Source organism: Salvia miltiorrhiza, chromosome 4, assembly GCF_028751815.1.
Source record: "Salvia miltiorrhiza cultivar Shanhuang (shh) chromosome 4, IMPLAD_Smil_shh, whole genome shotgun sequence".
NCBI lineage: Eukaryota > Viridiplantae > Streptophyta > Magnoliopsida > Lamiales > Lamiaceae > Salvia > Salvia miltiorrhiza.
The window spans coordinates 12,913-144,831 of record NC_080390.1 but is presented as its reverse complement, the minus strand read 5'-3'; the positions used below and the strand labels follow the sequence as shown (position 1 = coordinate 144,831).

The 131,919-nt window shown below is 37.2% G+C and overlaps 8 protein-coding genes and 1 pseudogene across 16 annotated transcripts; 6 read left to right on the top strand and 3 right to left on the bottom strand.

The window, feature by feature from the left end:
* Window positions 1-17,206: 17,206 nt before the first annotated feature.
* LOC131022817 (phospholipase A(1) DAD1, chloroplastic-like) lies at window positions 17,207-18,752 on the bottom strand. Its single transcript, XM_057952344.1, has one exon. The coding sequence runs from the start codon at window positions 18,728-18,730 to the stop codon at window positions 17,528-17,530; it is 1,203 nt and encodes a 400-aa protein (XP_057808327.1). The 5' UTR covers window positions 18,731-18,752; the 3' UTR covers window positions 17,207-17,527.
* A 10,070-nt stretch (window positions 18,753-28,822) lies between these two features.
* Window positions 28,823-32,834, bottom strand: LOC131022816 (uncharacterized). Of its 2 annotated transcripts, XM_057952342.1 has the most exons (7): window positions 32,463-32,834; window positions 31,742-31,780; window positions 31,316-31,453; window positions 30,904-31,043; window positions 30,695-30,795; window positions 29,849-29,961; window positions 28,823-29,322 (listed from the first exon to the last, which is right to left on the bottom strand). In XM_057952342.1, exons 1-7 carry the CDS (start codon window positions 32,598-32,600, stop codon window positions 28,951-28,953), a joined length of 1,041 nt encoding a protein of 346 aa, XP_057808325.1. In that variant the 5' UTR covers window positions 32,601-32,834; the 3' UTR covers window positions 28,823-28,950. The 2 variants fall into 2 exon arrangements, with proteins under 2 accessions (XP_057808325.1, XP_057808326.1); XM_057952343.1 differs by lacking the exons at window positions 31,742-31,780; window positions 32,463-32,834 and adding an exon at window positions 31,624-31,692.
* A 1,805-nt stretch (window positions 32,835-34,639) lies between these two features.
* Window positions 34,640-53,013, bottom strand: LOC131022815 (glycine--tRNA ligase, chloroplastic/mitochondrial 2). 4 transcript variants are annotated; one of them, XM_057952340.1, is made up of 36 exons: window positions 52,616-53,012; window positions 52,074-52,124; window positions 51,424-51,491; window positions 50,772-50,853; window positions 50,566-50,629; window positions 50,360-50,415; window positions 50,039-50,116; window positions 49,811-49,885; window positions 49,658-49,728; window positions 48,791-48,907; window positions 48,578-48,679; window positions 48,278-48,404; window positions 46,726-46,809; window positions 46,377-46,463; window positions 45,665-45,766; window positions 44,609-44,672; window positions 44,006-44,061; window positions 43,556-43,627; window positions 43,085-43,167; window positions 42,685-42,733; window positions 41,711-41,773; window positions 41,535-41,624; window positions 41,372-41,458; window positions 41,112-41,183; window positions 40,955-41,013; window positions 40,706-40,799; window positions 40,211-40,429; window positions 39,760-39,854; window positions 38,904-38,994; window positions 38,717-38,821; window positions 38,210-38,248; window positions 37,378-37,467; window positions 36,545-36,646; window positions 35,422-35,503; window positions 35,199-35,284; window positions 34,640-34,937 (listed from the first exon to the last, which is right to left on the bottom strand). In XM_057952340.1, the coding sequence occupies exons 1-36, from the start codon at window positions 52,880-52,882 to the stop codon at window positions 34,839-34,841; spliced, it is 3,228 nt and encodes a 1,075-aa protein (XP_057808323.1). In that variant the 5' UTR covers window positions 52,883-53,012; the 3' UTR covers window positions 34,640-34,838. The 4 variants fall into 4 exon arrangements, 2 of the variants coding, with proteins under 2 accessions (XP_057808323.1, XP_057808324.1); XM_057952341.1 differs by lacking the exons at window positions 52,074-52,124; window positions 52,616-53,012 and having other exon boundaries at window positions 34,717-34,937; window positions 50,566-50,652; window positions 51,424-51,481; XR_009101434.1 differs by lacking the exons at window positions 34,640-34,937; window positions 35,199-35,284; window positions 35,422-35,503; window positions 36,545-36,646 and having other exon boundaries at window positions 38,909-38,994; window positions 52,616-53,013.
* Window positions 53,014-57,534: 4,521 nt separating this feature from the next.
* LOC131022814 (RGG repeats nuclear RNA binding protein A-like) lies at window positions 57,535-60,228 on the top strand (annotated as a pseudogene).
* A 1,458-nt stretch (window positions 60,229-61,686) lies between these two features.
* On the top strand, window positions 61,687-64,488 carry LOC131022813 (RGG repeats nuclear RNA binding protein A-like). The gene is made up of 7 exons (XM_057952338.1): window positions 61,687-62,124; window positions 62,542-62,857; window positions 62,925-62,990; window positions 63,102-63,234; window positions 63,475-63,630; window positions 63,771-63,827; window positions 64,116-64,488. Exons 1-7 carry the CDS (start codon window positions 61,959-61,961, stop codon window positions 64,296-64,298), a joined length of 1,077 nt encoding a protein of 358 aa, XP_057808321.1. The 5' UTR covers window positions 61,687-61,958; the 3' UTR covers window positions 64,299-64,488.
* An 8,628-nt stretch (window positions 64,489-73,116) lies between these two features.
* LOC131022812 (uncharacterized) lies at window positions 73,117-77,948 on the top strand. Of its 2 annotated transcripts, none has more exons than XM_057952337.1 (10): window positions 73,117-73,424; window positions 73,544-73,804; window positions 74,853-74,947; window positions 75,408-75,476; window positions 75,596-75,711; window positions 75,805-75,859; window positions 76,436-76,556; window positions 76,983-77,030; window positions 77,187-77,281; window positions 77,464-77,948. In XM_057952337.1, exons 2-10 carry the CDS (start codon window positions 73,714-73,716, stop codon window positions 77,563-77,565), a joined length of 792 nt encoding a protein of 263 aa, XP_057808320.1. In that variant the 5' UTR covers window positions 73,117-73,424; window positions 73,544-73,713; the 3' UTR covers window positions 77,566-77,948. The 2 variants fall into 2 exon arrangements, with proteins under 2 accessions (XP_057808320.1, XP_057808319.1); XM_057952336.1 differs by having other exon boundaries at window positions 73,119-73,461.
* Window positions 77,949-78,254: 306 nt separating this feature from the next.
* Window positions 78,255-81,222, top strand: LOC131022811 (pentatricopeptide repeat-containing protein At1g11290, chloroplastic). The gene has a single exon (XM_057952335.1). The coding sequence runs from the start codon at window positions 78,688-78,690 to the stop codon at window positions 81,088-81,090; it is 2,403 nt and encodes an 800-aa protein (XP_057808318.1). The 5' UTR covers window positions 78,255-78,687; the 3' UTR covers window positions 81,091-81,222.
* A 589-nt stretch (window positions 81,223-81,811) lies between these two features.
* Window positions 81,812-83,188, top strand: LOC131022810 (nucleoside diphosphate kinase 1). Its single transcript, XM_057952334.1, has 3 exons — window positions 81,812-82,193; window positions 82,333-82,381; window positions 82,748-83,188. Exons 1-3 carry the CDS (start codon window positions 81,996-81,998, stop codon window positions 83,092-83,094), a joined length of 594 nt encoding a protein of 197 aa, XP_057808317.1. The 5' UTR covers window positions 81,812-81,995; the 3' UTR covers window positions 83,095-83,188.
* An 11,930-nt stretch (window positions 83,189-95,118) lies between these two features.
* On the top strand, window positions 95,119-98,989 carry LOC131023722 (probable WRKY transcription factor 12). Of its 4 annotated transcripts, none has more exons than XM_057953283.1 (4): window positions 95,119-95,676; window positions 95,789-95,856; window positions 96,213-96,374; window positions 98,654-98,989. In XM_057953283.1, exons 1-4 carry the CDS (start codon window positions 95,422-95,424, stop codon window positions 98,805-98,807), a joined length of 639 nt encoding a protein of 212 aa, XP_057809266.1. In that variant the 5' UTR covers window positions 95,119-95,421; the 3' UTR covers window positions 98,808-98,989. The 4 variants fall into 4 exon arrangements, with proteins under 4 accessions (XP_057809266.1, XP_057809264.1, XP_057809265.1 ...); XM_057953281.1 differs by having other exon boundaries at window positions 95,119-95,682; XM_057953282.1 differs by having other exon boundaries at window positions 95,131-95,676; window positions 98,651-98,989.
* The last annotated feature ends 32,930 nt before the right edge of the window (window positions 98,990-131,919 follow it).

Sequence of the window (131,919 nt, the reverse complement as noted above, 5' to 3'; positions counted from 1 at the left end):
ATTTATCTTGTGAAACTTGTGTTTTAGCTAAAAGCCACCGAAAATCTTTTAAGCCTAATGACACACAAGTAAACTCCATATTTTCTCTTGTTCATTCTGATGTTTGGGGTCCTTCACCCGTGGTAGGGGGACAAGGTTTTAAATATTTTCTGTTATTTATTGATGATTGCACTAGGATGACATGGGTATATTTTTTAAAACACAAATCTGAAGTTTTTGAAAAATTTACTCATTTCCATACTATGGTTCAAACTCAGTTTCAGAAAAACATCCAAACCCTTAGAACTGATAATGGGGGGGGGGGGAATTTGTTAATAATTCCATGAAAATATTTTGTCAAACAAAAGGGATTATTCATCAAACTACTTGCCCCCACACTCCTGAACAAAACGGAGTTGCCGAAAGAAAAAACCGAATTTTACTTGAAATGACTCGTTCTATGATGATTGAGTCTCATGTTCCCTCCTCGTTTTGGCCCGAGGCCGTGAAAACCTCGGCTTACCTTATTAACCGTCTCCCTACTAGGACTCTTAAACTTCAAACACCATTACAGAAATTGTCTACTCTGGCCTCCATACCTCTTGCCCTTACACTTCAACCACGGGTCTTTGGGTGCTCTGTTTTCGTTCACATTCCTAAACATGAACGCACCAAACTCTCTCCTTGTGCAGTCAAGTGTGTGTTTGTAGGTTATGGAGTTAATCAAAAAGGATATAGGTGTTACAATTCCAAAATCCCGTCAAATCATCACCACCATGAACTGTGATTTCCTTGAAACTGAGTATTTCTACGATAACCACCTTACCAGTCAGGGGGAGAGTGAGAGTGAGATCGACTTGTTAAGTTGGTTACCAATGCCAGTCTCGGAAGCAGATCCAACAGAAAAAGTTAGCCTTGCCACCGAGCATGTTTCATCCACTCCAGAACAATCTAGTCCGCTGCATGAGCCTATATCTTCTCCGCCACTGATATCTGAGGTAAGATCTTCTGAACCTACTATTGTGGCTTCTGATTCTGCTGATAATATTTCTCAAGTCATTGAAGAAGAACAGGAGGATAATACAGTAGATGGAGATACTGGGAGATATGTGCTACCACCCAGGAGTAATCGGGGTGTACCTCCTAAACGGTATACCCCAGAGAAAATTGTGAGGAATTCGCGATACTCAATTGGGAATATCGCCAAGGGAAACTTGTCCAAAAATGCCACAGCCTATGAAGCGGCCTTATATGATGAGGAGATTCCACAAACAGCAGAGCAAGCCCTGAAGATCGAGCATTGGAGAAATGCTATGAAGAAAGAGATAGGAGCCCTAAACCGGAATCACACATGGGAGAAGTGTCGGTTGCCAAAAGGGAAGAAAACTGTGGGATGCAGATGGGTTTTCACAATCAAAAGAAGACCAGATGGATCTATTGAGCGTTACAAAGCTCGATTGGTCGCAAAAGGATACACACAGATGTATGGAATCGACTATGAGGAGACCTTCTCACCTGTGGCAAAGATGAACACTGTCAGGGTGCTCCTCTCAATTGCTGCTAATAAGGACTGGGATCTTCATCAGTTCGATGTTACAAATGCTTTCCTACATGGAGAGCTTGAAGAAGAGAGGGAAGTCTACATGGAGGTGCCTCAAGGTTTTTCAGGAGATTTTGGAGAGGGTGAAGTTTGCAAGTTGAAGAAAACCTTATATGGGCTCAAACAGTCTCCCAGAGCTTGGTTTGGAAGATTCACCGCAGCCATGAAGAAGTTTGGGTACCAGCAAAGCAACTCAGATCACACCTTATTCTTAAAGAAACGAGGTGATATGATCTCTTGTTTAGTCATCTATGTTGATGACATGATCATAACAGGGGATGACACAGAGGAGATTCAGAAGTTGAAAGAAAGCTTGTTCAAAGAGTTCGAAATGAAGGACTTAGGGAAACTAAAATACTTCCTCGGAATTGAAGTTCTCAGATCAAAGAAGGGGATCTTCATCAACCAGAAGAAGTATACTCTAGATCTCCTAGCTGAAACTGGGATGCTAGATTGCAAGCCAGCAGAAACTCCTATTATCGTAAATCATGGGCTACAAATTGTGGAAGGAGCTCAGTTAGCCGATCGAGGAAAATATCAACGTTTGATAGGGAAACTTATATATCTTTCCCATACTCGACCTGACATTGCTTATGCTGTTGGTGTTGTTAGTCAATTCATGCACCAACCACATGATGATCACATGGAAGCTGCGCTCAGAATTGTGAGATATTTGAAGAAGACCTTTGACTATGGAGTGCTGTTCAAAAAGACTGGACACCTTGAGATACAAGCTTACACCGATGCTGACTGGGCAGGAAACCCGAATGACAGAAAATCAACAGCTGGATACTTTGCATCTGTGGGAGGAAATCTTGTCTCATGGAGAAGCAAGAAACAAAAGGTGGTTGCTCTCTCAAGTGCAGAATCAGAATTCAGAGGGATCAAAAGTGGGTTAACTGAAGTCCTTTGGCTAAGAAGATTGTTGATGGAATTAGGCCTTCACCCAACAAAGACATGCCAAATGTACTGCGACAACAAGGCTGCCATCAGCATATCTGAGAACCCAGTTCAACATGATAGAACTAAACATGTCGAAGTGGATAGGCACTTTATCAAGGAGAAGATTGAGGAAAAGATTGTGGAGCTCCCGTTTGTGAGGTCCGAAGATCAGCTCGCTGATATCCTAACCAAGGCTGTGGACTTCAAAAGTTTTTCAGAAGTTCTCTCCAAGTTGAGTATCGGAAATCCCGTCACTCAACTTGAGGGGGAGTGTTGAAAATACAAAGTCAGAGAAGGCAGCATACAAAGTCAGAGAAAGCAGTAGCCAACTTCAGTCAAAAATGAACAAAAATCCCTTAATCGTAGGGATCCTTGTATGACTATCATCTCATCTTTTGTAGTATAAAAATGGATGATTGTAATCAGAGCAATATAACATCAAGCAATATAATAACAATCATTTGCTTCTCTTTATCTTTCTCTATGCATTATGATAATACCATATTTTAACACACCCGGGAGCGAAGGGAGGTGGGCGATGGGTCGCACTCGGGGCATGGCTGGAGCGAAGGAAATGGGTGAAAAACACGCGCCCATTTCCGGAATTAAAAAAAAAATCGAATTAAAAAATAAAAATTTAAACGGTCATTTGACCGTTGAAGCCAACGGTCTTCTCGGCCAATTTTTTTTGGCACGGAATGCCAATTTTTTAAACACAATTCAATTCCGGAGCACCACCGGAGTTCGCCGCCTATTTGGCACAGAATGCAAGCTTGAAGGATGCACGGTTGCATGCTCGCCTCCGCGATGATTTGGTTGAGCATATATGGGCACGCTTTGGTCCGGTTGACCCGTAGTTCGACGGCTTTAAATTTTTCGAAAATTGAATGTTTTAAATATTTGTTGTTTTTTTTTTTATTTGTAATGTTTGGATTTTTAGTTGAATGAATTTTATGTTGTTAAAATAGAAGTTGTTTAATTTAAATTGAAAAAAGAATAAAAGTAAAGAGAAAATAAAATTAAAATCTATTGAACCCGGGCGGGTGCAATACCATTGTTGGAGTGGGTGCAATAGAAGTGGGGTGCAAGCATTGTGGATGCTCTTTTACAAGTAATGACTATCATTATGCCTAATAAAGGGAGATTTCAAAACTAATGAATATCATTTGAGGGATTTGAGAATCCAATGACGTTTAGCAACTTTCTCCAAATTAGGTGCCGCCACAAAGCTTGTTCAACTAGCACTTTCTTTTTTATTATTTCTGGGTTTTTTTTATGATAGATTAACAGTAATTTAAAGACCGAATTACAGTGAACTTGAACCCAAGATATCTAAATTTAGGCATTAATCATCTTACTGCTTAATCAACACACATTAACACTGCCAACTTCATCATGGCTGCCGGAATTCCCCATTCAATCTCAAAAAGGTTCAAAGTATTTGAATTATTAAAAAAAAATCAATTTTACCTTTTCCCTGCAATTAATTTTCAACCTTTTCGGTATCATTTTAATTTTATTTTAAAATTTTCTTTCTCAGTTTTGGAGTGGTGGAATTTCTTTGTAGACTGGCCAACTAATTCTCTTTTGAATCCACCGTCCAATTCTGTTCAGATTTGTTACAATCTTCTTTTGTAATAACAATTTGACGATTATTAAAATGAAACTATTCTTGCAAGAAAAAGGATTAGAAAAGTTGCAAGGGCAGAGAGCAGCGAAGTTTCTGCTATCATGGTAATGAAATCATGAAGATATTTATCTTACATTAATTAATTATCTTATACTGATTTACAGAATATGTTCTCCATAACGTACTTACTCTTTATATTTCCATCTCCCTTATAATTATTTTATTTACGAATACACTCAGTAACCTTTTCACTTTATACCCCAATTGTTGTGTTTAGTTTTAAGACTTTTTACCTCCCATAATTCATATAATATTAAATTCAACAGGAGTTTAATTTAATAAAATATAATTAATAAATATGTGTTCAATAAATAAAGAGGCTCACCATATAAAAATAAATAGTTGTAGGCCATGGATGATTTTTTGATAAACAAAATAATTATTGTATACTCTTTGTGAATGGATGGCGTATAAGATACATAGTAATTAACTTGTTAATATCAATTTCTATCACAAAATTTTGTACTTATCTCAAAACTATCTTGATCTTCAAAAGGTATAAAATGTACCCTTTAATTTTGTTACCAGTTTAGAAACGTTAATTTAACCTGAAATTCGGAGTGAGCATTTGGATTATGAATTGGATTTTTGTCTAATTCGATCTATTTGATCCGAAAATCTGAATCCAAAAAATAAGAGTTTCAAGAAGATGAGATGATCATCAACTAATCAAGTGTTTCAGATAGAGACAAGTTCTTATTTAATACTATGATATCATCAATTAGTGAAGTATTTTAGGTGGAAGTTACGTACGTTTCTTGTTTTTTTATGTCGAATAATGATAGATGCACCTTAATCCTAATACTAAAAGATGCACGATTGTCCTCGTATATATTCCGGTGGCTATAGCACAAAAATCACCTTTTTGAATGATAGAGCCTTAAACCTTTGTTTATTTGGCTCCTTAATTAAAATCAACTAAGTAAATTAAATTCACTTCAAAGTTTGTCGATTAATGTAATTGTCCAAATCTCGATCAAATATGTGCCTTGCTTATTTATTATATTAACAATTACGATGGATGATTATTACTATGACTCATACTTTTTTACTTGTTGAGCTAATAATAGTATTATACTTATTAATAGAATCGAGAATCGTAGCCTTTTCTTATTCAGGGTTTGGGAATTACTACAGGAAGCAAATAACATGAGTCTTCATTTTCAACTCAACTTTTAAGCAATCCTTAATTATATGAAATTATAAGATATAAGGTTCATGAATTAATCCCCAATGATATATCTCTTGTGCCGAAAGAATGCGATCGAGAAGGAAATTTCAATTGTTAATTCCCTAGAATAAATTCTTGTTTGGAATACAAAGATTGACTTGATTACCTCAAAATCTTGGGAATAATATTCCAAAGTTGACCCAAGAAATTTACTTGACCATCTAGTCTAGTTGGGTTCGTGAGTATTCTAGCTAGTCTTTAACATTCAATACGACTTCTTTCATTGTTTCATCAATTTATCAAGTTTTTATTATTGAGGATTAATACATATAGGGTGTGGTTCCATTGAAAATACTGCATATTGAAATAATGGAGAATAACGAATAAATTAATATAAAATTCATGACAGACATATTTATTTAATATATTAAAAAACTTGCATCCTCCAAGATTTGAACTGAAACGGAAACATGTCTCTTCATACGGAACGTTAATTTATTAAGAAAAATTATTGACTTTGCTCGCATGCATTTTCATTATTTAAATATATAGCATTATCCATGGAATCTCCCTCTCTCTCTCTCTCTGCCCATTACATGTCAGTGCAATGCTTTTAATTCTCACGATAAAATATGAATTCGTACCACACTTCAATATAGTTCGTAAGCTGTTGCAAAAAATAAACAATGCGCTAAAATAATATATATAAAAAAAATGGCAAGGTTAGGGTTTCCTATGTGCATAACTCGTGTAGATTACATGTAATATATATAAACTCATGTGCATATACATAATTTATGACAAAAATAATTTAATAAATTTATTAATCAGAAACTATATATATAGATTAAATGAGTCGGTAAATTGGGTGCGGTGATTGGGTGCGGCATGGGCCATGTGGACCTTCAATTTTAGTGGCGGCTAGTGGAACTATTCCTGCCAACCAATAGGAATTTTGGTGGAGAATCATTACTGCATCATTTTTTTGGAGAATTACACTACACAAGCTAGGGTCATATCAAATACAGTTGATAAAGTCACATAACAGAAATTAAATTTAAAAAAAAAAAAAAAGGAAATGCAGAAGAGAGAGTAGTTGATTTTGATTGGAATCTTAGTTTTGACATTGTCACAATTTTACTCTTCAAACTAATATGGACTTTGTTAATCGTAGATACGAGTATGAGTTTTCTTTTACAGTTGATCATTTTCTAATACTCGATAAATAAAAGTTTGACTTGTAAAATAAACAACGTTATAGTGTTAATGTTTGCACTTAATTTCTAAATAGGAATCATTTGATGCGATTGATCGATAACATGGTTTGAAGTTTCAATGGGGAAATTAAAGTGAAACTTTTCAAATTTTGGAAATGATTGTTTCATTGTAGGTTTTGAGAGACAGTGGAAAGGTTATTTAATTTAAATGGAGAAAAGAGATTTATTCAAAAGTGGAAAAAAGAGGAAAGTTTGGCCAAAATTTTGTGCCCAAGAACAACGAATTTTGACAAAGTTTTGAAATCAAATAGATACACTTGATATTTGAGTTTTAAAATTTGCTTTTGAGAGAAGTGTAAAACGGAAAAATAGCACTTTAGGGAAAAATAAAAGTTGCTTTGAAAATGGGAGAAACATTTTGACAATGGAACATTGAATTTTACTTTGATAGTCATAGCATATTTAGATTTCGGACTTTAGCGAGTTCATTAAATTTTTTATAAATTAATATTTGATAAATTAGTACTGAACAATAATTATTTACTTATATAAACATGTTTATTGTTATATTTTCATTTCTGTATTATTCGTATTTTTCTTAGATTTTTAATTAATTTTGATCTATTTATATACATGAACTTTTAATAATAATAAAGTTTAGATTTTTAAGAGCCCAAAATTATTTTATTAAATGACGACTATTAATTTTGTTTGGTTTAGTGTTATTTGCTCAAAATGAGATTGACTTAAATTATTTGCTTTACAATTTATAATTTAATTATTATTATTGTACAATACTCATTAAATTCAATACTAGTCATTAATTTTTTTTTTCTTTTTTTAATACTAGTCATTAGGTTGATAATATTGTTATTATACACTATTTTAAATCAAATACTAATATTTAAATTAACATATTTTTTTTGCTATCCATTAATCTAATTCATAAATAATGACATTTTGATATTTTTACATATATAATTTAAATTTTAAAATAAATATATTTATTGTGGCTCGTGCATCGCACGAGAGGGCGTACTAGTTGAGCTTTATATTATAGTTTCATTATTTCATACATGAATATTTATAATTAAATGTACTATAAGATACATGGATATATTTAAGTAGTTACAACTAATCGGTAGATACATCACATATACATGCATTCAATCAGAGATACAAAAATCTATTTAATTATGATATATTCGATTATTAATTTATAGGTCTAAGGTTATTAATTTATAGAAAATTTACTATATTTCCAAAATATTCCATAGTGGACCTGTCCGTCCACACATCGCATGGTTTGGCATATCAAATATTTTTTGGGCCCAAGGTTTCTAAGCCCAGCTTTTGTTTGTATGGGATGCTAAAGCTTACTCGGCCCAAAGGTGAAATAAAGGCAATTTTAGTTTGGATTTATATTATAAAAAAAATAAAAAAAATACTAGTATAAGGTAGCTGGCTGTCACATATTACAAATTAATTATTTCCGTAGTAAAATATTGTTATGTTAATAACTTCATATTCACAGAAATATTTTTTTTTATAGAAATGCTGACAAAAAAAAACATTGTTAAAAGGTTCATTAGTGTTATTAAAAGAAAATTAAGGATGATTCCAACCAGAATCCATATGTATAGTTATAACATTAAAATATGGCAATTCATATAAATAGAACCATATTTTAAATGGAGTGCATGATTAAATTGTTGACGTAGTTGTTGCGTTACCTATTATCCAAAGTGTTAATAGGGGAATCCACCCACATTGATAAAATGTCTTGCAAAACTACCCACTTTCAAAGTCAAAGACCGAAAAGCAAGTTTGATGGTGATGGGTTGCTTGGTTTTTTGTGTAAAAGTTGATGATGATAGAAATTGTGTAAGAGTTGTGTAAGAAAACAGTTAAAATTGGTACAAAATGTGAGAAAATGTGAACTCACGTCACTTTCATGCATTATAAGATTAAATAGATTTGCAAATTTTGAATAAATTAGGGGACGTTTGTGTGTTACAAACATTAATACGAAGGACAAAAAAATCACGAATATGTCAATTCTTAAGAAAATTGTTTTTTTGAAACCAGTGAACCATGTATCCGCCAGTAATTCGTAGCCGGCCGCAGTAGCCGCTGAATTTTGTGACCGGCGGCTACTATTCAGCGGCTACTAATTACTGGCGGATACTTGTGTTATTCGCTTCAAAAAAAAATTTGTTCATAATTAACATGATTGTGAATTTTTATCCTTCGTGATTTTTTTATTGTTACATATGCACCGATATTTTTAGATTTTTATTTAATTTTACAAGGGGAAATATGAGAGATAGTGAAATATTTACAGTACAAGAAGTACACATGGATGGGAAATATGAGAGATAGTGAATCTGCCAAAATTTGGATTATAGTGGGGGTAATAACACTCACTTTATGCATGATTTGACTACACATAAAATAATAGACTTGCACATAAAATAATAAGAAATTATATACCAATTATTTGGAAATTCATATATTCGGAAATGAAATAATATTCTATAGCAAAAAACTACAGTATCCGCCATAAAATTATTTTCTTTATCAGTAGCCGCTAACAAAAAAGTAGGGCGGCTACTGGGTCCTTTGTACGATTTTCTGGCGAATACTGGGTCTTTGAGGCAGAAAATATTATTTTGTCTCAAAATATGTATAATTTTTAATTTTTCAGCTTGTTATGAATGTTTAAATATAACATACGCATTCCTCTTTTGTATTTGTTGTTTTTTTAATTTCTTTTAATTTCTTTTTATATAAAATTTCGATGGATATTGATGTTTTTTCATTCCAGTAATTGATGTTCTGAAGTTGGGAGTATTGGATACTGATTGAATAAATTTCGAAGCAATGTCACTTGTATAATATCGATGAACTATCAAACACCATGTATTTCTCATTATCCGCCAGTAATTAAGTGTCTAGCACTAGTAGCCGCCCAACAAAAACATCCGCGGCTACTGGGCGCGGATATTTATTTTCTGGCGGATATTTAAAATTCTGAACCTAATGTATACATTATCCGCCAGTAAAAAATAGCCGCTCGCAAAAGCCGCCGGGATAAAAATCCGGCGGCTATTGCGAGCGGCTATTTTTTACTGGCGGATAATGTATACATTAGGTTCAGAATTTTTTTTTGTTTCCAAATATACTTAAAGTACAATTTTTTACATCCTCGTATTACTGTTTTATTATACACAAACTTACCTTCATTATTTTCAAACTTAGGGCATTATACGTCAATCATCTTACAATAATTGCACATTTATCTGGTTTTGTGCATTTTTAACTACCTATCTTACACATTTTCTTACACAATTGTACTTGTGTAAGAAAAGTGTAAGAACTTTTACAAAAAACCAAGCAAGCCATCACCATCAAGTGTACTTTTCGGTTTTAACTTTCAAAGTGGGTAGTTTTGTAAGATGTTTTATTGATGTGGGTAGATTTAATTCCAACCCTTATTCAAATATCAATTTAATGGTCATATCATATATAAGTATTTAATTTATTAGTATGATGCAGTATTCATCATTGGTTTTTTCCATCCAAATGTATATATTTATAGGTCTATGATATATACTTACAATCTATGAAATGTAATACAATTGAGAGCTATGTAAATAGACGTAACATCACGCTCCTTTCTTGTAGTTCTTGACCTTCAAATGATTATTGCGTAAGAAAGTCTTGATTAAGATAAGATACTAATTTCATTTCAAAAAAAAAGATAAGATACTAATTGATGGCTCAGGATACACTAAATATTTGAAATGCGTATATATAAATTAATTACGGTTATTCCGACAACAAGATATACTCCCTCCGTCCCAACTTTTTGTATCCACTTTTAGTTGTAAATACAACTAAAAGTGGATACAAAAAGCTGGGACGGAGGGAGTATATTTTTTTTTAGTGAAGGTTAGGAAGCCTTCATTCAAATGTTAAAACATAGAATCCAATTCCAACAAATCACAACGAATTACCATATAGAGTGTCAACTTTCGTCGTTCAGTCAATTTGAATAAACTGATACTTCCATCAGTTCGTGTTATATATATAGTGAAATCTTTATTACTACTTCTTTGGATTGATTATTGTTCCGCTGAACTTTTAGTCTCGGTCTTCAGGTTGCAATCTGTAAACAAAATATTCACACCTCCTAACACGTGAGCTGCATTATGCAAGATACAATCTTGATATAGATCATCACTACAAGGGTTTTGGGACCAAATATATTTTACTCGTTCAGCTGAAATTCGAACAGTACTTGCACACGGTCTTCAACGTTCGATCTCGGATCACTGTCCAATTGTTCTCACTACTAGAACGGAGGATTGGGGACCAAGACCTTTTAGGTTCCTAAATGCTTGGACGAATCACCCGGAGTTTGAAGATGTTGTAAAGAAAGTGTGGACGGGGACTGACTGTCAGGGATGGAGCTTTTTCGTGGTTAAGGAGAAATTGAAAAAACTTCGCGAGGCTTTAAAAGTTTGGAATCGCACATCCTTTGGTGAGATTGATTCTAAAATTCACGAATTAAAGAAGGAGTTACAACAGAAAGATGAGCTTGACGAGCAGAGTTGTTTAGGCGAAGTGGATGTTATCAGGAGAAATGAGCTCCAAGCTCTCCTTTCCCTTCAGCTGAAGCATAAGCAGATGACTTTACAACAGAAGGCTAAACTGAAATGGCTTAAGGAGGGAGATGTGAATTCTGGCTTCTTCCATAAGGCGATTAAAGGGAGGCGGTTGAAGAATGACATAGGCGGACTAACCTTTGATAACTCATGGATCTCCAAACCGGAAGAGGTAAAAGCTAGGGTGAGAAATCATTTTGAAACCTTTTTCAAGCGGAAAGATAGACAGATGCCTGTTATTCCCATTGACTTTGTGAGAAGGAAAATCTCTGATGAGGAGAGAAATTGGCTGATTAGAGGTTTCGAACCTGAAGAAGTTAAAGAAGCGGTCTGGAGCTGCTCTGGCGATAAGAGTCCAGGACCTGATGGCTTTAACTTTTCATTCTGGAGATCGGCTTGGCATGTGGTTAAGGAGGATATCCTCCAGGTCTTGAAGGACTTCCACACGAACGGTAAAATTCCTAAAGGAGGTAATGCTTCTTTCATCGTTTTAATACCGAAGAAAGAAGGGGCTGATTCGTTGAACGAATTTCGCCCAATCTCGCTCATTACCAGCTTGTATAAAATCATTGCCAAGATCTTGGCGGGGAGACTGACGAAGGTGATGGGGTCGATCATCTCTGATAATCAAAGCGCTTTCGTTAAAGGACGGTTTATTCTCGATGGTGCGGTAATTTTGAATGAAGCTGTTGTTGAGTCAAAAAAGAAGCGACGAAGCCGGATCTTCTTTAAGATTGACTTTGCCAAAGCTTTCGATTCAGTTCAATGGGACTTTTTGGATACTTTGCTGGACAGAATGAACTTCGATGGGATTTGGAGGAAATGGATTCAAGGGTGTCTACAGTCAGCCACGGCAAGTGTCCTTGTTAACGGGTCATCAACGGGAGATTTCAAAATGGAGAGAGGCTTGAGACAGGGAGACCCGATGTCTCCCTTCTTGTTCCTCATTGTTGCAGAAGGGTTGAATGCGCTCGTTGAGAGAGCAGTGGAACGACAGTTATTGTTTCCTGTTAAGATTGGTAAGGATGAAGTGCCGATTACACACCTCCAGTACGCGGATGACACCATCTTTATTTTAGAGGCTGATGAGCGTAATGTGGAATCACTGAAAAGTCTGTTGCTTCTCTTTCATTTTGTCTCGGGTCTTGCTGTCAACTTCGCGAAGAGCAGCCTGATGACGGTGGGAGTGAATGTGTCAGTCGAGAGGACATGGGCTTCGTTTCTCCATTGCAAGATTGGTTCATTTCCGTGTCTTTACTTGGGAACCAAAATTGGAGGTCGAAGCAATGGTGTTAGCGAGTGGAATTTCTTGGTGGATAAAGTCTCAAACAAAATTGCAAGCTGGAGAAAAAGACCTCTCTCGTTGGCAGGGAGGATCACTCTTGTCAAAGCGGTGCTTCAATCTATTCCGGTATATCAACTGGCATACGCTTTTATTCCCAAGACAGTGCTCAAGAATCTCAATTCCTTGTTCTCCAGATTTCTGTGGGGTGGAGGCTCTCAGTCGGGAAGAATCACCTGGTTTAAATGGAGCTCCTTGTGTTCCAATAAGAAAACAGGAGGTCTTGGGTTTCGGGATGTGGAATTGTTTAATCATGTTCTGTTAATTAAATGGCTTTGGAGATTTTTGGTGGATGGGGGAGCTTTGTGGGCGAGAGTGATCAAATCGCTTTATGGGGAACTTGTCTGGGGCGAAGAGGGGGATTGCTCGGTGATGGGAAGAAGTGGGCAGTTGGGGTGGTGGGCGAAAATTGTGGAGAAAGGGGGAGGAAGAGACGATAGATGGTTCATTGATCACCTTCAACACCGTCTCGGGGATGGGATGAATACAATGTTCTGGGAGGACGTGTGGGCTGTTAACAAACCTCTCAAGTTCTCTTTCCCGAGATTGTATAACTTGTGTTCGAATAAGAAAAGCCTAGTCGGAGAGAGTGGGTTTTGGGAAGGAGAAGAGTGGGTGTGGTCGGTGAATTGGAGGAGGGATTTGAGGGAAAGAGAGACTGGACAGGTAGAGGAACTTTTGAGACTTGTTGCTGCTTTTGTCCCTTCTACAGGTTTAACTGATGGATGGAGTTGGAAGGCAACTACGGACGGTAAATTCTCAACAAAGTCGGCTTATGATTTGGTGGCGGCTTCCAGAGAGGCACAACAAACTCAACCGGCTGAGATGGCAATGGTTTGGGAGGCTCCAACATCGCACAAAGCCAAGGTGACAGCGTGGAGATGTCTTAGAAATCGTTTGGCTACCTGTGACAACTTAAGAAGACGACAAATTCAAATTAGCTGGGAAGAGAAAGGATGCAACTCTTGCTTTGCTGGAGAGGAGACGACGGAACATCTTTTTCTTCATTGCCCGAAAGCTGCAGCGGTGTGGGACCAAATCTTCCAATGGTTACACATCAAAACGGCAAATCCTAGAGGTACTCTTCATTACTACACTTCCTTCATCTCTGCTGCCAAAAATAAGAAAGGAAGAAGATTGCTAAATGCGTTATGGGTGGGAACGGTTTGGACGCTATGGGAAAAAAGAAACGAGAGTCGTTTTCAAGGAAAGATTTGGGATATTGAGAGACTTGTTTTACAGATCAAGGGTAGACTTTGGAGTTGGAATGAGGTATATAAAGTTTTGGAGTTGAGAATCCCTTTCACCATGTGGTGCTCAAAGGGTTTCAATCTTTCCTTCTTGTTTTGATTGGCATCCCTGGTGCCTTGCTTTTTATCTAAATAAAATATTAATTTTACCGATAAAAAAAAAAACTGATGGACAATTATAGAGAAAAATTTTGAAAAAGTTAAATGAATTACATTAATTTTGACTAGAAATTAATCAATCATTTGAGTGCTTATAAAGTCCACTTTAACGGACACCTTAAATGAAACCTGCCTACAACTCTCGGACACCTTAAAGTTTGAACTTTGTTAATCAGTGGAGACTAAAATCCTCAATCACTGAAGAATTCCAAATTCCATAACACTATAACTCGGGTATAATACCAACATTATATTATTATGCTCATGTAATAATAGTCTTACAAATACATGCTACATATATATAATTAACAAACTTGATTCCCCGCTTCTCTCTTATATGTAATTAAAGTGTTGGAAAAATGAGATTAAAATTAATTATATAACCCTTGATACATTTAATTCGGAGATTACAATTAATAATTGTATTATGATTTTTGACAAATTTCAAATTATTAATGCGAGATCTCATATAACTAGCTATAGCACGTACTGATCTATATATATTCATATATTAAAAAAATCATATATATATATATATGTATGCATATATTTTTTGTGCAAATAAACGATAAATTCTGGCCCAAAAGAATCCATAGAAATACAGGTCGAAATCATACGATTCACGATGTTTAGGTTTTACATTGGTACCAATATATAAATGATTTGTTTTATGAGTATAGTATAAGAGCATAAATTAAAATTATATCCTTATCAAAAGTCCAACTTTTCGTCACGATTGGGACTGATCTCTAATTATTTCCCTTTGTGGTGCTGCTTTACTTTAATTAAAGCCGCAATTTGGAGGCTGCATCTTTGCCAGGAACCATTTCCAAAGTGACAAAGTCTACTCTATATAATACCCTTTTATTTTCAATCATGCATATTTTTCATTACAAAAGGATCGAGTTAGGAGTTGGATTTAGTGAGTATTTTCAAGACGAATGAGATTTCAACTAGGTAACAGTGCCACGTGTTAAATGCTGATATCATATAAAAAATCTTGACTGTGATAAGCTGATTTGAATGAATTCATGAGGTTGACATCTGATTCTTTGATAGCTACTACTTGTGGATCATCGATATGCATATCTTCGAGTCTTGACCGCCGACCAACCCCACTTATTTCTTAATTTGAGTCTAATTTATAACCAAAACTTTGTTTATGCTTAACTAATACTCTTTGCCTTCCTGAAATAACTTCACAGAGAGTGACATAAATTTTAAGAAAAATAATTGTTGAATGTATTGAGAATGGAGAAAATATTATTGAGTGTATTTAAAGTGATGAAAATGTATTTTAATTAATATTGAGAGTGTGAATAAAAAATGAAAAGTAAGGATAAATAAAATTTTGTGTGTGATCGTTTTCATGATTATATTTACTCCCTTCGTCCACAATAAAATTTCTTAGATTTTTTTTGGGATGTTCACAATTTTCTTTTTTATTTTTGGATTATACCCCACCACTAAAAATACCTCATTAGCCTTATTTTTTTTTGTATTTTTTTCACATTTTCACTGCTGTCAATACAAATTAAAACAACACAACAATAAGGAAAAATTGCACCTAAATACACAAACTTTGTCGAAAATCCATATTTGACGCGAAGTTAGGAATTTACATTTTAATACACCAATTTAAGAAGTTGTTCAATTTTGACACATTTTTCAATTCCGGCGACCGACATTCTGACGTGGACGCCGGAATGCCAATGTCGCAGCCACGTCACACACCCACTCTCTCTCACTCTCTACACGTCACCTCCCCCCCTCCCCCCCGTCGGACCCTCCCCCTCCCCAGAACCGCAACCGCGTCGCACCACCGCCGCCGAGCCCAGCCTCCCGCCGTCAGCCACTTCCCCCTCCCCAGAACCGCGTCGCACCACCGCCGTCGAGCCCCACAGCCACAAACCCTCCCTCCCGCCGTCAGCCACTTCCCCCTCCCCAGAACGGCGGCGCACCCGCCACCTCCACCAACCAAACCAACCGGATTTTCCACCACCATCGTTTTCCCTCACCTCCACCATAACCACCAAAAACGCCATATCCACCGTCACCAAATCTCCACCACCATCGTTTTTTTTTGTTTGCACAGATTTGCAGATCTAGGGTCTGTGCTTGGCCGTGAGCGGCGGCGGCGGCGGCGTGACTCAGGATCGAGGGAGTACAGGCACGGAGGCAGCGAGGATCTGCTGTTGATGTCGGAGGTCAGAGAGAGCGGAGTCGATTTTGGGCTGCGGGTGGTGGGGGAAGTGGCGGCGGGTGCGACGCGGTTCTGGGGAGGGGGAGGGTCCGACGGGGGGAGGGAGGGTTTGCGGCTGAGGCCCTGTGGGGCTCGACGGCGGCAGTGCGACGCGGTTCTGGGGAGGGGGAAGTGGCTGACGGCGGGAGGCTGGGCTCGGCGGCGGCAGCGGTGCGATGCGGTTCTGGGGAGGGGGAGGGTCCGACGGGGGGACGGGGGGGGGGGGGAAGGTGACGTGTATAGAAAGAGAGAGAGAGTGGGGTGTGAGAGAGAGAATATTATTTTAAAATATTATAATTTATTGTGGACAGAGAGAATATTATTTTAAAATATTTTTATAAAAATAAAATTAATTATAATATTATTAATTATACTTAATTTTATTTCAAAAATTATATACCCTAACTTTGAATTTATCAGCATATTATTGACTAATAAAAGTAAAACTAAATAATAGTACAAAATAATTTTATATCCTAATTGAATTAAATAAGCCCTTGTTAATAAATACAAAATTAAAATTGAAAAAACATTATGCAAGAAAATTTTAAAAATTAAAAATGAAACATAAAATTGAACACCAAATATAGTAGACTAAATCAGGGGTAGAAATATACGGTTATTATTTACTTTCCATAATATGTAGTTTCCAATTAAAAATAAATTGTCTAAATGTGGGACGGTGGCGTTTGAGTTGATTATGTGTCAAAACCGTCAGAAAATTTGGACGGCGGCCCGGTTCGATGGCAGCTGTCCCGAACCGGGTCGGTGAGGGTTGGTACGCCGTATTTCTTTCAATTCACCTTTTTCTAGTAATCATTGTTTCCATTTTTTCTCACTCTTTTCCCCAAATAAAACAAAACAAAACTTTTTCAAGTACCGTCCAAAACCATGTCAAAGTCTCACACTGCAATATCTCCACTTTGAATTTCTCCCTCTCTTTTTGGAATTTTTATTTAATTGCACACTTTTACCAACCCTAGAAAAATAACATCCCATCTTCTTCCATGCCACACGTAGCCATTCAAATTTAGGAATTATTTGATGGAATTTTTCCTATTCTTTTGTACAATGCTCACTCCACGTTAACCAGTGGCGAATGAGTCACACCTTTACAAATTCTGTTATTTTCTAGCCACTATCTATCTATCTAGGTAATTAACGGTAAAAATAAAATAAATCAGTATTTATTTACGGACCTAATTAATTAAATTCTAATTATAATTGAATTTAGTTAAGTGTTTGAATTAATTTGTGAAATGGAATTATTGAGCGAGGGCTTTGCTCATCATCTTTCTGGCGGTGGCGCGGAAGGGGCAGTTGGAGACGAGGTGGAGGTAGGTCTTGAGCTCGTGGCAGGCGGCGATGTTGATGCCGTTGAGGCCGGGCGCGTCGCGGCTGCTGAGGCGCAGCTCGCAGCCGACGTCGGCGTACACCCACTGCATGTCCTCCACCAGCTTCCTCACCCAGCCGGCCTCATTGTTGTCGATGACAAAGCCGGGCACCTTGGTGATGACGTCGTCGGAGTTGACGATCCGGAGCACCTTCGTCCCCTGCTCCTCCAGGCGGCACCGGAAGCTCCAGTTCCCCACGCGCGGCCCGGCGAAGGAGATCACCGTCACCAGCGGCGCCTGCTTGAACGTCTTCTTTATGTCGTAGGCGGCCAGCGTGGCCAGCGCCGCGCCGAGGGAGTGCCCCGTGATGGTCAGGCTGAGCGGCTCGTCGCCGTATTTGTGCATGATCTTGGATATCTCGTCCCTCACCAGGCTCTGCAGGCTCGGCTTGTCGCCGGAGGCCGACGTGTACAAGCTGAGGAAACCGCTCTCCACCATGGGCTCGTCGCCGTCGTCATCCTCGTGGTTGTTCAAGGGAGTTAACGTGGCGCGCATGTTCTCGAGCCACTCGAGGCCCGTGGCGGTGCCCCGCAGGGCGATGACGACGTCGCGGCGGCCGAGGCGGGCGATCTCCCTGCGGTCGTGGGAGACGGCGACGTAGCCGATCCAGCTGGACTGCACGACCATCCAAGAGGGGCCCCAGGCGGGCAGTTGGATGCCGGAGGTGGCGGTGAGGTTGCGGGTGACGCGGTATCCGGTGTCGGGGAAGCCGGAGCTGGAGAGGAGATTGGATTTGGGGAAGCGGCAGGAGGCGTAGGAGGAGGAGGAGGGGTCGAAGTTGCAGGAGCAGTAGGCGGCCTCGACGAAGTTGCCGTAGCGGATGATCTCGCGGCGGAGGGTGTCGTCGAGGGGGTCTAGAAGGCCATTCCAGTTGTCCTGCCCTTGGTAGTCCTGCCACCTCTGGCTCAGCGGCCGCGGCGCCGGAGAATGGTCGTGATGGGGGAAACACCACTTCTTCTTCAGCTTCAACTTGCTGGGTTTCATGGTGATGTTGGAGGGCTTAGTGATGGTGCCTACATTTTCCACTGTTGCTCGGCTGCATGGCCGTACACATTTTGTCATTCGGAAACTCATCTTCAATTCAATGATTAATTAATCCAACTTTTGAAACGAAATAATAATAATAATAATAATAATAAAAATCTCTGTGTGTGTATATATATATATATATGGAGATGATGATGATGAGTTTTTGCGGTAGCTAGCTAATTTGTGAATATTTAGTTGGGGTATTTATAAGGGCGATGGAGAGGCTGCAGTAAAGTGTGCATGTGGACTAATTTTGGTCAATATGAGATTGGTAGAGAGAGTACCTAAAAGTTAATTAAGGACTAGTGTGTAATTGAATATTTAACCTCTATTTTCAACTGGTACGATATCTCACATTGCAATGGTCAAATGAAGGACATGTGATTATTTTAGGAAGGTCGATCATTAGGATTTTCTTTTTCTTATATAAATTTTAAATCATAAGTTTGAAATATTATCACATTTACGAATGTAATAAGAGATGTCAAACAAATTGACATGAGATCGGAATTGGTAATTAATACTCTCTCTGTACTACGAAAATAGGTCCTAAGGGAGGGCTACACGAGTTTAAAGAAAAGTTAGTTGTTTATTTAGTGATTGGAGAAATGGTCCCACAAATTATAAAAAGTTGAGAGTTGGTGAGGAATAGTGAATGTCAACTTCAATTGTAGATTTTATAGCCTCTATAGCCCCCACAAATTAAAAAACAGTGAATGGGAAAGGTTAGGAGGTGTTTCGTGGACGGACAAAAATAACAAATTATGAACTATTTTCATGGACGGAGGGAGTATCATGCATGCATCCATATATAAACCCATCTTAAAATATAAAATACGAACTACTGAATTTTTTGTAAAATATGTCTGAATTTGTTGTGTAAATATCTGGATTTTGAAAATTAAATTTTATACTCCATATGAGATTTGAATTCACACCTATGAATTTATCCAATAAAGTCGTGAATCCACCGTAGATCTTCATGATCTAAGGCTGAAAATTATGCATAATAAAATAGAATAAGAAATTTTATGTGAATGTCACAAAAAGAAAAAGTATGAAGTTTTATTATTGACAGGGGTAGTATATATGTATATAGGGAGGGTTAGGCTATAAATCTATCCTAAAATATAAATTATGAACCACCGAATTCTATATAGAATACTTCTAATTCGCAGTGTAATATCAGAATTTTGAAAATTATTTTTTTGCTCCTTATGAAATTTGAACTCATCAGGACTATAAATTTATCTAATAAAAATACATCGTAAATTATCATGATCGAATGATTGAAAATAATTTTTATTAAAATAAATTTTAATTTTACTTCATCCCTATATATATTTGTTTTGAAAACGAGGTTTTTTTTACTTACAAAAGAATAGTCTCATAAAACTGTAAATATCATACGAGTTATTGAAAAAAATATTACTATATTATTTGTCATATTAACAATGTGATACATCATGTATACGTAAAATAGCATAGCAGTGGGCCATTGGTAACAAAACTTGACTTGTATAGTAGTGAGGAGAAAATACACATATATTGTGTGTGTGTGTGTGTGAATATATGTGATGTGTGTACACGTTTATAGAGAGAGAAAAAGAGAGTAATAATGGTAGGGTTGGTAGGGACATTAGATGGGTATAACCGGAAAAACAGAAACTGCTTCTGCTGATCGATCACAAGGCAAAAAACAGATCAACGGCCCAAATTCATTCTGTTGGACGGAGAAACGTTGACCCTAAGTCAATTTCATTCTCCTTTTTATACTTATTCACGCCACCCAAACGTGGGCCGTCTATTTACCGCCACCTCACCCTTTACCTCGCCCGCCCAATATTCTTACACAAACTAAAAGTAATTATTAAATAGCTTAAGAAAATAGATCAAAATATAAAGAAAATATGATGTTTGAGGGGTGGAAGGAGTATTAATTCTAGAGTAAATATCATCAATCAAAGATCTAAACTATAAATTGAGTTATAGAAATAATCTAAATTATTGATAATATCAATTGAAAGTCTAAATTATAGGATGAGTTATAAATATATATGTTGTATACTATCGGTAATATCAATTAAAGATGTGAACTATCAAGTTTATATCTAATATGACTCGAGTTACATTTTCCATAACAGGAAAATGATATGTATTTTTTATTTTCTTAATATTGATTGGACAAAATGTCACAATTTTGCCCCCCTTTTTTTATAGTTCGGATTACTCAAATTTTTGCTCATGCTTAGATTTTCGCTCACAAAGTTAAAAGATAGACCCAGGCACGTTAGATGCTCAAATCTTAGAAAATCTGAGCAATTTGAGCGAAAAAAAATTAGGCAAAATGTTATTTCTCCCAGTTAGCATTAAGAAAATAAAAAAAATACACATAATCTTTATGTGATGGAAAACATAACTCGAGTCATATTTGATAGTTCAGGTCTTTGATTGATATTATCAATAGTTTAGAATATATTTGTGACTCAACTCATAATTTAGGCCTTTGATTTTTTATGATTTGTCGTTTACGAGACGTCTCCCAAAAACATTCACTTTATATTTTTGGACACAACTGCACTCATAACAAATGAGATCCCTTTTTCGCTCACACACATTCTTAAAATCCATGCCACCAGAAGTTTTGCATATTTTTTTAAGACGGAAGGGATATAATATTGCTTTCTTTTATAGATTAGAGTAAGATTAAATGTAATTGATATACTATACTTGGAGTATAAATTTAAATTGGACTTTGTTTAGCTTCTAAATCTTAATTAGATTTGTTTGAGTAATTTACAGAAATAGTATTAGAACAATGAGTTAGAAGTCCCTGATTTTGGCAAAGTTAAAAATGAAATTGTTTCGTCTCTCAACAATTATAGTATAAGGTTAAATTACGTCCATCTATACTGCAGGCATTCTGCAGACATGCAGCAGATCAAATATATATAGGTCAGAATTTCGAAAATAAAGATGTGTTCGTGATGTCAAGAATCTACCTATTTCTATTTAAAAGTCAAATAGTATACGTTTCTAATTGCTATTTTACGATAAAACAAACGTGTAGTTTTTTTTTGTTTTTATTTATTATTATTTTTTATTTTACGATAAATTAAACAAACGTGTAGTTGTTATTCGATGGTGTGCATGCATTTTGGGTAATTCAGTTCTTGTTAATTTAAAACTTTACTTTGTGATAATGGACAATATTTTAGTGCATAGACTTTTGTCTATAAGTTTTCCATTTTATTCTAATAATCATGGAATTTTAAGCTTTATAGTTTTTCTCTTTTAATTTCCTTTCTTTTAGCATCCCATTTATTTTTCACTATATTAAAATATATTAATATTATGAAAAATGACTAAAGCTATTGAACAAATTTATATATTAATATTATGAAGAATTGACTAAATTAGCTATTGAACAAATTTTGTATCGATCTGGCTATATTTAATAGATATTATAAATGTCAAATAAATACAAATATTCAATTAATTAAAACACGCACGAGTGTACGTAGCTAGGTTCAAATATCATAGCGCATAATACATGCCAGCTATATATACTACTGTAAATAAAATCGACAAAGAATTATTTGATTAGCTGTAAAAAACTAGATATTATCAAGAGCCATCTTGAGCGATTCAAGCAAAAAAGGCCGGTATCAATTTTGTCATTTAAATTAGGCATCAATCTTATCATTTTTGATTCGGCGTGAAAGTGAATCTCAAGCATTATCCTGACTGATAAATTCTTAGTAAATTATTTTATTAATTTATTATTATCATAACTCAGACTTGGACTATGAAGATTAATTTAACAATATCGAAGATTAAATGGGAAATATAGAAATGCTGAATTGTTCATAAGGGCACGAGGGTGGTTGGCTCTAACATGGTAAAACATGCCCTTTTGGAGCACTCCAAATTTACTTTACAAAAAGAGAGCAAAAAATAAATCAATAAAACGATTCATGCAAAATACACGCCACCAATATTGCATGTGACCATTGGCAAATTTTGTTCAATTGTCTAGCTAGGTCCCATTATCTTTTTTTCACAAAATATTATGTTCAACGTTACTTATATTAATCTTTTGTTCATGCAAAACATTCAAAGAAATCCAATAATCTGATGCACCATATTGAAAATGGTATACGAGATTTACAATTATTGAGAAGGTGGCCTAGCTAGTTGCACATTGCACAACTTGTCTCGTTGCTATATATAGTGATTGTCTTAGTTTTGTATTTTTTTTAATTATGTAATTTGACGATAATAAACTATACTTTATTAAAATATAATTAATTCATAATTTTTAACTTCTAATAAAGGGTCAAAAAATTTGAACTTGAATAGACAATCCTTGCGTATATATATGATTTTTTTTTTCACAACACACACACACAATACTTGATACACCGACTAAAGTTGGACAGGAAGCATTTTACCAATTGAACTACGTTTTATTATCATATAATAAACATTTTTTTTAATGAGACCCGACTTAAAAGTTAGCAATCTATGCTTTCTAGGATTTAGGCTATTTATTTATTCTTTTAGTTACCTCTACCTTAGCTTAATTTTTCTCTTAAACTCGATCCTTCTCATTTAGTACAATCAATTAAATCCCTCGTGCACAGATACAGTTTAAACCATTTTATTTGTGTGTGATAATTCTTAGCCACAAATTATGTGTTTTCGACAAAAATGGAAACAAACCTTTTACGTATATACTGAATCATAATTAAAATAAAATGGCAATGAAAAGATGAAGGTTTATTGTTGCACATGAATGTTGTGGCTCAAGTTTTGTCACGTGAAATATTTCCGCATGTTTGCTGCTTACATTTTTCATAAGCAATTTTACACTATTCACCATTTGCGCAAGCGTGATTATTACCCAATCAAATTATTTTTTTTGTGGATTTGAAATTTTCCACGTTTTATTAATCTGCTTTTCAAATGCCACGTTACAATATTTGGTTATGATAAGAGCTGTTTTTTTTTGGGGTTGCATGCATGTAACTAAAGGTGGAATATTTTCGTTAAAATCCTAATACAATAATACCCTAGGACAAAATCGAATATTTACACTTTTATTTTACGCAAAAAGCTTCTTAATTAATAATTAATCACTGGTAAGGTAAAAACAATAAGAACACATTTTATGAAGAATGAAGAAAATGGTGAAATTAATTCACAACGCATTGCGCTGTTTAAGTTTGATGCATCCGTATATATTTGCATAGCACTATTTTAATAAAAGAAAAAAAAGGTAACAATTCGTGAATTATTTTTTATAAAAATGGAAATACATAGATATCTTCACGGCGTAATAGGGCCAACCCTGTGGGCTTTAAATTAAATATAAAAAGACAAATAAAATTTATTGATAGGCAACCAAAACCATTTACTGAAAACAAATAAATTCCCCATCTTTATGCAATAATTGCACAGAACCATACCCGTATTCAATTAATATTTTCTAGGGAAATTAAATAAATTCACATTTTAATTTCAAATAGGTAATATATACGCGGGCTACGTGTGATTATCTAATTGACAAAATTAACCTTTATGTCATATTCCTAGTCAAAATAAAAGGGCTGGTTAAAGAATCCATGCAATATTGTTTGGATTTATTATTATGTTGAAATTAATCGATTTGTAAAGTAGACTTATTAAATATTGATAATAGTGGTGATTTATTAACAATCCTCCATTTTTCTCCTCAGGAGAAAAATCCCCCATTTTTTCCTTTTAAGAAGTTGAAAATATTATATGAGGACGACAACACATCAATACTGAACAACCAATTTCACTTGTGGTTTACATTTTACGTAAACAAATTTATTAGTTTGTTGACTTCAGTGTGTGTAACATTAATAGCTCTCTCATAAGGAACCGATTATGTCAATAAAAAATGATTAAGAAAGAAAGAAAATACACGAAATAGTTAACCTTTTTTGTGGCGTGGTTTTAGTGAGAATTACATTTTTTTCTCCTTTCAAGATTCGAACTCATATACTATATTCATCTATCAAGATAATGCATCTAACGTAAATTTTAGTGATTGATGGATTAAAATTATTTTCCATTCTTATCTTATTTATTAATTCTTACTTGATCAATCTATATGTGGGTATGTGTAGCAGTAGCACAATCTCGTAACGTATACATTAAGCAGAGCAATAAAAACAACCCACATGATCTTACAATTCAAAAGAGTAAATTTGAATTGCATCATTGAACACATTTAAAGCTTTTATAATATCGTAATTCGCCGACTCCATAAATGTAAAAAGTAGACATTCAATAATTCGGGAGCTATTATGAAAAATGTATCGCAAAATATAAAATGTCTGACAGCGTCAGTTGCAGACTTCATAAATTAATCGAAGAAAATATATTTTATTATAGTACTCCATTACTTAAATTTCCAAAATGAAGAGATGAAACTTGTCCTATCAAACAGGTCAGCTGAAATATAGATAAACTGCGAGAGTTAATTTGGCTGGATATGCATGAAATAGGAAACAAAAAAAAAAAGAGTTCAGTGCGGGTATTATAAGTGTATTATACGTTGAAATTTGACGGAAAAATATTTTACGTTATAATTTATAGTTATTTATATTATTTTATGGTAATAGCACATTAAAGTATCTTATATATAAATTATTTTTATATTTAATTTAATTTGATTAATTTTAAATTATATTGATCTCAATCAAATATCTAATGCGCCTATCTTTTGGTTAGCTGTTTTATATCAAATCAACTGACTCATAATCAGTTGAATATGTTAAGAACACTCACTCTGTAAATCAATGAATAGTTTGCAATTGGTGTATTTCCCCCCTAGCTCCTATACACCAGTACGCGCTCGCTTGAAACCAACAATATATTAATGCTTTGTACAATTTAGTTACAAAGAACAAATTTCACTAGTATGTCCATAAAAATATATATATCATCAGTGTACTATATGTATACATCGCATATTATAGCATTACTAAAATTGACGTGCCTTTTTAAAAATTATTAACACATAGTAATAAAAAAGAAGGGTTCAAGGTGTACCTGAAAAGTACTTCTCTTCTTTTTCTTTTCTTTTAAGAAAGGAGAACCTTGAGTTTTTCCATGAACATATATAATCAATTTTTAAGGATAAAAATTATTTTGGATAACATAAGGGGACACAAAGTTATTTTCCAGCAAAGCTTTTTCCAGTGTAGGGCATGCCAGTGAAATAATGAAAAGAGATTCTCTATTGTGCACTGCACCCCATCAAAATACAAAGAAAAATAATGAATTTTTTGAAAAAATAAATATAAAATTTGTCAAATTCCCTTTGTTTTTGTGCACAACACCGCATCGTAGAGGATTCTAACCCGTGAAATAATACTGCAATTTTATTGGCCCATGCTGTAAATGGCAGTGACACGAGCATTTTATTATTATTATTATAAAATTAAATAAAAAAAATTAATGACCGCGCCACGGTGAACTCTAATTCAAGACCTTTGAACTTAAACATTAACCATTATACTACTATTATTAATTCTTTTTTAAGATGCTTGCCGTCACTACTTTGTGTTCTCAATCTAAAAGGCCTTGGTGAATTTGAATATATGGTATTTCAGCTAGGAGATCATAACCCCACTAAATAGGATTAAAGCTAGACATAATAGTATAAGTATTTAATTGTAATTATTCATACAAATTTTGTTTGTTTTAGTATTAAAGAAAAACTTGAGAATACAAGCAACTAAGTGGATTTTTCCATTACATGAACGTTTATAGATTTACAAGTACACCATCCGTAACTCTAACTAGTTTGATATAAAGTTGTATTAATGTGGATCTTATCTATTCCTTAGATACGTAAAATTCCGTTTCAAAATAGTTAAAAACTTATTACTAGTTTCTTATAGTTGAGAATTCATTCATTGACCGAACTGCGTTCAAGCGTAGAAATTAGTTAGGTACCTGAGCAATATATAGTTTCTTTGACAATATCAAATATAGCATATGTTATATTATATCAACGTTTAGATTGAAAATACTTTTGGTGAATTTTTGACTTTACTGAATAAATTTGTAATTCATTCGGAAATTGTAGATGAGAAGCCAATTATTGAGATCTGGATATAGAGATTGATTGCAAGAAAAAGTATAAAGGGGTGGGTTGTGACAAATTAGCCATAACTAGATAGACTTACCATTCCTTTTCGCAAGAGTGCCTTTTGTTACTGCAAATGTTTTCACCTTGATGAAAAGAGGTTACATGAGGAATGGTCGAAGGGAACACTTATTTAATACTATGATTATCTTATATATGTTAATATTTTCTATAGACTACAATAGTATTTTTCTTTCATGATAATCATAGATTATACAAATATCAATAGTCCAAATTAATTTTTCAGTAACAAAATGAATAAAAAGTTAAATTTATGATAATAATGACTCTTTGTTGACAGCAATATATCATATTGGGAAGGTAAAATTTCTATTAATGGAAACAGTGACTGATAAAATTAGGAGTCAATTTTTTTGCAGAAGGATATCGTTGTGGTTTCCGAATTCAGTTGGATTGTGATCGTGTAGTTTTCGTGATTTTCTATTCTCAGTTCCTTATTTGACAAAAAAACATAAATATTTTTCTTTGTAGTCCCACTATTTCAAATTCTAACTAAAAGAATAGAACCAATATATCACTCTTTCTTGTTCATATTAAAAGGGGAAAAAGCTTAAAACATCGACTGTTAATTCAACTAGCTGTTTTCCTGAGAAAAAAAGGTATTACCTTTTCTTGAAGAACATAGTCCCAAAGGTTTCAAAGTTTGGTTTGTTCGGTTTCTATTTAGATGCATCATAAACATGAATTTTCTTGCTTTTTGTTTTATAAAACGAGACTAATGAAATTATTGGAGAAGTCGATTTGGAAATACTAAGTAATTATTCACAAAATAGAATATTCAGATAGATAGATTCAAATTGAACCAGGGGGCTTAGCCCACTGGGAGCGAATTGGAGATTTGAGATATAAGGTGGATTTTGGTGAATGGAGAGATAAAGTGGTTCTTGGAGTGGGATGAGAAACTAATTACTAACATCTAACATGCCTTTGTCCGATCAAAAAAAAAAGATTCAAATTGGAGAAGAAATTTCAACCTATTCTATTGTTCTTTAATCCTTATTCTTTTATATTATGAAGCGGAGCGGAGAGGATTATGTGCCAAATACAATATATTCTAACTATAACATATTCACACTTTAAAGGGTAAATATCATATTAAACCTCAAACTATTTTTTTTAAATCCTAAACTATTAAATTAAATTTGTATAGAAAATATCCCACAAATATTTTTCAGCCCTAGAAATTATGGCATGGCTCACCCGATATTAATTTTTATTTTATTTTTTTCAAATGACATGGCACAAAACAATATATACTCGCTCATTCAAAAAATGTTTCAAACCATAATAAATGATTTTTTAAAACTCCAAACTATTAGCTTTATATCAAAAATATTCCACGATTATTTTTCGGCCCTCAAAATTATGATGTGGCTCACTGAATACCACTTTGTAATTTGTGTTTTATTCTTTTAAATGACATGGCACAAAACAACGTGAAATTAACCCTACCAGAAAGTAGTTGCTTCAAATCATTGACCTAGGATTCCTATGTTAATCATGCTCCAAGGCAACCAGTAAAACAAGACTTCAGTGGTAATCGGCTGAGCTTAATTTAAGCAACTTATAATTTATAAAATATTTTTACCACTTAAGAATCAGTATTTAAGAGTACACTTGTTAAAAACTTATAAGCTGATATGGAGTAATTGTGATGTGGCTAATGAAGAACAACTAGAGATGGGTCGACAATTAGTCAATTATAGCCGTGCAAGAAACAAGTTGGCAGCACAAACCTTAGCAAATCCAAGAGCTCCAAAATCTCTATGAAGATCTACATCAAACAACTATATCTGTCAGTAAAGCACAATGCACAAAGCTGCTGTCAACTCGTAGAAGCAAAAGCATTTACTCTTTTAGAGCCAATGCATTCACTTCCAACCAGAAAGCACCCTGCTGAAACGTAGACAGGAATGATGAGATGTATATATCCACATACGTAGTAGATGAAATTTCACTAGCTCAAGAATAAGTTATATGCATAATGCATGTTTAAATATACCGGCATCTCATTGGGAAATGGTTTTACAACAATATGGTCAAAAAGTTCATCAACTTAATTATCTGAAACATTGTCCTTCCTAATCCAGTGTCTTACTTGTTTGCTTGTGTTTTGTGTCCTGTGCTTCCTATGATAATTGTTGGGCTTCCTCGACCGACGCCTGTCGGATGAACTTTCTGGATTGGTATCAGATTTCGCTGCCGGATCTTTGTTTTGTGATTCACTGGATACTCCTTCAGATTCTGTTGAGGGTAAGACAACTAGCTGGGGAAGAAACATACCAGGTAATAGGACCTCATTTTTCTTGGGCTCAATCAAGCCATTATTTTCTTGCTGGATTTTTAGAATGGCATCAAATTTTTGTCTTCTAGTTATTTCCAATTCCGAATGAAGAAAGCCTCCGTCAATCTCAGTTCCAGCACAGTCCTGAAATCAGCAAACACATGATTAATTTCTCTTCATATGAGCAACTAATTAATAAACAAGAATTATTGCCTGAACTTTGACCCCATAATGACTTTCTAGCTCGAAGTTATAGAAGTTTACAAATATAGCTCATACTTATTTCCGTAGTTCACTTAATACCCGCATCAAATTTTCCAGAAGCTGATTTTCACATGTGTACCTTTTTTTAATAATGCCAAATCAACTTCTGGCGATTCACGTAAGCTTTAGTTGGCCGGAAAATATGATGCAGGCTATTAAGTAAACAACATAGATAAGTGTAGACTTTATTTGTAATTTTTTTAAATTTGAGCTCAAAAGTCACTACAGGGTCAAAGTTCGGGCTATCACTTAAGAAGCAAATTGGTTGTCTCTTTGTATCAAACACCAAAGAAAATAGATCAATCAGATTCTGAAGTGACACGCGACAGCATCTATATCTTTCACTTTCAATATAATTCATAATTGAGAACAAAACAAACATGTAAGAAAGCCTTCTTTGACGAACCAAATTGCCACAAGTCCCAACTAAGTCAAGCACATGCTCAATATCCTTGGCAAGAAATATTTTCCGGCAGACTGGGCATTTGCCCATACTTCCTTCCATCATTTTGCGAATACCTATGCAAGAGAACAATCGCGTTAAGTGTGAGAAATGACAAGAAGACAGGCAAGTAAATGAAGACCCCAGACAAAGGGGTGCAACTCCATTGGTAGGAGGAAAGGACAAAACCCCCTTGCACACAAACAAGCTGGAGGAAAAGAAAAACGAAAACGTAAACAGAAAAATGAACAAACAAAACAGAGCAAGGAAAGCAATAATAATAGTAATAAATACAGCACGTAAGAAAAGCTGACATTTTGAATTATATTAAGCTATACTGGTACATGTAAAACTCCAGCTCGTCTAAAATTCTTTTCTTAATACAAGGAGAGTTTCTTTACCTACCTCCAGATTTTTAGATACTAGATGGGGGATAGCAAAAGAGAAAACATTTGAGTTATCTAGAATTAGTTCACAAATAAAAGATTTTAAAACTAGTAAGCCTAGTATCAAAATCAAAGCTACATAGTGGCTGATCCATATATCAAGGATAAAATTTACGATATACTACCCAGCAATTCCAAAATCTTAATAAAATATAGTATTAACAGCAACAATGTTATCTTGTAAGGATGGTGCCAATAAAGGAAAATTATAATCACAAAAGAACTGATTCATTTTAAAGACAAGAAAAGAGCAACTAGAATTCCATTTGAACAACAATAACACTATAGTTTCTCAAGAATTTTGAAATATGAAATGTATAAAATATAGACAGTAAAAATACCAGTGTCTCTATATTAATACAACCTTGTTGATCTGGCTTACTCCTAACAGTTGATGATGACGAACTTGAACTCTCCTTTTCACTTTGCATCTGGATCCAATTCCACCACCTGATGATGCAGTCACTGCAATGGTTGGAAAAATAAAACGAAAATTCAGTAACATGCACAGTTCCCTCGCAAAGGATTAAGTACCCATAATTGGAGATGACAGATGACATTAGATGTACTTACCAATGAAAGCAATGGAAACAAGACATTAACTTCATAAAAGGTAACGAATTGTTGTCAGCATCTTCATCAAGTAAAGGAAATAAACACAAGGGGCAGTCTCCCTCAGGATGATTCATACTAGAAAGCTTCTCCACTGCTTCCTAAATTTTTAAGTAGCTATTAACATCTTGGGATGGATAATTTTGATGGGAATAGACATGATATGTAATGAACTAATGGATTGCATACATAGGTAATGACTAATAAGTGCAGTGTGATTATATGACAAAAAAAGGAGCACGGACGCCAGTGTTCACTTCATTAATGCCAGGATATTTGTATCAAAACAGAATGTGTCATGTAAGATGAAATAACATTGACAATCGAGGGCGGGAAAATAATAGCTAATGATCCAAAGTACACAAATCATCACCTCACAAAGTGCCACAAGCATTGAACACGAGGCAAGTTCAAAAGCTTTGCAACAAATGCTCTCTATAAGATATTTCTGCCTCTGCTCATCAAGACCCTTGGAATCAATAATCCTAATCACAGGTGGCTCTTCAGGGTACTGCACAGGAAATAAATAACAATAAGAATAATGAAATTAGACTAGCATCTATTTCAAATTAACACCTTACTGATCCAGCGACGAAGAAGAAAGGAACAATCACCCAAGTGAGAAATGTGATCAAGTACTACTAAAAAGGAAAAGAAAATCAGTAGTGTCTCTAACTGCACCATCAGTAAAGGTAAGTCATGGGCCAAGAAGTAGCCCAGCTCACAGCGCAACATTTTATGTTGAACTGAAAGTACCCAAGGTGCTGGACTGGAGGAGAACTATGAGATGTAAAATCACCTTAGGACCAGCCTGCATCCCAATAGTTGCTTCCACAAACTGCAGGGATGTGCTGTCAGTATTAATTTCTCAAAATAAACATATATATCAATGAACTTATAAGAACATCACCAATACGTAAACACAATGCAAAAATACAATGTCAAGAGAAAGCGTAGATGATGAAATTTAGCATGCAAGTAGGTTCTAAGAAAAAGAGAACAAAGTAGTATGGATAATAGTTATCAAAATCTGAGAAAGTCTGCTGGTCCTCTAAGTCTGTCAACACCATTGCCACAGAGTAATTCAGCTTATAGATCAAAACACAAGAATTTCAGAATCATCAGAAGCCTTACTGCAGACAAAATAAAGGCATCACTTAATTTATTCGAGCACAGATCACAGAAAGTGAATTCATTAAACCCTGACTCCATCTTCTCTCAGAAAAAGTCTCTAGCTGATAACAGAATATTAAGGACGTTACAAAATAATATAGTTCCTTCATTAGAAATTCGTATATCCGCAGTCAGATGCCCCCACATTATACTAACAGAGATAAACACAACGACATGTAATTTTTCGGAAAAACCATAATACAACGCAGATATTACTTGCCACGGAAAAACAACGGCCAGACAAAACAATCATCAAACGAGGGTGAAATTTCATCAGAAAGGTCAAATTAGCTGAACGGAACACATACACACACGCACACACACTATTCAGCGTGAAATCGAGATACCTGCTCAGAGGAGACCTCGGCGGTGCGCGGCTTAAGGTGAACGTGGAGATGTGGAGGATAGGCTTCGATGACAAGGCAATCGTCGCCGTACACCGCCTGCGCTGCCTCCACTTCAGCCATAACTTCTTCTTCAGCCATCGGCGAAGGCGGCGGAGGATTACCAGTCCAGTTTTATTGATTTGTGTCGGCGATGGCGTCGAGCATATGAAATCGGGTGTCTGATTTTTGTGGGTCGGCTCAGTTTACGGATCGGATATTAATTCGTTTTCGGCGCTTTATTCTTACTGGATTTTATACAAACTGATTTATGCGCTTTAATTTAGGGATGTTATAATTAGACTTATTAAGAGGGTGCATAGATCACATAATTCTCATCATTTATTATAATTATAATTATTCAAATTAAAATACTCCCTCCGTCCATGAAAGAATTTCCTAGGAGGGAGTGGCACGGGTTTTTAAAAAAAATATTATTGAATGTATTGAGAGTGGATAAAAGGTAGTTGAGTGTATTGGGAGTGGTGAAAAGGTGTTATAATTAATATTGGGAGTTGTGAAAAGTGAAAAGTAAGAAGATTATAAGTGGTGGGGTATATAGTCCAAAAATAGGTAGGAAGTTCTTTTGTGGACGTCCCAAAAAGAAAATATAGGAATTTCTTTCGTGGACGGAGGGAGTATAATACTCCATAAAACGCACTCACATGCACATTCTCACTTTTAATGTTGAGTTATTAGAAGATATCAAAACTTCAAAAAATTGGAGTAATTACTTGAATGAATTCAGGCCTCCTTGAGCTTCACGGAAATGATGGAGATCTTCAACGTGTATGAAGAGAAACAAAAGAGAAAGTGTTGCGAAAGGGAGATAAATAGTGTGAAAGGAAAAAAATAGTACTCCCTCCGTCCCACGAAGCAAGACCCAATTTCCTTTTTACTTTGTCCCACAAAGCTTGACCTGTTTCTAAAAATGACAAAAAATTTACCCTTTATTCACTTTTTCATTTTTTCATCTACCACACTTAATACACAAAATATCAATTTCTTAATTTTCGTACCGAAAATAACTAGGTCATGCTTCATGGGACGGAGAGAGTAGTTGTTAAGAGAACGAGGAATCCAAAGCAGAAACGATTTTGTTCCTTGCCTATTGTGAGGGGAAACAATTTGACAGATTGGATTAACCCTAGGTAAAGGTAATTGTTAACCATTGCCTAAATCAAACAATAACTAATGGTTTCACTTAAGTGAATCCCTTTCCAAGCTCTAAAAAGGCCCAACCAAACACGGGCTAAAAATAAAACAAAACAGACTTGTTTTACACAAAGACCTCAGAAAAAGGCATTTTACAAAATTTCTGGAAAGATGTCACGACACTCTTAGGAGGTGATTGGTATGGTGGAATGGAGGTGGGAATGGAATGATGATTCCTACCTCCATTCCATTTCCATTCATAAGCTTGGTATAGTTTTATTTTAGGAATCACCATTCCTTTACATATAGGAATCATCATTCCTTCCCTCCAACATGGTATTACTCATTCCATTCCATTTCTAATTCCACCTAAATTTAGGTTTTGACAAAATTACTCATATATTTTGCACCCTCATCCCCAACCCCACCCCAGTCCCCCCCAAAAAAAAATATTTTTTTTATTTTTTTTTTATTTTTCTCGCCACCCCACCCCCCACCCCCAAATTTTTTTTTATTTTTTTATTTTTCTCGCCACCACCACACCCCACCCACCCCTCCCTCCCCTCCAATTTTTTTTTCTCCCCACCCCACCTGCCACCCCCAACATTTCATTTTTTTTTTCTTTTCGATTAATATAAACAAAAATTGATTAATATTCTTTTTTTTTCTTTTCGATTTTACCCCAGTGCATATTTTGGATTGTCCCTACAAATATAACACAAAATAGAGGTGGAAGAGAGATGCAAAATAATGCCAATTTGATAAATTATGATGTAAATGTTAATTTAGCAAAACAAAATAATTTCATTCCATTCCTAAAATTTATTTTTAGATACAAATCATAGGAATGGAATCAAACAAGGAATTATAATTCCATTCCTTTTGTATTCCTTGTGCATACCAAGCAAAGGAATCACCAAGGTTTGTCATTCCTTTCCTCCCTTCATTCCATTCCTACCTCCATTCCATTCCATCATACCAATCACCTCCTTATGAGTATAATTTACACAAGTACAACTCAGAGCCATGGGACTACAAAGAATGCTACATGCAAATTATTATAACTTATGAGCCTCACGAAACTTACACATGCTAGCCATAGTTTTCTTGTTGCCGGCCTTGCTCTCTCATTCTCTATTGCACCGGTGCCAGAAACTGAGCTTTGTAAATTACACGAGACTGCGCTTAGAATCCAGGCAGAATAGAGAGGTCTACTATTCCCTTTGGAAGAAGTGAAATATTTCGAAGCAGAGCAAGCCTGTTCTTTCTGATTCTTTCATCTTCCTGCAACCAGAATGCAGAGCACATGTCACAACTAAATATAACCTCATCCGATTCCAGACTTAAGGCACACAGATCATCAGCAACTAAAATAGCCCTGTAGGGCAGGCTCAAAACCAACTGATTTGACACCCCTACTTCTTAGGGGGTGTTTTTGCAAATATTAAATGACAGAACTGCATATGCTTCTTAGCTTAGGTGCTAAATGTAAAAGATCGAAATACATACTTGACTAAGTTTCAAGTGCATTAAAGGAAGACATACCACCATCACAAATACATGGTTAAAGAAATCTTCCAGTGGCTGCAATAGACAGGAAGATGCTTCAACAAAGTCATCGACTTCCATGTCTGTAAATGTACACACCGGTTAGCAACTAAGGAGGGAGGTAAAGTCGTAAACAATACAAAGAAAATGGAATCCATAGAATTATTTCTGGAATTGAATCTACATGGCGAAGACAAGCACTCATAAGAGATGAGGATACCAGAATGAATTTTACTCCTTAATGATGTAAAAGTGCCCCACAAATCCCTCTCTTCCTTTGTTTCGAAAGCTGCCTCATCCACCTAACAGAATGATTTTTCACATCAGAAAAATGAACATGCTAACATCTCACCGGACTACTAACTGGAGCAAAATTGTGACACAATAATTTACAGATATTCCTTTTCACATTTTCGCATGATTGTCATCATTCACAGCTGGAAAAAAGAAAGAACGTCCAGCTACAAGTTTGAGAATCAGTCACTAAAGTTCTCAGTTCAGACTAGTTAGAATATATGCTTAAAATGAAAAGGCATTATTGTGATTCTTGTACATTAATCACAGCCTATTCCAGTGGAATAACAATCTACTCATAGTATTTGAAGGTATTAAGATATCATTCAGCTTCAAATCAATTATCATCAAACTAGCATGCATTGTATCTCCGCTGATTAGTGATTGATTTACAAAATACTAGATTGCTATTCCTCACACAATAGAGACTCTTTCTGTTTTTAATTCTACTTCACAGAGAAAATATCTCAGTGTCAAACATATGAGACTAAGTAAATGGAAAGAGAGAATAAATGTTTGGCGGAACGCTAATTGAATGTCCACTGAGCTCCCAGAAATGAATCAGATTCTCCTTCAAGTGGGTTAGAAAAGAGCAACTACCACTTAGAAAGACTTATTGGCCCTTGGAGACTATGGCTAGGTGCATTCAGAAAAAGCAGACAGGACTACAAGCCGCACATTAATAGTGCAATGTATAAGTTATCTAGATGCTGTAAGGACCAAGAGATTGCTATAGCTAATAATAAGGTCATTTCTTGTGCACTAAACAATTTAATTAATCTTTTAGAAGCAGAGAGCAGTCGCTCCCATGCAAGATCTTTCTATGATAAATGTCATCACACAGTAAATTCAGAGGAATAGACCAAACAAAAATTGTTGGAATACTAACAAAACATGGAAAATTTTATGAGGCACGGAGTGGATCAATTTGGCACATGATTCATGAGCATTAAAGATGAATGACTTTGATAAAAAATGGATTTCTGAGCAATCTCATTATTATTGTTTAAATATGCAAACACATAACCCATGTTTTCGAAGTTCTGCACCTCCAGATCATGAGTGGCATCTTTTCCACGGACTATTCTTGTTGGACGAGAATACGCCTCAACAATTCTGGGTAGCAGCCCGCCTTCTGATAAATTTTTCATCTGAATCAAGCACAAAAGGGGAAGAAAATATGAACAAAGAAAAATCAAAATCTCCCGTACTCCTTCACAATGAAACCCATGCATGCTTGAACCAATTAGAAATATCAAAAACATTTAACATCAGCCATTTGGTACCTAAGGTCACAACAAAAGAATAATAAGAGGTTTACATGACAACCCCAATGCAAATATGATTTCACGGAATTAGATTTATTGAAGACTTAAAATGTAATACTACAAGTTTATTCCATACAAGGAATGGAGATAGAGAGATACTACACGCCATAAACTATTGTTGCTGAGGCTGTGAAGAACTTAAATGGTATAGCTGTACAGGCAGCACAAGTGCAAACCATATCAATTTATCGAATTAGAACTATCTCACAAGATGTAATTTCAGCAACATCATGACTAGAATATAAATCTTGAAACTGATGTACAAGATATGTTAGGATCACAATGACCAAATAGTTGCAAAACGTTGGGGTTTATAGGAACTAGTGCAGAGGTAAAGGACAGTATCGAAACAGAAAAGCATAATATTATTTATCCCTTTGTACTAAGATAATTAACAGTTACGTTTATATCCCAAAGTGCATGCCACTAGAGCAGGAGCAGCTATGACAGACAACTCTCTTTCCACCATGACACATAGACAAGTTAAAGAGCTATATACCCACTAAGCTGCAACATGTTTAGGCACGTAGAAACAAGAAGACAGCAGCACTTACTTTATTCACGGACCTGGCTGCCAGACAAGGCCAATTTGCACGCTCTGCAAGAACAGAGCGAACTACATCTGGACTTACCCCTTGGTCTATCTGTGAAATATGGGAGAAATCCATCAAAGTATACCAAGATACTGAAACTACACAAAAATAAAAGGCTTACACTTCAAGGTAAGTTCGCAGATCATAACGGTCATTGACTTAAGGCATTCAACCACTATGAGAACCATTGACAGCATTAAAGAAGGAAAAAAACCAGAAATGGAGAGTGATATACACGCAAGTTCCAAGGCAGAGACTGAAAAAGTTCCATCAGGCAAGGTTTTCCTCCTTCCCCATCCCTTAAGAGGAAAGGAGAGGTCCACCAAGGGAGAATACATCTAGGGGGACTTTTGGTTTGGTGAATGGGATAGATAAGATTGATAGGTTTGGAAGGGTGATTAAATAATCCATCCAACTTTGGGTGATAAATAATCACTCAATTGAATGATTAGATGCGGGCCTGATTATCAATCATGCCTTATCTCTCAAACCAAACGCCTCCCTAGAGTATACACTTGTTTTCAACAAAAATATGTACAGCCCAGTAAAATTCTGCCATAAAAGCATGTTTTATTTGGTTGCACTTGGCATCTTAAACCATAGCTGATAGAACATCTCCTCTATTAAAGGAGATCCGTTTTATAACAAGAATAGAGATGCTTGTTCCGACATCAACTAATATTGAGGAACAAAATTAGGACTTTACAGTCTACTTTGACATCCTGTTGGATCAAAATAGTCACAAAAACTTGTATCCTCTAAGAGCATTTCCCAGGTAAGAGATTCGACTTACCAAAAGTTGTTCAAGTCTCCTCGTTACAAACTGATGCACCTGCAACAAGTGAAGAAATTGTCATATTTGATTAACCGGAAAATGTCATGTATAATTCAGCTCTATCCATTTATTTATTTATTTTCTTTTGGTGATTGCAACATTAAATTTAAAGACCGTGCCACGGTGGACTCAAACCAAGACCTTTCGCCTCAGCCACCACTCTACCGCTAGGTCAACCCAAGCTCTATCCATTTATTTAGATCTGTGTGTGCGCATAAATACTATATTAAGTCCTAAAATTCACTAAAAACAATAACAGATGCAGCTTTAAAAATGTGGCTGCATTAGAGGGTAATAGGGTGTCATGTGATTCAGAACGGGAATTAAATATCACATCAAACTTCAGTATGACAAATACGAAGTTATTGGCCACAAACAATGTAAATAATGGCAAAAAAAATTGCAAAAGCAGACAGCGCAACGGCTTTCCTTAATGAAGTGACAGCAGAATGAAGTGTTACTTACATCATCTATTGTTCTTGATTCAACTTTTATGGGCTGAACTGCAGCAGCAATTTCCAGCGCATGCCTTAGTCCCAAATTTCTATTGGTTTCTACTAACAGCTGTACCTATATAACACATGAAGAAAAAAATTAGTTATATCTCCACAGTGAAAATGAAATTTTTATATTATATTTGGTTAAGCCATACTAGACCGTAAGAGATTCTTCTCAGACCGAATGGATCATTAGCAGAGCTAGGCTGACAACCAGCAGCAAACAATCCAACCAGGCTATCCAACCTGGAGAAAAGGATTTGAAAAAAAAAAAAAAACAAATATTAGACAGAAGATTCAAACAGGAAAGTGAATAGCTCTAGTGGGGTCAAAGTACTAGCTTGAATTCCATTAGAGGGACTTGGTTGCATCTGTTGGACATAATATATTTCATAAATTCAATTTTCCTAGGTGTCGAAATCTGGGAATGCGTGGACAATGAAAATAGCCCACAACAGGTACCTGGGAGCTAATATAAGTCGAAGTGTTGTTTATGATGAAGTAAGGATAGTTACACAGAATAATCCAACATTATCTCATTATAAAGATAAGAAAAGGTGCTGAAAATGAAAACTGTTTAGGGTGTAGGGTTCTTTTAGTTCAAGGATGAGAGGATTGGGATTCATACCTTGGTAACTCACCCTTACAAAGGGGGGAATACCACTGAGCTACAACACTTGGGTGGTTCAGGGGAGTAGGGTTTAGGTTAGGGTTTTGGGTTGGGGTTTAGGGTTTTGTGGTTGAGGAACTTAGGGTTTGGGGTTGGGGTTGAGGGGGTGAACTCACTTGAGAGAAGCTGACTCAACTCTATCTATCACTAGTTCATCATTTAAGAAGTTAAGAGGACAAAAGGTGGCAATGATCATAAACCGAGCAAGACATTCAATAAAAAATATGCAATAGAATATCAAAATCATAATGGAAGAGTCAATAGTCGTATCATTCACCATAACTGAGCATCTACACAGCACTCAGTGTAGTTTAATGGAGAAAAAACAGTTCTTGTCTTGCCTGTCAGTAATTGCCAATACTGTCCCAGCAACAGTTTTGGGAAGTATATCTCCCGAAAATCGTGGAAGCATAATCTCAAACAGCGCATCAGCAATCTGGTACAAAAAGAGAATGAACACTTAGTCACTTACCAATACTAGTGTCATTGGAACTAGCACAAAATAACTTTATTATAGGTAGGTTTTAGTTACAAATAGACTGGCATGTATATCTCCAGTTCACGCATCTATTCAAACATCAGAGTTACATTGTTCTTACTCTGTAGGGTATCATATTTTCTTACACCACCATAACTGTAGTTACTATTACTGTCAGATAAGTCTTACCAAGCTCTAAGTTCTAAAATTGGTTCAAGAATAGAAAAAAACAACTGACAAAGGAATGTAATTAGAGCAGATATAAATTAATTGCAATAAGTTTTTTTATAAAGAAGCTGGATTCTGCTCACAACCTGCTCTGAATAGCCATCTCTCAGAGCATAGTGACGTGCCATAACCCCAGCAAGGGAGGTGAACTCTGTAACAACTGCAGATGACAGATCTGACATGGCTAATGATGCAGCATCCTGAACAACTCGGAGCGTATCTTCAGTTGTCTCCAGAGACAATCCGACTTCTGTAACCAGACTTTGGACACGTGTCATCTTGTCCAGCATGGTCCCCAGTTTTTCCTGTTTATTACTTATCAAAACATGAAATTCAAAGAGACTATGAAGATCATACTGCATAATTTGCTTCTAAATTTACACTAAAAAGTGCTATATACTTCCTATGGAGATGCTAAAACAACTCCAAGCTCTATCTCAGTCAAAGATTTACGACATAAAATCAAATTCTACTCATAAATTCGCAGAAGCACTTTGTCTTGACTTCTCCTGCATGTTGATGATAATGAGAAATTCCTTCTTCATTTTGTTCAAACCAAGATAATAAGAGGATAAGCTTACATGGAAAAGGATCCCTTTCAGTTGATCTCGGAATTCAGAAAATCTCTTACTTGTGTCCAGCTCATAAAAGAACTTAGCATCTTCATATCGAGCCCTGTAACCACATAGTTATATACTTAATCAATCCATAGCTAAAGCCATTGGAATATTTATGGAATTAATTTGGCAGTTTCCAAGACAATGAATTCTCCAGTAAAACATTTGATGCAGCACATTACGACAGCAAACAGATTAGGTTTACATTTCAACCTGAGTACAGCTTCATTTCCTTTTCTCACAACCATTTCATTGATTGCTCCATTTGCAACCTAAGCCAACAGATGCCACAAACCAGTTATCACAGTGTCAGAACTAATATGAAAAGGTTACAACTTAATCAGAAGACGTTATGATTAGCATGACTCACAGCAATAAAATATGGCAGTAGCTTTTCATCCTGATCAGTTATTGCAAAATACTTCTGATGCTTCTGCATCACCTGCAAGTTTCATGACAAGACACCCAACTATAAGGATAAAGCTCAACTGCATATTCAAAACATGTGCAACATGTAATTTAACTTATAACATGTTCGACAAGTTAATCAACTTCTCAACCAAAAGAAGAAAGCAAAAGTGTGAAATGTATCTAAATGAATAAATAGGCTTTCAATAGAAATTGACGAACCATTATCAGCAGGTCTTTTGGAAGCTCCAGGAAGGACTCACTGAATTTCCCAAGAACCGGGTGAGGTGCTTCAACAAGATTTACAACCTAGTATTGACCAAAATGTTTTAGAATCGTCTCTAAGGATAAAAGTAAAGCACCAAACTGCAAAGACATTTCTTACCTCATCGAGTAAACCACTTTGCATTACAATGGACCCATTAATGCCTTTTACGATGGAAGTAGCATTCTCCAAGATTATCTTCTTGCGTTGCTGCACAAGAAAAAGAAATGAAGCACTCTATATCTAGAATATATTGATTCGGTAAGCATATAGAAGAAAATATTTGTATCAATAACCTCAATGCTGATGGCTATTCCAGCATTCTGCATCACATCACTATAAGATTCTGCACTTTCTACCTGTGGTCAAGTAAAAGAAACAATAATACATAATAATATGAAATAAATAGAATCCATTACTCAATATAAGAAGTCAACAGACAACATTGCATTTAGAAAAGGCTTTTCATCTAAACCCTACATGGATGCTGCAATTAAGCTTGTCATAAGTCTACATAATTATTAAAATTGTTTGTTTAAGAGTACCCCCTGGCCAGTGGTAGAAGAAGAAGAAGAACACTTTGCATGAGACAGCCAATCTATTTAATAAAATGACCCCTGCAGGGTACGCAAGGAGGTTCATTTAGGAAAAGCAGTGTCCAAGTAGAGTCGTGCATGAACAAACATTGGCACAGTAATAAAATATATATTCAGCAGAAGTTCCAAATTAAATAAAATAGATACCAGATAGCAGCAAAATTCGAGAAGGGCAATCTCTTTCTGATTTTGGGAAGTATAAATTATGAGAGCTTTCAAATTTTTCATACGAAGATTGAGAAAGCCAGGCTCCAAAGGGGATGGCCTTTTTTTAAGCAAAGAGACGCACTAGCATAACAAGTATCGTAAAAACTTTAAAAAAATTGGTATTATATGAAAGAAAATAGGCATCAACCAACATTTTTTTAACTGAGATTAGGTTGAGTTGTACAAGTATGCAAAAGAAATTTTCAAGACGGCAGTTGAAAGTCCTTCGTTCTACTAGTTGCAGCAATTAAAATAGAGTCTCGAGAATGTGACTGAGCAATCTGTGAGATAGCAATGGCATCAGAATCTTGAAACAAAAAAATTCTGGTATCTTCTACATTGAATTGATAGCTTTTTTTTTTCTTTTTCTTTTATTTTCCCGTCGTTCGCTATGCATAAACTGCAGCTCCTTGCACCACAAGAAACATAATTAAAGAGAGATGGCAGATACAGGTTCAGAAACTTACCCTAATAGTAGCTGATGGAGTGTTTCGAAGCCCATGAGAAAGATCCCCACTGTGATGGAGAGCTTAGGTAAGTACTTTGTACAGATTGAACTCAACTTAATATGTTTGATAGTAGAACTGATAGCCAACTATTAGCATTCATTGGCATATGCAACTACCACAACTTGCTTTTATAGCATGATGAGGTATCAAATATCAAATAATCAAATAAAAGGGTTCAGAAAGAAGGAAGGAGATCAAAAATTGCATAGCATACCAAATGGACTAGGCATCCCTTACTCAAAAGAAAAAACCACAAGGTAGAACTAAACAAGCGCAAAAAGGAAGATGAAACATGATCTCATGTATTCAGAAAAAAGGAAAAATGGGTGAAGGGATATAAAAGATTCTCTGAACTTGCCTTAGAGCACCAGCAAATGTGAAGGGAACCACTGAATCTCCATGCAGTGCCAAAATCCATCGAACAGGTCTACTGAACATGACCTATATTTAGAGAATCATAGATTTTCACAACATAATCAAGATTAAAGAACAGGAGCATACATCAGCACTCAGTATAAAGAAAAAAACCATCACGAGAAAAAGAATGAAAATGAAGTATCTCCAGGAGCATGTATTAGAAGAGGGTAGATAAATATAAGTTAATATATAAATAGTGGCAATCAACAGAAATATGCATGCATTCATTTTCTTGTAAATAATGAAGAAGAACCCCATCATGAGAAAAGGAACAAAAACGCAGTATCTATCCATATTCAAGTTCTTCAACATAAATGCCAAAAAAAAAAGAAGTCAAAAAGTAGCAAACTATCAAACAAAATGAAGAACTAGACATCAGAACTTAAGCTCCATATCTTAAAACAGCACAGACCTCAGAGTTCCACCGCATCGACTTGGGGAATGATATTTTACTTAGGGTTGCAGGTAATTCTTCAGATAACACCTGTTCAACATCCCAATGGAATAAAATATACATGTAAAAGTCCAGAAGGTAAATAGTGAACATGTGCTCATAAAACAAAGTAAAGGGAGCAAACGGTCTGTAAGCTAAAACACATTCAAAAACTTGACTAAACACGATCATGGTTCATGAAAAAGTGTGCAAGTCGTTTTGGAGACCAAATGTGGTATAGTAGATGAACATGATGCCCTGTGTTCAGCCACTGCGCCAAGGGAAAGGACATGATATGAACAAGTGACAAGCAACATAGAATGTGCCAATGTGAAGTTTGTAATACAACTTAAAAAAGGAGATAAAGGTGAATTCTCGTTTCCTGTATTCATACTTTTCTTTGTGGAATTACTAAGAGGGAAGCCATACCTCCAAAGCAAGCCGCGATGGTTCCACAGCTTGAACATAGACATACTCTGTTTTACCTGAAGAAATTTTAGGAATTAGGACAATGTTTTAGCTTGACTTCATTATAAGATGGTTGTCATACTGACCCACACTGTAACCCTAAAGGTATTTGTGAACCATACATAATTGAGTCCTCTATTAACTGAGCATGAAGTAAACAATATATTTAATACAGCATTTTATGGATTCACGGGGATCACTGATATGATATCTAACTTTCTAGCAGACAGATCTTTCGTGTAGATTAATTACTAGAGAGTCTAGAGACCTAAGAGTAAAACAAAATGTTTCTAGAACAATATAAAACAATATGTAGATCGAGCTTGCGAGTTTATGTGATATCAAATGTTTGTATGTATGTGTTAAGAGTCAGTAAAAAGCAACAAAAGATTCATAAACAACTAAACAAGTTTGTAGTCGATGGTGCCAAATACGATAAAACATGTATGTATGTATGTATGTATGTATGTATGTATGTATGTATGTATGTATGTATGCACGCACAGATAGCAGATAAAAAAGTGGGGGAAGGGAAGAAGGTGCATAGCACATTTGCTGATATACCCTCAACTCTTCGGTACAAGGAGCTCAAAGGCACTCCATTTTTGCGGCAAAAACCTTCAGCTGCCTGATCATACAACAAAATTATAAATTATTTAAGGATAAGGCAGCAAAAGGAAGCTACTTTCAAGACACAAGTTCAACTGAATACTTTGATTCTTCCAAAATGACACATTCCAAACAAAATGGACCAAAATATCAAAGATTTGGCTCTATAAAAGACTATAGTCATCATAATAGACATATGTGCAGTAAATCAGGATCAATCACCTATATATAGTCTAAAAAAACAGTAACTACATTCTGCCAAAAATTAGTCAATTCCCATGATGTCTAAAGCAAATTATTATTCCACTTCTCCAAGAACATTACTATCATATCATAAATGTATAAATTGAGAAAAATCAGAGAAAGATTCACAGACCACCTGAATGCAAGCTCGGCAAATCAGCTGAACTGTTGAAGGTAGAGAAGAAGTAGCTTTTGAAAACAACAATTTTGCACAATCTTGACAGAATTACATAATTCTCTAGGGTTAGTAGGCAATGTTCAAATCCACTTTGAATAAAATAGGGAGATTGATCATAATTGATTACACAAAAACAAAACTAGCCATTAATTATTGTTCAAACATAAGGTAAAACATGGTTTGGGACGAATTTTCTGTGTATTATATCACTAAACAATACACACATATATATACAAGAGATTCTAATCTAACTAAGGAAGGTATTAAACCCTATTCTATCATACCATAAATAACACTATATTTCTAACAATTATGCTGCGGCAACACCGAATATTCGAATATATGAGATAGAAAATAGAAAACTAAAGGTTGCAAAGGCAGAAAGAGATAAATGAGGTTTATGAGTGCAGCACAGAGGGTAAATAACTTATAAGATAGCCATAGGAATAACAAAGGCCATTTACGTTTCTGACTTATTCAATCACACAACTCAAACCAAACAATGTTCCACTTACATGCTTTATTCTGTCGTAATTAGCATTTTATAATTCAGTTGCCAAATAAATATGGTAAATTCCAGAAGAGTAAACCTTCGTAGGATTTCCTTGCTGATCAAATGCCTTTGATGCTGGAGGTCCCCGAACCTCAACTTGATTGGACACCTGCTTATCACTTAGGTTATCGACATGAACCTACACAGGGAGCCATCAGCCATGAGGAGACTGAGATATATAATCTAAGAATGTTCAGCATATTTAACAAAAAAATTCATTCATGGAAAAAAGTAAAGCTCAGTTCACAAACAAATACGGGTCATAGGAGAAGTAGTTATTAAAAAAATGTAGTCACAATATCTGCCACAGAGTCGCTCACTGCAAGAAAGTCAAACTAGAAATTTTGCATTTTTTTCAGGAAATGGCATGCCTTAGATCCTGAGGAAGTAACAAATATATAACTAAAAAATTTTGTTGTAGATTGATAGAACGACACTATAATATTACTTTTTTCTCTGGTGACTGGCATCGTAAACTCCCAACTAAATTGCTTCTTTACCAACACAAACTAAAATGTTTATGAGAAAACTGAATAAGTCACCAAGGAAACTCCAATAGAAGCTAGTGACTTTTTACAATTCATAATTTATTGGAGGAACATAAACATAATGAAATATTTAAGCAAAAAATGTATTAAGGGGTGCATGTAGGTATATGCCACTAAGATTATATCAAGGAAATGGTGAAGCAACTCAAAAAAGTGAAGACAAATTTTAAAGTTGCTGTCAACATAGGAATCCAACCATACCACAATCCTACGTGGAGTTCCACATGTTTCCACATCTCCATGACTCAACCTTTGTTTTTCCAGTAATTGCTTGACTAGATCTTTTAGCTGCAATAAACAATAACACATAAAAGCTACATAACAGAACTGCTATAAAGTTCGCAAGATAACAACTATTCTAGAATCATGACCTATAAACAACTTCAGAAATGAATCAGATACTAAATCCTACGTGGAGTTCCACATGTTTCCACATCTCCTGATATTATTATACATGCATGGAAGATCAAAGACATGGTAAAAAAGCTATTGGGTGTAAAGCCTGCATAAAGTATGTCATGAGGCTTAATTTACAGAGAAGAAACATTACTTGATTGCAAGAATTAACCACGTCATTTGGTGGCAACTCCTCCGTCCCAATTTCAAGAATAAAAGGCCGAGGTCGTTCAGAAACCTGTGAGAAATGGGAAAAGACAGAATGAGAATTACCAGCCTGTAAATGAAGCAAAGCATTTCGGAAGGTTGTGCTTAGGCTTCCCATAATAAGTATTACATACATGATGCGACAAAGAATAGAACCAAAGGCCAATTACATATTGCGTCATCCATTTCTCAGACATGATAAAATATTTTTAGCTTTTTCTGATGCTACGAAGCAAAATGACATAAAAAACCCCCAAAAAAATATGCATTCAAAAGTTTTTGAAAAGACTAGAAAAAGTGTATGAGATAATCCTAAAAAAGAACAATAGCAGAGAGTAATTATAAATAAACGATCAAAAGAAAATGTCACATTAATGTCAAGCAAGCATTATGTTTCAAATTCTTAAAATCAAGGGACCACAAAGGAAGAGTGCACATAATCTTTAGCAATGTACAGGATAGCTGCTAGTGGTTGTCTAGAGAAAAAGGCAGCATCCAACATATTTACAAAGCGGATAGTGTGGTGTGCAAAGGTCCTATAGATTTAGTAACCACCAGATTGAGAGAGAAAATCCTTCTGATTGCTTAGTCTTCAAAAAGCAACTTTATTCACACCCCAACTCAACGATGCCCTGTTAGGAGCAACAGACACATTCGGGTTCAGGCCTTTGTGTAGGTTGTCCCAGAAATAGCCTGCCCCATGCTCGACAAATATAGTCATGTCAGTGCGTTGTCGATTCTCTGTACTGCTAGTCCACTCTTCCACAACGTCTAGTCCTTTTTTCCCGCAGTAGTCGGGTCATCATTTGTCCAAGTTTCACTATATCTTCCTTTAAGTCTTCGATCATCTCAAATTTAGGGCGCAATTGTTCCCATTCAGCCCTAATATCACCGTTCTCTTCTCCTATCTCCCTATCTTTGACCTCTGTCTCCCCACAAGTCATACTTCGGGTCTTTGGCATCCGGCAGGTCAGACCAAATTGATAGAGGTAAAGAGAACACAAACACAAATACCAAACCAAGGAGGAATTATATAGATAATCAAAGGATAAACTACAACAGAAGAGGAACTCTCTCTGTCCAAACGCTAAACAACGCCGCTGAGTTTTCAAAGGATAAACTACAATTCCTCTCTCTGTCCAAACGGCAATTGGTGCCGCTGAATTTCCAGCCAAAATCCTAGACAAGTCTTTCTGAAAGAGAAATACTTCTTTTATTTCCTAGCTTGACTGCCAGGGAAAGCCAAGAGTAGCTTCCAAGAGAAGCTTAAGGATAAAAGGGCTTGCTAAACCCACATAGGAACTAGCAGCCCAAACTTGCACTGGACTAAAACATAATATGTTAATAACTTAAGAAATAATAAACAAAGCGGCTGCGGACTCATTTTCGACCTTGTACAATAAACTCTATCCGCAACACAAGGATCCAAATCACACAAGACAGCTAGATGGAATAAATAGAGTAATGATACAGACATATATAGAGGTTTTCAAGAAAACCTTTTTCTTGAGTTCCTCTATATCTTCTTTCTGGAAGCCAAGGTGGTTAGGATTAGAAGCAATGCCCAAGGGGTGCCCCAGAGACTCCCTCGTCTTTAACCACTGTTGAGCACATTGACGGGCTAAACTGAAAGCAATCAAGAATTTCAAATATGATAATAAGTGTCGATGATTGTCTTGGAAAAAATTTATACCACCCCCCCTCCCCCCCCCCCCCCTAAATTTAAAAAAGAAACATGCATATAATATTACTCTATGATGAGCATTTGCATAAACATAACAATAAAATGGATGAACAACCTGCGCATACGACCAAAATAACGAGCACGTTCTGTTACCCCAACAAATCCTCTAGAGTCCAAGACATTGAAAGCATGAGATGTCTTCAAAAGCTGATCATACCTAACATTAAAGAAAAATAAGGAGAAGGAAGTCAACTGCAACATCAAAAACCAGAATATTCCTGAATTTACTACATTGCAAGAAAGTGGTAGGACTAGTAAAGAAAAATACGCCGGAATTGCAAGGCCCAAGTCAAGCAAGCGACGAGCTTCAGCCTCAAATAGATCGAAATGACTATGAATGTGATCTACACTGGCATGCTCCAGATAATATGCACTCATCTCCTTCCTGATAATAATAGCCATCAGTTATTCACTAAGGAAAATAGGACGACATTGAAGGCGACATAAATAAATATATCTGAATATGATAACCACATTGATACAATTATACATAGAAACTGAAGCAAAATATCAAGAAAAAAGATATTGACATTCATGAAAGACAAAAATAAATATATATTGAGTATACAGTCAATAATAGGGAAAGGGAGTGAAGCAGTGGAGGATGAAGCATGGTGGGGAGATCAACTTAGCTTTATGCCGGAATTGATATGGAAATAACTTAATTAACAAGTTGGAACATGTTTTTATAAGAATCAAGGAACTTTATTTGGGCAACTCCAGTCTCCAGCTCATCTGGAGAAAGGGGAAAAGAAATCAACAATAACAACCTTGAATTCTTTATGATTAAAGATCCCCCATGCCACTGTAGATATTAACCTATTACAATTTACAAGGAATGAGTTCTCACCAAAAACGTCTTAAGAAACTAGCTGATGATACAGCTCCAATCTCTGGAAATATATGATGGAATCATATACCTCTAAACACGCATATTACCCAAAAGTTTCTAATCTTTAAAGATGATATCACAATCAAGTGAAGATTCTCTATTTATATGCCAAACCGTAGATAATAACATGAATATGAAACACTCAATCCCATACGGTGGTCTAATGTTATAAATAAATAAATGACATGGACAGGAGTGTATTAACCAGCAAATATCAGGAAAAGGGTTAAACAGCTTATTTACTCATTTTCCAGAAAAAGCTCTCCATATGTTATCCCATCAGCATATTGAATTTTCTTGAAGTGATCAACTCCCTGCAGAGAATTTACATAAGCTTCGTGGAAGAATGTTAGGGGTCACAATAGGCAAGAGAATAACTGATTGCACACGAGGGACCTGAAGCAACATAATGATTCGTTCAAGACCATAGGTAATTTCAACTGAAACAGGCATAAGTGGAAGACTTCCAGCCTGCCAAAAGAAAGAAGATAAATAAATAAGGACGATAGAAATCATAATATGATGATTGAAGCTGCAGATCGATCCTACACTAACAAAAGATTTGCAAAGAATAACCTCGAGAGTATATTCTTGTTAAATATCAGAATAGAAAGATAAGAGGACCTGCTGGAAGTAGGTGAATTGAGTAATCTCCATTCCATCCATCCAAATTTCCCAACCCAATCCCCAGGCACCTAATACCTACAAGGAAATCAGAAGATAAGACACATTTGTTAAATTATGTACCCCTTCGTAATCATGAAAAAGGGTAAATTGAATTGTGAAAAATTGAAAAGAGTAGCTGAACTGTAAGCTACAAATAAGCAGCAACAGCAAAGCTACCACACATTAAGAAGATAAAATCTAAGTATTTTTCGAAACTGCTAAGAGTAACATTTATGTAACATAAATAAGAGATGTAAACTAATCAACACAAAGCCTCACCGGGCTCTCCCAGTTGTCCTCAACAAAACGAATGTCATGATCATTAACATCAATACCTACAGCATTTTAATTTAGCGAAGGAACAAATATAAAGAAAAAATCAGAAACTATAAAAGAAAGGATTAATGGACGAATGCTCTACTTGAAATAGACTATCCACAAATTGAAGAAAACAGCAATGAAAATGACTGATATTACTACAGAACCTAAGGCTGATAAACTCCGAATGAACAAGTCTTGTGAATTCCCAGGATCAGGCTTCAATATCACCTGACATAAATTTGGGGTAAACACTGCAAAGTAAATAAGAGAATCATGAAATGCAACATAAATGTTGATAAGTTCAAAATACTCCACAAATTAATCATACGCCTAAGACTAGACCTCTAAACATAGTCAAGTTATAAATCACCTGGAATTGTGTGTGTCTTTGAAGTCTATTTGGGTTTTCACCATAACGACTATCATCCGGCCGGATACTAGGTTCTACATACCTTTCATCATAAATTTATGCATCAATCACCGCATAAAAAATTTTAAAACCATAAGAAATATAAATAAGTGAGTAAATAAAAATGAGGAAGGAAATGCTTGTATGAAGGACCACAAATTATTTCTCAATTCTGTAAAATCTAAAGGCTTCCAAGCTACTGCTTTAAATTTTTTTTCTATATAACTTTTTAGTTTGCATCACATCAAAGCTAGCTCAGTGTTCAAATACCCAGAAAAGGCATAAGCAAAAAGCATTTCCTCAAGTCAATTACAAAAAAAATAACATGATATTAGGATTTTTGCACTTCTTTTAAATGGCATAGATTCTTCGTTAACATTAGCCAAAATCGTATCAATAAATTCCATTCAAGGTTCCTCATCTTTGTGGCATCCAAATCAGAGGCACCTAAGCTAAGTCCAAGTCATGCATTCATGTGTGCATTTCCCTGGGATGAGAAGTCAATACCATCACTATACAGACACAAGCAAAAGCGTGTGGAGACAGGACAGAGAATTATATAAGGCCCCGAAAAGCATATCAATTTCATCAGGGGTATGAAAAGCATACTTACGCAACATTCCATGGTTCTGGACCAAGAACCCTTAGAAAAGTAAGAGGATTCATAGTCCCAGCTCCAACCTGCTCAACATCAGCATAAACCCAATAAAAACAAGCTATAGGAAAAAGGCCTCAAATACAAGTAAAAAATTGGGAAAAAATACGGTTAAGAAAAAAAGATCTGACAAAGTGCCCCCAGAGTGGATAGATTGATCTATTTGAACTTTTTCAGTCAGAAGAAAGGACCATGAACTCATTCTTACAACAATACACAGCAACTTACACTCTGAACTCATAACATGTACGATGAATAGATCTCTCAATCTTGGCCAAAAACGCTATTTCTATGAGGGCTGAAAACACCAATATAGTACTCACGTGACAAGGTGTCCACCAAATTCAAAAACATAAGGAAACTCTGTTATGAAAATTACAAAATTCAGTCATCGAGATTAACTTACTTTCATTCATCATATGGCGATTTAGTTAAGAACTGAAATAATTTTTTCAGAAACACAAAGGTATAAAAAGAAAGCTAAGTTGACTTTGAACCAATATAGCATGATGCAAAAAAGAAAAGACCAGTTGTTGAATTTGAAAACAGACATAGTATTTCTCAACCTTATTGGACACGAAAAAAATGAGTTCAGAACTTCAAATTACCTCAGTATTGCTACATTGCATCACAGCGCATCCAACTGAAGCCCAATATTCCTGCAAATATAAAATTCAAGGTCCAAAAATAGCAGACACAAAAGATCCTCAATATAAAGTTAATAATCAAAATTATCCAGTAGAAAACTCTACACGGGATATTTCCAGCGTTCTTCTATGTTGACCTTGCACAATTATATATAGAAGTATCCAAAGAAAATGAAGAATACAGCAAAAACAGTGAAGACGAAGAACGATGAAAGTTATAGTCATCAGTTCGGCTATTGTTCTACTGGCCACTGGGCCCTCAGAAGAAAGAAAACCAAGGAAACAGATACCAAAACTGATACATCCAGAGACTCAAACCTGTCGACAATTTACAACATGTTTCTCGATTTCTAAACTTTTCACCAATGTAAACCAAATGTTTCTACTTAATTCACTATGATCTGGCATCGTTGTTGATCAGTCGCCTATGCGTCAAAAACAAAGAGAAATATTCGCCATAATATGCACAACATAACTGCATTCTAAATTGAATTGCATAATACCTGAAGTCGCTGAATGGCTTGTTGGAAAGTGAGTGTAGACGATGACGACAACGCCGGCTTCTGACTGTCCTGTTCGGTGGCCTGGGCGTTGGCGGAGAGGGAGAGTTTGGCCGCCGCGGACGAAAACCGATTTCGTCGGAAAATCACAGGCGAATTCGGGAAAATACTCCTCCGACCTACTGCCATGATGAAGGAGAGGTGGTGTTTGTAATCCCTCGGCGATTTTTTGAGAATCGAAGTCACCAGCGGCAGTGATAGTATCGCCATTGTAGAATGAGCGAGGACTATCGCGTGAGTGGAGAGCGGAACAGCAGAGTGGGATGGGGTAGAGAGAGAGAGAGAGAGGGAAACTCTGGTTTAACAGAGAGGGAGGGTTTATCCGCCGTTTTATTATAGCCTAGTAGTACCAACGGTCCATTGTTCTAAAACATCACATAATGCCGAATAACTTTCTAAAACATCAATTGTTGATTTTTAAAAGTTTAAATTATAGTAACACATGACCAAAGAGTTATACCATTCTGTGTGCTTGTGTTGGCCAAATCGTAAGAGATTAATATCGAAGACGAAAGGTCTTGGGTTCGAATCGATATATTAAAATAATGTGTGTCGATATATTAAAATAATAAATTATATATTTAGTTTGTCGACTAAAATAATATAATTTGCATCTCATATTGATTTTTTGTGGCATTTTTTCAGTTCATAACCTAAACGAAAGTATATATTTTATGCAAAAATTATATTATCTCATCTTAAATATGTTTTGCATATTGAATTTAATTTGGCTGATTAATTAATTAGTTAACCATATAAATAATTATATCTTCTATTTAGCACATGTATAAAACTCATACTTAGCTTATTTAAATTCATATATTATCTTCCTTTATATTCATATATATTTGTTGATAGTAATATATATTTGCTTCAATTTTTTTTAAATAAAATTCGGATTTCATAGTAATTTTTTTGGGATTATGGCAAACAAAATACATGAACTTTGAAAAAAGTTGCAATTTTCACCTTAACTTTCAATTAAGCTCCAAAATACATGAACTTATATTTTTATTGTAATTTTCACATAAGTTTGACTTTTAACGAAATTATAGATTAATTGACAATTGAAATCAAGTCAAATATATTAATTTTTGTCTTCTTAGACTTCCGAGCTTCTAAATACTCATTATCATTAGAAGTTAGATCAACATCAGGTGAATTTCCGACTGTCAATTAAGCTCTAATTTCGTTGAAAGTCAAACTTAGGTGAAAATTGCAACAAAAATATAAATTCATATATTTTGAGGCTCAATTGAAAGTTGAGGTGAAAATTGCAACTTTTCTCAAAATTCATGTATTTTTTGGCTATATCCCCTAATTTTTTCATGATACTTCATCAATTGGAATCTCGCATAGATTTTTGACATTCTGTTAATATACTCCATCTATCCACGAAATGAGTACCCATATTTCATTTTTCGTCTGTCCACGAAATGAGTACTCATTTCTCTTTTTGACAAATGTACCTCACACATTTCTTTAATTAATACACTAAAAAAGTGGGACCCTTAAACTATTCACACTACACTCCATACATTTCTTAAAACTCGTGCCGTTCACAAATGAGTACTCATTTCGTGGACGGATGGAGTATAACACAATATATTAATTTTTGCAAAGCAAATCAAATTTTGTAAGCGTTTTTATCAATGATAAACTTATTAAAATTTAAAATACACATAAGAAAAATTAAATTTAGTAATTCATTCTTCTAATATATCATTTTATTTAAATTTTTAATTTGTGAAGTCTCCAACATATCCTATGCCAAATTTGCATATATGTCAAATGTAGTAATTCATTCTTCTAATATTTATGATACTTCATCAATTGGACTCCTCCAACATATCGTATGTTAAATTTGCATATGTTTTTTTTTTCTTCTTATTATAGTTTTTTTAAAATCTCCAATCCACGTCAATTTTTTATAAAAATTCATCAAATAAAAACTTATATAAAATGACAATTTATTATAGCTCTCAACAAAACTTAACATACACCAGACGAAAATTGTTGAAATTATTATATAATTTGAATTGTACCATCAATTTAATTTTAGTCGAATAAAATTAATTAAAAATAATTTATATAAAGATTATTTCATATGTTATGGCTATAAACAATGTACATGATAATTACGATATAAAGTAGTTCCCCGTCAAATTTCGATGAATTACAAGCTAGTATATTTTTTGCACAAATTTAAATCATTGTGAAATCGTGCGAATTCATAATAAAAATAGTATGTATTCATAGTGAAAATAATAATGAATCTATACTATATTAAAAAGGAAGTTCTCAATTTCAAATTGATTTCAAAGCAATTTCAAAATTGAGTGGCAAATTTGTGATTATAATAAAATTAAAAGTTTATTTATAAGCTATACTTCTTTTTTTTTCTTTTCTTTAAGTTTTTATTTTTTTTATTTTATTTCTTTTTTAAATTGTGAAATTCAACTAATTATAAAATATTCAATATGCATATTAAATTAAAGATCATGATGAGAGCTTTAATTTGATATATGTTGTGTAAATATTAGATTTAAAATATAAAAATTATATTTATTTAAAGATTAAAACTTAAGAAAATTATCTCTCATCTCTCCTCTTTTTTTGAATAAATCTATTTTTTTCAATTATCTTTTAACTTATAGTATTGTATTCTTTTTTTCACAATATTAATTTTTATTAATGTGAATCATTCTTTATTTTTTATATTAAACTAAAATATTTATCTTAAATTACGGTATTTTTTAATTATATTTAAAATTTCTATATAATAATCAAATTAATATCAATTTTATATATAATAAAAATATAAAAATATTTTTTGTGTGTTGCACGAGTGCAAATGCGTTATTCATAATAAATTACTATCACGAATTCATAAATTTTTTGGCAGATATTCATACATGTTTGTACAATAATTATAATGTAATTTAATAAAAATTTAAACTCGACATTATACTGTGAATCATTAACTACCATCGTATGAATTTGTAATAATAAAATATGAATTCAAGATTGTACTGTGCGAATTCGTAAATAATAGAAAAAAATCTGATGCATTGGATTTAATAACGTAAATAATATCATATTAAAAGTCCCTAAAATTTTGGAGTAACTGATTCTTTAAAAGTAAAGAAAATTACTTCAAAATCCTTAGGTAGTCTGGGCGTAATTTACTACTTAAAAATATAAAGAAATCTAATCATTCGTTTTTCTCCATCTAAAACTATCTTTAGTGGGAGACTCTAAAACGAGACTCTAAGAGATGGTCCCCACCTTATGGCCTCCGCTTTCCAATGCATTAACTATAAGAGAGGCTCTAATTTTTTTCGTTTTTATTTTATTCCACTTTAACACTGCAATTTTCAAATCCAACATTTCATTAGAAAATAATTTAAACCTTACCTTAATTAAAATAAAAAATTACAATAATTAAAATTCAAAATCATATTAATTAAAAAAATTACAATAATTAAAATTTAGACTAGATTAATCCTCTATACTTCATGACTTTTTCAAACATGTTGTTGTACAATGCCAATTGTGCTTTCGACATCTTCAAAGTGTCCGCATAGAGAATTTGGAAACCGAGAGCATTCACTTTTCATATCGACAACTTTATTTTTAGCATCAACGACTTTATTTTTAGCATCAATGACTACTTTGTGTGAGGTGCTAAATATCTCGATTCATTTGGCGACGTGTTCTAGTGCATCGTCGTATTGAGCTTTGTCCGCTGAGGATTCCAATTTATTCCCCTTGCCTTTGTCGCGCTTGGCTGCTTTTTGGCCTTGAGGCCTCGCTGTGATACTTAGCTCGAAAGATGTAGTTGTGGCCTGCCCTTTTCGATCTCGTGGACTTCTTCAACGAGTTCACATCTTCGTCGTTAGATACGAAGTGCTGAGATTCGCGCAGAATCTGCCAAGCTTTCAAGTGCTTTAATCTAATTTCATAGTTGACATTGTAGATTTATTGTGCATGTTCAGTGATTTGTTCAACCACTCATTCCATTTCCTATATGGCTCTACATTATTCGTAGATCGCCTCCCACTGCTTGTCGTCCTTTTTGACGCGTTGAAACTGGTATTTGATCTGCTTGTTGTCACAAGCGGAAGTGCTGAAAGGTCGAACATCGTTGTATCTTCGAGTGATGTCTCCCCATTATTGGAGAGTCTTTTGGTCTGTATAATGGATTGAGCTATGGGCAGCCTTCGGCCACAACATACAAACAAGCTCCATCTTCGTCGTGGTGTACCCGATGCGGGTCTTCGACGTCATTGGATTCGGAACTTCGACTACATTGTCTTGAACGAAACGAGTTCTGTTCAAGTTGGTAGGAAGATGGCCCGAGGACAAGATATTTGAGCTTTGAGAGAAATGCATGAACCTCATCATCGTGGAAGAAGTAGGAACCTCCAGGGAAGAAGTCTCCAGCATTTGAGCTATATTTTTCATATACTCGTTGAATTGTCTTTCCATTTTTTGTTCATATTGGATGAATTTCTGCATTTCACTCTGTTGTTGCTTCTTTGTAGCTATTGCTTCAAGATATTATCTTATTTTGAGAAATTTGCAATGAATAAGACATAGTATATACAATAAATAAGACATATATACAGATGAATAACGAAATTTAAAATATTTCGCTTTCTCCGGGATTCGAATCATGAGAAAAAAATTCATCACCTCATACAATATTAGCCATAAGATTGATAAAATAAACGCATGAAATCGTGTTTAAGATCTCACTAAAATGGGGGTCCATATATATATATATATAAACATTTACGTATATAAAGAAAATAATAAAACAAAAAGGGTACAACAGTCACCGCACTGTGTTTAGATAAACCTCACTCTTCATTGCGGCTAGGGTTTGGCTCTCTCTCTTTATCTGTCTCGTCTTCAGCTGATTCTCTCACCTCTCCTTCCGTCCTTTCAAGACTCTTAGATCTGTTGATTCCGATACACTCAATAATGAATACAAGGTTAAATTAAATGATTACTTATCATTAATCTGAAAGACAGGGTTTTGCTTTTGGTGTTGTTGCTCAAGAAATGGCGACGCTAAACCCATTCGATTTGTTGGGCGACGATACGGAGGACCCCTCGCTGCTTGCAGCTCAGCAGCAGAAGATCGAGCCAAAAAAAGCGTTGCACCACCGACCAAGCAGCCAGCGCAGCTGAAGCTCCCCTCCAAGTCGCTGCCCCCGGCTCAGGCTAGTCAGTGCTCCCTTTATCTTATTTTAAGGAACATATAATGGTTGTTTCTTCATAAATTTGTTATTTTGTATGTTTTCTCAAAACATATGTGCACTTTGACTCTCTATGTATTCCTCTTAACAATAAGGAATGTTAAATTACTGTTTTTTCAATATTCAATAATTTTGTTGTGCTTGGCTTCTCGCAATTTTTTGGCAAGTAGAAACTTATAAGCTATAAAACATGAAGTTTTATAACTGAAATACTTGCTTCTATTACTTTTCATGATCAGTTTAATGTATTATACTGACAGTTGTTATGCAGAGGCTTTATTTTTTTTGTCAATTTGGTCTTAATTATTCATTTGATATTTTATATTGCTGCTGTTTCAATCATTATTATGTTTGTTCACCTTTCGGCTTGTATATCCAATCAGTTAGAGAGGCAAAATTTGATTCTGCTCGAGGTGGACGTGGCGGTGGTCGTGGATATGGCCGTGGTCGTGGTGCTGGCGGAGGATCCAATAGAGACTTTGCCAGCAATGAAAATTCATATGGCAATAGGGAATTCTCTACTCCTCAGGGTGCGCCTGACCAGGCTGATGGAAAGCCCTATGAAAAGCGTGGTGTCTATGGAGGATCACGCAGTTCTTTCCGTGGTGGCCGACGAGGTGGTTACAGCAATGGAGATGCTGGAGAAGAAATGGAGCGCCCTCGTAGGACATTTGAGCGTCGTAGTGGAACTGGTCGTGGGTATGTATGGAATGTCTTCTCTCTGTGGTTGAAATTTGATGTTGGTTCCATATACTGACTTCTATTTTCACACAGAACTGAGATGAAACGGAAAGGGTCTGGTCGTGGAAACTGGGGTGGAGCACCGGAAGATGAACTGGCACCGTAAGAATTTAATTGTCTTCCTTGGCCATCAAAGTTCATTTGCCTATCCGCCAACCATCTACTGGTTGTTAACTAAATTTTATTTTTTTAGATTGACTGATGAAGTTGTTAATGAAGATGAGAAAAACCTGAATGTGGAGAAGCCCTCTGTGGAGGAAAATGCTGCAGTAGATGGAGAAAAAGAAGCTACTAAAGATGAAAATGAAGAGAAGGAAGCTGAGGATAAGGTGAAAGAATATTTAACATCTGGACATTCGTCCAACCTAAATTACTTTCTTTAACCTAAGCAAAGCTTTATGAATTTGACGTTTGAGTGTTATTCAACTTCTGTCAATAATGGCTTTGACTCTATATTTTGTGTTGACTTGGTGAAATAATGATTTCAGGAGATGACATTGGAAGAATATGAGAAGCTTCTGGAGGAGAAAAGGAAGGCTCTGCTGGCTCTTAAAACTGAAAAAAGGAAGGTTGATGGGAAAGAATTTGCTTTTATGCAACAACTCACAGACAAGAAAGTTAATGATGAGATCTTCATTAAATTGGTACACTTAAAACTCCATATTGAATGAATTTCTACATTTCACTCTCTTGTTGCTTCTTTGTAGCTATTGCTTCAAGATATTATCTTATTTTGAGAATTCCTCATCTTTCTTATTATCAATGTTATTCCTCTTTGCAGGGCTCTGAGAAGGATAAAAAGAAAGATTTAGCTGAGAAAGAAGAAAGAGCTAAAAAGGTATCATTCATGCATATGCTAAATAGTTACCTGCCATATGTATTTATGATGTATATAGCTCGGGCTATACAGTTCTTGCATGGGCTTTCTTCCTGTTTTTATGCTACCATTTCAAGTTATCCTCTATCATACAATTTTTTTTTTTTTAATTTGAAAGTTGTGGTTCTACTATTTGTTGAACTTGTACTTATGCTATTTAAGAAGATCATGACGTAATATTGGGAAAATGATGAGATTTATTAGCTAAATCTGATACACGTTTCATTGTCTGGTTTAGTCTGTCAGCATCAATGAATTCTTAAAGCCTGCTGAGGGTGAGAGGTACTACAACCCTGGTGGTCATGGCCGAGGCCGAGGCCGTGGTCCAAGAGGAGGAGGCTATGTTGGGTCCAGCGACAGGAGCAGTTTCCAAGCACCAGCCATTGAAGACCCCGGGCAGTTCCCGACCTTGGGTGGCAAATGAGATGTTGGTTGTGCTGCTTCTGCCGCGTATAATCGAGTTCTTTTCAATTGGGCTGGAGAAATACTGGAATAATGGAGTGGCGTGTATAAAAAATTTTCAATATATTTATGCTCAACGTGTATGTTTGTTATCTCTACATAGCATATTTTCAACTGATCTATTTTGGGGTTTTTTTTTAGCTTTTTTTAGAATTAGGAGCTTGGGAACGATTAGTTTACTCCAGACATTGATGCTCAGTTTTGCTTCGTGAAATCTGAAAAACACTTTTTAGTTTTGACTATGTTTTATAGCTACTCATTTATCGCTTTTTAACGATCCTCGTAGTGCGTAATTATGCAGTGATAGATGATGGGGAAATGTAACTTTGCGGTTTATCTTTGTGTATAGCTTAATTTATTTTTATTTCTTTCTGTGAAGTTTACGAACTGCTCAATATTTTTGTGTTAAAATCAAAAGATGGGGGGGGGGGGTAAATTAGGGGTTACATGATAGGAAATTATTTGCTATTTTTTTCATGATAAATGCACTAATGTTTGATATGCTCGATCAATACGAATTGAGTATATATGTCGAGTATTAGTGGCAAATGGATACTCCCTTCGTTCACGAAATGAGTATCCATTTGTAGATTGCACGAGTTTTAAGAAATGTATTGAGTGTGGTGTTAGTGGAATAATGATTCCAGCTTTTGAGTGTATTAATTAAAGGGTTGTGTGAGTTTCAAAAAAAAATTTAAAAATTGTGTGAGGTACACTTGCTAAAAAGGAAAATGCGTACTCATCTCATGGACGGACTAAAAAAAAAATATGAGTACTCATTTCGTAGACGGCTGAAATATAATTTATATGTATATTTTATAAAATATAATTGTTTTCTAAGTTTTATTTTTTAAATGGGTAAGTTACCATTTTCACCCTAATAGTAATAGATAATCTTCAATTAAATGAGTATATCGAATGAAATCTATTCACGTAATTAAATACGATACGGTCATATTATTTTATTCATATAATAAAAGACTTTTATTTAATATTTTTCGATTCTCTTCTAATGGACGTTTTTGAGAAATTCAAATTTCTTTAATAATAGTTTGTACATTCTTTATACAGCTTTTCTTATATCAGATAACCTATAGTTTTTTTTAGACGATCAGATAATATATACTCCCTCCGTCCACCAATTAAAGCCTCATTGAAGGGTGGGCACGGAGACTAAAAAAGCTGAAAAAGGTGTTGTGGATGAAATATAAGGGTAGTTGACTAAAGTGATAAAGTAATTGACTAAAGTGTTAAAGGTGTTGTTTGGTGGATCCACTAGTGATAAAATGTAATAAATATAGAATATAAAAATGATAAAGTTGTTGTAAGGTGGGTCTATTAGTGGCAAATGATAGTAAATATAGGAAAATAAGAAGAATAAAAGAATACAACAAGCACAATAAAACTTTAATTGATGGACAAAAATTTAAGTGCAAATAAGGCTTTAATTCGTGGACGGAGGGAGTACTAGTATTATTATTAATATATGAATCATGCATAGATTATTAATTATCTTTAATGATTTTTTTAATGATTTATATTTATGCCTTTGATTGGCAAACATTTTCTTTTAATTTAAAAATAAAATCTTGAATCTTTTCACTCCCTTTATTATTATTTTATTTTCTTTTTGTTGATGACACATTATCTAGTTACGATATATATATATATAAATAAAAACATTTACGTATATAACAGTCACCGCACTGTGTTTAGATAAACCTCACTCTATACTCACTGTTGATTGCGGCTAGGGTTTGGCTCTCTCTTTATCTCTCTCCCTTTCAACTCATTCTCTCTCACCTCTCCTTCCGTCCTTTCAAGACTCTTAGATCTGTTGATTCTGATACACTCAATAATGAATACAAGGTTAAATTAAAGGATTAGTTATCAATAATCTTAAAGACAGGGTTTTGGTTTTGGTGTTGTTGCTCAAGAAATGGCGACGCTAAACCCATTCGATTTGCTGGGCGACGATACGGAGGACCCCTCGCTGCTTGCAGCTCAGCAGCAGAAGATCGAGCCCAAAAAAAGCGTTGCACCACCGACCAAGCAGCCAGCGCAGCCGAAGCTCCCCTCCAAGCCGCTGCCCCCGGCTCAGGCTGGTCAGTGCTCCCTCTATCTTATTCTAAGGAACATATAATGATTGTTTCTTAGTAATAAATTTATTATTTGTATGTTTTCTCGAAAAATATGTGCACTTTGACCCTCTATGGATTCCCCTCTTAACAATAAGTAATGTTAAATTACTGTTTTTTCAATATTCAATAATTTTGTTGTGCTTGGCTTCTCGCAATTTTTTGGCAAGTAGAAACTTATAAGCTGTAAAACATGAAGTTTTAGAACTGAAATACTTGCTTCTATTAATTTTCATGGTCAGTTTAATGTATTATACTGACAGTTGGTTCTGCGGAGGATTTGTTTTGTGTCTTTTGATTTTAATTATTCATTTGATATTTTATATTGCTGCCGTTTCAATCATTGTTATGTTTGTTCACCTTCCGGCTTGTATTTCCCAACAGTAAGAGAGGCAAAATTTGATTCTGCTCGAGGTGGACGTGGTCGAGGGCGTGGAAATGCTCGTGGTGCTGGTGTGGGCCCCAATAGAGACTTTGCCAACAACGAAAATTCATATGGCAATAAGGAAGTATTTGCTCCTCAGGGTGCACCCGACGAGGTTGATGGAAAACCTTCTGAAAGGCGTGGTGGTGGCTATGGTGGACCCCGAGGTTCATTCCGTGGCGGCCGTCGAGGTGGTTTCAGCAATGGAGATGCTGGAGAAGGAGAACGAGACCGCATCCGTAGGCCGCTTGAGCGTCGTAGTGGAACTGGACGTGGGTGCGTGTGAGATATTTGTTGTTGTTATTTGAAGTAGGTCCGATCACTAACCCCCTTTCTTATGCAGAACTGAGATGAAACGAGAAGGGGCAGGTCGGGGAAACTGGGGAATGCAGACTGATGAATTGGCTCAGTAAGAGTTTCAATATTTCTTTTGGCCGTTTGAGTTCATTGACATGCTGAGATGTATATGTTTCCATTTCACCAGCAATCTGTTTTTTGGTTAACCAATTTTTCTTTCTAGAGTGACCGAGGAAGTTGTCAATGAAGATGATAAAAATCTGAATCTGGAAAAGCCCTCAGGAGAGGAAGATGCTGCTGAAAATGTAGAAAAGGAAGCTACTAAAGATGAAAATGAAGAGAAGCCTGAGGATAAGGTAAAAGAATTGATACAAGTTAATCACAATGCTTGAATGATTTTATCCTTAAAAGGCTTTATGTAGTAGGTTTTGATTTGATGTTTGAGTGTTATTCACCTACTTCTGCCCTATTAAAGTATCTGTTATAAGCTACCTCTAACAAGTTACATTTTTATGGGAAATGCTACCCTTTTATTGTGAGTTAGGAATCACTACACCCCTGAGTTTTACTGAACTTTGTAAAATAATGTTTTATAGGAGATGACTCTGGAAGAGTATGAGAAGCTTCTTGAGGAGAAAAGGAAGGCTTTGCTTGCTCTTAAATCTGAGGAAAGGAAGGTTGATGCCAAAGAATTTGAATCAATGCAACCACTCTCAAACAAGAAAGCTAATGATGACATCTTCATTAAATTGGTGAACTACTGTACCCCCTAATGAGCACATTTCTGGCCGTCTCTCCTTTCGTCCTTTTTTTTTTTCTTCTGGCTATTGCTTCAAGAAGTTAGCTTATTTTGAGTATGAACTTTTCTTATTTATGAGATGCTTCTGTTTAGGGCTCTGAGAAGGATAAAAAGAAAGAGTTGGCCGAGAAAGAAGAGAGAGCTAAAAAGGTATCTTTCTTGCATGCTGAGTACATTCTTATGGTGTATGTAGCTGTTGCTAGACAATTCTTGCATTTACTTAGCAAGAAAAAATTATACCTAGCAATTGAATGGAATGGAAGTAGAAATGACCATTCCGTTCCCTCTTCCATTCTATCATACCATATATCCTTAGTTTATGTAGTCTGCTAAAGATCAATACATCAACATCTATTTCAAGAAGACAGGGATTTATGTTGGAAAAGGGAAGAAATTTGTTTGATTGGAATCTGATGTCTGTTACATTGGCTGGTCTAGGCTGTCAGCATCAATGAATTCTTGAAGCCTGCTGAGGGTGAGAGGTACTACAGCCCCGGTGGGCGTGGACGAGGCCGTGGGCGTGGCGGGAGAGTAGGCTATGGCGGGCCAAGCGACAGGAGCAGTTTCCAAGCACCAGCCATCGAAGACCCGGGGCAATTCCCTACCTTGGGTGGTAAATGAGATGTTACTTGTGCTGCTTCTGCCGCTCATTGTCCAGTTTCCTATCAATCGTGCGGGAGAGAATATGAACAATTAGTTGTGACATTGATGCTCAGTTTTGCTTCGTGAAATCTGAAAAACACGTTTTAGTTGTTTGTTTTGACATTACATTCTGAAATCTGAAGTATATTGCCTTTTATTACTCTTTTCATATCCCTTGTCGAATATCTTGTGCGTTTAAGGCCTTGTTTGGTAGGCCTTATAAACACTATATCTAACTTTAGGGTGATTCTATTCATAGCCCCCATTTTAGTCCTTATAGCCCCTTTTAAAAATATTAATAATAATTAATTAAGAATTTACTATTTTACCCTATCTTTTATAGTCCCCAAATTAAATTAAATTCTAATTTAACAAGTTAATTTAAAGTCTAGCACTAAATTGAAAATTTGTTTTGCTTTGTTGAAAATCTTCGAAAACAAGATTCAGATCAAATCAGCTACGAAAAATGACATCAAATTCACTGGTAAATGAGAAAGCTTGAAACATCGAGTGTTTCGTTACTCTATTTGACAGTTGTTTTTTTTATTGCTATACCAATCCAATTTTCGTGCAATTTGTGAATCTGAGAAGCTAGCTGAAAATTGGCATCAAAGAATCTAATGGATGAGAATACTTGGAATAAAAATTGAATACTATGTTATACCATCGGAAGGTTGTTTTTAGATTGCTATACCAGCCTTCGACGTCAACATAAGCCATCTCCGATCAAAACTGGGCTGCGATTTCCCCCCTTTCGAGGCGCTCTCCACCGTGATCAGGCAGTGCGTCGCCAGAGTTAGGGCTGAGGCGAGAAGGATCAGCTGGTCGGCGGCGCCATTGCTGTCGGCGGAGGTGCTCTGGGAGTGGAGCAAATGGGGGCTATGAACCAAAATGTCAAATGGGGCTATGAATTAATACACATAGTAAATAATAAAAAGAAATTGAAGTAATAAATTAAATTAAAATTTAACTTAATTTGAGGGTTATAAAAGATAGGATAAAATAGTAAATTCTTAATTAATTATTATTAATATTTTTAAAAGGGACTATAAGGAGTAAAATGGGGGCTATGAATAAAATCACCCCTAACTTTATCTAATTGTTTGGTTATTCTATATTACTAATCTGTCGCGTGTTGGGCTTGTGTTTTTTGTTGAGCCCATAAAAATAGTTACTAAATATTCCAAAACCCACTTACTTTACTACAAAATTATACTAATAGCAAATAAATTTATTAAAAAGCCCGTCAAATTCCAACTATAAACTGTTTTACCGTTTATATAAAAAATCATCATATTATTATATTATATTAATTATTGTGCCCATCGAAAAAAACTAAAATTGTATATTCTTCATTATTCATCCTTTTCCAAGCACAATATAATCTTTTCTATTTGTATGATGAAATCTTTGATATTTTTCATATTTTCAATTTTTTGTTGTTGTTGAAAAGATCTATTATAGCTATTTTTTGGATTAGAAAAAGTGAACAATAGAGATTAATGGACCTCGACCTCACTAAAAAAATTTACCGTTCAAATGTTCTGAAAAACTATGGAGTATAGTCTAATGTAACTTACACAAAATTTATTTATTGACTGGGCACAAGTTTATTAATTTTAGAATTAATATAGATAGATTAGATTAAAGAAAGTAGAAAACTCCAAAGTTAGTTAGTTAGTTAGTGACACGTGTTTCAGGGGGAGTAGATATCAAAACCACCTTTGCTTCCCGCGCAGCTGCACATTCTCCATTCCCGATATACCCCTAAAAAACTCCCAATTTTACACTGTGAATAAACATAAGAGCTGAGTGATTCTTCAACGTTCCGCTTCCGCATATAAACAGTCTCCCATGCTATGGCTCTTCGTCTTCTCTGAATCATCACTCCCAATATTTCAATCGCTCTCCACACTCAGAAAATGAGGTTCAATGCGTTGCGACGCGGTGCGGTTGATGCGGTGAAGAAATATTTTCATCGAGACTGGAACGTGGATGATATTCTCAACTTCGACGAAGTATCGCCCTTCATTCGGATTCACCTGAATCGGGTATAATCTCGACCGATCTCTTCTTTTCTTCCTTTGTTAGGCATTGTCCAATTTTATGCTACCAAGTTTCGGAGATGGCATAATGCAGATTGTTTGGATTTTGTTTGTGGATTGATTTTCTGTGGGTTATGGAGTAATTTGGAAACATGAATAGAGAGTATATGAAGATATGAGAATCGGAAGTCACTTCTTCTTCCTTTCTGTTTGAAGAAATCGGAATTCGTTTCTTGATTGCGCTCTTTTTTTACTCATTTTTTTGAATTCGATTATTATTATTTTCTTCTGTTTTTCTATATAACATTGAGAGAGAGTTATTTTAGTTACATTATGTCACTGATATGGGAGTTGATGTACAAAATCCAGTAGATTTCGAAGCATGTTAATCAGTAATAGGAAATGGCATGTGATTCTTTGATTCCCTCACAAAATTTTCTTGCAATCAGTTGAGTAATTCATATCATGCTTTGATATACAGTTCTACTTTACACTGTTGTGTGCTTCGGTGAGTTCAGCTGTTGGATCCTTCTTACATGCTACTGGGAATTCTGGATGGTTTTTCACTGCATCTGCTGCTTTTCTGAGCTTCATTTCCTTCTACCTCACTGCCCCATGGAGAGAGGTATCAAGATCTTTAACTTTTATTCACAAAATTTTACATGATACTATATAAACTTGCTGTTTTTTTTAACAGAATAAGAGGTTTTGTTTCTTAATGTTGACTGCATTCTTTGGCTGGGCTACTGCTACTCCTTGGTTAACCTGGTTGTTTGACGTCGACACGGGGTAACTGATTTATGTAGTCAAGAAATTAAATTTCAAAACATAAGATAATATATTAGTGACTGAATACAAGTTAATTATGACAATATGTGAAGCTTTATAGCCACCATAATCTTGGCTCACTGCGTGGGCTTTGCTTGCTTCTGTGTGGCATCCACTTGGACACCGAGCTTCGAGTTCGTCTACTTCAACGCTCTGCTTATCTACATCCATCTGCTCATCATAACCATGTTTGCTACCGCAACTGTCTTTGGCGGCGACTCTGATCATTTCCGGTATTTGGTATAGGTTTCTCATTATCAAATTCTTGAATTTTGGTGGCATATATATATTGTGATTTGTGAGACTCTAATGCTAATGTGGACATAGGCGTATCCTTATCTTCTGTGGTGTATGGCATACTTGGCGGCGTATAGCCAGGAGGTGGTGATGAAAGCTCGTAGGGGAGATGGGGATCATGTGAAGCATGCCATTTGCCTCTATGCTCACTTTACTGCATTTGTTGTTCATGTAAGCAAAACCAAGCATCAATTTCTTATATATGTTGCTAATTAATTAGAGAAAGATAATTTGATTATGCATGTGTTGTTGTTGTAGCTGATGAAGGAGCTCTGGAGATTTTTCAGAAGGTGAGTTGTGATTCTGTATAGCTGTTGTAAGCTGTATACTGACTTGGAAAGCTTAGTCAAAACTGCAATGTTGTAACTCATGTTGAGATTGTTGCAAATAAGCTATGTGATGAGTGATGATAACAAATTTAGAGATGTATCATATGCTGTGTGTACGTAACATTTTTCGTTGAGTGTTGATTTGGTTATGTTTCTTCAATTCTTTTTTGGATGCGTTGATGAATGTGATGGATGATGGTATTTGTTTGGTAGTTGTTCCAAACGGATGGTGCTGTGATGTAAGTGGAATGAAAAAAAAAAAGAGTGATTCTATACATAACCCACATTTTTTTTTTATCATAAATAAACAACTTATAAATAATTATTTGAGCACAAAGTTTAAATTGAAATTATTTGCTCATTTTGTCTATTTCTTTGAGATATAAGTGTGCTCAACAAATATAATTTGTCAAAGAAAGTTAATAAATCGGCCCTATAATTTAAAAAGATGAATGTAACACGAATTAGCTTGGACACAAACAACTTTTTCCCTAAGCGCATTAACGGTTTTCTTCGGCGCATAGTTAATAAATCGGCCCAAACAAGATTTTTCCTTGGGCCCATATTTCCTATTTTCTTGGATTTTTCTTGGGCGCATATTTCGTTTTCTTTGGGCGCATTGAGCCTGTCGAATAAAAAAAAAAAAACCTTTTAGATTTTTTTGTTTTAATCAAATCCCCTAATTTTTATTCTTGTGTGATAGCTGATAAATTTGATGTATAAATTTGTTATGAGATTCAAATTTACGAGATATATGCTCACTCATTCACTCTATATATCGACTAAATCATTAAAAACGGTGATCTAATTTTGATAGGAGAGGTTCGGATCCAACCTTGTTAATGGTAAACTATTTACATGATCCTTAGTCTTAGAAATTCCATATATATTCTCAAATCTCAATAAACATTTGACCAAGTACTATGCATGCATTGCCTCATGAAACGCTGTGCTCTTTAATTACCGATCATTATCTACTCACCACTCTTCAAAATACTATTCCCAATACCTAAAAAATTTATTATTCATTCTCATAAAGCTCATATACACTAGGGTGGGTTCTATCTTTGTTGATGTAAATTAAATTTGTGTGAATCGCAATTTATAATCTCGGCCGTTGATTTCACCCTTATGAAAGGTGTAGATTTGTTCATTTCTTACGTAGTGCATGATATAACCTAAACCCTATATACATCAAATGTATAAAGGAGTACCGGTATATGAATTTGGAAGGTTAGATATTCAAATTTCATAGCTCATATAAATTTCTTCATATTTATCGTGTAAAAGAAAATTAATGAATATTTCAATATAAATCTATGAATAATCCAATATAAATCTACGATGAATGAGGCGCTTGTAATACATGAATAGTCTTTCAATTATGGTTCAAATCCTCGAGGGGGTGGGAGTTTTATCATGTTAACTGAATACGATATTCATGCATTACAAATAACTTATTTGTAGTTTTATATTGATTTAATCGTTATTCTTACTTTGTCACGAAAATAGCCATTGTCACTTTGACCTAACTATATATATGTATGTGTGTGTATATATATATATATATATATATAGGGAGAGGTTCAAATAAGAACCACTAAATAAAATTAGAACAGAGAACCATTTTAAACCATTCGATCATCAAGATCTACGGTGGATGCATCATCTTGGTGGATGAATGCAGATCCTGGGTTCGAATCCTGAATGGAGCAAAAAATTTATTATTTTCGGATGCATTAAATTTAATAGCGAATGCATTAATTTATATAGTAGATGCATTGATTTTAATGGTTCTTATGTTCTCACGATAAGTGTGGTTCTCACTATAACCGCACCCTATATATATATATATATATATATATAGAGAGAGAGAGAGAGAGAGAGAGAAGGGTTCAACAGAGAAGCTAAATATTGTGGAGAATAGAGAATTCGTAAAATAAAAACGAACAGGTCTATAATTTTAATGAACAGATCAATGTACCGCATGAACAGAAATTTGCCCCAGGTTCGAATCCTGCTGGTGGCGAGTTTTTCTTTATTTTTACCAAATACGTCTGTTCGTTAGTTATGTTGATCTGTTCGTAAAATGAATAGATTTGTTCATAATGAATAAAAAGATAATTCTCTATTGAACTCAACCCTATATATATCTATATATATATATATATATATATAATGCATGTTCATACAAAACGTTGATTTATTCGGAGAAATTATTAACTTATTCAACTTATTCGCACGCATTCTCCATGTAACTTTTCTTTATATATATATATATATATATATATATATATATTTAGAGAGAGAGAGAGAGAGAAGAGAGATTCAATATAGAAAGAATGAAGAATGAATCTGGAACAAGCTTGAATAGTTATTTTTGTTTTGGATTTAAATCCTAGTGGGTGAGTTTTTAAATTTATTAAATAGATACGTCTGTTCATGGATTTTATTAATTTATTCGGAGAATTTATTGATTTATTTTATATATATTGAAAGCATTAATGTGCACTTTAAAACACATATGAAATGTTTAATTATTATGGTAAAGGTAGAAGATGAGCAGGATTTGAGCGAGTCTAATTGGAAAACGGGAGACCAGCCGTTGAAGCTATTGTCGGCCGGTGTTGTACCTTTCTATGTTTGCCTATTAAACTAATCAATTCAAACTAATAAATAAATATCTTCATTTTTTGGGATCCAACAATCCCTCAGATGCTTTCACTAGATTAATCAAAATACTAGCTCTATAGTATTATGTAAAATGTGGTACTACCTTACACATGAAAAACTTTTAGCATTTATTAAAAATCAAGTTTATAACAATTAATTTGCATGAATCTTTGTTTCACACTTTAGTCACGAGGGACTGTCTTCTCCCTATGATGCGTATGCTTTATTTCATCTGTATATCAAAATTATAAATTTGGTATCATTATTATAAAATACTATAAAATATTTGACATGTTATCATTTAGGTGAAATTAATCGTCTAATTAACTATTCCCTGATCATTTTATACGAACTGCTTTAAATTTTAATTTAACATGATTAAACTAACATCGTTGGTGTATATATATTTTTCCAAGTTAAATGTCGATGTTAAAAAAAAATCAACACAATCTTCTTTAGTTGGAATCATGGGATACGTAATGGACCATGATGAAGAAACATCAAAAGTTTAATTGGGACTACCAAAGCACTTGAAATTGATTCATATGATCCACAATTTGAGAAACCTCAATCTTAATCAACCCAAGTTCTATCTTTTGGTGGGCAATTAACGTATTATATATACAAATTCCTCCATAAATTTCGTGGGTCGGATCATGCTTATCGAATATAATTATATATCTTTCCAACTACATATATACTTTATAATTCACGAATCTAAACATTTAACAAATTTCCCCTAATAAAAGTAAAAGAAAAAGGATCACAAAACATATGCAATGATGCAATTTATTGCTTGAATCACAAAGAGAGAAATCAAACCATGCGCCATAATTATTAAATTTGAGGAGCCATGGATGATGATACATGCAACACAAGCAAAGCAAAGTACAAACATTTTTGTGAGTGCATGTATGCGTGTAGGGTCAATTTATTTATTTTTTATTTTTTATTTTTTATTTTTATTTGGGTGTAACACATCATGACATGGTCCCTTGCTTGCTCAACATACCATGTGACCGATTGACTATTTTACCTATACTTTCATGAATTATCCTACATATTTAATTAATCTCTCATTTTTTTTTTGAACGGAAAAATCTCTCATTTTATTAATCCCTAACACAGGTATTATTTATTTAAACATTTTGTTTTTCGGAATTATTTGGTGCTCGTGGACCGTCGGGCAATTTTCATCAATTTATTGGTGTTCATGCACCCTAAAAGAATGAATTTCGAATTTATGGAATGATTAATTACCTACCCTTGAAAGCTTAGCATTATTGAATTTTGCTTTAAAACGCATATAATTTTACCCTTGAAAGTTTAGTACTATTATTGAATTTTGTTTAAAAACGTATATAATCTGGGCTCGTACGAGTGATTAACTAATATATCTATGATACTCTTTGTATATTTTGTTGTTGGCATCTACGATACTAATTAGAATTAATATTAATAGTGTTTATAATAATAATAATAATAATAATAATAATTAATTGTATTGTGAGTGGAAAATAATGTCCGCCACATGATAGATATTTTTCAAAAAATTGAAATAGATTAATTTTTGTGGACATTTCAAATGATAAAAAATGGACTATTTTTTGTGACAGAAGTCATAAGAAGGATCATTTATTTGCTTCTCAGCCGGAGGTGGCGACGACCTGCAAGGGCTGGCATCCCCTTCCTCTTGGAACAGTCAAATGTGATGTGGATGCAACCTTTTTCAAAGATGATTACTCGATGGGCATTGGGCTCGTTCTGCGCGATCATGAGGGTGCCTTCATCCTCGACAAATCTGTCAAAATGCCGGGATTGAGAAGTGTGGAGGAAGGTGAGCTCATTGGCATTAAGGAGGCCCTCTCTTGGCTCAAAGACCTGGGTTACACGCGTGGCTGGGTTGATTCGGATAGCAAACGGGCATGCGACGTCGTGAGCTCGGGGGAGAGAAACATCACGGAACTAGGCGTTATTGCTGCCCTTTGCCGAGCCGACCTGCTGCTTCTTCCGGATATTCGTCTCCGTCATATTAGGAGAAATCAAAATACCATCGCTCATTGTTTAGCGAGGGCCGCGAGGGATATTACGACACAACATGTTTGGAATGAGCCCCCTAACTTTGTGGTGAGTCATCTCCATGTACCATGCTCTTGTAATTAATAAGATATCTCCTCTTTTCCTCAAAAAAAAAAAAAGTCAGAAGAAGGATCATTTATTTGCTTCCAAAAGTTTTTAATAAATTATTACTCCATTCATTCTAAAAAAATAATCTTAGAATAGAATGACACATTTAATAAAAATGATCGAGTCTAATGCGAGTGAAGAAATAATCTCTTTTAAGGATAGTGGTTTAGTGAATAATGAGGATAAAAGTATTGAAATATATGTAATAGAAAATAAATAAATAAATTGATATATTAAAAATAATAAATAAATAAAATTATTTTGCTGAATATTCCAAAATATTAAATTAAAATTATTTTTGATAAACTTTTTTTTTTTAATAAATGTTCCAAAATATTAAATTAAGACAATTATGAACTTCGCAATGTATGCCTCGAACGAAGCCACAGTGGCAGAGACGAATATTAAAAAGAAGGGGTAAAAAACGGAAACCACAGACAAACTTTTCTCAAAGCCAGATCATATATTCATAAAACCATCCAAATATATATCCTCTCTCTCTCTTAAAACAGACGCGCAGGCCACCAAACTCAACAGAACTACACCAGCAGAAGGCCACAACCTCCAGTTCCAGAGAGAGAAATCTAAAGGAATATACTTATACACAAATAGAGCACATATACTATATATATATATATATAGAGAGAGAGAGAGAGAGAGAGAGAGAGAGTCCTGCGCGCGCGCGTATATTTGAAGGCTTGAAGAATCTAATTCAATCACGACAATATCAACATTCCTCCTAATATGTAATATTCAGGCGCATAATGCCAATAAACTGCAGAGGTTTTTTGTATTCTATTTTGTCCTTTGACTGATGTATTGTAGATCTTGATCCTAACGAAGCCATCTTCCATTTTCTTGATAGCTAACTGTTCTAGAAACGGCATCGGTTAATCCAACTAGCTCCGCATTGTTCGAGATTTGGATTCGTATTCGAGTATTTGAAGTCTAATTGGAAGTTGGTTTTGAGTTCGGATTGGAGGATATTATATAGAGAATTTCAGAATCGACTGAAGACGGCGGAGCGGCGGAGCAATGGATGACAGAGGAGGAGAAGGAGGATCGTTTGTGGCGGTGCGGCGAATTTCTCAAGGACTCGATCGAGGAAGTGCCTGTCATTCTACTGGTATATTCCTTTTTTCCTTTCGCCCCATCTGTTATGTATATTTCAATTATCTTTTGGTTGATTTATCCTCTCTCTCTCTCTCTCTCACACACACACACACACACACACCTGTTTAGGTATTTATATAATTGTATGCAAAGCGTGCGGTTGATGTTTTAGGAAAATTTGGTGAAGTTAATTGACAAAAAACTATGTTAGTTAATGTCTATTTGCGATAAGTTTTTTCTAAGGATACACTTCAATTTCTACTGTTCATGAAACTTTCTTGGTCCTATCTAGAATAAAGATATGCCTGCATTAGCGCAGCAATCCAGGAACTTCGTGTTTTCTCATGTTTGTTTTTGTTTTCTTTTAAGAAGCTTTTTTTCATTCCTGTGTGTTAAGGTATTTATACAATAAATCTGCTGTTAGATATCCTTTTCTAACTTGTTTCCGTCTTATTATAATTTGCATGTTTTACTATGGTAAATCGTAGTGTACGAGAGTTCACCGATGACTCAAAATTGAGCAGATTTTCTATATTGAACTAAAGCTATTTGTTTACCTGGCATTTAGACAAGCAGAGCTTCTATGCAAAATTGCGAATAGGACCAGGGTAATTGCAGTGTCAGTTATACATTTGGTGGTTGTGCTTGCTTCATTAAGTTTGTTTGCTCGGGTCCACGTTACAGTCGCTCACTATTCCTTCTACAATAGAATAGGATACATGCAGTTTGTTTTATCTTCTTATTAATTGTGGAGCTGCTGTGTTTTAAATAGGGTGGGGTTATGTATTGATTGTGTAGTGAGCAGTGTTCTGCTTAGTGATATTAGAGGGAGGATGTGGTTGAGGTTTTTATACTCGGGATTATTTATGCTGAATTAGTTGAACTTACTAACATTCTAGAAATTAAAAATTGTACTTGAATAATTGGTTCAAAGCTATCACGACAGCATGTTCATGAGCGTCAATTCTTAGTATATCACATATCATGGACTACATGAATATAACAAATTTGTGCATATTTTCTCCTATTACATTATTTTATTATAGTTGAGGTTGTTGCAGGATCTGCTGCATGGCTAGGCAGAGGCCTTTCATGTGTCTGCGCTCAAAGAAGAGATTTTGAAGATCACCCATCATTTGAGTTGACGCCTGCACAGGTAATAGTTTGCTTAGTTGGAGTATCCAGTTTTTTTTGTTTTTCCAGTGTGTTGGTGTTGCTTTTACTCCCTGCCACAGCAGTATCTGCAAATCATTCACGAGCTTGTTATTTTCCAAGTTGTTTAATATCTACATTTTGCTGATTTATTTCATAATCGAGTCCATTTGGAACAATGGTATATTCTAATAAATCTGGCGTACCATGAACAAGCAAAGAATGTGGCTAGCAATACTTGTATCATTGTATGTTTCTTATTAGTTTTTACTCTCTGACATGAATATTTTTCTTGGGGAGTCCTGCATATATTGTGATTGCTGGGACACCTAAAATATGTGGATTTTCTACCAAGGTCACATGTTCATAGTGGTATTTTAGACTGCTTTTCACTGTCAAGTTTAATCCATAATTAGGAACTGCTTCACTAAATACTGATGTTGTACTGTGATTTTATGTATCAGGAAGAATGTCTACACAGGCTACAGAACCGGATAGATATTGGTTATGATAGTTCTATTCCCGAGCACCAGGTGTAGTTCATCATACTTCTAAGAAATTTGTTTATCCAGTTACATTTCGCGGGCCTTATCTGAAGCAAAATAGCCTTCTAAAGTTACTTCTTCGGTTATGTGCGTATTTTCTTCCATAGGAAGCTCTAAAGGCATTGTGGCATGCTGCCTTTCCTGGGGAGCAACTATACGGTTTAATATCAGAACAATGGAAGGAAATGGGTTGGCAGGGGAAAGATCCATCGACAGATTTTAGGTATTCCATCATTCTCTTGGACTTTTGGGATTGCATGAACCAAATTGGTCATATAATTACCTGTAGCCCTTAACTTATAGCATATTATTTCAGGGGTGGTGGTTTCATATCATTGGAAAATTTGTTATACTTTGCAAGGAATTTTCCGGTATGTTTATTTACTATCTCCATCGTTATCTTATTATCCCTCCCTGTGCATGGGTCTAATGCATATTTATCGCATGTACTTTAATTCATGAGGTTGTGAATTAGTAATTAAATTGAGATGAATATTTAGTTCACTATTGTTGGTTGGAAAAAACCTCACTATTCTCTTTTGCTTCAAAGTATATCATGAAATGGGTCCAAATTTAGGGAAGAGAATATTATAATCTATTCTTTTTTCTCAGAATTGTAATTCATGGTGCATTTAGTTGGATAGCGGGGAGCATATTTACCTCAGCATGGAGTTCTTGATAAAGCATTTAAAGCTTCCCTTAATAAGCTTGTAGATCCATAATATTAGGACAGAAGGTTATCTTGCCTAGGTCTATGCTCAGATAGCAATTCTTGGAAGGAGGAGGTTTGCACATAGATATACGAGAAATTCCTTTTCGATGGCCTTATAAAAGCATACATCATATCTAGTGTCCAAGGGAATTATCATTTTGCAAATCTATAGTTTTCCTTGAAATGTATGATATAGTTTTGTTTTGGTAAAAAGCTCACCAAATATTTTTCTCAGACATCTTTTCAGGATCTTCTTCAGAAGAAAGAGGGTAACCGGGCAATGTGGGAATACCCCTTCGCTGTAGCTGGTGTCAACATCACATTCATGCTTATTCAGATGCTTGATTTTGAAGCAGGTAATTTGTTTAATGTTATGAGGCCAAATGGCAAAAACTGAATCATAGACAGAGCTTGTTTGCTCGTTTCTTCTGAAAATACCTGCCTCAAGTGATCTAAATCCTCCAAATTCTTTCAGCCGATGATTCTTTTCATCTGAAATTAAGATGCAGCCTCTCTGCATTCACCTGAAATGTTCTGTCTGAACCTATGTTAGTCTCCAGAATTAAATCACAACATTTAACCTTAATTTCAGTATTCCTTCTTATTCCTTGTTAGCTTATTAATATTAGTTTCAAGTGGTTCCTAGTGCCTGACATGCAAATTTGCTATAAAGCAGGCAGTCGGTTCTCTGGCTTGAATCTGTGCCGTTTAAGGCAATTGTTAAACATGTGAGAAGAATTATGCTGTTTGCTGGTCCTGTAATCTGTTTGTCATATTTGCAGTAAAGCCCAGAACACTTGTGGGAGCAACCTTCTTGAAGTTGCTTACAGGTAATGATTTCCATCTTCACTCGTATCTTATGCAAACACTGGCTAATATAACTTGCCAGGAAATGCCTTACTACTTGGATACATCTACTCTTTTTCAACTTATTTTATGCTCCAAATGATGTTTCACTTATTGATGATTTCATCTCATGCTGTCAGATAATGAATCAGCTTTTGACCTTCTATATTGTATCACGTTCAAGCTAATGGACCATAAATGGCTCGACATGCATGCTTCGTACATGGATTTCAATGTAAGTGTGTTCACTAATTTGTCAGAAATAACTTTTCATAGGGTTCAAATAAGGGGCGGGCTTCTTTCAATTCTAGGCCATCGCGTGTAGTTTGGAAAATATGATTCCACTTTGAACAACGGCTCGTGATATTTTATTTTTGTATTTATGTAACAAGCCTTTTTTTATCATGATACTCTCAGACTGTGATGAAAGCTACTCGCCATCAGCTGGAGAGGGAGCTTCTCCAGGAAGACATTGTACGCCTTGAAGACCTGCCTTCATATAGCCTTCTTAGTCGGTAACGAAGCATCCATCTTCCACGTTTTTTGAAGGTATGAGTCGATATATCCAGCACCAGGAAATGCTAGTTTGCTGGATAAATCCCAATTTTGGTGCTTCCTACTAAATAGATAGTTTTGCTGATCGGATTCGAGTGGTGGCGCACCAGTACCAGAATTTATGTGTTTGTTGTGTTTGCTTTCTTACCTTTTGACTAGTTTGTCGTATGGAGGGAAGGGAAGGGGGGGAAAAGACTCTTAGCCAGTGATGCTAAAGCATGCTTATTAATGCTCTTCATTGCTGTGAGCTTTTCATAGCAAATTTGCAGGCATGCATTTTCTGTTAATCTATGTGAATCAATCTTTAATGACACAGATATATGAATAGTTTAGTGCAATTTACTTCATCCTCCAAAGTCCACTGATTTATAACACTGTCGTGCTCTTTGGAAACTGCAATTTTATATAATCTGTTTTGACTCCAATCAAAAGTTTGGTAGATCAAATATAGACCAGAGACAAATTTAAATTAAATTCGTCATGGAGATATGATTCAAATTTAAATTCACACTAGTGATGCAACAATGCGATGTGCCGCAAACATTTTTATACATTAACTTTCAAAATTTTAAGAAAATTCTAAATAGTACATTTCATAATACACGTTCGCACACACACATATATAATTAAATAACGCGATGATCTTGCAATATTTTCAATTAAAAATAACTAGCTCATTAAGTATCTATTATTAAGTTATCTGTAGTGTATTGAATCTATTTAATGTATAAATATATGGTTTGTTTTTCTTAAAACAAGCTGTATGGATTGTCCAAAATATTTTTGATTCAATGGCTATTGCCACGAACGCTTGTGAAAATTTAGTCCCTAATGAGAATTCGTGACTCCGCCAAGAAGATACAAATACCGGAGTTGAGATGTGAGTTTCGATGTATTAATCCAATTGGATGGGTGGAATTAGGAGCAAGGAACACAATTCAGTTTGAAATCCAAGATCAACGGCTTAGGATCCGTGATTGATGGAATTGGAAGTAGGCGGGTTCAGCCACAGCAGATTATAACCATACATAGTCATAGACAACAAAATTAACCGAAAAATCCCAACGGCAACGGCCTCATCATATCATGAGCTCGCTGCTACTGCCGCGCACAGCGCCGCCACCGCCATTCCTTTCAGCAAGGGTGTACATCCCTCCACATGTATACAAACACCCAGCCGCAATCCTCCTAGAGCTCTGCGCTTCCGTGAAAGAGCTCCACCAATTCCTCCCTCTCATCATCAAAAACGGCCTCTACAACGAGCACCTCTTCCAAACCAAGCTCGTCAGCCTCTTCTGCAAATTCGGCAGCATGACCGACGCCGCCAAAGTCTTCGACTCCATTCAAACCAAGGTCGACCCCCTCTACCACACCCTCCTCAAAGGCTACGCCCACCATTCCAATCTCGACGGCGCTTTCAACTTCTTTGCGAGGATGAAGCACGACGCCGTCGAGCCCGTCATCTATAATTATTCCTATCTACTCAAAGCCTGCGCGGATAATTTCGATTCGAGGAGGGGTAGGGAGATTCACGCGCAGTTGGTGTTGAGCGGGTTGTCCGCCAATTTGTACGCCATGACTAGCCTGATGAACCTCTACGCCAAATGCGGTGCGGTTCAGGATGCGTGCAAGATGTTCGAGAGAATGCCTGTGAGGGATTTGGTGTGCTGGAACACCGTGATTGCGGGTTTTGCGCAGAATGGGATGCCAAAAAAGGCGTTGGATTTAGTAGTGAGGATGCAGGAAGAAGGGCATAGCCCTGATTTGGTCACTGTGGTTTCCATTTTGCCTGCCATTGCCGATCTTGGGGATTTGAGGATTGGGAGATCGATCCACGCTTGTGTTTTCCGACGCGGGTTGGAGTCGTATGTGAATGTTGCTACTGCCTTGTTGGGCATGTACGCAAAATGTGGGCCGATTGGGACTGCTCGAAGCATCTTTGATTCCATGAGTTCAAGAACAGTTGTGTCTTGGAACTCAATGATCGATGCTTATGCTCAAAGTGGGGATTCTGAGGAGGCATTGCATCTGTTCCAAAAGATGCAAGATGCGGGATTGAAGCCTAGTAATGTTACCGTTATGGGAGCTCTGCAGGCGTGTGCGAATTTGGGTGACATCAAGCGCGGTCAGTTTATCCACGAGCTGGTTAAGCAGTTGGGACTCGATTCTGATGTGGCTGTCACGAATTCTTTGATTTCAATGTATTGCAAGTGCAGGAGAGCAGATGTAGCTGCTGAATTGTTCAGTAAACTGAGAGTGAAGACACTGGTTTCTTGGAACGCGATGATATTGGGATATGCACAGAATGGCCGCACAATGGAAGCTATCAGCCTCTTTGGTGCAATGCAGGAACAGAACGTGAAGCGTGATTCATTCACGTTGGTGAGTGTCATCACTGCTGTAGCTGAGTTGTCGTTGTTGAGGCAGGCGAAGTGGATCCATGGAGTGGTCATAAGGGCATGTTTGGATAAGGATGTTTTCGTGATGACTGCTCTTGTAGACATGTATGCCAAGTGTGGAGCTATACACACATCAAGGAAGGTGTTCGACCGGATGGGGGAGAGGCATGTCACGACGTGGAATGCCATGATAGATGGATATGGAACCCATGGTTTCGGGAAGGAGGCAGTGCAGTTGTTTGATGAGATGTGCAGAGGGGATATATCACCAAACGACATCACATTCTTGTGTGTGATCTCGGCTTGCAGCCACTCGGGCCTTGTAAAGGAAGGCCGTTGTTATTTTAACCTCATGAAGGAGACATACGGCCTAGAGCCTGCAATGGATCACTACGGAGCCATGGTGGATCTTCTTGGTCGAGCTGGGCAGCTCGAGGAGGCTTGGGACTTCATCCAGACGATGCCCGTCGAGCCAGGGCTCAACGTGTATGGGGCCATGTTGGGAGCTTGCAAGATTCACAAGAATGTGGATTTGGGAGAGCAAGCTGCTGATAAACTGTTTGAGTTGGAGCCTAAGGAGGGTGGATATCATGTTTTACTTGCAAATATCTACGCAATCGCATCAATGTGGGGGAAGGTAGCGAAGGTGAGAAGCTTGATGCAGAGGAAAGGGATTCAGAAGACTTCCGGGTGCAGCTCCGTGGATCTGAGACACGAGGTGCACACGTTCTACTCTGGGAGCACGAGCCACCCCCAGTCGGAGAAGATCTATGCGTACCTTAGCAAGCTGATGGAGAGGATCAAGGCAGCGGGGTACACGCCTGATACCAGCTCGATTCATGATGTGGAGGACGACGTGCAGGAGCAGCTGCTCAACACGCACAGCGAGAAGCTTGCCATCGCGTTTGCACTCATCAATACAAGGCCCGGTGCCACCATTCACATCAGGAAGAATCTGCGGGTGTGTGCAGACTGCCACAACGCCACCATGTTCATCTCTCTGGTTACCCAACGTGAGATTATTGTGCGGGATATGCATAGGTTCCACCATTTCAACAACGGGACCTGCTCTTGTGGAGGCTACTGGTGAGACCATGCTTGAGATTTTCTTCACCAATTTTTGCACAACTATTTAGATTGGCAAGAGTTGATTGTTGTGTTGGTGGAATACAAATAATGTGATGATTTGAGTAATATATGTCATTTATATGTTGATGTACTACACATTTTTATTGTTGTTCGGCCAAAATATTTGCTGCACATATTTTGTTGGTTTAAGGTGTATTCTTTTTAATTGTAAATTGATTATACGAAAAATGAGGGTTAAATAAATATTCTCTCTTTAAATTTTCCCTCATCTCTACGTAAAAGAATTTCACTACTCATTCCATTGGACATTGTGAATCTAGCCGCCCAGGGTATAAGTCATTGTTTTTAAATAAATTAAATTTGGAAATTCTCTTCTAAGAAAATAAGTTATGTTATTGAATTGATTAGTCTCTTCCCAAATCTAAAAGTGCAATGAATTTGTATATTTCATAGCAAATATACAAAATGTATGAATTTTCGGATTGCTGCATCAAAAATCCATCCAGTATAGTACTCCCTCCGTCCACGAAAAACATGCCACTTTGCTTTCGGCACGGGTTTTAATAAAATGTGAATGGAGTTGGTAGTGGAGTAAGGGTCCCACTTTAAATGTGAGTGGAATAGTGTGGACCCTACTACTAAAAATGGATGTGGCATATTTTTCGTGGACGGACGAAAAAGGAAATTGTGGCATGTTTTTCGTGGACGGAGGGAGTAGTATCTATGCGAGTTGGTTTGTTGGACCATTGTCCAAAATTTTGAGAATATTCAAAGCAAATTTTAAGGCAAAAGTTATACTCCTCTTTTCCTTTCCTACAAAGAAAGGCGAAACCTTTTATCAACTGACGAATAAAATAAACAAAACCAAAAATAAAAATTGGCGCTCGATAGAATATTCCAAAGCAAATGGTGTCTAGGGTTTGTGCGCTCACCACATTCTCGTCTCGTGCGGTATATCTATCTCTCTCTCTCTATATATATATACATACACACCGCTTGATTCGAACGCTTCACACCTTCACTTCAATTGCAAACCAATACCCTTGGGCGAAAATGGAGAAGACCTTCATTATGATCAAGCCTGATGGTGTTCAAAGGAACCTGGTTTGTGTTTAATCGTTCATTTATTTTTTTTAGAAACTTTCTGTGGTTAATGAAGTTGAGAATCTATTGTTTTTTATAGCCAAAAAACCATGTAATTTGTCTACTGTTTGGTTTGCTGAAGTTGTTTGCTTTGATTCAGGTTGGTGAGATTATTGGCAGGTTTGAGAAGAAGGGTTTCACTTTGAAAGGTAGCAATTGCAACTCACTATTATCTTTGGCTTTTGCTTTGATTAAGGCATTGCTTGTGTGTGTGTTTTTTTGCGTTATTTTAGTGATTATTCAAACATTTAGTTGTTAGATTTGTGTTTACAAATTGCTGATTTATTTCTCTGATTATGCGAATAGTGTTGCAATCACCTGCTGATTGATTTTCTAGTTAGTCTTACTTCAAAAATAACACACACGCACACACACAAGATTACTTAGATTGTATTCTTGTAATGTTATATACTTGCTGAATTATTCTAAACTGAATAATTGATAATATGCCTTGAATTTATGCGTCGAATTAATGTGAACAAGTTAGTTTAAGTGGTGTATCTGTTTGAAAACAGGGTTGAAGTTTGTGAGTGTAGATCGTGCTTTTGCTGAGAAGCACTATGCCGATTTATCTGCAAAGCCCTTCTTCAATGGTCTGGTTGAGTACATTATCTCGGGCCCTGTTGTTGCGATGGTTTGGGAGGGCAAGAATGTCGTAACCACGGGGAGAAAGATCATTGGTGCCACAAACCCTGCTGAGTCTGCCCCTGGCACCATCCGTGGTGATTATGCCATTGATATCGGCAGGAACGTGATTCATGGCAGTGATGCTGTGGAGAGCGCAAGGAAGGAGATTGCTCTATGGTTCCCAGAGGGGATTGCAGAATGGAGGAGCAGCCTTCACTCGTGGATCTACGAATGAACTCCCAACTATTATGCGTATCGCCATTGCCTGCTGTACCCTCAACTTATGTATTTAGACTTTGATTTTGCCTTTGAATGTTTGATGATGCTCATACTATGTCTCCCCCTATATATATATATGAGTTTTGATTTGGACCAAATTAAAATTCCGAATAGGCTAAAAGTTTATGTATTTTATATTAAAACGTTATATTGTTGAAAAAAATCCCAAAATTCACTAATAGTTTGTGAAACACCTCAAAAAAAATGTTGTGAAATGTAAATTAGTAAAAAGTAATTAAAAATTTAAAAAACAAACAAACAATTAAAATAGTAAAAAAAAATTATATCCAACACATACCAATGTTCATCGACTAAGGAACATCTTCTTCTCTCAATACTGCTACATGTTCCTGGTTGGGGTGCAATACGGGATCTATGAGTGCGGGATCATGCAGGGAGTTTATGATTTTCGGCCATAAAATACCTTGACATCCATAACATTTATGCAGCTTTGAGGTTGGGACACCAACTCTAGTAATAGAGATCTCTCAACGAATGTATCTAAGTTTATTTCCTTCATTTTATTCAATACTAGTGCGCAACCCGTCGAAATTCGACGGAAAACTATTTTAACTTATTATATAAATTATTTTTAAATTTATTTAATTTAAGATAATATAATTAAAATTATATTAATTTGAATCATATTCCTCAATTAAATGTTAACCTTTTGGTAAATAATAAATATTCTTTTTATGTAGATTTTTATTTAATAATATTTTGAAAAATGTATCGATATTGAAAATTTTATTTCATCTGAGCATCATCTCGTCTGAACCTTGTAGGATCATATCATAATCTAAATTTTGAAAGACGACAACTAACGTTTGAACATCAGACTTTTGAGTATCATCTCGTCTAGACCTTAAAATACAAAAAATGAACTTTTATGTGTCTAAGTTTTTTTAACATCACTATCTGGAGCTTTAAAAATCAAAGTTGACTTGTGAGATTGTATGATTTGGAGCTTCTAACATCATAACTAACTTGTAAACATCATTTTGTATGAAACTTGAAAAAATCTTGACAAACTTTTATGCATTATTAGTTCTAAATATTATAATTGGGTTCCAAGAATCATCTCGTTTGGAGTTTTAAAAAACAAATTTAACTTGTGAGTATCATCTCATTTGAACTTTGAATGACCACAATTAAGTTACAAGAATTATTTTGTGTGTAGCTTTAAAGATTATTATCATCTTTAGCTTGTAAGATCATAACTAACTTCTAAACATCATCTTGCATGCAGCTTGAAAAATCTTGACAATTTTTTGTGCATTATTTCATGTGGAGCTTGAAATATCATAATTGAGTTTCGAGCATCATTTCGTTTGAAATTTGAAAGAATAAAATGGACTCGTGAACATTAATTATCTTCAAATCTTGAGTTTCGAGCATCATTCCGTCTGAAAATTGAAAGAATAAAATTGACTTGTGAACATTATCTCGTTTGAAGTTTGAAATACCATAACTAAGTTTTGAAAATCATCTCGTGTGTAGCTTAAGAAAGTTGACACGAGATTCAAATTGTATTAATTTATTTAGTAATTTAATTGATAAATTTTCATAAAAAATCTATGTTGAATCCAAATTTTATTTTTAAAATTTTATACAAAATATATTATTTTATAATCAAATTAAATTGAAGAAATAATTTACTTAATCAAACTAATTTATTTTTTTAAATTAAATTAATTAGACTATGTATTTAATTAAATAAATTTGGTCAAATTAAATTGACAAAACAATTCAAATTGTATTAGTCTCAATCATTCCGCCAATTAAATGTAGATTTTTAATTTAGAGAGCAAGAGCTTATTCTTGTATAAGTTTTATTTTGATGAAATCTTATAAAAATACTCAATGTGAAATGAGGTGATTTATATGAATTCTTCACTCGATTGAGATTATTATAAATTTGATACATGATTAAAGATTTCTAATTAATAAAATTAATAACAAATATACATCTAATCACTAACATTCAATTGAAATAATTTATCATATATAGATTATAATTTTTTTTATCAGACATGTAAATCTAATTTTTATCTAGAAAAAATAAATAATAAAATTTATTAATTTAGATTATATGTAATGTTAATATTATTATATATATACATTTATTATTAATTATATTTATTATGATTAGTGAATCTTTATATAGAATGTAATAGTTAATTAATTAATAAATGATGAAGATTATATATGATAAATTTTGAAATGGTAAGATTTTAGATATGCCACATAGGTTAAGGCTTAATCTTATTATATAATAGATTTAGAGCATTAATTTAAAATATTGTTGGAAGACTTTATGAGCATTAAAGTATCTACAACCCAATTGGGTTTTAGAGCATTAAGTTAAGGTGTATGATTAGTTCAAGATTTCAACTGTAAAAACAATTAAAATATTGTTGGAAGGCTTTCCAATTAAAATGGGTCCGCATACAAAATGTGGGCCTGTGCTGCTTGTCTTTTAAACAATGTTTCGTAATATTGTAGGCCCAAACTGAAGAGCAAGAAATGGGCTTCATCTTATGAATATAGATACACCACATTAATTGATTTTATGCTCCGATATAGCCCCTATGTATGAAGATGGTTATGTATAAACTATTTTCCACATTTAAGAAAAAATAAAAAATAAAAAATAAAGACGAATAGGAACATGAAAATAATTTCAGTGTGAATAATAAGTCCGAAATCCTTTGTATATATAAATTTATTGAGTAGAATCGAACAGAAAAATTGCACGAAATTTATTTGATATTTGTAGTTGGATTAATTAAGAATGTAGGAATAAGGTGATATTCTGTGAGCAGCTAGCAGACATCCACTACATGCAAAGGAAGCGGCATTGACTCAGATGTGCAACTACAATTTTGATTCAATTACATTAAAATGTCGGGATTTTTTTGGAAAACGTTTCAAAATCCAGATAAGGAGTAGTTAACGCAACTGATATTTGAAATGCAATATAATTTATAAGCCATGATTCAATCATTTGTATTCTCAAAATAATCTTGCTTCAACATATAGCACTTCATTTTGGCCTTGATTGCTTTTGAAAATTACAAAACTAGATTGAAATGAGCGAATATGAAGCGAACAAATATCTCAATTAATAGCAAAATGTTAATCATAAGTAGAGGATCGGATTTTGCGAATAGTTTTGATAGGAAAAGCAATAAAAAGAAAAGGCCAAAAAGAAGAGAGAGAAAAAGAAAGGGACAAAGAGGAAAAGAAAGGGAGGCAGCAAAGAAGTGAATGTGAATGTGAGGGCACAGTAGATAATGATGAAAAATGGGAAAGAGAGAGAAGGTGCATTCATTGTTGCATGGAATTCAGCACTCCTAATTTTTGCTTCAACTTGCAATCTTTTCTTTCCTCATATATTCTTCTTTTCAATTTCTTAGTGCACATTTATAATCATGAGATTGCTACCTAAACTTCTTTTTCCATTCCCACTACACTTCTTTCTCTTTTATTTTCTTCATCTCAGTTCAATAATTAATCCACAAAATTTGAGAAGAAATATATATAATAAAATAAAAAAGAAAAAATAATTCTTTTTAAGGATATATTTATTAAAAAAATAGGAGAAAAAATGAAGATAATCTTTTTTAAGTGAAAAAAGAGATAATTATTTATAAAATTTCAACGTCCACATAGGATAAATGTTGCTGAAATTTTAATTCAGACTGAATTTAAAAAAAAAAACTTTGTATTAATTGACCAAAAATATAGTACTAGTTAAAAATTAGAATTTGAGCATAGTTTGTGTATTTACGAGCAATTAATCATTTAAAAATAATAAATTAATAATATATATCTAATATATATTTGAGAACTAGGAATTTGATATCAAATAAAAATCATAAAATATAAATTATGGACCATTAAAAGTCTTTAGATCATGAAAATTTACGGTCAACTTGTCATTTTTGCTAAATGAATTTATGATCCTAATTAGAATTTTATGAGGATAAAAAATTTATTTCTTTAACTCATTATCTTTTATAACGAATTCATCATATTACACAATTCAAAGTTTATATGATAATGGATCTTTTGTATAAGGACCATACATTGAGAACTATATTTTGATTATACCGGGAGAAATATTAATTAAACTAACTCCCTTTGTTAGGAGCGTAAATCAATTTCTATTATATATAGGGATTATGGTTTTAATTACAGAGGGTTATATTTATAATAAAATCTAAAAAGTACTAGTATTAATATTTTGACTCATCATTCTTTTTCTTGTAATCGCTACTAACAAAAAGAAAAAAAAGAAAAACCAGAGTCTCTATTTAATTGGGTGGATATGAGTGCTTTCAGGTTACACATGGGGTGGTGGGATCAACAATTTAAATAACAACTAAAAGTTGTTCGACCAAATAATAAATTATACTCCTATGTTAGATATTTAAACATAAAAAATAAGCCTCATGTAAAGAGATTAGAGTTGTTTTGATATGCAGGTGTTTGGTATAATGTTCAAATATATATCTTTCCCAGATAATTTTTTGCAGTTTTAACTCTTTATATCAAGTCTAATGGGGGGTGACTTGGCAATTTGGCATCATCCATCAAGTATTGAAGTTTTACGCCATCTTTTAATTCCTTAGGTTTATGCCCTCTTACCAGTCTTGCACTATACATTTATTTGATTTCGTGAATTTTTTCCCTTTATTATTACGTGGTGAGCTACAAATTTTTACAATCAATATGTGTATGTATACATATTAATATTCAGCAACTTTGAATATTAATAATTCCAGCTTATCTAGAATTTCATTCCGCGCGACTTATATGTAGCCTTTTATGGTGTGTGTGTGTGTGTTTACCTTAGAAGTTTATCGCTAATAATTAACAAATATTTATGGATAAGTTTGAACACCTAAAAACAAAATGAATTCAAAAAAGGTTTGAACAGTGAATTATCATACTAATATTATTTCTATCGCTAATCGGATTTTAAGTTATTAATTAGTAACGAGGAAATTATATATATATAAATAAAGTTGAGAAGGGGGCCGGGTGCGAATTGTTTTTATGTTGAGAGTGTAGGGTGCGAAGTGTAATTTAAAAAAAGTATTAAAAAATGATATATATTGATGTTGAGCTAATGATTAGTACTTACATATTCCCTGAACGCTGAAGGTTTATGTACTTCACCATCAGCTAAAGGAGGACTGGAAGTTTGTCCATTTTTTGAATTTTTGACTACTAAATGTGACACCTACTATCATATCTCACCCTACTATATACTGTATATTACATATTTCTTTTAATCATTTACTCATTTCTTTCACTACAACTAATTGGTGCACGTATAACCAAATGAAATAGAAAATGAACAAAAATGCATGTAAATTTTCCTGATAAATACAACCAATAAATTAATTATTATGCATTAAAGTGAAAAATGATTACAAATTGTCAGTAATTCTTAGTTTTTAGCTTTCAACTTTTTGCAGAATCCATATTATCACTTATGGGCGGGGTAAAGCTATCTACAAAATCTTCTCAAAACAAAAAGGGAGATATCTTTTTTACTTTGTGAATATAATTCTATTATTACTGCCTAAAGGGTACACACCTAGGCTGCTTAGCTACATGCATCATTATTCTTTGCCTTTTTAGGCTTCGTCTTGCAACTCTAGATTGTGGATATATAAATACAAATCGCTTATTAGATTTTCATATAATATTGTAGCATGGTGTTAATAATAAAAGACAAGTGATATTCATATATATCACTACACGTAGTGAACCAAGTATAATAGTAATAAACAAATCACCCTTGAAATTTGATTGTATATTTGTAGACACTTGAAATGTTGTATGTATATATATGCATGTAAATTCGATCTAAAAATATGTTTGTGCAATTTGATTTCACCACTCGTCTATTCCGTACGTAACCACACCAAAGGATCAATACAAGAGATATTACATTTATGAGCGAGTTGTCTAACGTATAGGAACAAGAAATCAAATGCTTCAATACATTAATTATAAAACATAAAAAATTAGTTGGGCATTGAATGTGTGATCTAATTTGTGCATGTGAAATATGAGGTGGGGATGCAGTGAATAAGACTGCCACTCCAATATTCATCAATTTTTTTTTTTTTTGATCAGATCCAATTATATTCATCAATTGACTTATATATACTATGTATAACTTCCATTTAGGAGACATCTACTAGTGAACATTGCCACCATCACCTGTCAAATATATATACGTTAATCGACCTTTTCCACGCACTTTATATTTTGTATACTACCCCTTCTTGCAATTTGTCTGGCTACATAATCAAATAATCGAATATGATCATCAGGGGCGGAGCCAGACTTCCGATTCAGGGGGTCCAAAAAAAAATTTAAAAGAAAATTAATAATTAAATTAAAAAATAAAAATTAAATTAAATTAAATTAAATTAAAAATAAATGAATCAATAACACAATTATAATATTATTTAAATTACAAAAAACACATCTTAACAGATTTTCAAGCTCATATTCATTTTACGATGTATTTTGCAATAAAATTACTAAATATTGAATATTATATAGAGTGCAAATACAGGATACAATCTCTTTCTAATTTGGAGAAATTTTTAATTGAAATGGTACGAAACGATGTCGTTTAGGCCTCACAAAAATGTCATCGTCTTTACTAATCCATGTAAGCTCCAATTCAACGCTCTAGCGATCGAAAAAAATTGGGGGACGAAATTGCAAAACTTGAAAAAATAATGATTTAATTCGCCAAACTAAAAAGACATTAAAATTATAAATTCAAAATAGTCCGTGATTTTATTTTCCAAAATTCCATGAAACTTTGTAAGGCAAAGTAACTTTCAATATAAAATTCAAAAAATAAATCTCTAGAATCCAATCCAAACATGATATGTATAAATTAATTATATGTTTACTTATTCTAAATGTCTTAACTCGAAAGCTTACATATCAATTACATTATAAAATAGCTCAACAAGATAATGATGTTGATAAAATTATATATTTTTTATTTTTTATATAAAATTACGAAAATATCTTAGTATTTTTGAAAATCCCAGGGGGGCCCAGTGACCCCCCTGCCCCACCCCTAGCTCCGCCAGTGATGATCATGATTATATACAATAAAAAAAGGGAAAAAAATGATATATACGTCTTTTTAAAAGATAAAATTTAAAAAATAATCACTATTTAGGGAATAATAAATTATACTCCCTATTTAGAAATTGTAAAAAAATATTAAAATAAAAAAATAAAAAGAGAAACTCCTTCCACCCACTGCACACCGCCAGCTGACGACAACAGCTACGCTTGGATTCAATCTACACTTTTATTCTTTTTTTGATATATAGTATTCCCTCCGTCCACAAAAGAAATTTCTATATTTTCTTTTTGGAACGTCCACAAAAAAACTTCTTACCTATTTTTGGACTATACCCCATCACTTATAATTACTTACTTTTCACTTTTTCACAACTTTCAATATTAATTATCACACATTTTCACCACTCCCAATACACTCAACAACTTTTTCTCTACTCTTAATACACTCAACAAACTTTTTCTTAAAATCCGTACCACTCTCTCCTAGGAAGTTTTTTTCATGGACGGAGGGAGTATGTAAAAGAAAAAGTCGTACAGTATTCTTGTGTTTCTACAAATTAACCAGAAACAAGAGATAAATTTACACCAATATCTCATGCAGCTGCTCAAACTGCTTCCTTGAGCCGACATACGCTAAATACAGATATACTAACACTCACGGTCATAATTAAATTCGAATAAAAATTGAAAGAAGTTCATTTGGTAGTTTTGAATATGTAACTGTACGTGCACATGCATATCTAATTCTTTTAGTGCATGTGAATATTTAAATATAATGAGTGTGTGGGGGGAGTAATGATATATGGTTTCTTTTAATTTTATCTTTTCGCAGAGAAAGACTATTGCAAATTGCAGGCTGAGACCTATGGCCTGGAGTTTCGAGGCCCTATATATATATATATACCATCATTTCGTATCATATCATATCATATTTTTCGTCTGATCTGCCACAGACAATATTTGACATGGATGGAAACTTTCTCGGACCCCACTACATCAACACTACTATGAATCTCACAAATTTTCTTACCTCCTTTTTCATTTTATTTTATTATTGTTTTAACACGTACGCACACACGAGCGCCAAGTCTCTGTCCCTTTTTTTTTTTAATTCAACAGCAAAGATGTTCCAACCTTATTCATTTAGTATTTATAACTGTTAAATAAATAAATTTAAGTTTTCATCACTATAATAAGCATTTTTAAGTTCCATTATGTTAAACAAACCAATCTTGCATTTTTCAATAACAAACTCAAGTTAATAGCATTGAATTTATCGATAATCAACTTATATCAAGGAAACTTTACGTGTGTGTTATTTATCATTATTTATTAGCAAGAAATGCGACTGAAGCCAAAAGGGTTTTGTGAATGGCAAAGAAATTTGCAATTTTTGTCATGCAACTAAGATCTTCAATAAATATATATCGAATGTTAATAATGCTACAGAATTCTTTTTATCCTTTTCGTTTCAGGAGATTTCTTTTTCTTTCTTCAGTTGAATAGAGGATAGGTTTTATCAGAAATTCGAAGCAAAAGTAATCATGTGACGTGCTCGTGACTTTTGAATTTAGGGGATTTAAATTAATTTATTGAAGGTAAATGAATTTGTGGCGGGGAATAAAAGTGCTCATATATACAACTAATGGTAAAAATCTGGTATCGACAATGTCAATTTATAAAAATTATTAACTTATCCGTGCTTGTTTACACATATTTTTAATTTTCAACACATTTAACATTAACATTAACATTTCTCTCTCTCTGTATGTATATATATATATATTAACATTAGTGAGAATGCACATTATCTTAAGAAATGAATTAACTTTACTCAAAAAAAGAAAAGAAAAGAAATATAATGACTTATAGACCATAGATCATTGTATCTACGATTCAGATCTAAGATCTACGATAAATATCTTTAATGAACATAATTACTAAAATGTACGAATAAGTCAATAAAAATTTACGAACAAATAAATAACAACACAAAAACAACCATATTAAATTAATGTGGTAAAATTTCAATCCCTCCAAAATTTGAACCTAGAATCAAATGTTATTAGTGCATTTTATTAACGCTAATCTCAATTCACATAATTAATTTTAACCGTAAATATTTAATGTGCGACGTTTTAAATCTAATTCTATATTTCCTATTTTAAAGATTATTCTCGTTTGACACCCCATGCAATGCACGGAAAACATTTTTATATTTTTATATATATAAATTGATACCAGCTCAATTAAATATAAGAAAAAAAATTAATTTTCACTTAATATATTTTAGTTGAATATTAAAAAATAAAAAAAACAAAGAAAAATTCACAATAATAAAAATTGATATTGTGAAAAGGCATAAATAATAAGTAAAAAGAATAAAATAGAAAAAATTGATTTATTCAAAAAAAGAGGAGAGATGAGAGAGAATTTTTAAAAATCATTAATCTTTAAATAAATATAACTCTCCATTTTAAATCAAATATTTACATAAAATATATCAAATGAATGCTCTTATCATGATATTTAATTTGATATATTTTATAAATAATTTAAATTTCACAATTTTAGAAAGAAATAATATTAAAAAATAAGAACACAAAGAAAAAATTATATTGTACAAATAAAACTTCAATTTTTTATAACTGCAAAATTGCCACTTATTAATTTTGAAATCAATTTGAAATTGAAAATTATCTTCTTAATATATCATAAATTATTATATAAATATAAATTTATAAATTATTTATAACCAATGCCTTATAAATTGTGTATATATACACATATAAACATATAATTCATTATGGAATTATAACGTGGGTTATGCAATTTTTCTTTTTAAACGTGGGGTGTGCATTTTTTTAAAAATTATGGGTTATGCAATTTTAATTGAGTTAGTTACTTAATTTTTGAATATATACAATTAGTCATTATTTTTGGAAGAAATCACAAAATTGCCATTGAAATGAATCAATTTCTAATTGAAAACTGCTGATTTAATATAGTATAGATATAGATTCCAGCAAGAAAAGATCATGTAACCCGTCACTTCTCCTACAGTATTCGGTGGGTACGCCTAAATCATTTCGACAATTTCTAGAATATTGAAATAATTTCCTATCTATAATTGATTTAGGATACACAAACACAAGGCACCACATCTATTCCAAATTATACGAGTGTTGACTTAATTTAAATTATGTTTCTCGAATCTAACTCCAATTTTTCCTTTTCAATAATGCGCAGCCACATTTAACTTCAAGTAGCTATCAAAACCTAATGGTTTTATCCAGTTTAATTTGCTAATGAAGCTAATAATCGCTGCACTATCACGGTAGATTTTCTGTCACAATCGAAAAGATCATTTATTGTTTATATTATGCGGTTTGGCTTCTTTTTTTTATTTTTCCCCCCTGTATTTGTAATTTATTTATTGATTGCATATTATGTGTGCTATATGTATTCAAAATAATGATTATATTAATGGATATTTACGTAATTAAAAATGAAATCCATTTTAATTAAAACAATCAAGATAATGTACGTAATTAATCTATAAGAATCCATTTAATTATTATGCTAGATGCAATATATATGGGGATTTTCAATTTTTAGGAATATTAGATAGGATTATTCATATCATGTTTGGTTGGATGGTATGACCCGATGCTTTTTTTTTTTTTTTTGAGAAGAGTATGACCCGATACTTAATTTCAAGACATTATCACATAGAATTAATTATGACTTGTGAGTTTTTGCCTACTCATATAATAAAACTAATTTCGAGTAATCTCAGGTCAATTTAATCTCTGGTAATATCAAGATATGACACGCTAGTCATTTTTGGTGAGCCTTGATTACTTTTAGACAATATTAGTATTTTATTTATTTATTTGTTTATTTTAATTTTAATATCTCATAAATTGTTATTCGGTATGATTTTGTTTATAAACTGATAAAAGGAAAAATTCAATTTATTCTTTTATTAATTTATTTTAAGCCAAATCATTAAAAATAAATTAAGATTTAGTTTTATGTAATTTATAAATTAAATAAACGGCGTCATAATTTACGAGATATACACACACATACACACACATATATATATATATATAGAAAGAATAAAATAAAAAGAATAATTTCGTATAAAACAAATTAAAAAAATAATGTTACCACAGGAAGGTGACTTGTATATAATGTTAACAAATTATACAAGTGTTGACTTGAATTAAATAAATGACGTGAACACTAATTTCTCACTAAAGGTAACTAGTATATAGTATATCATTCTTCTATATATCTTATACACAAAAATTTGTGCGAGATGGTTTTCACACAAAATTTTCTTTATATTTATATATAGTATGCAATTTACGAAACTATTTTACACAATGTGTAATGTGTATATATATATGTATGAACTTTATAGTAATATATATACATCGTCTCACTGTCTTTATTTGGCCTTAATAACATATTTTTTTCATTTATCACACAGGTACGTGTATTTGAAATATGTAATTGAAAGAGAATTTGAATCCAAATCATGGCTCATCTTACAAATAGAAATACACTCCTTCATTTATGTTGCTTAGTTGTATTATCCCTAGCTAGCTAGTTCTCTAGTACTACTGCGTCTGAACATGCACTAGATTTTGTTGACTCATATATGCTTGAATAATGCGCATCATTTGAATGTATAATTTCCACATTCAATCTATAAAGACAATATAATTAATTTCTTTTTTCCAGAGAGAGTACGTAATACATTCCTATTAATCCTTAAACAAACGATTAATATTGATTAGTTTCATTTCATGATGGTAAAATTAGTGTTGATCAGAGAGAGAAGGGTGTGAGGCAGTGCTTCTTTATTTGTAGAATCCGGACAACCTAAGTAGAAGAAACACGATCATGTATAATCTTGAAATTTCATGCCACAATATTCCATATCCAGCGTTTACTAGTTGACCCAACAATACAAAACCACTCAAATTATTATTTATATACTGTTTTAAACAATTAAAATTCAAGAAACATAAATATAGAGAGTCGCCCAGCCCCCACACATATTTGCAGTACATCCACTACTATAGAGAGAAAAATCTTGAATTGATCATCAACTATTAGTTTAGAGAAAATGGAAGGGGAAAGAGGGTTGGCTCCCATTTATGATGATCATCATCATCTGCAGATTTCCTTCAGCGCTCCTCCTCATCATCAAGACCAAGAAATGGGGTTTGTGCAGTTCGAAGATCATAATCCGGTGTTGAGCTTTCTGGTGGCGCCGCCGCAGATGGCCGCCAAGGCAACCACCGCCACCAATAATAATTGTTCCTTAGGGTTCAATCATGCTGAGCTTGCAGTGAATAGACCCTCATGGAATAACGACCAGGTAGAGGTAGTTGCCCTTTCTCTCTCTTTCTTTTCTACTCATTGTCAAATTGAAATCTACCATGATTGCTTCATTTCTAATTAATTCTTTTGTTAATTAAATATATGTGTAGGTGGTGGATCCTAAGGTCGTGAATGATGAAAATTGCAGTGGTAACGCCAACGACGGTGGCAATTCATGGTATCATCTCTTTCCCGATTCTGATTGATTCATTTTGACTGTCATCAAGAATGGGTTGTTTTCTCTCTCTTCTCTTATGAATGATGAGTAATTATGAAACCCTAGAGATCTATTTTGTGGGTGCTTTAATTTTCATTTGGAAGCTGAGTGGGGAACCAAAAAGGCTTCGTCTTGCTTGTGATTGTTGAGAGAGAGATCCCACATGAATGATTTTGGTGCATCAACTATTATCAAGTCCGATTCAGATGATCAATAATGGGCATTCCACTATATATATATAGTGTAGTCAAACTAGCTAGCTAAAGTTAATTAATCTCAATCAGATGTGCATGTGATCTAAATTAATTAAGTTGCAGGTGGAGGAGTTGTTCCTCAGACAAGAACAAAGTGAAGATAAGAAGAAAGCTGAGAGAGCCAAGGTTTTGTTTTCAGACAAGGAGCGATGTCGACGTTCTTGATGATGGCTACAAATGGAGGAAATATGGACAGAAAGTTGTCAAGAACAGCCTTCATCCAAGGTATATATATCTATCTACTGCCATTACAAACAAACACTACATCAACTCTAAACTATGTAAAACTATTAATCATAATATTTTTGATGCGTTTAACCAAACCACACCTCATGTCTAACAAGAAGAAAACATTGTATTAACCTTTAAAAACAGTCTACAATTAGTTAATCTCTCGGATGACAATGGTTTATCCTTCTCTAGTTAGCAAATTGTTTTAATAATTTAAATTAGTCCGTGTACGTAATCATCATAAATTAGTTTTTATGGGTCACTATATATTATCAATATTAATTCTTTCCTACATGTCTGAGATACCCGCAACTACTATTAATCTATGATCTGCATAACTCAACCTACTAACTAGATCACCCCGGCCCACTCCAAGCTTTCATAGTTTGTTATCGACAATTAATTAGCAATATCTTAATTCTAGTAGTATTTATATACATATCAAATTAGCAGAAATAATGTTAATCGGAGCATTATGAAGGGCCCTGCATTTTCTTAACTATAAATTAGCTAGATAGAGTAAATGAGTTTTATCGATTTAAAGCTCAAGAGACGTGGACTCATGAGGATCTAAAAGATCTATCAGAGCGTGACTAAAAGTGTTAATCTAAGCTCAAACCTACTGATTAATTTAGTAGTTAAATTTCGATACTCTCATATTAATTTTACTTACTGGTACATACATACCATATTAGCACAAGGCTCGTTTGGAACGGGTGATAAAGGTGTATAATATGCCTATGCCACCCTAATATCTTGTTTGTTAAAAGTAATACGAAATACACGACCCTTTACAAATTAAAAGCCCGAAAATATTATACTGATTTGAGGGATTCTGTATAGCACCTCCTTAGGTGATATGCGTAATACAAATTTTAATTATAACTATTATTAACTTTATATAATCTTAATATATCATACCAAACAACATATTATATTTTACATATATTTTAATGCATTCTACCAAACATGATATTAATATGATATATTGTAAAAGACATACCGCTCAAACATATCACACCTTATCCTATACCGCAAATCAAATGTACCCAAAATGTATAGTATTCAATACAAGTAAAGTACATATATACTTTATATATATATATATATATATATATATATATAAAATATGATTTTATCTCCATTATTCTCGAGTTGAGCTATTTTTACACAGTATTTGATATGCAAGTTTAGAGTTGAATCGATATTTTGGTGAAGTGAACAGGTAACTAATTTATGCATGTCATGCTTGGATGCTAGAGATTCATTTTTTGATTTTGATATTGAAAGCTACTTCGTCTTGCAAAGTTTTATTCGTCTTAATTTTTTTAAGTTGATTTGTATGAACTTGAAAGTCAATTTGAAAGGAATTTTTTGTAATTTAAATGACATTATAATTGTGTTAATGACTATTATTTTTTATTTAATTTAATTTAATTATATTTTCTTATGTTTATATAATTATTAATTTTATTAAAAAAATTGGACCCTCTGAATTGAAAGTCTAGTTCCGCCGCTGTGTACATTACGAGTTAGATTACAAAATTGCCTCTTACCAATCACATATTGGGAATTTTAATTCTTAAGTTTGTAATTATGTTTCATATTGTTTCAATTAAATTAGGAGGGATAGTTCAAGTAGTAATTTCACTGACAACTTTTAAAAATCTAACTAAAAGATAAATTAAAAAAATTAAAATTCAAAATATAGTTTCAGTTCTCAAATTGTATTGATAGCAATTTTTCCATTCAGTGTCTCACATGGTTTTCATTGGAAAGATTTTAATGAGGTCGATCCTTAGTTTACGTGTTGTGCTTTCAAGAGTTTGCTTTTCGGGTTTCCCTTTTCTCATTTCTTTTATTTTACAATGATATAACTTTTTATTTTTTTGAGAAATTTTATATGATAGCAATTTTCTTCAAGATGTTAATTCTCTTCAGGCACCCAAGTCATAATTATAAGCTTATTTTTCTTCTTTATTTCAGTTCATGAGAACTTGTAGTTCTTACCTTGGATGCGCACGTAAACCATGTTCCTTGAACCTGAGACCTTTGATTTAAAAAATACCCACTTTACCACTAGACCGTCCTAAGGGGACCATAATAATAAGATAATATTTGGAGTAAAGTTTTGTAATATATGTATATAAGTAATAAGATAATGTTATAATGATATGTGGAGGATTTTGTTTGCATTAGGTAGGTGTTTTGTTTTTTGTTTTTGTGGTTTTGAAGAAGAAGAAAAGAGGATTGATGATGAATATATGCAGAAGCTACTACAGATGCACACACAACAATTGTAGAGTGAAGAAGAGAGTAGAGCGGCTGTCGGAAGATTGCAGGATGGTGATTACTACCTATGAAGGCCGACACAACCATTCTCCCTCTGATGATTCCAACTCCTCCGACTGTTATAACTCTTTTTAGTTAGCATTAGCATTAGCATTACCATTACCATTACCATGTATTTATTATAATTATAATATAATTAAGCACTTGTCATTTTGTTTCCCACTTAGGTAGAGGCCAATGTTGGATATATATGTATCATATGAATATGCCTTTCCTTGTCGAATATCATGTACATCATCTCTCTAGGTTTCTTTTTCCTTCTCATTCCCAAATACAAGATTAACAATAGAGATTGATATTTTTGCAAAATCAGGACTTGGTATTTAGAATTTTTTATGATGTTCCAATGCTACATTTTCGAATCATAAACTCAGATCACAACATATATTAATATATCAACAATAATACATTCGTACAGATTGATTTTTTTGTCTTTTTGTATTGTTCTAAGATACCAAAGAAATGCAAAATACACATGCCGTAAATCACCTGTTTGATCCACATTCAATCTAAGATACCAAATATTATGCAAATTTAGGGTGTTCATTCAAAAAGAAAAGCCCAATCCCAAACAAATACGATTAATTTCTCATAATGCATGATTACAAGTCAAGTGATTCTAGCTTTCGTTCAAAGTTATCAAACACACAATCAAACAGAATTAAACATCTAGGAATAGCAAAGAGCAATCTATATATCAGTCCAAACACAGAAATACCTCAACATCGGCCCAGGAACACCAAATCCTTCGCGCCACAGACGATGATTCCCGTCCGCTTCACCGATTCGAAAAAAGGCCCCAACAACCTGCGATAGTGTACAGGCCTCAAGAGCTCCTCCACCATATCGATTCTGACACTCAACACGCCCATCTCTTGGAGCCGGATGTCGATCTTATTGCCGATTCTGGAAGCAGTTTTTGAGTCCCAGTAAATGATACAACGTGGGAAACAGTTCAATTTCGCTCTGTATGGATTATCGGCCGAAAATGCCTAATAACATTCCACGGAGAAGGTACGTGATTTGGATCGCTCAGGTTTATTTTAGGCCTCTGAATAATCTTTCCATCGGTGTAAGGATCGTCCCAATCCGTCAAGTAACGAAGGAGATACAACCAAAATAGTGGGTAGTGGCGTTTTCGACACTACATCGAAGCGATTCTTCGAAGTTCTTTTGCAATATCTCTTTCATTACAATTTGAAATCCCTTGATTCTTTCTCTATTGGGCCCCATATAAGAAGGGGAACGAGTAGCAATGTTTAGACCACGTTCCGTCCCGTGGCTGGGAGGGCGAAAGTCGCTCGGGGTATGGATTATCGGTATAAATGCCCAATAACTTTTCCACGGAGCGTGTACGTTGTTTGGACTGCTCAGGTTTCTTGTAGGCCTCTGAATAAGCTTTTCAACAACGTAATAATCATCTCAATTCGTCAAGTAACGAAAGAGATCCGATCAAAATAGTGGGCAGTGGCATTTTCGACACTACATCGAAGTGATCCTTCGTAGTTATTTTGTCATATCTCTTTCATTACAAGTCGACATCCCTTGATTCTTTCTCTGTTAGGCCCTATATATGAAGGGGAATAAGTAGTAATGTTCCGACCACGTTCCGTCCCGTGGCCCGTGAGGACGAAATTGCTCGGAGTGTGGATTATCGACCGAAAATGCCCAACAACTTTTTCACTGAGCGGTGTGTGGTTTGGACCGCTCAGGTTTGTTGTAGGCCTCTGAATAAGCTTTCCATCAGTGTAAGAATTGTCTCAATCCGTCAAGTAACGAAAGAGATACGACCAAAATAGTGGGTAGTGGCTATTTCGACACTACATCGAAGCAATTCTTCGTAGTTCTTTTGCCATATCTCTTTCATTACAAGTCGAAATCTCTTGATTCTTTCTCTGTTGGGCCTATATATGAAGGAGAACGAGTAGTAATGTTCCTACCACGTTCTGTCCTGTGGCCCGAGAGGGCGAAATTGCTCAGGGTGTGGATTATCGATCGAAAATGTCCAATAAATTTTCCACGGAGCGGGTATATTATTTGGACCGCCTAGGTTTATTGTAGGCCTCAGAATAAGGTTTCAAACGGCGTAAGAATCATCCCAATCCATCAAGTAAGGAAGTTGAACGTGAATTTCGACCGCATCGGGCCGTAGGGATTGGAATAAGATTTCCATAGACGCATGAATTGCCGCAATCCGATAAGTAACGAGGGAGATAAGGTCGAAACATTATTTCGTAAGAAACGGAACCAAGACAAAGAATCCCAAGTGGCCTCCATTGGGCTCCTTTTCCCGGTAGACATCCACTGTTTTGGCTATAACTTATTCGTTATGGGTCGGATTCATGTCAAACCAACGCTAATTTCAAGCTAACTCAGAGGGCTACGACTATGGTTGGGCCGATCCGCACGACCCGAGTGCATCTTGTTTGAAGATCATGCAGTTCAGAATTGCTTCCGAATGATGAATCGAGTTTTATGAGCACCGTTCCTTCGTTACAAGTCGGAATGTCTTGTTTCTTTCGCTTTTGGAACCCATATGTGATGGAGAACGTACAGTGACGTTCCAAACACGTTCCGACCGTGTCTCACTTCGGGCCGGGAGGGCGAGATCGCTTGGTGTGTGGATTACCGATCAAATGCCCGACAATTTTTCAACGGACTAGAAATATGATTTGAATCGGTCGGGATTGTTATGGGCCTCTGATTTATCAGTTTACAATTTACCAAATCCGGAAATATTTGAAGTTTCTAATCCTCATCCTCCTCCACGTCTGAAAAACACCAGGAGGAAGTTGCAGCACTCAAAATTCAGACTGCGTTATGTGGTCACCTGGTATGCTGCAATGAAAATTTGCCCATTTTTTACTTCATCACTGAACTTGATTGTAGTGATTGTTTTGAACTTCAATATTTAATGAATATCTCTACCTATGTTCTTAAGGTCCTGAGCTGTTGACAATGTGCCCATTTTTTTAAGATTTGAATGTGTTTAATTGCAGACGGTGAATCCTAGATATGATCATGCTTGTATGCTGGCTTCAATCTGGTTACCTATGTTAGTTTGTACTTGATACATTTTATAACTAGCTAAATTAATTCCATTATATGGTTATGTTCAGTTAAAGCATTTTTATGAGATCTAGTGTTGGATTACAAGCTTGCGGGCGTAGTACAATGTAACACAGAAATGTAGGAGATGAGAATACAAGGGAAAAACTGTATTGAAATTACAATCTAATAAAACCAGAAAGGCAGCCGAGTCGAGGAGGGTCCTCTGTCCGCAAGACGAGATACGCCCCGGTAGTGCTCTCGGTTTGGCGTGTCGTCCCCAAAGATAAAACGGCTTCGTCTCGTAGGTAGCAGCACCGCACACCAACGAGCTCCGGCGAACCGGAACGAGGCGAGAACAGAACTTTTACGATGCAGAGTGCAGCAGAGTAAGAGTGTAATGCTTGTTTTCAGATGTACTATGATGCATGGAGGCTGTCCTATATATAGGCACAGTCCACATCAATAGGGGGATTAATACCATTGATGGTATTCATAAGGTGTCGGGGGTTACAGCAGTAACGGACGTAACAGCCCTGCTGTTTGAATCCTGCCATGAATCCTCCGACGGCAGTTACAGAAGTGTAACAGCCCTGCAATTATGTGGAAGCTTCCTGGGAGACCAAGGGTCCTCCCGGGCCACGCCCGAGTGGGCTTCGTGTGCATGCGCGTAGGCCCAACCGGGTTGGGCCTCGTCTTCTTCGAACCAAGTTTTCGTTGGTCCAAAAGATAAGGGTCGATGTGGGCCTAGGGTAGGCCCAAAGACCACCCAAAGACCAATTGCCAAGATCCAAGTCCAAGTCCACGGCCGCGCGTCGGGTGACGGGGACGGGGACGGGACCGGGGCCGGGCGCCGGGGGCCGGGGCCGGGCGCCGGGCGTCGGGCGATGGGGCCGGGGCCTGGGGCCGGGCGCCGGGCGTCGGGCGACGGGGCCGGGGCCGGGCCGGGCGCGCGGCGGCGGCGGCGGCGCGCGCGTGTGGGCTGTGCAAACCGTCACGTGTGCACACAGTTTTATTAGATCATGTGATGTAATAGCTTTTATACTGTAATAAAAGTGATCCACATTCCAATGTGGGATAAGTATTAAATCTTATTTAATGCTTATCTTTTCCCACAACTCCATGTTTCAAGTACCCAACTTTAAACAATTATTTCTCACTCACCGGAAATCGGTTTTGAGTAAATAAATATACTACGATCATCTACTCGGAACGTAGATCGATCCTGTCCCATTTAATTATGCTAAATTAAATGTTTTCGGTACTCGAAAAATTATTAAACATTGGTTACTCACAACCAATTTCCAACAATCCCCCACATGAGTGGAAATAGCCAAATGCAAATGCAGACACAAGCTCTGTTCTCAAGAGACCTTAGTGCATTAGAATAGGTGGTTTGCGGCCTTGAACCATCCTTAGTTAATACTATCGGATATACTGGTGAATTGGTAGAACTTGATGTCTTTGAACCATTTCTCCTTCGTGTATACCGAGACAACAGTATTAACACACTAACGCCTCAACCTCATTTCGTTCTCACGTTTTTGTCCTTTGCGGGCCTTGGACAGCTCTTTGGATTCGTAAGTGTTAGGTCGATGCGGCCCCCACATCTCACTTATATAGGTGATTCTTTTCCGAGTATCCTGCTATACTCAACCTCCCCGAGGTGTTTAGGAATCATTAAAAGTCAATGACTTAACCTTACCACTAAGCAGGTTTCAACACTCAGTTGCTCTCTAGGGAATGCAAGTAGATGAGTGTTCTACTTGGAATCTTATAGCTTAGTTTTCCCATTGAACCACGTTCTTGGGATCTCCAGTCATCATGGTTGGGTTACCACTATAATCATCCTTATTTTGTGGATTTTACACCCATTCCCTCTAGCAATTTATACATTTGATCTCGATTCAAAGCTTTAGTGAACGGATCGGCCAAATTATCTATTGACTTTATGTAGTCAATTGAGATAACTCCACTTTCGATCAAATGTCTTACGGTATTATGTCGTCGACGTATGTGTCGAGACTTACCATTGTACAACCCACTTTTCGCCCTCCCAATAGCTGCTTGGTTGTCGCAGTTTATCATGACGGGCGGCACGGGTTTTGACCAACATGGAATATCTCCCAAAAAGTTTCGTAGCCATTCGGCTTCTTCACCTGCTTTGTCTAAAGCGATGAATTCTGATTCCATGGTGGATCTAGCAATACATGTCTGTTTTGTAGACCTCCACGAGATTGCTCCTCCCCCTATAGTGAACACGTAACCACTCGTTGATAACGAGTCTTTCGCGTCGGATATCCAGTTAGCATCACAGTACCCTTCAAGTACCGGGGGGTATCTCGTGTAGTGTATTCCAAAGTTTAGAGTATACTTTAAGTATCTCAAAACTCTCTCAAGTGCTTTCCAATGTTCTTTACTTGGATTGCTTGTATAGCGACTCAATTTGTTCACTGGGCATGCAAGATCAGGTCGAGTGCAATTTGTAATATACATAAGGCACCCAATGATTCTTGCATATTCTTCCTGTGCGACAGGTTCACCCATGTTCTTCTTCATGTGAACGTTGAGTTCTAATGGGGTTTTTACAGGCGATTTGTCAAACGCATTAAACCTTTTGAGCACTTTCTCAATGTAATGAGATTGTGTCAAAGTTATTCCATCGGTGGTCCTGAGAATTTTCATTCCAAGGATCACGTCAGCTAACCCCATGTCTTTCATGTCAAAATTCCTTTTTAACATGTTCTTTGTATCAACAATGATACGATTGCTGCTTCCCATAATCAACATTTCATCTACATAGAGACATACCATAACGTACCCGTTATTGGTGTTCTTGATGTAGACACATTTGTCACATTCGTTGATTTTGAAACCATTTGACAACATGACATTGTCAAATTTCAAGTGCCATTGCAGCGGCGCTTGTTTTAGTCCATAGAGAGACTTTACTAGTTTGCATACCTTTTTCTCTTGTCCAGGTACTACAAACCCTTCAGGTTGTTCCATATAGACTTCTTCTTCTAGATCACCGTTTAAGAACGCAGTTTTAACATCCATTTGATGAATCTCAAGATTGTGCAATGCAGCAATCGCGAGAAGCACTCGAATGGATGTAATCCTCGTCACTGGTGAATAGGTATCGAAAAAATCGTACCCCTCACGCTGCTTAAATCCTTTAACGACTAAGCGCGCCTTATATTTGTCTATTGATCCATCAGCTTTATATTTCCTTTTTAGGATCCATTTACATCCTAAAGGTTTACAACCTTCAGGTAAATCAACCAACACCCAAGTGTGGTTTTGCATGATTGAATCAATTTCACTCTGGACTGCTTCCCTCCAGAGTAGTCCGTCTGGTCTAGAGAACGCCACTTTGATAGATGAAGGTTCTTCATCTAGCATGAAGGCGATATATTCTGGACCAAAGTCCTTGGCAATCCTGCCTCGTTTACTACGTCTTGGTTCTGACACTGCAAGGTCAGGGCCTGGTCGCTTTCGCGATTCGAGCACTGTCTCAACAGGTACAGAACTAGTAGCTTCTTCTCTAGTATCGTTGCTTGTACTAGCTTCTTCTTTTCCCTTGTCTTTACAAGGAAAGATATTCTCAAAGTAGACAACGTTATTTGATTCCATCGTCATTCCTACAGTCATTGTTGGAATGTCTGACTTGTGAACCAAAAAACGATGTGCATTGCTGTTTAGTGCATACCCAATAAAGATACAATCAATTGTTTTAGGACCGATTGTCACTTGTTTGGGTGGAGGCACTTGTACCTTGGCTAAACACCCCCACACTTTAAGGTATTTGTATGAGGGCTTTCTGCCTTTCCACAACTCATAGGGAGTGACGTCCCTTCCCTTGAGTGGTATTTTATTGAGGATATAGTTGGCTGATAGAACAGCCTCCTCCCACATGTTCTGGGGTAATCCAGAACTAATCAACATGGCATTCATCATCTCCTTAAGAGTTCGATTCTTGCGTTCAGAAACACCATTAGATTGAGGTGAATATGGAGCAGTTGTTTGATGTATTATACCACTAGCGTTGCATAATTCCTCAAACGGAGCAACATATTCTCCTCCTCTATCACTTCGAACCATCTTAATTCGACTACCAAGTTGATTCTCGGCTTCTGTTTTGAAGTTCTTGAAAGCTTCAATAGCCTCATCTTTACTTCTTAGAAGATAAAGATAGCAATACCTTGTGCAATCATCGATAAAAGTGATAAAGTACTTCTTACCACCTCGAGTTTGCACAAACTTTAGATCACACACGTCGGTGTGGATTAGTTCTAAAGGTTTAGTGCTCCTTTCCACAGAATGAAACGGAGACTTCGTCATTTTTGCTTCAACACAAATTTGACATTTGTTTTGAGTGTTAAACTCGTTTATTTTTAGTAAATCCATATTTACTAATCTTTTTATCGCATTTAGATTCACATGTCTACAATGCTATAAATCACAACACTCAAATAGATAAGAAATAAACTTATTCTTATTATTATTGAGTTAGATAAGCTATTTGGCTATGCTCTACCAAAATGCTATCTAAACAATGATTATTACAACTTGGACTCAAACTCTAGTCTAAGCTTCCAAGTTGTCTTGATCAACTTTTACTCAATGATAATGATATCACGTCTCGCCTTCTTCTTTTTGAGCTTGAAGCAATCCTTTGCCAAGTGACCCGGTTTGCCACAGTTGTAGCAATCCTTCATCTTTGCCTTGCCCTTGTCCTTGGCATTTGGGCGAGCACGTTTGTTGTTGGAGGGACCGCCTTTCTCCAACAAGTTGCCTTTGATTTGAGGTGAGTTTTCGACCTTGTTCATACATTCCCTCACGTCAAATTCTTGGCGCAGCTTCACCATGAGACCTTCAAGAGTCATCTCCTCTTTGTTTTGCATAAGGTAGCTCTTGAAGTCAATCCAGCTTGGCGGTAGCATCTCGATGACCGCCGCAGTGATGAAAGCTTCGGGCATTTTCATCCCTTCGGATTCCAACTCATGCAAGATAAGTTGGAATTCTTGCACTTGATCCATGATCGATCTACCATCGATCATCTTAAAGTCTAAGAACTTAGCTATTACATCATCACTACGATATTTGTTCTCTAGTGCCTCCCAAAGTGGTTTGGAGGTCTTTACATTGGCGTATACATTGTATAAATTATCTTCTAAACATTCTAAAATATAGTGTTTACAAAGATAGTCACCATAGCGCCAATCGTCATACGCGGCATGTACCCAGAAATTGGTCTCGTTCTCTGCTGGCGCAGGAGGCTCGTCTTCCCACAGGAAATCGACCAAGCCCAAAGTCGTGATGTAGAACATCATCTTGTGCTGCCACATTTTGAAATGTGACCCACCAAACTTAGGTGGCTTTTCGGCTATTGCATTCACCCTCGGGGGCTGCATTGGCACCGATCCCGCCATGTTGCCATGGCTCACCACGTTGGTCCCGAAGGCCCCAATCGTTCGTCCAAAAGTGGACCCCATGGAACCACTCGAAGTGGAACCAATCGTTGGTCCAAACGAGGTTTGGCCAACCGTTCCTTCCACGGAACTAACTCCTCCAAAAGTCGTTTGGTTAGTACCAAACATGAACGGGAGTGGTGTTGAAACACCAAAAAGACCACCACTAAAAGTGGAGGCAACAGCAGCAGAGGTGGCGGGTGCCACGGTTGATGCGGCCGCGGCAGAGGCGGCGGCAGAGGCAGCGGCAGCGGCATTGGCAACGGCATTGGCAGCCTCGGTGGAGTTCGCAGGACCGGTCGACATCTCCAGCAAAGGTGTTTAAGTTACGAAAGTTTTAAGTTCAGTTTACAAGTTCAAACTCTCACGTTGCAAGCTTATCTCGTCTTGCGATTGTTGGATTACAAGCTTGCGGGCGTAGTACAATGTAACACAGAAATGTAGGAGATGAGAATACAAGGGAAAAACTGTATTGAAATTACAATCTAATAAAACCAGAAAGGCAGCCGAGTCGAGGAGGGTCCTCTGTCCGCAAGACGAGATACGCCCCGGTAGTGCTCTCGGTTTGGCGTGTCGTCCCCAAAGATAAAACGGCTTCGTCTCGTAGGTAGCAGCACCGCACACCAACGAGCTCCGGCGAACCGGAACGAGGCGAGAACAGAACTTTTACGATGCAGAGTGCAGCAGAGTAAGAGTGTAATGCTTGTTTTCAGATGTACTATGATGCATGGAGGCTGTCCTATATATAGGCACAGTCCACATCAATAGGGGGATTAATACCATTGATGGTATTCATAAGGTGTCGGGGGTTACAGCAGTAACGGACGTACAAGTCCAAGTCCACGGCCGCGCGTCGGGTGACGGGGACGGGACCGGGGCCGGGCGCCGGGCGTCGGGCGACGGGGCCGGGGCCGGGGCCGGGCGCCGGGCGTCGGGGCCGGGGCCGGGCCGGGCGGGCGGCGGCGCGCGCGTGTGGGCTGTGCAAACCGTCACGTGTGCACACAGTTTTATTACATCCTGTGATGTAATAGCTTTTATACTGTAATAAAAGTGATCCACATTCCAATGTGGGATAAGTATTAAATCTTATTTAATGCTTATCTTTTCCCACAACTCCATGTTTCAAGTACCCAACTTTAAACAATTATTTCTCACTCACCGGAAATCGGTTTTGAGTAAATAAATATACTACGATCATCTACTCGGAACGTAGATCGATCCTGTCCCATTTAATTCTGCTAAATTAAATGTTTTCGGTACTCGAAAAATTATTAAACATTGGTTACTCACAACCAATTTCCAACATCTAGAACTTAGTGATGAGGCAATAATTGTGACATCAATGCCTCATTGGCTATACTTGTAGAAAAGTGAAGAATGCCACATTTACATAGTTCTATAACTACTAACTATTGTGTTTTATTCTCATTCTTATTGAAGATGAGTCTTTAAGTAGAATTATGTTTTATCGTTGCTGGGTATTATGTTCCTGATTTTTCAGGCGAGGAGGGCATTGCGAGCTTTGAGAGGGTTAGTCGGACTGAATTCACTTGTTGGTACGGATAACATCTTGGTATGTGAATTGTATTTTGGCCGATTTAATCTCTCATGATATGAACACTATCAGATTGGACAATGAATCTATTAGTTTGTATACTTTATATTTTCTTTTTAATTGGGAGTCTGCTACTTGCTCATGGTGAATATTTCTGAGTCTAACACTTCCTCTTGTTTAGTAGGCTTGGGCCAAAGAGGATCTTTTAAGGGAACAAAGTAAAGAGATCTAGAGTAAGAGGTATTCGCTTTAATCTTGAATGTATCTTCGCCTATTTCTTATCTGTATTATTCATTTAGATGGATTAGAAGTTTCTTGATTATATAATCTTTTGGTTGCATGCTTCACTCATACTCATTAACTTGCTTTCAAGTATTGTTCTGTCGTAATAAGCTATACGTTTATGCCTTTCTTGCTATCGTTGCATCATGTTTATGGCTGAGATCATCTATATTTATTTGCCTATCTTCTTTCTGCCTAAAGATTTTTATGGTCTTGCAACTACTATATGTATGTCTCACATTCTCACAATTCTTTGTAGGAGGGAGAGGGATAATGTCGAAGCTGAAAGAGCACAACATATTAAACTCAAGGTTGATCAAAAGTTGTTTATTCTCTTAAGAAATATTTGATGAGCTTTTGTAGTTGTCATATAGATATTTTGTACTTTGATGCTATTATTTAACGTTATTAATGAAGTATTTAGAATATTTTCATACATGGTTTTATTATTGATATTTCTATGAATTTCATAGTTTTATGTCAAATTATAAATATTTGAAAATTCCAAATTAAAAATTATAGCAAAATAAATGTGAAAAAGATTCTTAATAGTACACTGAAAGTGGAAAATATAATTATATATAAAAGTAAGAAATATAAATTTTAAATATGTAAAGGGTGAAAATATAATTTACAAATATTTAAAGGATGAAAAAATAAATTATAGACAATTGAAGGGGAAAATGTAATTACAAATTAAGACTTCGTAAATTCTCATCCTAGCAAATTAATGTAGCCTCAGATAATATTTTGAGACACTTTATACTGACATTAAATGTGGTTTTTTGTGACGTTTTTAAGTGAGGTAATAGAGGCTCTATCCTTACATTAAACCTATTATTACATTTGCTAATGTTACACCTACATTAAGTGCCATTATAGCTAAAGTGCCACAATAACTTATTTATGGTGATATTTTTAGGTGTCATAATAGGCTGATTTTCTTGTAGTGAATTATGAATTCAAGTAATCGTAAATTTGAATTTTAAAGTTTGAATTCACAACCAAAATAAGTAGTTGTGAATTCGAGTTTTAAAACTCGAATTCACAACCAACACTAGCAATTCAGTCGTGAATTCATCGAACTGGTTGTGAATTTCTAATTTTGATTGTGAATTCAAGTAGTCGTGAATTTGAATTCACAACCAAAACAACTAGTTGTGAATTCAGATTTTTTAAAATTTAAATTCACAACCAGAGCTAGACGTGGTTGTGAATTCAAGAACATTCAGTTGTAAATTCATAGATGTGGTTGTGAATTTAAAAATATCAAGTCGTTCAAAGCATTCAAAGCATTAGTGTTGGATTTGTATACTAAAAGCAATAACATTTTATGCTTGTATACAATGATTCCTTTGTTCACTATTTTATCTCATATCTGATTGTGTTCATGATTGCATATGTATGTTCTCTATCTTTATATAAGTAGATTATATGGTGTGTTGTAGATCACAGAAGACCATATAATTGGATTAACCTTAAGAGATATAATATGATCACAGCCGAGATGACTTTAGGACGAGTCATCGGTTTAGGCTGCAGTATAGATGGAAGTAGTTTGTCTTGACTACTTGTCTATAATGGTACGTCATAACGTATTGATAGGACCACAGTGAGATGTATTCTTCTATCTGACTTAAGTGAAGAATCAAGATTTCGGTGACTTAATAAAATCTTAATACTAATAAGATTTCAGATATATATGTTAATTCGTGTATCACTTTGATTTACTATGAGTGAAAGTTATATATTAACTTGAGTACTTTGTATGTTGGGTGATAGCGGTTAATATATGATATTTGATTATCTGTATTAGTACCCGTATCCGACATAGGATAATGACATCCCCTTAAGGAGCTCAATAATGTGTATTGCGCTAAACCCTGCAGGTTGATTAAGTTCAGGCGCAATAATAAGGTTTGAGTGGTATTGCTTAAGGATTATAAAGAGATTAATTAATTTAAGCTGTCAGAGCTTTAATTAATTAATGGATGTCAGATATTTTAAATATGTGGATTTAATAAGTCTAAATACAAGCCCCGACTCATCACCGGCAATAAAGGGGTAAGTCAATATTGGTTCTGTAGTGGAATGAACTAATATTTATAAATTAATTATGGTCTGGGCTGACCATAGATAATTAATTTATTTGAGGCCCATCTTTATTCCTTGTATCTGGTCCCTGGACTGGCCCAAAGTCTCCTAGCCCTAGAAGAGCTAGAAATCGCCCCCTACACTAATTCTGTGCCCATACGTATTTAATTTTATTTAAATACAGCTGTCAGCTCTAAGGAAAATACACTGATAAAAATATTAGGGTTAATTAGAGAGCTGGGGCGCAGGAAACGTGTAGAGCAGAGCAGATTTCTCTCTTGGGATTTTTCACAGTTCGTTGTCCATCCAACGGTGAAAACTGAGCGGGATACAGTTCAGAATATCAGAACTGGAGTCATTCGATTCGATCATCGACAGCCTCTGCATACATTTTCAAGTAAGTATTCCTGACATCAACGTGCAACTGTTAAATTCATAGGAGCATGTTTAGGATTAATCGTTGTATGATGAATTAATAATAATCCAAGAAGCGATCATGGGGCATTAGAGTATTAATTCAATTTAATATTCCTTCAATTGGTATCAGAGCCCAGGATTAATTTCTTGGCTCTATTATTAATTTATGTACGATTAATAATGTGCGTTGTTTTTACTGCTGTTGTTCTTCGTGGTCTGTTGATTCGTGGAATACGTCGTTTAATGTTGTAATCGTTTTTTCACCACGAGAAAATCCGTGGTTAGATTAGGATTTCAATTTTTTGTTTTGTTTTTCCTTTGTAATCTGTAAAACTGAGGAACGAGACGAGGACGACGATGAATCAACAACGGATGAACGGTGTGAGGAGGAGACGTGCCGGGTGCGGAGCGGGCAAGGCTGCCGGTGCCGAGGGCAGCGCGCGCACGAGCGCTTGCGCGCTGTGCGCCGCGCAACTGGTCAGGCTGCCGAGCACGCCGCTGCTGCTCTTGCCGAGGGTGCCGTGCGGGGCTGCTGCACACGATGCTGGTGACGTGCGGGTCGGGCGAGAAAAGAGGAGGCAGCCGGCAGGGGCTTTGCGCGCTGCGCGCCCAGCGGGTGACGCGCTGCCGCTGCTGCTGCTCACGCTGGGGCCTACCGCTGCTGCTGTTGTGCTGCTGACGCTGGTGTGCTGCTGCTGCTTTGTGCCGGATGCCGCGCCAAGGCGGCTGCTGCCGCTGCTACATGCCACAAAGGGCGAGGAGGCGGCTGCTGCCGCTGCTGCACGCCGAGAAGGCCGAGCTAGTGCCGGGCTGCTGCAGCGCCGGGCGGCTGCTGCGCGCCGGAGGGGGCTGCCAAAGGAGGCGGCGGCGCCTAGGGCTTCCAAATCCTAGGTGGCCGAGTTTTTCCAAACCCTAGGGGGCCTAAACCCTAGTTTTTCCAAAGACGGGCCGGATGAAGTTGTTCGGGCCAATTTTTTTTTTAAGTTTTTGGGCTTTTCTTTTCTATTTTAAATGTAATAGATTAGAATTTGGGATTCCACGAATGGGTCACGAAGAATTTAATTATTTTATTCTGTTCTTTGCATGTCGTGGTGTTAATCCCTTATGCTAGTTACCTGCTTTTCTGTGTCTTTGCTTGTTAATATGTTTTTGTTAACTGCGCTTAGACAAGCATGATAGTAAGTTTATCGTTTTCTTGAGCATGTTTTAGAATTATGCGAGCATGTTTTACATGTTGCGTTCTAGAAAAACATATTTAGGATTATGTGTTTAGCATGAACAAACCTTTTGAAAATAAAAAGACTAAGCTGTTTTTTTTAATAATTTTTATGATATTTAAAAATTATTTTAGACCTCCACATGCGGTCTCAAGACAAAATGATTGAGAATATGAGTAAACGTCCACCCTAACGTGGCTTACTTCATATTTGATTTCACAAGTTCGTTAAGTTGAGATTTCTATTAAAAATATTTAAATCCATTTAAGTAGTGGGAGTTTTGCGGTAAACGTCCACCCTAACGTGGCTTACTCGTATGATTTTCATAAGTACTTTAGTGGATGGATTTTAAATAAGATAACCAAGAGGTTAAATTGAAAGCGGTATGGTCCTAGTGAGTATGCCAATTTCAAGAATTTAATACTCAAAGTTAAATTGTGGTCGCTGCGTAGATATCATTTCAAGTACAATGTACAACTCCCCATCGGAGTCCCTTCTTGAATATGATATGGTCTAGTTAAAGTCCAACTATTAATTTCTTTTGTCAAAAGGTCAAGTTGACATGGATGGAAATTAAACGACTAGGTAAATAGTCTGGTTGAGGAATTCATGTGTAAACGTTCACCCTAACGTGGCTTACTCGTGAGATTTCTTGGGCAGTTGGAGGTTTCATTAATATTGTTTTTATAAAAAAGTTACAATATTATTGTTACGAATTTATGTGCTTCATGTTCTTACATGTTTATTTTGTTTACACTCAGATATGTCTATGTCTCCAATCATCTCTATTCTTGCAAACAATCCTCTCACCGGTCCAAACTATACTGAATGGAAACGCCACATAATGTACATTCTTGAAGCTGAGGAGCACAGTTTTGTGCTTACTACTCCACGTCCCGCGGCCCTAACTGATGCGTCAGCCGATGCGGAACGTGAGGCGCATAAAAGGTGGCACAAGTCTAATAATATGGCCAAGTGCTATATTATGATGACTATGTCACAAACTTTGCAACTCCAGCATCAGGTCATGGTTGATGCGGCTGGCATTATGCTAAACCTCTCTGAGGTATATGGGGAGTCTGAGAGATCTGCTCGCTTTAACATGATGAGAGAAATCTTAGCATGTAAGATGAGCGAGGGAAGTTCTGTACACGAGCATGTCATGAACATGATAAATCTGTTTGACAGGCTTGACTTGCTCGGAGGAGGTATCGAAGGCGAAGCCAAGATCGATATCATCCTGAACACTCTCCCCAAATCCTTTGAGAACTTCCGTCTCAATGTCGTTATGAGCAAGGTCAACTATACTCTTAATGAGTTGTTGAATGCTCTAGTTACGGCAGAGGGAGTCTTGGGCAATAGGAAAGAAGTACTTGTCACTGCCAAGGGATCTACTTTTTCATCGAAAGATGGGAAAAAGAAGTGCAAAGGTCCAAAGGGCAAAGGTGACAAGGAAGCTAGTGGGAGTGGTAAGGCGGTCGGCTCTACTGGCGGCGTGAAGAAGCCAAGTGGAAAGGGAAAGTGCTTCAAGTGCGGCAAGACTGGGCACTGGAAGAAAGATTGTCCAGTGCTCAAGGCAAAGGGACAGGGTACGTCACAAGTTCTAGTAACTGAGACATGTTTAGCTTCGTTTTCTACTCATTCTTGGGTAGTGGATACGGGGGCAACTGACCATGTTTGTTACACCTTGCAGGGCTTCAAGCCGACAAAGAGTCTGGAAAGTGACGAGATCACCATCTCCATGGGCAATGCGTCGAAGGTCGCAGCTGTTGCTATTGGAGATCTATCTTTATGTTTTGGTGATGACATTTTAGTTTTGAGAGATATTTAATATGTGCCGGAGTTTCGGCAGAACATTATTTCAGTTTCAAAATTATTTTTGGATGGATATTCTGTTACTTTTGATAGAGGTGTTTCTATCATGAAAAATAACATGACTATTTGCTCCGGAATTTTGAACAACTCTCTCTATACTACTCCCTCCGTCCCTAAAATAACTTCCTCTTTTTCCATTTTGGGACGTCCCACAAATAACTTCCTCTTTCTTTCTTTCCATTTTTGGAAACCTACCCCACCACTAATAATACTTTATTTATTCTTACTTTTCACTTTTCACCACTCTCAATACTAATTATAACACTTTTCACAACTTTCAATAATAATTATATCATTTTTTCTCCACTATCAATACACTTTACAACTTTTTATTAAAACCCGTGCCGTCCCCAAAGAGGAAGCCATTTCAGGGACGGAGGGAGTATTACATGTCCAATTAAAAATTCTGTCCATGTTGCATCTACATCACAAATCACCCAAAAATCGACCGACACGGATTTTAATTCTGATCATGCTCCCACGTAGCCACCCTAAAAATATTCCCAACGGTCTTTGAACAGACCAAATCACACAAGGATAGCTTGGGAAACAGAGGGGACGTAGCGCCGTCCCCCGAAGGACCGTTTTGCACATATCTCCCTCGTTACACGTCTGAATTGCATGATTCTTGAGACCTTGGTTATCTTTCATGATGGGGAACATGTGGTGAAATTCCCTCGCCGAACCGCTTCCGTGCCAAAATCGAGAATTCGGCTCCCCGAGCCACTTAATGTAGCTAAAATGGCCTTGGCGAACCACTCGCCCAAAAATCGACCGACACGGATTTCAATTCTGATCATGCTCCCACGTAGCCACCCTAAAAATATTCCCAACGGTCTTTGAACGGACCAAATCAGACAAGGATAAGTTGGGAAACGGACGGGACGTAGCGCCGTACCCCGACGGACCGTTTTGCCAATATCTCCCTCGTTACACGTCCGAATTGCATGATTCTTGGGATCTTGATTATCTTTCATGATGGGGAACATATGGTGAATTTCCCTCGCTGAAGTCGAACGTCAATTTCGACCGCATCGGGCCGTAGGGATCGGAATAAGGTTTCCACAAACGCATGAATCGCCGCAATCCGATAAGTAACGAGGGAGATAAGGCCGAAATATTATTTAGCAAGAAACGGGGCCAAGACAACAGAATCCAAGTGGCCTCCATTGGGCTCTGTTTCCCGGTAGACGTCCACTGTTTTGACCATAACTCATTCGTTATGGGTCGGATTCATGTCAAACCAATGCTGATTTCAAGCTAACTCAGAGGGCTACGACTATGGTCGGGCCGATCCGCACGATTTCGAGTGCATCATGTTTGAAATTCGTGCGGTTCAGAACTGCTTCCGAACGATGAATCGGGTATTATGCGCACCTTTCCTTCGTTACAAGTCAGAATGCCTTGATTCTTTCGCCTTTGGAACCCATATGTCATGGGAAACGTACAGTGACGTTCCAACCACGCTCCGACCGCATCTTGGTTCAGGCTGGGAGGGCGAGATCGCTCGGTGCGTGGATTACCGGACAACCTGCCCGATAATTTTTCAACGGCCTGGAAATGTGATTTGGACCAGTCGGCATTATTTTGGGCCTCTGATTTAGCTTTCCAACGGCACGAGAATCGTCCCAATTCGTCGAGTAACGAAGGAGATACGGCCAAAACAGTGTGGATCAGCGTTTTCCGTCAAGGGCTATATCCAGTTTCTTGCCCAGTTTTTTGTACGTAAGTCTGACTTCAATTTCTACCACATCGGGCCATAGGGATCGGAATAAGGTTTCCATAGACGCGTGAATCGCCGCAATCCGATGAGTAACGAGGGAGATAAGGCCGAAACATTATTTCGCAAGAAACGGGGCCTAGACAACAGAATCCAAGTGGCTCCGTTTCCCGGTAAACGTCCACTGTTTTGGCCATAACTCATTCGTTATGGGTCGGATTCATGTCAAACCAACGATGATTTCAAGCTAACTCAGAGGGCTACGACTATGGTCGGGCCGATCCGCACGATCCCGAGTGCATCGTGTTCGAAATTCGTGCGGTTCAGAACTGCTTCCGAACGATGAATCGGGTATTATGCGCACCTTTCCTTCGTTACAAGTCGGAATGCCTTGATTCTTTCGCCTTTGGAACCCATATGTCATGGGAAACGTACAGTGACGTTCCAACCACGCTCCGACCGCATCTCGGTTTGGGCCGGGAGGGCGAGATCGCTCGGTGCGTGGATTACCGGTCAACCTGCCCGATAATTTTTCGGCTCCCCGAGCCACTTAATGTAGCTAAAATGGCCTTGGCGAACCACTCGCCCAAAAATCGACTTATACAGATTTCAATTCTGATCATGATCCCACGTAGCCACCCTAAAAATATTTCCAACGGTCATTGAACGGACCAAATCAGACAAGGATAGGTTGGGAAACGGAGGGGACGTAGCACCGTCCCCCGACGGACCGTTTTGCCAATATCTCCCTCGTTACACGTCCGAATTGCATGATTCTTGGGACCTTGGTTATCTTTCATGATGGGGAACATGTGGTGAAATTCCCTCGCCGAACCGTTTTCGTGCCAAAATCGAGATTTCGGCTCTCCGAGCCACTCAATGTAGTTAAAATGGCCTTGGCGAACCAATCGCCCAAAAATCGACTGACACGGATTTCAATTCTGATCATGCTCCCACGTAGCCACCCTAAAAATATTTCGAACGGTCTTTGAACGGACCAAATCAGACAAGAATAGGTTGGGAAACGGAGGGGACGTAGCGCCGTCCCCCGACGGACCGTTTTGCCAATATCTCCCTCGTTACACGTCCGAATTGCATGATTCTTGAGACCTTGGTTATCTTTCATGATGGGGAACATATGGTGAATTTCCCTCGCTGAAGTCGAACGTCAATTTCGACCGCATCGGGCCGTAGGGATCGGAATAAGGTTTCCACAGACGCATGAATCGCGGCAATCCGATAAGTAACGATGGAGATATGGCCGAAACATTATTTAGCAAGAAACGGGGCCAAGACAACAAAATCCAAGTGGCCTCCATTGGGCTCTGTTTCCCGGTAGACGTCCACTGTTTTGGCCATAACTCATTCGTTATGGGTCGGATTCATGTCAAACCAACGTTGATTTCAAGCTAACTCAGAGGGCTACGACTATGGTCGGGCCGATCCGCACGATTTCGAGTGCATCGTGTTTGAAATTCGTGCGGTTCAGAACTACTTCCGAACGATGAATCGGGTATTATGCGCACCTTTCCTTCGTTACAAGTCAGCATGCCTTGATTCTTTCGCCTTTGGAACCCATATGTCATGGGAAACGTACAGTGACGTTCCAACCACGCTCTGACCGCATCTCGGTTAAGGCTGGGAGGACGAGATCGCTCGGAGCGTGGATTACCGGACAACCTGCCCGATAATTTTTCAACAAACTGGAAATGTGATTTGGACCGGTCGGCATTGTTTTGGGCCTCTGATTTAGCTTTCCAACAGCGCGAGAATCGTCCCAATTCGTCGAGTAACGAAGGAGATACGGCCAAAACAGTGTGGATCAGCATTTTTCGTCAAGGGCTATATCCAGTTTCTTGCCCAATTTTTTGTACGTAAGTCTAACTTCAATTTCTACCACATCGGGCCGTAGGGATCGGAATAAGGTTTCCATAGACGCGTGAATCGCCGCAATCCGATGAGTAACGAGGGAGATAAGGCCGAAACATTATTTCGCAAGAAACGGGGCCTAGACAACAGAATCCAAGTGGCCTCCATTGGGCTCCGTTTCCCGGTAGACGTCCACTATTTTGGCCATAACTCATTCGTTATGGGTCAGATTCATGTCAAACCAACGATGATTTCAAGCTAACTCAGAGGGCTACGACTATGGTCAGGCCGATTCGCACGATCCCGAGTGCATCGTGTTTAAAATTCGTGCGGTTCAGAACTGCTTCCGAACGATGAATCGGGTATTATGCGCACCTTTCCTTCGTTACAAGTCGGAATGCCTTGATTCTTTCGCCTTTGGAACCCATATGTCATGGGAAACGTACAGTGACGTTCCAACCACGCTCCGACCGCATCTCGGTTTGGGTCGGGAGGGCGAGATCGCTCGGTGCGTGGATTACCGATCAACCTGCCCGATAATTTTTCGGCTCCCCGAGCCACTTAATGTAGCTAAAATGGTCTTGGTGAACCATTCGCCCAAAAATTGACTGGCACGGATTTCAAATCTGATAATGCTCCCACGTAGCCACCCTAAAAATATTCCCAACGGTCTTTGAACGGACTAAATCAGACAAGGATACGTTGGGAAACGGACGGGACGTAGCGCCGTCCCCCGACGGACCGTTTTGCCAATATCTCCCTCGTTACACGTCTGAATTGCATGATTCTTGGGACCTTGGTTATCTTTCATGATGGGGAACATATGGTGAAATTTCCTCGCCGAACCGCTTCCATGCCAAAATCGAGATTTCGGCTCTCCGAGCCACTCAATGTAGCTAAAATGGCCTTGGCGAACCAATCGCCCAAAAATCGACTGACACGGATTTCAATTCTGATCAAGCTCCCACGTAGCCACCCTAAAAGTATTTCCAACGGTATTTGAACGGACAAAATCAGACAAGGATAGGTTGGGAAACGGAGGGGACGTAGCGCCGTCCCCCGACGGACCGTTTTGCACATATCTCCCTCGTTACACGTCTGAATTGCATGATTCTTTGGCCCTTGGTTATCTTTCATGATGGGGAACGTGTGGTGAAATTCTCACGCCGAATCGCTTCCGTGCCAAAATCGAGATTTCGACTCCCCGAACCACTCAATATAGCTAAAATTGGCTTGGCGAACCAATCGTCCAAAAATTGACCGACACGGATTTTAATTCTGATCATGCTCCCACGTAGCCACCTTAAAAATATTCCCAACGGTCTTTGAACAGACCAAATCACACAAGGATAGGTTGGGAAACGGAGGAGACGTAGCGCCGTCCCCCGACAGACCGTTTTGCACATATCTCCCTCGTTACACGTCTGAATTGCATGATTCTTGAGACCTTGGTTATCTTTCATGATGGGGAGCATGTGGTGAAATTCCCTCGCCGAACTGCTTCCGTGCCAAAATCGAGATTTCGGCTCCCCGAGCCACTTAATGTAGCTAAAATGGCCTTGGCGAACCACTCGCCCAAAAATCGATCGACAGGGATTTCAATTCTGATCATGCTCCCACGTAGCCACCCTAAAAATATTCCCAACGGTCTTTGAACGGACCAAATCAGACAAGGATAAGTTGGGAAATGGACGGGACGTAGCGCCGTCCCCCGACGGACCGTTCTGCCAATATCTCCCTCGTTACACGTCCGAATTGCATGATTCTTGGGACCTTGGTTATCTTTCATGATGGGGAACATATGGTAAAATTTCCTCGCCGAACCGCCTTCGTGCCAAAATCGAGATCTCAGCTCTCCGAGCCACTCAATGTAGCTAAAATGGCCTTAGCGAACCAATCGCCCAAAAATCGACTGACACGGAATTCAATTCTGATCAAGCTCCCACGTAGCCACCCTAAAAATATTTCCAACGGTCTTTGAATGGACCAAATCAGACAAGGATAGGTTAGGAAACAGAGGGGACGTAGTGCTGTCCCCCGACGGACCGTTTTGCACATATCTCCCTCGTTACACGTCTGAATTGCATGATTCTTAGGCCCTTGGTTATCTTTCATGATGGGGAACATATGGTGAAATTTCCTCGCCGAACCGCCTCCATGCCAATATCGAGATCTCAGCTCTCCGAGCCACTCAATGTAGCTAAAATAGCCTTGACGAACCAATCGCCCAAACATCGACTGACACGGATTTCAATTCTGATCAAGCTCCCACGTAGCCACCCTAAAAATATTTCCAACGGTGTTTGAACGGACCAAATCAGACAAGGATAGGTTAGGAAACAGAGGGGACGTAGCGTTGTCCCTCGACGGACTGTTTTGCACATATCTCCCTCGTTACACGTCTGAATTGCATGATTTTTGAGACCTTGGTTATCTTTCATGATGGGGAACATGTGGTGAAATTCCCTCGCCGAACCGCTTCCGTGCCAAAATCGAGATTTCAGCTCCCCGAGCCACTTAATGTAGCTAAAATGGCCTTAGCGAACCACTCGCCCAAAAATCGACCGACACGGATTTCAATTCTGATCATGCTCCCACGTAGCCACCCTGAAAATATTCCCAACAGTCTTTGAACGGACTAAATCAGACAAGGATAAGTTGGGAAACGGACGGGACGTAGCGCCGTCCCCCGACGGACCGTTTTGCCAATATCTACCTCAATACACGTCCGAATTGCATGATTCTTGGGACCTTGGTTATCTTTCGTGATGGGGAACATATGGTGAAACTTTCTCGCCGAACCGTTTCCGTGCCAAAATCGAGATTTCGGCTCTCCGAGCCACTCAATGTAGATAAAATGGCCTTGGCGAACCAATCGCCCAAAAATCGACTGACACGGATTTCAATTCTGATCAAACTCCCACGTAGCCACCCTAAAAATATTTCCAACGATCTTTGAACGGACCAAATCAGACAAGGATAGGTTGGGAAACAGAGGGGAAGTAGCGCCGTCCCCCGACGGACCGTTTTGCACATATCTCCCTCGTTACACGTCTGAATTGCATGATTCTTGGGACATTGGTTATCTTTCATGATGGTAAACATGTGGTGAAATTCCCTCGCCGAACCGCTTCCGTGCCAAAATCGAGATTTTGGCTCCCCGAGCCACTTAATGTAGCTAAAATGGCCTTGACGAACCACTCGCCCATAAATCGACCGACACGGATTTCAATTCTGATCATGCTCCCACGTAGCCACCCAAAAAATATTCCCAACGGTCTTTGAACAGACCAAATCAGACAAGGATAACTTGGAAAATGGACGGGACGTAGCGCCGTCTCCCGACGGACCGTTTTGCCAATATCTCCCTCGTTACACGTCCGAACTGCATGATTCTTGGGACCTTGGTTATCTTTCATGATAAGGAACATATGGTGAAATTTCCTCGCCAAACCGCTTCTGTGCCAAAATCGAGATTTCGGCTCTCCGAGCCACTCAATGTAGCTAAAATGGCATCGGCGAACCAATCGCCCAAAAATCGACTGACACGGATTTCAATTCTGATCAAGCTCTCACGTTGCCACCCTAAAAATATTTCCAACGGTCTTTGAACGGACCAAATCAGACAAGGATAGGTTGGGAAACGGAGGGGACGTAGCGCTGTCCCCCGACGGACCGTTTTGCACATATCTCCCTCGTTACACGTCTGAATTGCATGATTCTTGGGACATTCGTTATCTTTCATGATGCAGAACATGTGCTGAAATTCCCTCGCCGAACCGCTTCCGTGCCAAAATCAAGATTTCGGCTCGCCGAGCCACTTAATGTAGCTAAAATGGCCTTGGCGAACCACTCGCCCAAAAATCGACCTACACGGATTTCAATTTTGATCATGCTCCCACGTAGCCACCCTAACAATATTCCAAACGGTCTTTGAACGGACCAAATCAGATAAGGATAAGTTGGGAAACGGAGGGGACGTAGCGCCATCCCCCGACGGACCGTTTGGCCAATATCTCCCTTGTTACACGTCTGAATTGCATGATTCTTGGGCCCTTGGTTATCTTTCATGATGGGGAACATGTGGTGAATTTCCCTCGCTGAAGTCGAACGTTAATTTCGACCGCATCGGGCCGTAGGGATCGGAATAAGGTTTCCATAGACGCGTGAATCGCCGCAATCCGATAAGTAACGAGGGAGATAAGGCCGAAACATTATTTCGCAAGAAACGGGGTCAAGACAACAGAATCCAACTGGCCTCCATTGGGCTCCGTTTCCCGGTAGACGTCCACTGTTTTGGCCATAACTCATTCGTTATGTGACGGATTCATGTCAAACCAACGCTGATTTCAAGCTAACTCAGAGGGCTACGACTATGGTCGGGCCGATCCACATGATCCCGGGTGCAACGTGTTTGAAAATCGGGCGGTTAAGAACTGCTTCCGAACGATGAATCGGGTATTATGCGCACCTTTCCTTCGTTACAAGTCGGAATGCCTTGATTCTTTCGCCTTTGGAACCCATATGTCATGGGAAACGTACAGTGACGTTCCAACCATGCTCCGAGAGCATCTCGATTCGGGCCGGGAGGCCGAGATCGCTCGGTGCGTGGATTACCGGTCAACCTGCCCGATAATTTTTTAACGGACTGGAAATGTGATTTGGACCGGTTAGCATTGTTGTGGGCCTTTGATTTAGCTTTCCACGGCGTGAGAATCGTCCCAATCCATCGAGTAGCGGAGGAGATATGGCTAAAACAGCGGTGGTCTGCGTTTTCCGTCTAGGGCTATATCCCGTTTCTTGTCCAATTTTTTGTGCAGATGTCGAACGTCAATTTCGACCACATCGGGCCGTAGGAATCGGAATAAGGTTTCCATAGACGCGTGAATCTTCACAGTCCAATAAGTAACGAGGGAGATAAGGCCGAAACATAATTTCGCAAGAAACGGGCCAAGACAACAGAATCCAAGTGGCCTCCATTGGGCTCCGTTTCCCGGTAGACGTCCACTGTTTTGGCCATAACTCATTCGTTATGTGACGGATTCACGTCAAACAAATGCTGATTTCAAGCTAACTCAGAGGGCTATGACTATGGTCGGGCCGATCCGCACGATCCTAGGTGCAACGTGTTTGAAAATCGTGCGGTTCAGAACTGCTTCCGAACGATAAATCGCGTATTATGGGCACCTTTCCTTCGTTACAAGTCGGAATATCTTGATTCTTTCACCTTTGGAACCCATATGTCATGGGAAACGTACAGTGATATTCCAACCACGCTCCGACCACATCTCGGTTCGGGCCGGGAGGCAGAGATCGCTCGGTGCGTGGATTACCGGTCAACCTACCGATAATTTTTCAACGGACTGGAAATGTGATTTGGACCGGTCAGCGTTGTTGTGGGCCTCTGATTTAGCTTTCCAACGGCGTGAGAATCGTCCAAATACATCGAGTAACAAAGGAGATACGGCTAAAACAGTGGCGATCTGTGTTTTCCGTCTAGGCTATATCCCGTTTCTTGCCCAATTTTTTGTGCGGAAGTCGAACGTCAATTTCGACCGCATTGGGCCTTAGGGATCGGAATAAGGTTTCCATAGACGCGTGAATCGCCGCAATTCGATAAGTAACAAGGGAGATAAGGCCGAAACATTATTTCGCAAGAAACGGGGCCTAGACAACAGAATCGAAGTGGCCTCCATTGGGCTCCGTTTCCCGGTAGACGTCCACTGTTTTGGCCATAACTCATTCGTTATGTGACGGATTCACGTCAAACCAACGCTGATTTCAAGCTAACTCAGAGGGATACGACTATGGTCGGGCCGATCCGCACGATCCTGGGTGCAACGTGTTTGAAAATCGTGCGGTTCAGAATTGCTTCCGAACGATGAATCAGGTATTATGCGCACCTTTCCTTCGTTACAAGTCAGAATGCCTTGATTCTTTCACCTTTGGAACCCATATGTCATGGAAAACGTACAGTGAATTTCCAACCACGCTCCGACCGCATCTCGGTTCGGGCCGGGAGGCCGAGATCGCTCGGTGCGTGGATTACCGGTCAACCTGCACGATAATTTTTCAACAAATTGGAAAATGTGATTTGGACCGGTCAACATTGTTGTGGGCCTCTGATTTAGCTTTCCAACGGCGTGAGAATCGTCCCAATCCGTCGAGTAACGAAGGAGATACGGCCAAAACAGTGGTGATCTGCGTTTTCCGTCATGGGCTATATCCCGTTTCTTGCCCAGTTTTTTGTGCAGAAGTCGAACGTCATTTTCGACCGCATCGGGCCGTAGGGATCGAAATAAGGTTTCCATAGACGCATGAATCTCCACAATCCGATAAGTAACGAGGGAGATAAGGCCGAAACATTATTTCGCAAGAAACGGGGCCAAGACAACAGAATCCAAGTGGCCTCCATTGGGCTCCGTTTCCAGGTAGACGTCCACTGTTTTGGCCATAACTCATTCGTTAAGTGACGGATTCACGTCAAACCAACGCTGATTTCAAGCTAACTCAGAGGGCTACGACTATGGTTGGGCCGATCCGCACGATCCCGGGTGCAACGTGTTTGAAAATCGTGCGGTTCAGAACTGCTTCCGAACGATGAATCGGGTATTATGCGCACCTTTCCTTCGTTACAAGTCGGAATGCCTTGATTCTTTCGACTTTGGAACCCATATGTCATGGGAAACGTACGTTGACGTTCCAACCACGCTCCGACCGCATCTCAGTTCGGGCCGGGAGGCAGAGATCGCTCGGTGTGTGGATTACCGGTCAACCTGCCCGATAATTTTTCAACGGACTGGAACTGTGATTTGGACCAATCAGCATTGTTGGGGGCCTCTGATTTAGCTTTCCAACGGCGTGAGAATCGTCCCAATCCATCGAATAACGAAGGAGATACGGCCAAAACAGTGGTGATCTGCGTTTTTCGTCTAGAGCTATATCCCGTTTCTTGCCCAATTTTTTGTGCGGAAGTCGAACGTCAATTTCGACCGCATCGGGCCATAGGGATCGGAATAAGGTTTTCATAGACACATGAATCGCCGCAATCCGATAAGTAACGAGGGAGATAAGGCCAAAACATTATTTCGCAAGAAACGGGGCCAAGACAACAAAATCCAAGTGGCCTCCATTGGGCTCCGTTTCCCGGTAGATGTCCACTGTTTTGGCCATAACTCATTCGTTATGTGAGGGATTCACGTCAAACCAACGCTGATTTCAATCTAACTCAGAGGGCTACGACTATGGTCGGGCCGATCCGCACGATCCCGGGTGCAACGTGTTTGAAAATCGTGCGGTTCAGAACTGCTTCCGAACGATGAATCGGGTATTGTGCGCACCTTTCCTTCGTTACAAGTCGGAATGCCCTGATTCTTTCGCCTTTGGAACCCATATGTCATGGGAAACGTACAGTGACATTCGAACTACGCTCCGACCGCATCTCGGTTCGGGCCGGGAGGTCGAGATCGCTCGGTGCGTGGATTATCGGTCAACTTGCCCGATAAATTTTCAACGGACTGGAAATGTGATTTGAACCGGTCAGAATTGTTGTGGGCCTCTGATTTAGCTTTCCAATGGCGTGAGAATCATCCCAATCCGTCGAGTAACGAAGGAGATACGGCCAAAACAGTGGTGATCTGCGTTTTCCGTCAAGGGCTATATCCCGTTTCTTGCCTAGTTTTTTGTGCAGAACTCGAACGTCAATATCGACCGCATCGGGCCGTAGGGAACGGAATAAGGTTTCCATAGACGCATGAATCGTCGCAATCCGATAAGTAACGAGGGAGATAAGGCCTAAACATTATTTCGCAAGAAACGGGGCCAAGACAACAGAATCCAAGGGGCCTCCATTGGGCTCCGTTTCCCGGCAGACGTCCACCGTTTTGGCCATAACTCATTCGTTATGTGACAGATTCACGTCAAACAAACGCTGATTTCAAGCTAACTCAGAGGGCTACGACTATGGTCGGGCCGATCCGCACGATCCCGGATGCAACGTGTTTGAAAATCGTGCGATTCAGAATTGCTTCCGAACGATGAATAAGGTATTATGCGCACCTTTCCTTCGTTACAAGTCGGAATGCCTTGATTCTTTCGACTTTGGAACCCATATGTCATGGGAAACGTACAGTGACGTTCCAACCACGCTCCGACCGCATCTCGGTTCGGGCCGGGAGGCCGAGATCGCTCAGTGCGTGGATTAACGGTCAACCTGCCGGACAATTTTTCAACAGACTAGAAATGTGATTTGGACCGGTCAGCATTGTTGTGGGCCTCTGATTTAGCTTTCCAAGGGCGTGAGAATCATCCCAATCCATCGAGTAACGAAGGAGATACGGCCAAAACAGTGGTGATCTGCGTTTTCCGTCTAGGGCTATATCCCATTTCTTGCCCAATTTTTTATGCGGAAGTCGAACGTCAATTTCGACCGCATCGGGCCGTAGGGATCGGAATAAGGTTTCCATAGACGAGTGAATCGCCGTAATCCGATAAGTAACGAGGGAGATAAGGCCGAAACATTATTTCGCAAGAAACGGGGCCAAGACAACAGAATCCAAGTGGCCTCTATTGGGCTCCGTTTCCCGGTAGACGTCCACTGTTTTGGCCATAACTCAGTCGTTAAGTGACGGATTCACGTCAAACCAACGGTGATTTCAAGCTAACTCAGAGGGCTACGACTATGGTCGGGCCTATCCGCACGATCCTGGGTGCAACGTGTTTGAAAATCGTGCGTTTCAGAACTGCTTCCGAACGATGACTCGGGTATTATGCGCACCTTTCCTTCGTTACAAGTCAGAATGCCTTGATTCTTTCGCCTTTGGAACCCATATGTCATGGGAAACGTACAGTGACGTTCCAACCACGCTCCGACCGCATCTCGGTTCAGGCCGGGAGGCTGAGATCGCTCGGTGCGTGGATTACCGGCCAACCTGCCCGATAATTTTTCAACGGACTGGAAATGTGATTTGGACCGGTCAGCATTGTTGTGGGCCTCTGATTTAGCTTTCCAACGACGTGAGAGTCGTCCCAATCCATCGAGTAACGAAGGAGATACGGCCAAAACAGTGGTGATCTGCGTTTTCCGTCTAGGGCTATATCCCGTTTCTTGCCCAATTTTTTGTGCGGAAGTCGAACGTCAATTTCGACCGCATTGGGCCGTAGGGATCGGAGTAAGGTTTCCATAGACGCGTGAATCGCCGCAATCCGATAAGTAACGAGGGAGATAAGGCCGAAACATTATTTCGCAAGAAATGGGGCCAAGACAACAGAATCCAAGTGGCCTCCATTGGGCTCCGTTTTCCGGTAGACGTCCACTGTTTTGGCCATAACTCATTCGTTATGTGACGGATTCACGTCAAACTAATGCTGATTTCAAGCTAGCTCAGAGGGCTACGACTATGGCCGGGCCGATCTGCACGATCCCGGGTGCAAAGTGTTTGAAAATCGTGCGGTTCAGAACTGCTTCCGAACGATGAATCGGGTATTATGCGCACCTTTCCTTCGTTACAAGTCGGAATGCCTTGATTCTTTCGCCTTTGGAACCCATATGTCATGGGAAACGTACAGTGACGTTCCAACCACGCTCCAACCGCATCTCAGTTAGGGCCGGGAGGCCGAGATCGCTCAGTGCGTGGATTAACGGACAACCTGCCGGACAATTTTTCAACAGACTGGAAATGTGATTTGGACCGGTCAGCATTGTTGTGGGCCTCTAATTTAGCTTTCCAACGGCGTGAGAATCGTCCCAATCCATCGAGTAATGAAGGAGATACGGCCAAAACAGTGGTGATCTGCATTTTCCGTCTAGGGCTATATCCCGTTTCTTGCCCAATTTTTTGTGCGGAAGTCGAACGTTAATTTCGACCACATCGGGCCGTAGGGATCGGCGTAAGGTTTCCATAGAAGCGTGAATCGCTGCAATCCGATAAGTAACGAGGGAGATAAGGCCGAAACATTATTTCGCATGAAATGGGGCCAAGACAACAGAATCCAAATGGCCTCCATTGGGCTTCGTTTCCCGGTAGACGTCCACTGTTTTGGCCATAACTCATTCGTTAAGTGACGGATTCATGTCAAACCAACGCTGATTTCAAGCTAACTCAGAGGGCTACGACTATGGCTGGGCTGATCCGCACGATCCCGGGTGCAAAGTGTTTGAAAATCGTGCGGTTCAGAACTGCTTCGGAACGATGAATCGGGTATTATGCGCACCTTTCCTTCGTTACAAGTCGAAATGCCTTGATTCTTTCGCCTTTGGAACCCATATGTCATGGGAAACGTACAGTGACGTTCCAACCACGCTCCGACCGCATCTCGGTTCGGGCCGGGAGGCCGAGATCGCTCGGTACGTGGATTACCGGTCAACCTGCCCGATAATTTTTCAACGGACTGGAAATGTGATTTCGACCGGTCAGCATTGTTGTGGGCCTCTGATTTAGCTTTCCAACGGCATGAGAATCGTCCCAATCCATCGAGTAACGAAGGAGATACGGCCAAAATAGTGGTGATCTGTGTTTTCCGTCTAGGGCTATATCCCGTTTCTTGCCCAATTTTTTGTGCGGAAGTCGAACGTCAATTTCGACCGCATCGGGCCGTAGGGATCGGAATAAGGTTTCCATAGACGCGTGAATCACTGCAATTCGAAAATTAACGAGGGAGATAAGGCCGAAACATTATTTTGCAAGAAACGGGGCCAAGACAACAGAATCCAAGTGGCCTCCATTGGGCTCTGTTTCCAGGTAGACGTCCACTGTTTTGGCCATAACTCATTCGTTATGTGACGGATTCACAGTCAAACTAATGCTGATTTCAAGCTAACTCAGAGGGCTACGACTATGGTCGGGCCGATCCCCACGATCTCGGGAGCAACGTGTTTGAAAATCATGCGGTTCTGAAGTGCTTCCGAACGATGAATCGAGTATTATGCGCACCTTTCCTTCGTTACAAGTCGGAATGCCATAATTCTTTTGCCTTTGGAACCCATATGTCATGGGAAACGTACAGTGACGTTCCAACCATGCTCCGACCGCATCTCGGTTCGGGCCGGGAGGCCGAGATCGCTCAGTGCGTGGATTAACGGTCAACCTGCCGGACAATTTTTCAACAGACTAGAAATGTGATTTGGACCGGTCAGCATTGTTGTGGGCCTCTGATTTAGCTTTCCAAGGGCGTGAGAATCATCCCAATCCATCGAGTAACGAAGGAGATACGGCCAAAACAGTGGTGATCTGCGTTTTCCGTCTAGGGCTATATCCCATTTCTTGCCCAATTTTTTATGCGGAAGTCGAACGTCAATTTCGACCGCATCGGGCCGTAGGGATTGGAATAAGATTTCCATAGACGAGTGAATCGCCGCAATCCGATAAGTAACGAGGGAGATAAGGCCGAAACATTATTTCGCAAGAAACGGGGCCAAGACAACAGAATCCAAGTGGCCTCTATTGGGCTCCGTTTCCCGGTAGACGTCCACTGTTTTGGCCATAACTCAGTCGTTAAGTGACGGATTCACGTCAAACCAACGGTGATTTCAAGCTAACTCAGAGGGCTACGACTATGGTCGGGCCTATCCGCACGATCCTGGGTGCAACGTGTTTGAAAATCGTGCGTTTCAGAACTGCTTCCGAACGATGACTCGGGTATTATGCGCACCTTTCCTTCGTTACAAGTCAGAATGCCTTGATTCTTTCGCCTTTGGAACCCATATGTCATGGGAAACGTACAGTGACGTTCCAACCACGCTCCGACCGTATCTCGGTTCAGGCCGGGAGGCTGAGATCGCTCGGTGCGTGGATTACCGGCCAACCTGCCCGATAATTTTTCAACGGACTGGAAATGTGATTTGGACCGGTCAGCATTGTTGTGGGCCTCTGATTTAGCTTTCCAACGACGTGAGATTCGTCCCAATCCATCGAGTAACGAAGGAGATACGGCCAAAACAGTGGTGATCTGCGTTTTCCGTCTAGGGCTATATCCCGTTTCTTGCCCAATTTTTTGTGCGGAAGTCGAACGTCAATTTCGACCGCATTGGGCCGTAGGGATCGGAGTAAGGTTTCCATAGACGCGTGAATCGCCGCAATCCGATAAGTAACGAGGGAGATAAGGCCGAAACATTATTTCGCAAGAAATGGGGCCAAGACAACAGAATCCAAGTGGCCTCCATTGGGCTCCGTTTTCCGGTAGACGTCCACTGTTTTGGCCATAACTCATTCGTTATGTGACGGATTCACGTCAAACTAATGCTGATTTCAAGCTAGCTCAGAGGGCTACGACTATGGCTGGGCCGATCTGCACGATCCCGGGTGCAAAGTGTTTGAAAATCGTGCGGTTCAGAACTGCTTCCGAACGATGAATCGGGTATTATGCGCACCTTTCCTTCGTTACAAGTCGGAATGCCTTGATTCTTTCGCCTTTGGAACCCATATGTCATGGGAAACGTACAGTGACGTTCCAACCACGCTCCAACCGCATCTCAGTTAGGGCCGGGAGGCCGAGATCGCTCAGTGCGTGGATTAACGGACAACCTGCCGGACAATTTTTCAACAGACTGGAAATGTGATTTGGACCGGTCAGCATTGTTGTGGGCCTCTAATTTAGCTTTCCAACGGCGTGAGAATCGTCCCAATCCATCGAGTAAGGAAGGAGATACGGCCAAAACAGTGGTGATCTGCGTTTTCCGTCTAGGGCTATATCCCGTTTCTTGCCCAATTTTTTGTGCGGAAGTCGAACATTAATTTCGACCACATCGGGCCGTAGGGATCGGCGTAAGGTTTCCATAGAAGCGTGAATCGCTGCAATCCGATAAGTAACGAGGGAGATAAGGCCGAAACATTATTTCGCAAGAAATGGGGCCAAGACAACAGAATCCAAATGGCCTCCATTGGGCTTCGTTTCCCGGTAGACGTCCACTGTTTTGGCCATAACTCATTCGTTAAGTGACGAATTCATGTCAAACCAACGCTGATTTCAAGCTAACTCAGAGGGCTACGACTATGGTTGGGCCGATCCGCACGATCCTGGGTGCAACGTGTTTGAAAATCGTGCAGTTCAGAACTGCTTCCGAACGATGAATCGGGTATTATGCGCACCATTCCTTCGTTACAAGTCGGAATGCATTGATTCTTTCGCCTTGGAAACCCATATGTTATGGAAAACGTACAGTGACGTTCCTACCATGCTTCGACCGCATCTCGGTTCGGGCCGGGAGGCCGAGATCGCTCGGTGCGTGGATTAACGGTCAACCTGCCCGATAATTTTTCAACGAACTGGAAATGTGATTTGGACCGGTCAGCATTGTTGTGGGCCTCTGATTTAGGTTTCCAACGGCGTTAGAATCGTCCCAATCCATCGAGTAACGAAGGAGATACGGCCAAAACAGTGGTGATCTGCGTTTTCCGTCTAGGGCTATATCCCGTTTCTTGCCCAATTTTTTGTGCGGAAGTCGAACGTCAATTTCGACCACATCGGACCGTAGGGATCGGCGTAAGGTTTCCATAGAAGCGTGAATCGTCGCAATCCGATAAGTAACGAGGGAGATAAGGCCGAAACATTATTTCGCAAGAAACGGGGCCAAGACAACAGAATCCAAGTGGCCTCCATTGGGCTTCGTTTCCCGGTAGACGTCCACTGTTTTGGCCAT

Bases quoted from the DNA above. Each gene is read 5' to 3' on its own strand.
- LOC131022817 (XM_057952344.1), bottom strand. From the start codon at position 18,730: ATGAGTTTCCGAATGACAAAATGTGTACGGCCATGCAGCCGAGCAACA.
- LOC131022816 (XM_057952342.1), bottom strand. From the start codon at position 32,600: ATGGCTGAAGAAGAAGTTATGGCTGAAGTGGAGGCAGCGCAGGCGGTG. The intron at 31,454-31,741 runs GTGATTTTACAT...TTTCCTGTGCAG, and splicing joins GGATGCAGGCTGGTCCTAAG to TACCCTGAAGAGCCACCTGT. The intron at 30,796-30,903 runs GTAAGTACATCT...CAACCATTGCAG, and splicing joins TGTTTCCATTGCTTTCATTG to TGACTGCATCATCAGGTGGT.
- LOC131022815 (XM_057952340.1), bottom strand. From the start codon at position 52,882: ATGGCGATACTATCACTGCCGCTGGTGACTTCGATTCTCAAAAAATCG. The intron at 50,630-50,771 runs GTGATTTATAAC...AATTTATGTCAG, and splicing joins AAAGACACACACAATTCCAG to GTGATATTGAAGCCTGATCC. The intron at 35,285-35,421 runs GTATCCTCATCT...GTACATTTACAG, and splicing joins AAGGAGTAAAATTCATTCTG to ACATGGAAGTCGATGACTTT.
- LOC131022813 (XM_057952338.1), top strand. From the start codon at position 61,959: ATGGCGACGCTAAACCCATTCGATTTGCTGGGCGACGATACGGAGGAC. The intron at 62,125-62,541 runs GTCAGTGCTCCC...ATTTCCCAACAG, and splicing joins GCTGCCCCCGGCTCAGGCTG to TAAGAGAGGCAAAATTTGAT. The intron at 63,631-63,770 runs GTGAACTACTGT...GCTTCTGTTTAG, and splicing joins ATGACATCTTCATTAAATTG to GGCTCTGAGAAGGATAAAAA.
- LOC131022812 (XM_057952337.1), top strand. From the start codon at position 73,714: ATGGATGACAGAGGAGGAGAAGGAGGATCGTTTGTGGCGGTGCGGCGA. The intron at 75,712-75,804 runs GTATTCCATCAT...ATATTATTTCAG, and splicing joins GATCCATCGACAGATTTTAG to GGGTGGTGGTTTCATATCAT. The intron at 77,282-77,463 runs GTAAGTGTGTTC...TGATACTCTCAG, and splicing joins CTTCGTACATGGATTTCAAT to ACTGTGATGAAAGCTACTCG.
- LOC131022811 (XM_057952335.1), top strand. From the start codon at position 78,688: ATGAGCTCGCTGCTACTGCCGCGCACAGCGCCGCCACCGCCATTCCTT.
- LOC131022810 (XM_057952334.1), top strand. From the start codon at position 81,996: ATGGTGTCTAGGGTTTGTGCGCTCACCACATTCTCGTCTCGTGCGGTA. The intron at 82,194-82,332 runs GTTTGTGTTTAA...GCTTTGATTCAG, and splicing joins ATGGTGTTCAAAGGAACCTG to GTTGGTGAGATTATTGGCAG. The intron at 82,382-82,747 runs GTAGCAATTGCA...GTTTGAAAACAG, and splicing joins GAAGGGTTTCACTTTGAAAG to GGTTGAAGTTTGTGAGTGTA.
- LOC131023722 (XM_057953280.1), top strand. From the start codon at position 95,422: ATGGAAGGGGAAAGAGGGTTGGCTCCCATTTATGATGATCATCATCAT. The intron at 95,683-95,788 runs GTAGTTGCCCTT...ATATATGTGTAG, and splicing joins GGAATAACGACCAGGTAGAG to GTGGTGGATCCTAAGGTCGT. The intron at 96,375-98,650 runs GTATATATATCT...GAATATATGCAG, and splicing joins AAGAACAGCCTTCATCCAAG to AAGCTACTACAGATGCACAC.